The following is a 144179-nucleotide window of genomic DNA, read 5'->3' as shown; positions in this document are numbered from 1 at the left end:
TTTATACAATAGATGACATTTGTGGCATTACTGTCAGAAGAGTGTTTTAATTTAATGTTTTTACCAGAGCTTGGATTAGTCAGAGTGCCCCCTACAATAATGTTATTGCAATGGTGTGTGTTGTCTGTCAGGGTGCACGGGCTTGAAATCGATTCTTAAAGATTTGCGCCACTAGTATAAGCAAATGTTGGTTTGTTGCTGAAGATACCATTGAAATGTGAGTCATTCTGAAGCAATTCCCATCTATTATTGATAATTCGCTTGATTTGGTTGGAGCTTGTTGAATACTTCGATACGAAAGTCGGTGTTGTGGACGTGATAACTATACGCTTGGAAAACGGTGACATCCGGTCTTTGCCTTCAAGTCTGGTGATGCTTACCTGTAAGATATCTTCAAGGTAACCTCTACTGATGAATCTTCATTTATTCTCAAGTAACTTAGCTTTTTCTATGTCAGGATTGAAACATATTCTTTTTATTCTGGTGAATTGTGAAACTGGTAAGATTTTAATGAGACGTTTTGGATGAAAACTGGTCAAATGTAATGTACTATTTCTGTCTGTTGGTTTTGTATAGACCTGTGTTTGAAAACTTCCTGCTGTTACGTCTTTCTTCACAAGAACATCCAATAATTAATCTATTTTTCATTGATGGTGTGGGTGAATTTGATTCTTGGGTTCCTAGTATTCAACTGGCTAATCAATCACTCCAAGTTTTATTTTGATTTTGTCCAGATTAAGAATATGTCGTCAATGTATCAGCAGTACTGTGCAATGCCCGATGTCCAAGCAGTATCGCTTAAAATGTGTTCTTCTTCAAATTCTGTTACAAACAGAAAAGAGAGTAAGGGAGTTTGTTCACTCAAAGTGAACTAGAGATTTCTCCTATTCCCCTGGGAGGAAATGTATCAAAAGCAATGAGAGGAGTATCCCCTATGAAGTTGAAGAACAGACATATCTGGAGGACAGGTTTTTGGCAAGAAGGAGGGTATTCTTCCTTTTGTTTAAAACCCCTCACTCACCAACCTAGTGGTGACATGCTTCATCATCGGGGTCCACCTTGGCGTCCTAGCGACACCAAGGTGTGCTACGACACCTGTACTACAGTGGAGCGGGTTGTGACTGTGGGTGCGGAAAAAAAATGTTAAAAATTGTCCTGGTTGTACTCAAAAATATAGTTTTAATTATAGAGCAACTGAACAATGTTAAAAATACGAGGGCGAGATCCTGGTAGGGGAGTTACGACCAAGCGATCTCTATATGTGTTGTGTGGTCAACATGTTTCTACCTTAAGGGCTATTGCCCGGTATTCATCAGGACCAGAAAAACAGGTGGACAGGAGGTGTGTGCTCCCTAAAAAGCACACCCGTGCCTTGATCCCCTGTGTGCCTACTGGCAAAATGGCCAGTGGTATATGCTGCTCAATAAAATAAGTGAGCAGACGAAATAGTGAAAAAGAGACCTGTAAGGAGAGAAAGAGGGGTAAACATAATCAGGTTTGAATGGTTAACTTACTCTCCTGTAACGTCGTGCAGTGTCTCAGTGGAATGAAATATATTGCCAAAGGGGGTTGATCTCCAAATAAACATTATACCGTGGTGATGGAGTGAGATACTAATCAACATCTATGCCAATAGTGGGTGCACGCGGGTTGCATGCGGTGTAAACTCGGCACTGGTGAGTTTAAATATTCAGTGTATAGAGTGCCGGTATTGAAGAATGCTAAGGATGGCACTGTGTGGATCGTGAATATCACGTGGTGCCTGTGCTCCTAGCGGGGTGGTAAATATCAGGGCGGATCCTCTACCATGGTAGGTGAATATAGGGTGGAGTGATCTAAGGCATAGCGGTAACTCGATAGTGCTATATTCATTTCAACAGTATCTGACTCATTCGTGTGAGTGAATAACAGTTAGTGAACATACATAACGGACACACATGTAACACTGAGGGACAAACTTCAGCTCAAATGGCATTAATGCGGGCTTACTCGAATATGAGCTCTCTGGGCTTCAACGGGCAGGGCGTAGGTTCAATGCCTTAAGCGTAACATATTCTGTAAGATTAAACAGAGCGCGGGCGTTGTAAATCTCTGTGCAGTTCAATGCGCTCTGTAAATGGTGAACGACGCCCTCGTGGACCCGGTACATGATTGTGTACCCGGGCGCTGACATAGAGAATCTACTTACAGTTACTGGCAGGAAAGATCAAGTCCGACCTACTCCTAGCGTCCTCTGCTCGGCTAGTAGTTGCGAGGGCAGCAGGACGCGGTAAAGAGGAGTTGGCCGTTTCCGGAATAGGGCGCGGCCTGGGCGGGTATGAGGGCGGGGCTAGCAGTACGTAATGGCGTGCTGTCGGTAGCTAGGCTGCCGTGTGTAAACAGACAGCGGGTTAGGGTGTATCACAACACAGGACAAGTTAGGTAGACTCGCGGAGCTGTAAATGAACCGCGGAGCTGGGATACTTGTTCATGTAGCGTGAAATGCATGCCAAAGGATGCAGAGGTGGAGATATTACGCAGGCTGGCGAATTCAAGGGGGGAAGACAATGGAATACTTATTCTGGCATGACAGTGAGGCAGACATTGGTTATTATGACCGGTAGTGGGTCATTTGGAGGGCATGACACAACGTTGTATAAGGTGAGGCTGACACAGGTTAACTTCCAGTATTGGGTCATGTGGGAGCTAGACACATAAGAGTGTTGTGACGCATGATGCATCTTGGTGGGCGCTTGGATAGTGCAAGTGGCCATGGGCTGGTCATCTAAAAGTTAGAGGCACACTAAGATATATGCCCGATGGGGCAAAGCCTGGACAGCCGCTAAAAGTATCTTGTAGCATCTATGCTCTATGGGTGGAGCGCTCCTAGTCACTGGTCAGGTCGACAGATGGTATCTCATTTCAGTACTGAGTTCCATGGAATATTATCGTTGAGCCCAATTTTATGAGAAGAAAGCCGATAAATCCATCGCTGCTCTTTTTCAAACAGTCGTGCTTGTGCATTAGGGCCTGGTTGGATTTGCTCAATCACTGTCCATCTCATGTCGTTGGGAGTGTGATGTGCTGTAAGGAAATGGTCAGTGAGCCTGGTGTTAGTTTTCTTGCATCGGATTGTACTTCGATGTTCTGCTATTCGTTGTTTGACTTTTCTTGTCGTCATCCCTACATAGGGTTTGTCACAACTGCATAGGATCAGGTAGATGACAAATGTGCTGTTGCAGTTTGTGTGTGACCTTTGTTGCCAAATTTTGCCTTGCTCCAGGTTCAAAGTTTTTGTATTGTTAGTGAGGTGGCAAACGCTGCAGTCACCACATCTGGAGTGTCCGGTCACTGGGGGTAGACCCCATGCGTTGGTGATGGTTTGATCGGTTGTTGCCATATTCTTTTTTGGTCTGGTGTTGACCAAAGTGTCTTTTAGGCTACGTGCCTTTTTGTAGGAAAAAAGTGGCTTGTCCCACTTGTGATTTCCCGTGTGCAGTATAGACCAATGTTTTCTAATACTTTTGCTCACCGTCTCCAGAATTTGATGTGATTGCTGTAGGGGTTGTTGGGGGTGATGACATATTTTTTCTCAAAATCATACACGTAGAGGCCCGCCACACTGGGGGCAAAGACACTGCCCATAGATGTCCCGCCTATTTGGAGGTATAGTTTGCCATCATGTTCAAAAAAGTTTCTTTTAAGAGCGAGGGTTGCACACTCTATAATGAACTCTTTTGGTGTTCTATACTCCCATGTGGAATTGTCCAGTGTTTGCTTAAGTACTGTGATAGTGGCGTCTTGGGGTATGTTAGTATAGAGACTCTCTATGTCTAGACTCATAAGGATGTAGTCTGGTTCAATCCTGATGTCTTCCAACATTGTCAATAGGCTTTTGGTGTCCCTCAGGTAGGTTGCCCCTACCCAACCCCTACAGCAATCACATCAAATTCTGGAGACGGTACATAGATGACGTCTTCACTATCTGGCAAGGACCGCAAGAAACTCTAATGGAATTCATCAGGTGGCTAAACACTTGTGACCCAAACCTGAGGTTCACACACTGTGTAGACAAAGACAAAATGGTCTTTCTTGACATTGAGATCGAACAAGACAATGATAAACTTAAGACTAAAACCCACTTCAAGCCTACGGCTAAGAACAACTTGCTGAGATTTGACAGTTTCCATCCCCGCCCCCTGAGGGAGAATCTACCCTATGGCCAGTATCTCAGGCTTAGGAGAAACTGCAGCGAACTGAAGGACTACAAAACTCAGGCAGAAGACCTGACGAAAAAACGAACAAACCGGGGATACCCCGAAAAAATCACTAAGAGATGCCAGAAAAGGGCTAGAAATCAACCGCGACAAGCTCTGCTAGAGGACACACCTAGACCAGAGGAGGAGATTCCACTCACATGTGTCACCACATACAATGCGGTGTCCAATCAGGTGAGCAAAAGTATTAGAAAACATTGGTCTATACTGCACACGGGAAATCACAAGTGGGACAAGCCACTTTTTTCCTACAAAAAGGCACGTAGCCTAAAAGACACTTTGGTCAACACCAGACCAAAAAAGAATATGGCAACAACCGATCAAACCATCACCAACGCATGGGGTCTACCCCCAGTGACCGGACACTCCAGATGTGGTGACTGCAGCGTTTGCCACCTCACCAACAATACAAAAACTTTGAACCTGGAGCAAGGCAAAATTTGGCAACAAAGGTCACACACAAACTGCAACAGCACATTTGTCATCTACCTGATCCTATGCAGTTGTGACAAACCCTAAGTAGGGATGACGACAAGAAAAGTCAAACAACGAATAGCAGAACATCGAAGTACAATCCGATGCAAGAAAACTAACACCAGGCTCACTGACCATTTCCTTACAGCACATCACACTCCCAACGACATGAGATGGACAGTGATTGAGCAAATCCAACCAGGCCCTAATGCACAAGCACGACTGTTTGAAAAAGAGCAGCGATGGATTTATCGGCTTTCTTCTCATAAAATTGGGCTCAACGATAATATTCCATGGAACTTAGTACTGAAATGAGATACCATCGCCATCTGTCGACCTGACCAGTGACTAGGAGCGCTCCACCCATAGAGCATAGATGCTACAAGATACTTTTAGCGGCTGTCCAGGCTTTGCCCCATCGGGCATATATCTTAGTGTGCCTCTAACTTTTAGATGACCAGCCCATGGCCACTTGCACTATCCAAGCGCCCACCAAGATGCATCATGCGTCACAACACTCTTATGTGTCTAGCTCCCACATGACCCAATACTGGAAGTTAACCTGTGTCAGCCTCACCTTATACAACGTTGTGTCATGCCCTCCAAATGACCCACTACCGGTCATAATAACCAATGTCTGCCTCACTGTCATGCCAGAATAAGTATTCCATTGTCTTCCCCCCTTGAATTCGCCAGCCTGCGTAATATCTCCACCTCTGCATCCTTTGGCATGCATTTCACGCTACATGAACAAGTATCCCAGCTCCGCGGTTCATTTACAGCTCCGCGAGTCTACCTAACTTGTCCTGTGTTGTGATACACCCTAACCCGCTGTCTGTTTACACACGGCAGCCTAGCTACCGACAGCACGCCATTACGTACTGCTAGCCCCGCCCTCATACCCGCCCAGGCCGCGCCCTATTCCGGAAACGGCCAACTCCTCTTTACCGCTTCCTGCTGCCCTCGCAACTACTAGCTGAGCAGAGGACGCTAGGAGTAGGTCGGACTTGATCTTTCCTGCCAGTAACTGTAAGTAGATTCTCTATGTCAGCGCCCGGGTACACAATCATGTACCGGGTCCACGAGGGCGTCGTTCACCATTTACAGAGCGCATTGAACTGCACAGAGATTTACAACGCCCGCGCTCTGTTTAATCTTACAGAATATGTTACGCTTAAGGCATTGAACCTACGCCCTGCCCGTTGAAGCCCAGAGAGCTCATATTCGAGTAAGCCCGCATTAATGCCATTTGAGCTGAAGTTTGTCCCTCAGTGTTACATGTGTGTCCGTTATGTATGTTCACTAACTGTTATTCACTCACACGAATGAGTCAGATACTGTTGAAATGAATATAGCACTATCGAGTTACCGCTATGCCTTAGATCACTCCACCCTATATTCACCTACCATGGTAGAGGATCCGCCCTGATATTTACCACCCCGCTAGGAGCACAGGCACCACGTGATATTCACGATCCACACAGTGCCATCCTTAGCATTCTTCAATACCGGCACTCTATACACTGAATATTTAAACTCACCAGTGCCGAGTTTACACCGCATGCAACCCGCGTGCACCCACTATTGGCATAGATGTTGATTAGTATCTCACTCCATCACCACGGTATAATGTTTATTTGGAGATCAACCCCCTTTGGCAATATATTTCATTCCACTGAGACACTGCACGACGTTACAGGAGAGTAAGTTAACCATTCAAACCTGATTATGTTTACCCCTCTTTCTCTCCTTACAGGTCTCTTTTTCACTATTTCGTCTGCTCACTTATTTTATTGAGCAGCATATACCACTGGCCATTTTGCCAGTAGGCACACAGGGGATCAAGGCACGGGTGTGCTTTTTAGGGAGCACGCACCTCCTGTCCACCTGTTTTTCTGGTCCTGATGAATACCGGGCAATAGCCCTTAAGGTAGAAACATGTTGACCACACAACACATATAGAGATCGCTTGGTCGTAACTCCCCTACCAGGATCTCGCCCTCGTATTTTTAACATTGTTCAGTTGCTCTATAATTAAAACTATATTTTTGAGTACAACCAGGACAATTTTTTACATTTTTTTTCCGCACCCACAGTCACAACCCGCTCCACTGTAGTACAGGTGGCGTAGCTACCTTGGTGTCGCTAGGACGCCAAGGTGGACCCCGATGATGAAGCATGTCACCACTAGGTTGGTGAGTGAGGGGTTTTAAACAAAAGGAAGAATACCCTCCTTCTTGCCAAAAACCTGTCCTCCAGATACGTCTGTTCTTCAACTTCATAGGGGATACTCTTCTTCAAATTCTGCCATAAAAATATTGGTGTATGCTGGTGCAGCAGAAAAACCCATTGAAGTTCCAGTCAATTGAGCGTAGAAAGATGTTTGCCATGAAATATAACTATGATGTAAGCAAAATTGTAAAAGCTTCAGCAAAAATACCTTGTCAACTTCAATGTCATCCATTTTCAGTAATACCCATTCAACAGTCTCAAGGCCTGCCTCATGTCGAATTGACGTATATAGACCTGTGATGTCTATTGTGCACAATGTCCAGTGCTCTTGAATGTAAGGTTGTACATTCTGTAGTTTCAGTAAAAAGTCAGTGGTGTCCTTGGTATACGTGTTCTGGACAAATTTCTAAAGCTAATATTCAAAACATTTTCCCAATGGATCAAAAAGAGACCCACAACCTGAAATTATTGGTCGAAATGGAGGATCATTTAGGTTCTTATGGAGTTTTTGGAATCATGTATATCTTGGGTCTTTGTGGATTGGAGGTGGAGAGATTAAGTTTTAATTGTGTGACTATTAGTCCAATGTCCTCAGCTTAGTTAAGTATGCCTTGAAGACATTCCTTGCAGTTTTACCATGGGGTCTATATCAAGTAACAAGTATGTTGTGTCATCTGACACGTATCAGTTCCTCCATTGTCTGAATCCTACAACATGACTTTCTACCATTTACCGAAAATTCATAAATATACGGAACATCCCCCTGGGACGATCAATAGTTTTATTGCAAGGAAATCTCACTGAGCATATAAGTATGTATTTAGACCACTTTTTATTTCAATTTGGGACTGGTTTAGGCTCTTATATCAGAGACACAAACATCTTTTGTGCCATATATATACAAATTGAAATGGGAGCCTGTTTTTCAAATGATAGTGTTAGACATATCAAGTCTGTACAAAAGTATAGCCTGCAAGGTTGGTTCAAAAGCAGTTCAATCCCTTTTAAACAATTGATTGTTAAAATTCACAGAGCACAATCTAATGCTGATGGAATTTACAGAGTTTTGTTTAAATAATAACATCTTTTTGTTCCAAGATCACTACTATAGGCAGTTCTCAGGGACCGCCATAGGCACCTGCTTCGTGCCCAGTTTTGCGAATGTATTCATAGGCTTGTGGGAGTAGCAGGTGGCATGCTCGGCCGGTAATACGGGATGGATGACCAATATGATATCGTAGCATAGGTACATAGATGATTTTTTGATGGATTGGAAGGAATCCTGGGATTTAGTTTGGGGCTTCATTAGACATCTAAATGATAATATAGTGAATTTACAGTACACAGGTGAAATACGTTTTAGAACAGGGAACTTTATAGACCTAAAAGTATTTGTATCACAGGGAGAATTATGTGCCACCCTATATAGTAAACCCATAGCTGGAAACTCACTTCTTCATGCCACGAGTAGCCATTCACATAAATTGATTAACAGCATACCGTTCAGTGAATTTTTAAGATTGCAAAGGAATAGCACAAGAGATTGTGATTTCCAAGTGGCAGCGCAAGAGAACACAGCTAGATTCATTGCTAGAGGATATGGGAAACAGCTGCAAGACAACACCTTAAGGAAAAATAATTCTATCCCTAGAATGGAATTATTAAAAGAGGCAAGCAAAGACAGAAAGGAAACAGGCACATTTAGAATGATTACATCCTTAGCGAAAAATGCCAGCGAATTGAGAAATATATTACGAAAAAACTGGTGGACTTTGAAAATGGATCCGATCATTGGACTAGATATGCCACCAGCCCTCTTGGTTACCTTTAGAAAAGCGAGATCTTTAAGAGATCAGATAGTTCATAGCCACTTGGGGGATAAAATTCAGAAGAGTGTAACCCTCAAGGAATTGAAGGGATTATTTCCCTGCGGAAAGTGTAAGGCATGTGTCAATAGCAGGGGAAGACTCATTTATGAGGTACCAGGTTTGAAGAGAAATAGGGCTATAACTACATTTTTGACCTGTAACACTGCTTACAAAGTTTACTGTTTGGTGTACCTGTGTGGGTTAAAATACATAGGCAGTACTATCCATTCAACTAAGATGTGCATAATGGAACACATGAGAGCAATAGTAAAGAAAGATGCCACATACCCAGTGGCCAGAAACTTTGAAAACATGCATCAAAGCAATAGGGACCTGCTACAGTACTATGTTATAATTCGCGTACCAGCAAATGTAAGAGGAGGTAACAGAATTTTGAGACTTTGCAGACTGGAATCAAGATATATAATTGATCTGCAAACAAAGGCCCCACTAGGTATCAACAGTGGTAAGAATGGAATTAGCAGTTCACCTGTGAAACTAAATATATATTTAAGGTATTAGTAAATGTACACATGATTTTACATGATCATGAGTGATTAGCCACACAGTTCTCTTTTTGATGCAACAGAAAGAGAGTATGTATTTATTTTTTGATGACTTTGAATATAAGTCTTATTGATAATTATTTACTGATATATGGCTATATAACAGACATGTGCTAATTAACTATAAGTGAAATCATTTTAAAGAATGACACTGTGGAAAAATGAACTTTAGTTCTCCTAGGTGATGTCACATAAATGAAGGGAGAAATATGCAGATTTACAAATGAGATATACAAAGTAAATATGCTGTTGCACTCGAGAATGCTGTATTGATACTTTATGTCCATTGAGGGCTATATCATGTTATTGTAGTGCTTTACAATCTAATTTGAGTGGGGACTGAGTAAGAATAACTACATGCTAAGGTGGCGGAACTCATGTAGTGGAGTATCGCCATGTCCCTTTTCTATGTTTAGTACATTGGTAATTTGAAAATGTCGCTTCTGACATGCCTGACAACATTGACAAAGGCGTCAGCCGAAACGCGTTGTGTGTTTGCACGCGTTGTGGAGAATAAATAACGATTAAATCCATCCCCGTGAGTGCTTATTCCTTTGCATAAGGAAAATGAAGAGGAGCTTTGATATTTATATATCTATAGATGTAGTATGTACTGTGAGACATAACTGTTTTTCAATATCTTGCAAATCTAAAAGTGCTTAACATTTCACAGATGACAACAGCCTCAATGTATATGGTAGTTTAGAAAGAAAGTGGTTCTGTTGGGTTGGACCAATTGCTTTTAGACACATTCATTAAATGAAAACAAAAGGGGGCTCTCTGATACAGGTACAGTGAATTGAGAAAAGAATGCTCAAAAACTTGAAGTCATGTGATCAATCAATTATATTAAAAAGAAGAAATCCAAAACATTTGGTGTCTGCCACCGCACCCTAGTGCAGCGCCTCGGCAACGTCGGAATCCAGGAGAAGGCACTGGAATGGATCACCTCCTTCCTCGACGGAAGAACACAGAGAGTCCGCCTACCACCGTACAAGTCAGAGGCCACCGAAGTCATCTGCGGCGTCCCTCAAGGATCCTCGCTGAGTCCCACCCTCTTCAACGTCTACATGAGCCCCCTCGCGGCCATCGCACGCCAACACAACCTCAACATAATCTCCTACGCCGACGACACCCAGCTGATCCTCTCCCTGACCAACGACCCCGCCGCCGCCAGAGCCAACCTGCACGAAGGGATGAAAGATGTAGCCGAGTGGATGACGACCAGCTGCCTGAAACTGAACTCAGACAAGACGGAGGTCCTCATCCTGGGATCCTCGCCCTCCGCCTGGGACGACTCCTGGTGGCCCCCCGCCCTGGGCACCGCACCCAAACCGACGGACCACGCACGCAACCTGGGCTTCATCCTGGACTCCTCCCTCTCCATGACCAGACAAGTCAACGCCGTCTCCTCGTCATGCTTCAACATCCTGCGCATGCTACGGAAGATCTTCTGGTGGATCCCCACCGAGACCAGGAAGACTGTCACCCAGGCCCTCGTCACCAGCCGACTGGACTACGGCAACGCCCTCTACGCCGGAACCACCGCCAAGCTCCAGAAGAGACTCCAGCGGATCCAGAACGCCTCAGCCAGACTCATCCTCGACATCCCACGAAACAGCCACATCTCCGGACATCTGAGAGACCTGCACTGGCTCCCCGTCAACAAAAGAATCACCTTCCGTCTCCTCACCCACGCACACAAAGCCCTACACGATCAAGGCCCGAGCTACCTCAACAACCGAATCAAATTCTACGCTCCCAAGCGCCACCTCCGATCAACCAGCCACGCCCTCGCCGCCGTCCCCCGCATCCGAAGAGCGACAACAGGAGGAAGGTCCTTCTCCTACCTGACCGCCAAGACCTGGAACTCCCGACCGACCTGCGCCTGACCCAAGACCACCTCTCCTTCAGGAAGAAGCTCAAGACCTGGCTGTTCGAGCAGTAACGGCACCCCCCCCCCCAGCGCCTTGAGACCCTACGGGTGAGTAGTGCGCTCTATAAATGTCTTTGATTGATTGATTGATTGAATTGTAATCATTCACGAATAACAATCAATGTATCTGGTGACTGTCAAGTACAAAGTGACTTTCTACAACACAAGTTATGTACAATTATATACAATGTCTTCATTGGCCAGAAACTGTTTTGAACCAAGATATCCTAGGGTTCTTGTATGGATTCTGGTCACTCTGGGCCTATGGAGTTCGTCGACGTTTTGACCCTCGTGTGCCCCGGTTGGTGGTCACGGCGGGTCTTTTTCAAGACGGGGGAAAGACAGTCTAGGGGAAAGAAGACTGTGTATCAGAGAGGCTTGGGCATTGTCAGCAATATTAATAGGGTGACTCGAGGGTGGGGTACTCACTTGTTGTTCAGGCTGGAACAATTCAGCCTGAGGCCGGTGTGGCATGAATGCCAAATTACTCTGTGGACCAAGAACACAGTGTTAGCAAACTGTGTTGTGGGTGACTGGGGGTGGGGGGGGGCCGGGGGTGAGGGTGAGGGTGGGAGGCAAATGGGTAGGAATGATCAGGTGAGATTAAATCATAAGAACTAATGCACCTCTCGTCCCAGGGGATGCAGTAAAGGACGCGGTGGCATTGGTTAGAGGGAAGGCTCGCCTCTAAGTGAAGTGCTGGTGAATGACCGTGCTGGTTGACCTAATTGAGCCCGAGGCGTGCAAGCCAGGGCGCGGTGGCGTGAGTAATTAATTTGGAGTCGAGTGGACAGGAATGCTAGACTCTATTGCCAAGGGCATGGTTGCATGCCCAGTTAATCAAGAAGAGCTGGTGATTTATCGTGCCGGTTAACCTAGCTTTGCCCGAGTCGTGCAAGCAAGGGTGCGGTAGCGTGAGCCTTTACTTAGGAGTAGGATTTCTGTTGCCTGGGGCAGTGGGAGATGGCATGCCCATTACGTCCGGGGAGTGCTGGTAAATGAAGGGGGTGATCAAACACCTTAGCGCACGAGTGTGACAAGCAACAGAGAGACAAGCTCCTCGTTGCGTGCGGTCATGGAGTATTCAACGTGCACGGAGTGCCGCTAGTGACGATTAGCTATTTGCGAGCGGACATGCACTGAGTGTAGCTGTGTACGAGTGCTTGAAAACCCAGGGCGGAGCTGTGGCTAAGAGACGCTTACCTTGTGAGCAGATTCTACAGGGCAAATGGAGGTGCTTCTTTCCTCTCGTGTGTAACGCTGCGGCTGGCAGCGCAAAGCACACAAGCCGTAATGAAGGTACGGCTGTGGCGTGCACGTCGGACGCGTTTGTTGCGTGGCAACGGCGCAGCACCCGTCACTGTATCACGCCGCTTGCGTGAACAGGAAACAGTACCCATGTTGGTGTGGGTTACAAGTGAGTATCGGGGTACGCGGGGGGGGGTTGGGGTTGGGGGTCGGATGGCTTAAAGGAACTGTCTTATTTCACACCCGAGCAATTCAATTAAAATATATAACATATAACAAGGAACATATGTCAGTGCCTAATCTAGCAACTCGATACATATAACATTATTGAACAAGCCCCAATTCATGAAATGTACATCGTTCTGATTTGACTATTTCAAAAAACACAAGCAAATTATTTCAGGAAGAACACAGTCATGATTTTTACGACAGTCTGGATTTAAGGGTAATCCTGTCTATGTTAACTGATGTTCAACCTAGGGGTCGGTCTCGGTTCATGGATGCGAGCCATCGCTGTTGGATCAGTTTGTATACAGTTTGCTCCATCTACTGGAGATGGGTCCATACTGCGCGTACAGAGAGGGTAGTTAACAAAAGTGCTAGAAACCAGCCTATTGCACATTTATTGATGGCACAGTGAGTCTCATTATTGGATGTAGTATTAAACAAAGAGTTGTCAATAGGATCTGGCCTATACTAGACTCATTTGCTTTGCTACTTCCTCATATTCGTTCAGCCCACATGTTACAGAGTTCAGACAATGAATCCATTTACATTCCTTCCTGCTAAGGACTGATGTGAGAGAACCACCTCTTGGGTTAGCATTTATTTTCTCAACCACCCTCCAGCGAATACTTTCTGGACTATGGCCTTTGTCAATAAAATGTTCCACCAAAGGTGCTCCCTGTGTCTTACATCTCACTCTACTCATGTGCTGTAATATCCTCATTTTTACTTTTTGTGTTGTTTGCCCCACGTATGGCATGTCACAGGGGCAAAAGATGATGTAGATGACATTTGAGGTGTTGTAGTTTGTCAGCAGTGGAAGTCTGTAGGTTTTATTTCGATGGTTAAGAGTAGGACCTTCCATGCAGAGTGGACAGGCCTTGCATGTTCCACATTTGAAGTGTCCCGTCACAGGCGGGAGTCCAAGTAAATCCCGAAGATCAAATAGCTAATCGTCACTAGCGGCACTCCGTGCACTTTGAATACTCCATGACCGCACGCAACGAGGAGCTTGTCTCTCTGTTGCTTGTCACACTCGTGCGCTAAGGTGTTTGATCACCCCCTCGATTTACCAGCACTCCCCGGACGTAATGGGCATGCCATCTCCCACTGCCCCAGGCAACAGAAATCCTACTCCTAAGTAAAGGCTCACGCTACCGCACCCTTGCTTGCACGACTCGGGCCAAGCTAGGTTAGCCACACTTTTTAAGGAACAAACCAAGTGAAACTCCTGGGTTGGTTGGGTATATTTTACTCTTACCCTTTTATTTTTAGTTTTCAATTTTTGGATATTTACGTGTACAAAAAGGGACACTCTAAGGTCTAGTTACATCTACACATAAACACTGTACATTTCTACATCACAAATACGACATTTATATTCACAAATACAACATTTATATATACACACTAGTTTTCTTTAAGTTTATACACAAACATTTGTTTTCTCAAAAAGACAAGAGTCTCGCCTTGGACTCAAGATCAGCAAATAAATGCAGCCAAAAGAGTATATTAATATATACAAAAATAAACCATAAATTTAATATGTGGCTTATTGGACAACTGATGTTTGTCTTTGTATGCCGACGCGTTTCGAATCCGATTTAATCACTTGACGGATTCTCCTCAGGGCTCTGTCTTTTAAAAGGTCATCTAGAGGTGTATAAAACAAAAGAAACCCTTCTTTAAATTTCAGTCTAAGTTTTTAATGCTTGCCTCTATTTTTTAACCAATGTCACTCGTGTTACCTGTGTCACGGCAGTCGCCGGTCCGCAAGTTTTATTTAGAAGATTTATTCTCTGCTTCTGTTAGTTTTCATCCTATAAGTTAACAGGGAGATGATGTAATGTTCAATCGAACCTTAGCATTGCGGTATTACGAATTCACTCATTCGACATACCTCAAATATCGTGTTTTGATCTTGCAATGTTGTCCTGTTGTTGCTGGCAGCATAAATCCTTATCAGTTGTTCGCAGCCTGCAACCAACAGCGGAGTCATGTAAAATCTTGCGCGTATGTTTGAGAGAGATAGCGTTCACTACTTAAACCAAGGCATACTTTCAAATCCTGTTTTCAGACTTTGCTGCAGGCGTTCTGTTCGGTCGCAACGTTTTTCAATCCCACCACTACTCTTGCTCGAGGACAAGTCTGTTCTCCCTATGTATAGAGCCCCAGTTAAATTATTGCAACAACGGGTAATTTTAAAGCTCACTAGCGTGTTGGCAACAAGTTAAACCTACTTACTTCCAACACGGCAATCCGGTGACTCTCAGATCAGTCTGTGGATGTTGCGGCCATTTTTGGGCTAGTTTATAAGACAGCACGGATTTGAAACATGGCGGCCATCTTGGAGTGGGTTTCGTGTGCATGTCCTATTCATTACGAGGGGTCCAAGATCTTATGTTTGGTCCAAACAGAAGGTGAATTACAGTTTTGGTTGAAAACCTTACAAGTTCTCATAATCTTGATACTTCAGATAGGGAATTTAAACCAGTGAATGTACTGTTAAATTTTAGTATCAAGTACGCCTCTTTTTGGAGTAAAATTTTATCTGGGTCCATAGGTCTTGATTGTTGCAAGACGTACAGTATGGACCACTTGAAATCATTTTCAGTATGGTTGTGTTCTAGGAAATGTTCAACCATAGGGGCTGACAGAACTTTATTTTTCAGCCTTGATTTATGTTGGCTTATAAACTAGCCGAAAAATGGCCGCGACATCCACAGACTGATCTGAGAGTCACCGGATTGCCGCGTTGGAAGTAAGTAGGTTTAACTTGTTGCCAACACGCTAGTGAGCTTTAAAATTACCCGTTGTTGCAATAATTTAACTGGGGCTCTATACATAGGGAGAACAGACTTGTCCTCAAGCAAGAGTAGCGGTGGGATTGAAAAATGTCGCGACCGAACAGAACGCCCGCAGCAAAGTCTGAAAACAGGATTTGGAGGTATGTTTTGGTTTAAGTAGTGAACGCTATCTCTCTCAAACATACGCGCAAGATTTTACATGACTCCGCTGTTGGTTGCAGGCTGCGAACAACTGATAAGGATTTATGCTGCCAGCAGCAACACGACAACATTGCGAGATCAAAACACGATATTTGAGGTATGTCGAATGAGTGAATTCGTAATACCGCAATGCTAAGGTTCGATTGAACATTACATCATCTCCCTGTTAACTTATAGGATGAAAAATAACAGAAGCAGAGAATAAATCTTCCAAATAAAACTTGCGGACCGGCGACTGCCGTGACACAGGTAACACGAGTGACATAGGTTGAAAAATAGAGGCAAGCATTAAAAACTTAGACTGAAATTTAAAGAAGGGTTTCTTTTGTTTTATACACCTCTAGATGACCTATTAAAAGACAGAGCCCTTGGGAGAATCCGTCAAGTGATTAAATCGGATTCGAAATGCGTCGGCATACAAAGACAAACATCAGTTGTCCAATAAGCCACATATTAAATTTATGGTTTATTTTTGTATATATTAATATACTCTTTTGGCTGCATTTATTTGCTGATCTTGAGTCCAAGGCGAGACTCTTGTCTTTTTGAGAAAACAAATGTTTGTGTATAAACTTAAAGAAAACTAGTGTGTATATATAAATGTTGTATTTGTGAATATAAATGTCGTATTTGTGATGTAGAAATGTACAGTGTTTATGTGTAGATGTAACTAGACCTTAGAGTGTCCCTTTTTGTACACGTAAATATCCAAAAGTTGAAAACTAAAAATAAAAGGGTAAGAGTAAAATATACCCAACCAACCCAGGAGTTTCACTTGGTTTGTTCCTTAAAAAGTGAGGATAGAAATTAATGTGTAGTCGGCAAAGTGTTTTTTGATACTGTAATTTATGGTCCAGCCAATCACACGTCCTAGGACCTGACTCCCTTGATTTCAAAGGTAGGTTAACCGGCACGATAAATCACCAGCTCTTCTTGATTAACTGGGCATGCAACCATGCCCTTGGCAATAGAGTCTAGCATTCCTGTCCACTCGACTCCAAATTAATTACTCACGCCACCGCGCCCTGGCTTGCACGCCTCGGGCTCAATTAGGTCAACCAGCACAGTCATTCACCAGCACTTCACTTAGAGGCGAGCCTTCCCTCTAACCAATGCCACCGCGTCCTTTACTGCGTCCCCTGGGACGAGAGGTGCATTAGTTCTTATGATTTAATCTCACTTGGTCACTCCTACCCATTTGCCTCCCACCCTCACCCCCGGCCCCCCCCACCCCCAGTCACCCACAACACAGTTTGCTAACACTGTGTTCTTGGTCCACAGAGTAATTTGGCATTCATGCCACACCGGCCTCAGGCTGAATTGTTCCAGCCTGAACAACAAGTGAGTACCCCACCCTCGAGTCACCCTATTAATAATGCTGACAATGCCCAAGCCTCTCTGATACACAGTCTTCTTTCCCCTAGACTGTCTTTCCCCCGTCTTGAAAAAGACCCGCCGTGACCCCCAACCGGGGCACACGGGGGTCGAAACGTCGACGAACTCCATAGGCCCAGAGTGACCAGGATCCATACAAGAACCCTAGGATTCCTTGGTTCAAAACAGTTTCTGGCCAATGAAGACATTGTATATAATTGTACATAACTTGTGTTGTAGAGAGTCACTTTGTACTTGACAGTCACCAGATACATTGATTGTTATTCGTGAATGATTACAATTCAGATACCAAATGTTTTGGATTTCTTCTTTTTAATATAATTGATTGATCACATGACTTCAAGTTTTTGAGCATTCTTTTCTCAATGCACTGTACCTGTATCAGAGAGCCCCCTTTTGTTTTCATTTAATGAATGTGTCTAAAAGCAATTGGTCCAACCCAACAGAACCACTTTCTTTCTAAACTACTAATACCCAGGTTCTGAGGGACACAGGGTTACCCCTTTTTCTTAACTTCAATGTATATAGTGCCAGAAGCTGTTAGTCCTAGCCTTCCCCAAAAACATGTTTTTCGGTTGTTACACATTACTCCTTTCTTCGTGAGAATTTGTGTTGGTATTGGTCAGAAACAGTCTGAAATCGAGGGAGGTGTTTTCCAATGGGTGGGACGCAATGGAGAGATGGAGAAGCTAACATGCTTTTTTATGTTTGAGGCACACAAATATTTTGGTGATTTTAGAAGCCAGGACTTCTTGATTGAAAAATCATTAGTTTCAAAGTGAAGGGGTTCCCATGTTAAAGGAAACACAATGTAGTGAACGCATATTTAAAATCTATAAGCAAGCAGTCTTGTAAGCTTTTGAGGGAGACACATTTTCAATGAAATGTAGATAGATCAGGCAAAGGTGTGTGTTTTTCTGCATTCAGCTCTCATCAAGTAGTGGCAGTTGTATTCCACTTTGCTTTTCGAGAAAAGTTCAAATCAGTTCAACAAGATGAGGAAGGCTTTCTTGGTGCTTGCATTGGTTCTACATTTTTGCTGCTAATTAGCCATTAAGGTCAAATTAATGATGAAGTAGTGGCTGTTCAATACCTTTCGTGAGACAGCTCTGCAAAAGTAATCATAGATTTTTACCAAATGTCATAAGTGGAGAAGTGTGGCTCAGTGGTTAGAGGCGGCATACCCGGAAGCTGAGATTGGCCGTGGACCAGGGTTCGATTCCCCGCCTCGGCGGGTCTCGGGCTCAAAAATTCCATGGACTCGACAATTCTCGCTCCGGTGCCTACTCGACTCATGGGGTCACACTCTGCGACTCTGGGCAATAGCTTGCTTAATCTCCACTACGGCCCCTCGCGGCGGGATGCCTGGCTTTCACCTTGTGGATACCCTGCCCGGGTATCTCACAGGGGAATACCAGGACGGGTTCCCTAAGCAAGCGCCTTGATACCTTCGGGTGATATGTGCGCTATATAAGTCGCAATACAATACAATAAATCATGAAAGCATTGCATGAAGAGTAAGGGATCTCGGGTTGTTGGCACTGACATTTACCTTCAATAAGATGTTATACTCTTGTCTCTGCAAATTGTAAATCTGCATGTTACCTTGATTTTTTTTTAATCACTCACTGTTAACATGGTAAGCAAGTACATTTTATTATGCATAATTAATTGAAACCATTGCATTCAGAACATTACAAATTAATATCAGAATTTTTGTAATAATAAAACAATTAAAAATAAAGTACAAAGTTACAAATGCTTTTGTTTTGTGATTAAAAAGACATACATTGTTTTGAATGTGATAGCACCGCTGGCACAGATTTACGAGCCTGTATAAAGTCAATAATATAAACTTTCTAGTTCTAAACCAGTAGAGTGGTCCAATTCAGCATCTACTACACTCTATAGTGGGTCTTAACTGTTGGCAGCAGGAGTTTTCAGTCTCAATGCTGTCAAATCAAAGAATTTTGTAAGGCGATGGTTTAGCTGCACTAAGGTCGGATTGAAGCACAGCATCACTGCCTGCCGACAGGAGCTGACTCGATGCTGGTTAGCTAGTGGTTTTAACAGTATTTTCCGGATTTCATCTAGCTTCTTGCATATGCATTTGATATGGATCAGAGTCTCAGTGTCATTCGCCCACAGACGTCAAAACTGATCGCCCCCTGTGGAGAAGTGTGGCTCACTGGTTAGAGGAGGCAGACCTGGAAGCAGAGGTCAGCCCGGGACCAGGGTTCAATTCCCGGCTCGGCGGGGTCTTGAGTCCTAAAATGTCCATGGACTTGACAATTCTCGCTCCGGTACCTACTCAATTCACGGGTTCACACTCTGCGACTCTGGGCAATAGCTTGCTTAATCTCCACAACGGCCCCTCGCGGCGGGATGCCTGGCTTTCACCTTGTGGATACCCTGCCGGGGTTATCTCACAGGGGAATACCAGGACGGGTTCCCTAAGCAAGCGCTTAGAAACCGCTTGGTGATTTGCGCTATATAAATTCCTGTACATTTACATTTCCCATGGTGCCAAAAACGCGTTGATCGGGACGACTCCCAGCCGTAGCCTTAGGAATTTTCCTTTGGTCTCAAGCTTGGATCCAACCTTAAGGTAGGGCTGAGTTTTAAGAACATCGTAATTGTTGAGCACAACCCAACCATGAGCTCGCTTTGATACCGTTTTCTTGTCCTCTATGGCCGATATGAGCCTTGTCGATTTTGTTGCTAACTTTTTGAAAACCAAATGGCCTATTGGAGTGTTCCAGGCATCTGTCAGACCGAGAGCCTGCAGGGAGTTCAGAAGATGGACATTAGCTGGCAGCTTTCCAGTGCGGGACAGCTCAAGCCAGAGCTGATTGTTCAAGTACCCTGTGTCAGCAGCTCTGATTTTGTGCCAGCTCTTTAAAAAGGCTCCCTGTCTTTCTATTTCCTGTTTTTGGATACCAAATTCCAGTCTTATCTGAGCAGGTGAAACATATTTGGGGAGCTGGAATATCGCCCGATAGGAGGTTGCAATTATACAGTTGAGGATAGCAGCGTCTCTTCCAGTCATGGATTCTCTCCCGTAGATGATTGTTGGCTGTATTTTCACTCGCAGGACTTTTAAAAGGGGATCAAGCGTTAAGTCCGGCAGCAGTTTCTTCAGGGGTTTTAATGTCAAGCAGGTCATTACTCCCTTCCGTCATAAGGATTCTAGCTGTAGCTTAAAAGAATAGTTTTTGTCTAAAAGCACGCCCAAATATGTATAGGTTGCTTGGTCCAGAGGTGTGCCGTCCAGGTACCAGCTAGGATTTGACTTCTTGTGATGATTTACGCCCATAACTTTAGATTTTTTACATTTATTTTTAAGGCATTCCGATATGAAAAATTGAGGGTGGCATCTAGTAGGTGCTGGAGTCCTACCGGTAGTTGCACGGTACGGCGCTCTGGTCGACTTTACATCGAGTGGTTCCCCAGTTGAAAGTGTAGCGGGCGAACAGAGTAAATGAAGGTTGCCCACCACATCATTTGAAGGTGTAGGAAACATCCTTGTGTATGTTTTCGCATACACTACTGGAGTCCATACGTTTTTGGACCTATAATTGTTTTTTCCTGAGGAGAACCCGATCCGTACGTCATTGAAGAGGAGGTTAGCTGCACCCCCGAGGGGTGTGTCCCCGTGGTAGTGTGGGGGTGACTCCGTGAGCCATTTACAGTACCCTTGTCCTGATGAAGCCACAAGATACCGTTGGCGGAAACGCGACTGCGTCGACATCTGATTAAGGAGTCCTACTAAACTGTATATACTTTGTAAATAGTATCAAGCGCTTTGTACAATAATTATATGTTTTTTTTAGGAGAAATTATAACTTCTGCGCTATAAGGACTACCTTGGTTATGATACTCCACCCAAATTGAGGAGTGGGTATTTACAGAAATTTGATTGTGCTTTTCTCTTTTTTCTTTTTGTTGAGGGTACACACTGCTGTATATATAATGTATATATTGCATCGATATGTTTTTGTTGTTGTGCATATAGTGTACACTTGTTGACCTCCTTGTCTTTTGACTTCGAATACTGTCCTTTTCAATTCATATCATTTAATGATAACAGAAACTACTGTATAAAACGGGATAATAAATTGTATCTTGTTTTGAAATAATATATATGTCATTGATTCCTCAGTACCTTTCTTTCTACTTTTTCATCGTTTGATGCTCCTTGCCCAGGTATGCGAGGGTAATTTGGGCAGAACCCCTGTTCATTTCATAGGAGTCCTATTGGAGTTCTGCTGATCAGCACTAGGTCATCGGCATAAAGTAAGTTTGTCAGTATCATGCCACCTAACTTCGGGGCATGTGAGGAGCAAGCGTCCAATTCTGTCGGCAGGTCTGCCAGGAAATGGCTAAAAAGCAAAGGGGCCAGGATGCATCCTTGCTTTATTCCCTTTGTAGTGATGATTTTTCTTGAGAGATGCTTCCCAGCGCCTAATTTAATTCTGATCCATGTGTCAGTATGCAGCTGTATGAGTTGGTCTAGCAGGGGCGGAGGTATCCTCAATTCTTTCAGCATTTGCCGAGCTTGGAACAGTCAACGTGGTCGAAGGCTGCTGAGAAACCTATGAAGAAAAGGTATAGGAGATATTTACCTTGCTTCGCTGCATCCATGAGCATGGTTAAGGCTATAATGTTGGTTATGGTTCCTTGCCCTTGACTGAAACCCATTTGAGTCGTTGGTATAATACTGTTTCTTGTGAACCAGGTGACCAAGTCTTTAAGTACAATCCCTGCATAGTATTTCTATCAAGGCTATCAGGCGATAGTTGTTTGGATCGGATCTCGACCCTTGATTGAATATAGGACTGATGATTAAGCCTCACCATGACTCTGGAATTGCTGTGGTTCTTAAAGCGTTTCCTATTACTGGAACTAGAGCGTTGCTCCAGAAGTCAGAGTCCTGTTTATATAACAACAGTAGTATGCCTTTCAGACCCGGTGCTCTTGCCCGTCTGCCTCTAGATATTTGTTTGTTTATTGCTTTGACCAGGGACTCTTTTTGCATGTCTTCTAGACAAGATGGGCGGTCGTGACTTGATTGAAGAGCTGCCTCGCGCTGCGACTGGTCAGACGGTTCGATGCCCGCGTCATTTAGGTGATTTTGGTTTCTTCCCACCTTAATCAGATTTTTTGTGACAACGTGACTCGAGAAGGCCAGGTAAACTGCTGTTTCAGATTCTTGATTGTTGAAATTTTTAAATAAATAGTCAGCCCTTGTGGCTTCAGTGATGCTGGAATTGATACCATGATCATTTGGATGCTGCACTTTGTTGACTGATTGCCAGAAATTGAGACTGCTTTTCTGGTTTGCATCAAACATAAGTTTCGCCGAAAGATCATTATCCTTTGCTCTTTTCTTCTCCCATCTCCTTTGTTTTAATGAGGTCTTTAGCTCACGGAGTGTGCCTTGCAGTCTCAACTTATTTGAGGATTTGCGTTGTTGATTTAGAGTTCAATTTATAGTTTGCTTTAGTTTTTTAGAGACAAGGCTATTTTGTGTGTTGATTTGAGCAGCTGTCACTTTCCCTTGTTTCTAGCCATTGCTATGTGAATATTTGGTTCCTAGGGATTTGACAAATGTTCCCCAGCTTTCTATTGGATGGGTTGAATTGACTTGACCTTGATTGTATAGAGCTTGGGCTCCTACTGTTATTTTGTCTATATTGTTGGAGTTGCACCTTATTCTTTTTAAGTTGGTAGTTTGCTTCAGCAAGCTGGAGTTGCTGATTTCTGGGGTTTGGTATGGTCTTATTTGAAGATAAACTTTTGAAGCAGGATTATGTCAAAGGTTATAAGGTACTTTATGAACTTTTTATCATGCATTTTAGAGGTTAGGCCGTCAAGGTTACAGACACATATGGCAATTCCGTCACGTTCTGTTTGTGACGGCTGTATTGTGTCTGTCGCCTGTCATTTTGGACATGCCGGTGTTATTTGCCAATGTATGCCAGTCCAATTGTTAAACATTGAAGGAGGCAATGAATCTGAGACCATAAGTCGATTACATTGCGATTATAAAATTTGCCTCGGTTGTTGTGCCTGGTGTTCTGCTTCCTGCTCCATTCAAGACTGAAAAAGTCTTATGGCTTGGGTTGTTTATTTCTGCTTTAAGGAAAGGAGCTGGGTATAATGGTTTTGGGATAGATTCCAGGCCTATCCCCCAGTTTAAAAAGTTTCCTTTTTCCCTTAGAATTCTGCCTGCGACCTCTGCAGTTCGCCATGTTGTTCTAGTTGCTTCTGTGCTCTGACTGTTGTTAGGTGGCAGAAATTCCACTGGCAGTAAGTCAAGGGTTTCAATGTTTGCTAGGGGTATGATGGAATATAAAAGCTGTAGAATGCTCCCTCTATTCAGTATGTCCACACGACCTCTGGATTTGTATTGAGGATGAAATATTAAATGGTCTGCCCCATCAGCCATAGTTATGGCCTGATATTATGACTGTATGCTATTGCTGATAGTTACCTATGGACGAGAGTATCTTGGTTTTGAGATGGCCTTCTTGTATTGTTGTTTACACTATTAAGAAGGAGCACTTGATCAGGAAGGTTTGCTGTGAATGTTTCAGAGTTCTAACTGTGGTGTGAGTATTTCGTGTGGTCAGATGAAAACCTGTCTGTGGCGTGCACTTTGACGTCTTTCTCGTGGTTATGACTTGAAGATTGTTGGTGCTTTTTTTTATCTTCCCGAGAGACCGGGCCGTGCAATATTGTTGTTTGGTGTGTTCCATTGATTAGCACTGTTCTTCCCGATGAGGCAGTTGACGCCTCTTGCCCTATGTTTATACTTGCTTGGTACTTCTGGATGGAGGCAGTTGAAGGCAGGATCTTGTCAGATGGATTCGCTGTCTGTTCGCTCTTATCCGCTTGTTTATTACTAGGAATTGCTAGGCAGCTAGATGTCTTTTGCTACTGTTTTGTAGTTTTGGTGCTTGCGATCGAGATCTTCGTGCTATTTACCAAAACTGGCTCTTCTACATTTGATATTTCATCTTTTAATAATGTTGTTGTAGATGAACCTGTCACTGTTAACATGAGTGTATCAAACATTCACTCCTTCCTTGTTGTCAGATAAGTTGTCAGCTCTTCTGTTTGTTAAAGTTCCCAAAGATCCCAATTTATAATTCAGTTAGTAATCCATTACAGTTGACTAAAGATTTTCCTCTCCTATACTGCTGGAATATTATGCCCCTAATGATTACGGGCGATGAGGCATTCATTAAAGTGTCATTTATCCCACCAGTTTTGTTACTCTTTTGTTCAAGTCGCTGCTTTTTTACCTGCACAATATTTTGAAAAGGCGGAATGGATTTGTCAGTTTTATTTTCAGACCTAAGTCACTGCTTTTGAGTCTTAGAAGGCAAAAACAAATGGCAACGTCAGAGGGAGGGTTTAGGATTCCCAGATTTTCATTTATATTACGTGGCCTCGCTTTCAGTAGAGTTTGTACATTTTGATGCTTCTGAAGGTTCATGCCCATTTCACAATGGCCGTTTAACATATCTGATTCAATGAATTCCTATTCTAGACTTACCTTGTCCTTGAAACAAAAATCCTTTCTATTTAAGAGTTTTGTGAATGTAGTAAAAGACTGCATTTTATTATTTTTTATCATCTCCATAATACATGCAGAATCTTTGTTTGAAGACTGTGCAACATTTTTCAGTTTTGCTGGAGCATCTGTCAATGGATGGAAAGCAATACATTGATACATGAGGTGATCACTTTAGTTTAAATCATTTGCTATCTTCTGTGTATTGTAGATCATAGCAGAAGTGGATGCAATGTCGTACATATTCTCCTTTTACCAATTAATAAATGCATTGCAATCTTTGTCAACTTTGTACATCTGTGACTCTGTTGATGTGGTTACATTTCTATTTTAGTAACCGGGTCTGGTGGCTTGGTGGACTAATTCGACCCCTGCAGAGGCCCGTGTTTGACCTAACGGTCCCAGGTGCAAATCCGGTGGGTCCACTCAAACTCTCATCCTTTCTGAGGTTGATAAAATGACTACCGTTGGGTAAGAATAAACATCTGTTATTCAGCACCGAGATGCCCCATTGGGGATGAACGTGTGCTTTACAAATAGACGTTATGTTTAGAAGTGAGTCAAAGAAGCTGAGTCTGGGAGAATGGAATTCCTGTTATGGGATCAAACGTTGGAGGCAGAATTGTATAAGCTGAATAAGGGATCAAATGGATGTGGCCTTTAGCTCTCCTTCAGTGATAGGTGGAGATTGTGTAGTTTCAATAACGCAAGCATCCGAGTTTGAAGTCTGCACAGGGTGCCATTGTATAATAGGAGGATGCTTTATCACACCCAAGCATATTCGAAAAAAGTCAACCCTTGTATACCAAATTCACGACCTAGATGCTGCCACACTCAAATTGGAAATAGGATTCATATGTTTTGGTCATTCAGTCAGCCTGTTATTGAAAAGCTTGAATATATTCACATTTTCATTCCACAGGAGTATATGGCCCTTTCACCAAAAATCCCACTATTTAGATTAACTGAGGAGCTCAAGGCTTTTACTTCAAATGGAGTGCAAGAGTTTGAGGTTATTGCAATTTATGTGTTCCATCATAACAGCAAATTGAATGTCAGATTAATCAGCAGAATTGCTACCGTGGCAAAGAACATGTGGTAGAATTTAGGGGCATATTACCAACAAGTAGTGATAATTATCGCTAAATAGGTTAGCGACGATTTTTTTATCGCTGGATATTTTAGCGGAGAAAACATGTTATAAGCAACGTTTATCTCCATTGTGCTAAAATATCCAGCGATACCGGCGAAATGCGTGAATATCGATGAGAATACAGCGATATTCACGCATTAGCAACGAAATGCTCTTAGCCATGTTATCCACCTCCCATTGGATAACATGGCTAAGAACTGGTCTGAGCAGGCGTTGGTTTTTAGAGATAGTGGGAATATTTCCATCGCTACGCCTGCCTTGCTAATAGGCGATAGCGACATTAGCGACTGCTTTCAGTCGCTAACAGGTTGGGTACGCCCACTTTGCATGTCATTAGCGATAAATATCGCTAACATGCAAAGCGGGCCCCAAACTGCTCGCTATCGCCTAAAAGCTGTCGCTAACATCAGTTAGCGACAGCTTGCTAATAGAGCGATAGAATTATCGCCGCTTAGCGGACGAAAACGGCCGCTAAAGCGGCGAAAATTACCTATCGCCACCCTTGGTAATATGCCCCTTCGGTTCCTACAAATTAGGTGTGTGTTGTATAATTTGCGCACTTCTCGAAATTAAGCCATTACGCCATTGTGTGTAATTCCGCACCTTTCACTGTAAATAAATATTTGAGGTAAAACTTTACTGTGAAAGCATGAAAACAACGGAACTCAAGCGGCGGTTGTTTTTGTTTAAAAGGGTGCTTGTGTCAAAAATTGTCACAAGAACACATTTCACAGTAATTTACAACAGATAATGACGAGTTTGCATGTTGTGTAATTATGTGAAATGTTGCATCATTTTGCAGAAATGCACAAGAAAACAAATTACTCGAAATTTGCACAAATCTGTTGTTATAAGTGTAATCGTTGAGTTAAACACGTCATACAAAATTGGTATAATGAATTTTGAAACCAACTTGTATCAGTTTTGCACTTTCTGTTACCTTTGAAGATTACATTAATTGTACATTGGCTTTACGAATATGGATGCCCAGAAGGGGTGTAGAAAATATGAACGTGTTGAAGGGATCTATTTTTTATAGCGTTCACATTATTACTGTAGTATGTTGCATTTATTGACGTGCACATCATCAATACAAAATTGAAAAATAATCGAGGCTGAGTTGAAAGAATCTTTTCACTCTTGCGGCTGAAACAATCCCGTAGATGAGGAGATGACATTTCAAAAGTGAGCAGTGGATGCAGGCTGAATACCAAGTACGACAGGTAGTCACTGGGATACCAGAGCGACTGCTTTGAATTTACTCCAATCTTTGTACAAATGAAGGTGGGTTTATCAAGTTATGTTAATCGGATTGTAAGTTTTAAGCATTATGATTGCTACTATCAAAGCTGGCTATTTTTAAGAGTAGACAGGTAGAATTATTTTTATGTGAGAACAAACTTAAATGAATATTAATTATTGGATTTCGTGTATTTCGCTTCATTTTAGTTTTTCTTCTCAAGTTTTCCATTGTATTCTTCGTATGTGGGAGAGTTAATTGATCAAAAATATCTTGAAAGAACTTTCAAAATGGATGTATTCATGCCACGACATCATGGGCTTTCCGAGCAATGTTCACCACGTGACTGGGGAAGGAAAATACATTGATCAGGTATATTACATGAGTTTTGCATGACAGAGCATAACTTGCACACAATATTCACGAATCTCACCGCCCGAGCGTATATAGCGTAACGTGGGCCTTCTGTTAAAGCAGCTATTATTTAAGCACTAGACGTGACACAGGAGACTAACTGACATGTGGCTACTAGAAACACAAACAAGGGCTAGCAGCATCTGAAAGCGAAGGAGGCTCACTATTGGTTTACAGTGAATGGATGAGAGACGTATAAGCGCAGGCTTGTCATTTCAGTGTTTGTAGCATTGACACTCTAGCCCGGTTGCCCAAACAACTAAGACATTAAGTAAACAAACCGTGCTGTGCTCTCAGGATAAAGGTATATGCGACAGTCCCATGTTTTAATTGTAATTTCATCAAATTTGAATTGAGTACCCATAAATGTATCTTTGGTCCCTAGTGAGTCACTATGCCTAGATACAAGCCAGTCGATCTTTGGCGGTCCAGAGTTTATGATTTGCATGTACGCAACACTTTTAAACCTGATTTAAATTACATGTTAGAAAGACTTTTGAAACTACGTAGCAAAGTTAGAGCTTATATCTGGATGGAGAGCGAACGATTAAGCCTTACTGGTTTACCTAAAGACAGGGTTAAATACCTGAGGAGCAATGAGTTGTGATCAAATGAAAAGTATACAGTGGGTGATATTTCATATTTTCTCCACGCATAATCATTAAATTCTCAGGAGAATTATCGTTTTTTACACATATTGCACTCAGGTGCAGTGGCAGCCGGAATAGCTCTTGGGTGGTGAGGCAGGGGGGGGGAGGGGAGGGGGTGGGGGAGAGTCGCGCTAGGATGCGCATAATACAACAAAATCAACTTAACTTGCCGCTGGGTCCTGTGACTTTGCTCCTGCTAAGCTCTCAGCTTGCGCGGAGAACGGGGAAAGTGCGCATGACTGCTTTGGGCGGCCCCAGAGGCCCGAACAAACAGTTATTGCGCACTTTGGAGTGGGAAAATCACTCCTCACCTGCCCTGCTCCAAGAGCAGTGCGGCTCCACCCACCCGCCCTCCGGCAAAGAAGCACAAACATAAATGATAATAACATTTTATGTTTCCTCTCCTCGCACTGCTTGAAAGCAGTAAGGCGAGGCTCCTCTGCCAAAGCAAAGGAGCCACCACTGCTCAGGTGACTGCATGAAAATCATATTCGAGGTACGCCCTCTCGTAGGAAAGGCTTGCCAGATATCAGCTCCAATCTATTGTCCATGCAGTTTATAGTCATACAGCCAAATCACACATTCATCTTCACAGTTCCAGCAAGAATTGTTCTGCTCAAATCAAGTATCCTGCGAAAGAAAATTGGGCAGTCAGATTACAGGAAACAGCAATTCCATTAACACACATAGCACAAAAATCAGTGTTGAACAAGATTATACATGAATAATAAAGCATTATTGTACACTGTTGACCATGAAACTGAGCTATATGTCCAATCTGTAAGAAATGGTCTATAATGAGGGAGAGCCCCTTCAATAACTGGTGTAGCCAAAAATCAAAAGTCTACAATGCTACCCACTGCGGATAGACTATTCTGAATGTATAATAAGACTGAGGCTCATATTATGTATTCTTTCCCTGCTTTATTAATCAGCAGCCACGATAAAGAAGAACCCAATTTTTCCATGAACCCCCAGGAAACACCTACAAAGTGTTTGACCAACCAACCTATGAACTACCTTAATTGAAAGCAACAAGCACTTGCAAGATTTGACCTTAAGCACATTAAAATATAGGAACATTAACACCAACAGTTGAACAAGCCATCAATATGGATGTATGTTATTACATCGCATACCATTACCACGCGTGCCATTACAACGCGGGTATTACTACGCAATGTCAATGACAACAGGCCATTACATCGCAAAAGTTTACCACGACTATGCTTTTACCATGCATGCCATTACAACGCAAAGGCATGCGAGGTAAAGCTATACTCGTGGTAAAAGTTTGCAAGGTAAGTGACTCTATCCTAACCTACCCTAAACACTAATATAGTACCCCTGCACAACCCTCCCCGACCCCCTGTCCAATCCCTACAATAACACTACACTACCCTGCAAGACCCCACAAAACTACCCTAAAACACTACACAAACACTACCCTAAACCCTAAAACACTACACTACACAACCAGTACAACACTACCCTAAACCCTAAAACACTACACAAACACTATACCACTACCATTGTCAGGTGGCACGCTGCAGAATTCGATTGATGCTAGTAAGGGTCCACCTCCAGACGTTACCAACACCCTGAGTATATATGCATGCAGGGTGTTCGAACCATCAGGTGGGGGAAAAAAGGAAAGGGGAGGGAACCGCTGGAAAGGAGACCTGAAACAACAAAAGGTAAGTATTAGAACGATGCATATATATTTGTCTACTCTCATAAAGTCTCGCTAATAAGGGAATTGTACCTGTCGCACAAAAGGTCGCACTGGAAACACAAGAATTACATCCAAGACCATCTTCTAGGTTCTATAAACAATCTGTAAAAGATAGAGAGAGATTGAGCCTTTCATTCTCCTTGTCCTCATTCATACCCATATTCATTCCTTCATATGAAACTTTGAACATACCACAAGATGCACTCTGGATACTTTACAATGATCCTATGTATTCCCCAATCCTTATTGAAAAAGAAAGCAAGTAGCAGGAACAACCTCTTCCTCAAAGAATAGAAACAATCAACAAGGAGTTCCCTTGTAACAAGTGGTTTCTCAGATAAGGTAAAGAACAAGATTCCACAGTCAACAGGTTAACTTCACCAGAGCTGAGAACCCTCTCTTGTGTAGCATTCGATAATGAAAATACTGTAACGCTTGGTTGCGACCACCCCAGCGCTCAGTAGGAAATGATCGAAGAAAGTTTTAAATGGTAACCCCAAAGTGATCAAGTATCTCACCCTGTGCCAAGTCCTTGTAGGTATTCAAATAAATATGTACACCGGTAACGCGTAGCTGCGACCGCCACCGCATTCCGGTTAGATAACACAGAGTAAGGAATCAAATAACACCGGTAACGTGTGGCTGCGACCGCTACCGCGTTCCGGTTAAGCCGATATGGTGAAGAATCAAGCAGGCCCGTAAAGCGTGGTTGCGACCGCCACCGCGTTCCGGTACTGCCAACTGAAACCCAAAACTAATAATACTCTGGAGAACAGCGGCGCGTAGTTAGAATCACTACCACGCTTCGCTCTAAAGAAGAAGACACAAACAGACAGATGGGTAACGCGTAGCAACACTACCGCGCTCCACTCCACGAGACCTCTGATACTCACTGCGAAAAGCAGGCTCTGATCAGGACGATAATCCCCACAATCCCGCAGGGCAACAGTGCAAGGCAGTACCGGTCGACAGCAAACTCCTCTGTCTGTCCGGCAAACAGGAAAGAAACAGAAGTACGCGCACCCTCCTATGCTCAGACTTCCTTGTCATCGGCATCATGGGAAATGTAGTCTTTTGTTTGTAACCAGGCAGGCGCTGCATGGTCGACCCTTACAACCCTAAACCCTACAACACTACACTACACAAACACTACAACACTACCCTAAACCCGAAAACACTACACTACACAAACGGTACAACACTATACTAAACCCTAAACCACTACACTACACAAACACTACACTACCCTAAAATACTACCCACACTACTCCCACCCCTACACTACCCTAAACCCTAAACCACTACCCTACACAAACACTACATCACTACACTAAACGTTAAAACACTACACCACACAAACACTAAAACACTACCCTAAAACACTACAAAAACAAACACTACAACACTACCCTAAAACACTACACAAACACTACAACACAACCCTAAACCCTAAAACACTACACTACACAAACACTACAACACTTCCCTAAACCCTAAAACACTACACTACACAAACACTACAACACTACCGTAAACCCTAAAACACTACACTACACAAAAAGTACAACACTACACTAAACCCTAAACCACTACACTACACAAACACTACACTACCCTAAACTACTACCCACACTACTCCCACCCCTACACTACCCTAAACCACTAAGACACTACAACACTACCCTTGTTGTGTGTCGATTTAGATACCGTATATAGGTTTCCCGACTTATGCCCTTATATAGGCACCATTCACATTGCCCTTATTTAGGCATAGGAATCCAATCCTTATTTAGGCATTATCCATGCTAACCATATACAGGCAAGGCCACCTACATCCATCCATCAACGTCACAATGAGTTCTTGAAAAACCAGACTCTTAAGCCTTTAGGACTTCCCCTTGCTTGGATTATTGATTTCTCCAAGAACTCAATTATTATGCATGAACAGCTATTCCTTAGGGGTTCATTCACGTACCTCTGCCCGACTTTTACGTCAATACTGATGTTAGACCTGGAACCATTGGCTTGGGTCTCCCTTCCATTTTTACTGCTGCCTCATGTGTTTTTCCAGTTAAATGCGTTGGGCACTGTACCACAGTGCAAGTGCTCCCTATTATAAATGAATGTATTAATCAGTGGTTCCATTTTTGGCTATTTGGTTTACCTGTTAGACCCTAGTACAGTGCACCAGGGGTGCCCAGGGCTTGTAATCCAAATGCTGCTAGTGGGCCTGCAACACTGGTTGTGCCACCCACAGAAGCAGCCTTGTAAAATGTGTCTAAGGTCTGCCATTGCAGAGCCTGTGTGCAGTCTGGTACAGTAATGCTGACTGGGCAAGTGCACCCACGTGCCCGTCCCTAAACCTTCCCTTTTCTTCATATCAGTCACCCCTATGGTAGGCCCAAGGGCAGGGTGCATTGTAAGTGTAAGGTGGGACATACCCTGGTGTGTGTGGCATGTTCTAAAAGTGAATTACAGCCATTTTCATTTCTCACTATTGCAAGGCTACCTGTTCTCCATAAACCAGAATTGGCTGTTAGAATTATTACATTTTATAATCCTAACTGACTCAGAGAACATGGTAGTAAAGTTGGTTTTAATATTCTGTGTTTGAAAATACCACTTTTAGAAAGTAGGTATTTTCTTGCCTAACCTTTCAAGCCTGCTTCTGCTAGGTTGTGTATTCCTCTGTCTGGAGTTTGTGAGTGACAGGGCTGGGGGATTCCAGGAGACAGGCAGGGGCAGCCCAGTGGTGAATAGAGAGATCTGCATCTAGATGGGACCGAGGAGTTACACTTGGGACCTGAATAGGGCTGGGCCTTCCCTCTTCAATGCTGGCTCCACCTCTTGTGGTGTGTCTGATGTCTCTGCCCTGCACACTGAAAGAAGAGAAGGAGTCCTGTAAACAAAGTGCTCAGGAACTGGTTTGGACTAGGCAAATGTCCCTCTCCCCTCAGAGAACAAAGGCTTTTGGGGTATAAATATTGGGACCCTGATCCCAAGAAATTAGATCACTTTTGGACTACCAGTAGAAACCTTTGCTGAGGAGAGGAACCAGAAGAAACTGAGGAGAGACTATCCCTAAGCTGAAGTGCTGCTTGGGGGATTGACCTGCAGTGGTTGCCTGACTGCCAAAGAAAGGAGAAAGAACTTTGTGTGCTTTACTTTCAACTTGTGAAGGATCTCCAAGGGCTTGGAACAGAGCTTGCCTCCTGCTAAAGTCTCAGGGACAACAGACTTCACCCACCAGCTCCCCAAAAGTCTCCCTGAAGTGCCTGCAGCTGTGCTGGACTTTGTGGGGAACTGAACTAAACTAAGCTAAATCTACCATCTTAAAGTAACAGTATTGTGTATTTTTGTCATTTATGGTCTTGTGGTAACTCTATATAAAGTACTTTTGACATAAAACCTTGTGTGGTGTCCATCTGTAGTGTTGTCACTGGGTTACTGTATATGGTCACAAATGCTTTACAAACTGCCTCTGAGATAAGCCTGTTTGCTCATGCCAAGCTACCAAGGGGGTGAGCAGGGGTTATTTTAGGAGTGTACTCCCTTACCGTGACTAGAGGCAAGGGTCCCTATATGTCACAAGTACCTACCTGTGCCAACTAGAAAACCCTCAAATCTAACAACTGGCATTCGTAAACACCTTCAAGGTATAAATATACTTTCACTTGCCATGGCAAGTCACAGCTGCATACTTGCACGGCTCGCCACAGCAAGTTCGGAAGGAATTTGAGTCCCCGCCTGACACACTGACCAGACACTGTCATCCTCCTGGCAGAGAATCCAGCTACAGTGTTTCTGACTCCCCTTGCGGGGTGTTAGAGATCGAGACCAGGAAAGAGATTCCAACCTCTCTCATTCTAAGGTATGGAGCAGACTAGAACCTAGAGGGACTTTTGGCAACTCCTGGCAACACCAATCCTAACTTTAGCTAAACTAGACTATAGAAAAACAGCACCTACTTCTTACCTCGTAGTACGCTTAGGTTAGGTACACTGGGGTAGAACTAGCTAGAAGCACCAGGTGAGTATTCACATTTTAGCCTGTGTTATTTATGTATGTATTTTTATGAATATATGTCATAGCTACAAACCATGCTATTGTAATATATTATTTTATCTTACTGCTAACGCTGTACGTATTATACTTCGCATTCTGTCTTACGATTGTAGTAGTTCATATCTCTTGCACGAGAAATAAACCATTTTTATTGAAACGCCCGTCAACCTTTTTCTGTGTAAACTCTGTAGAAACGAAGCATGCACAATTGACTGAGTGAAACTGTTATCTATTGTTTCCACGATTCTGAGTCTGTTCAGATTGTAAAGGGAAAAAAAGTTGTCATGGTTATGCGGTTATCAGGAACTAATCCCTTCTTTTTTATTCAAGAAGTTTATAGTGACCTCTGAGTTATCTGGCACACACAAGTAATTAAGTTTAATGTACTCGATAGAGGCATACTAACCTCAGTCCTATGGCACAACTATAGTGTATATTATTCCAATGCGCAGAGCATATCAGGGATATAGGAACTACACTACATGGCGCCCAATGGTTTGGTAAGCCACTAATTTAATGCTAGATACTTAAGTAACTCAGTTGTGTTTTTCTCAGAGACCCCTCCTCATAATACTCCATAAGACATCTGGAGTGGGTAGGGATAATATCCACCATGGCAGAGTAGGACAATGATCCTATGTATTAGCTGTTTGGTTTGTTCAACATTGAAGGATACAGTGTTCCAAAATATTGTGCTCCTTATCTTTGTTCCCTTGAAACTTGCTCTGCATTTTTCATTAAACAATGTCTAATAACGGGACTAACACCGAAACCAATGGAACTGTAACCGACAAGGTTGCAGCAGCTTTTGATTATACTGATTTTAATGAAACCGATGAGAATGCTATAATCATCGCTCCAAATTTAAGGAGAGCCATCACTCTAAAACTTATAAAACATGGCCTAACACCAAGAGGTGGTAGAGCAGTTTTTGTGATAGAGGCACATGAATCTCACCAGACAGAGGTATTCTACTCATGGATAGTATTCCCTGAATCACATCCAGAAACTAAAATGTTTCACTTCTACAAAGAAGTTGAACCACCTGAGGAATATATTCCTTTAGAGGATATTGAAATTCCATTCATATTACAGGATCATAATCTCTGGTTTAAAGGCGCCCTTAAACATTACAATAACATAACCAGGCTCAGTCCACTAGGTAGACCAGGAGCAACATGGCTGATTTTAGCCGGTTACACACCTGACCCCGACATTGAATCAATATTGGACAAGGAATTACTTAATAACATTCAAAACTTAATAGAATTATACAGTTAAACCACAACTGTCTGAAGGTCCTGAGAAGGACTCTATGAAACACAATCCTGCCTCTTCTTAAAAGAAGTGGGAAAATAACAAACAAACTTCAAAAGAGAAACATTCTGAATCCCAAGGTAGGTCTCCTCAAAAGGAGCCCTCTGAAAGGAGGTATAACCTCAGGAATAGGGATAATTTGAGAAAACCTGACAGGTATCAAGATACTGGTACACATTCCTCTCGTACCTTTCAGATATCGTCACAGACATCCGAAAGAAGAGGACGGTCAGAACTAAAAGAAGAACGTGTGAAGTCCAAAGACGATCAACACGTTCAGAAAAACAAACCAAAACCTCAATTTTCCTAAAAGAAGGGAGCAGGTCTGAAGATCAGACATATCGAGAATTCTGAGAACCCAACTCAAGAACGGAGAATAGGCTCAGACAATGGTGGACAGTACAGCAGAAGTAACAATAGCTCACCAGAACCTGAAGGGACTTCTGGAGACAGTGGACTTGAATGAGGACACTCAAGTGGAGGCTGTAGACACCAGGGTTAGTTCTCCACATAGGTTATATGAACTAACACTCCGGATGGAGGGAGACATACCAAGAAAAGCAAAAGCACTCTTTTGGGAGCATTTTCAAAGGGTTATGATATACTTCTAGCAGTACAGGACTGGCCACCATAATTTGTCAGGGAGTGCCCACATGGCAAATAAATCATGATGCCAGCCTTCTCCAATAATGTTCCAGTACATTTAAAATATACTTATGCTAGGAAATGGGCAGTGGCCCAGGCCCCAGCATTACACAAAAATCATGTAGGATGGCATGAGGGTTCACCTCATCATAAGATCCAGTTAAAAAACCAACCAACTGCACAAAGGCAGTACCCAATTAAGCAAGAAGCTAAAAACAAGGTCAGGGAGATCTTAGATCAACTTGAATACCAAGGGGTGATTGAAACATGCACCTCATCAATGAACAATCCTATGTTTCCTGTGTCCAAACCAGACAATACATATTGTCTAGTTTTGGAATACAGACACCTAAACTCTTGTTGTAAAACATTTGCAGTGCACAATGCTCAGTACAGCTTTAATGAATAACATTGTGTGTAAAAAATATAAAACCACATTCAATATTTCCAACGGTTTCTTTTGTCAAAACATAGCACTTAAAAGCAGGTATTTGAGATCTTTCTCAATAATGGGGACCCAGGTTAAATTTTGTCAACTCCCACAGGGGTTCAAGAACAGCCCGGGGTTATTCTCAGCAAGGGTAACAGAGTTACTACAAATTTATGAAGACGAGGCATTGTCATATGTCGATGATGTCTATCTGACAGACGATGACCTGGACAGGCACTTAAACAGGGTGAACACCATTATACTGGGCTTCGCCTCTGAGGGTTATAAATTCAATTTAAACAAATGAAGAAATGCCCATCTCTACATCCTTTTCCTAGGATATGAACTATCAACTGAAGGCAAAAGCCTGGCAGCCACATTTTTAGAAAAGTCCTGGCCCCTTGAGCTCCTGTATTACCCCGCTATTAGCTGCCATTGGTCAAATGATTCATCAGATGTTATTTTTGGATTGAGAAATTTGAAGCAACTAAGCGGTATACAATTGGCAGTAAGTTTTACAGTAACTTAGCAGCGACAAGGAGGCTAGATATTGATACAGATTGACATTTACTGAGTATCTTGGGCATTGCAGATGCCTAGTCCACAATCCAGTTACTTGGTGGCAAGCCGCCAGCACTAAGTTGGTGTGGCTTGTACCACTTGGAGGGGGTTGCCATGGGATCGGACTTATTTTGCTTACTTTATTTTACTGTAAGTTTCTTGACATCTCACGCCCTGTGAATTTCCCTCTTACCCTTGATGTGAAATTTTCAAATTTTCTGATTAAGAAGGAAGGCGCTGCTGAGTGAAGGGTAAAGAGTGCTAACGGTACACATGATACCAGTGGACAAATAGTAAAGTTGATATTTCTGTTTTATCTACTCAGTCTTCATAGACAATAGATGCCCTCTAGGTGCTTGCGATCTGTTTAATTATACCCTCAGGGTCTAAGTCTGCCTCAGGGTTGGTTGGAACTATATTGTGGGGTTAATGTGGATGAGTTAGGCTCAGATATGGTCATATCACAAATGATAGTTCTGCACCAGTGTAAGTTATTCAGCCTATTGAACAATGCCCTTCAAACATAGTGGTTGAAGAAATGGAAAGAGACATGAAAGATACTAAGGACATTTTCAAAATAAATGACGCTGGTACTAAGTTGTTGCCTGAGCCTGTGGTTATGCTGAAGCCAATGAGCCCAGTGATTATAACTGGCACCCTAAATGTTGCGGTGTCAATACTAGGACTGTCATCGCTTAGAGAGTTTTCTCAAATTCCTCAGAATGAACAACATGTATGCCAGTTTTGTTCAGCAATACTCCTTCAAGTGTTTTTCTTCTTCGTTCACTGGGACTATCGAAACCTGCGGTAACCCTAAGTAAAGGGGAACATGACATATGGCAACACAATCCGAATGAGGGTGTAAATGAGAAAGGGGAGGCAGGGATCATTTTGATATCTTAAATGCTATAGAAAGGATTCTCTCATCAATTTGAACCCTGTTGGAAAAAAATTCTGTTAATTCTGATCATGTGTTGGATGTATTGTCCCTGATTCTAGTGGGAGTGCAGTACCTCACTTTTGACGGTGCTCGTTTAAGAGAAGTGGAAATGGGTATTGATTTGAAAACTCAGGTAACCCAGACTAACATAGTGGTGAGGGAAATGAGAGTCCAAATGATCACTTGTGATATCCTGGGGCCCCTTCAACCTGGCTGTTTGGAGATATTCCAGCCTAAAATAATATGTGTTATACTGCCCCCCAAAATCAGTCGCCAGGGGATCCTGATCCACTTGCATTGCAAGGGAAAATATAAAGGTATCAGCACTTAAGAATTCTTTGTCTATTGATCCAATTTTTTTAAACATGGATCTCCTGTACATCTGGTGACTCAACCTCAATAAACATTCCCCCCTTTGTTAAACAGTCTATGGCCAAAACGGATGCTGCTCCCCCTGCGGAGGGTGACTCTCAAGCTGATTGTAATGGGGAAAAAGCACAGAAGTGAAAGAAGAAAATGTTCTGGCTAATTACAAAAATGTAAACCAAAAGAATTGAGGTTTTTAGGTCCCTAAGGAACCAGATAGTGCTTATTTGCCCCAAAATGGAAGGGAGTTTAAGTCTGTTGTGTTCCTTGTTGGTCAGGATTGGAGTGCCCGGGTAAAAATCCTCGCCTGTCCTCCTCTAGTATGATAGAAGTACCTGTATCGGGGGTGTTAGGGTAAGAGGAGAAGCATGAGGGTATGAAGATAATAGGCTATAAGGAAGGGGGATTGGGATCTGAATGGGAGAACCAAAAGACAAGGACAGACTTGGTTGATATGAAGAGTATAGTAGCAAAAATAAATAATGTCCCGCTAGAGGTAGGGTGGATTGCGGATAGTTCACACCTAAACCTTTTCTGTCCGGACAATCTCCATGTACGGACAGATCCTAATCAAGGAAGGATGTATGAATGGGGTGGGTTTTTCCTCTTCTTTAGCACAGAGAGTGGAATCTGGGACTGAACAAAAGCATAGTAATAAGGTATGTGTAGGGCTTGAGTCAGAACAGGTATCCAATACTCTGATCTTTGCATCCCTATTTGATAGAGAACTGGGCCCACTTAACAGAAGTTCCATTTTGCAGTTATTATCTCAAATCAAGGACCTGAGATTGATAACTAGTAAAGATATCAAGCACGTTTTTTCAGACCATCAAATGGACCCCCAAATTCCAAAGTTACTTTTAGCTCTGGGATAGTTGCAATGTTAGTCCTGGCAAATGTGGAATATTTTAGGAAAAATGGGATTGATGATGTTTTCGTATGTATAGCCAGTAGTTGCTCATAATAAATCTCACAGGAAAGTTCACCAGGATTTGTGCAGAGTAACATCTAATAGCAGGGGGTTCGTAAACACAAAAGATATTACAATTTCGGTTGGTAGTAACATAGGGTAAAGAGTGATTAATATTGCGGTTTAAGAGGACCAAAGGGCTTTCAAACCCAGTGTAAAGTTGAATTAGCCCAGTGGAGTTGGGTAGCTGGGTCCCTGAATGCTTCTAAAGAAAATATAAAATTCCCTATGCTGCAGAGGTTGACCCGTGGGAAAAAATCCTGTCCTGAAACATGGCAGGAGTAAGTCACCCAAGTTTTAAGCTAAGTTCCTTAATGTTATATGATCCAATGATAATCTGCTTTCAGGAAACATGGAGTTGTGTAGGTTTTGGGATTTTTTTGTCTTTTGTTGTGCAGAAAAACCTTCAGTAAAAGGCCATGCAAGTGGGGTCTAGCTATTCTACTTAGCAGCAGTATATATTGGAATCCTGTGGTTTTTATCCATCCGTAAAATGTGTTTAAAACAGACTTTGGATAATGTAACACTAGGTCAGCACTCAACCCTTTTATTGGTAAACATTTACATTCCTCCTGGGAGGGCCTCTGATTTTCTTGTTGATTCAATTTTTTCATTTGCGCATAAAATTAGTACCTCTGAAGACCGCATATTGATCATTGTGGTGGGTGATTTTAATCTTGAAATGTCAAATTGTTCCTCTTTAGCTTTTAGCAACCAAGAGTTGGACGATGTATGGACCATCCCTGTAAACACGAGTTGAGTCCTTTGGATTCTTTGAGAACTAATGACTTAGACATATTAAATGAGAGATTTCCAAAGGACTCTCCCGCCTCCCTTACTTTTCATGCTGCCCGAGGCAGACATTATTTACTATATGGTGGTATCATATCAACTCTTTGGAGCATGTACTCAGTTTAAGGTACTGAGGACAGATCTGAGTGACCACAGTATTTTATCAGTGGATGTCAATTTGTCACTCAAGATGTTTGAGCTTTGGAATCCGAGAGATGAAACTATCATGCACAATAGAATAAATGGGCGTGCCTTTTGGCTTAATAAAAATCTGACATGCTTAGGGAGAAATGTGAAAATTGTGAGCTCTGGTCCCAGTCAGGGAAATCCCATAAGCTGGTTTGAACTCTATTTAGATCACATGGAAGTAAAATACGAGTCAATGGTATTAACCTCCTGGTGGTTACTTTGTGGAAGGTAAAAAAGCTAAATTCGGAACACAACACCTTAGTAAGGTTTAAATAGGGTAAGAAGTAGATTGAAGGCTTCCGAATGTAAGGGGGTGGAGCATTCCAAATGGATTAAACTGAGATAGGTTGCATAATCTGGTGACTCACGTAAATATTGGACTCTGATAGCTGAATACTGTGATAATATAATTAAGGCAGACGCCATCTTAATATCTGATGTAGAGTGGACCCAATATGTTTCACAGTTATAAGCATAAAATACTAGGAACAGGTTTAATTTGGAGCCAATTTCTGAGTTTCCCCCAGTGGGGAATGCCTATGGCCTCCCTTTCTGAAAGAAATAGAGAGTTTTTTTTAAAGGGGCAAGCGATAGCCATCATTAAACAAGATAGGCTGGCATGGGCTCATTTCCTTTACCTGGTCTTCTCTTATTGCTATGCCTACTTGATTATTCTGTCCTCTTGGAGCCATTTAATACTTTCTCACACTCAGAGTGGCACAAACAGTGCTGCAGCCCTGATAGTCACTTCACCATACATGCACGTGTTACCCTAGGTTTCATCCTTTTACATTTGGCTAGACAATAGATATATTTGCCTTTTGCCTTATGTACTTGTGTGATGCAATAATACGAATGCGATATGGGACAGTAAAGGTATAGAAGGTGCATTTATTTTGTGTTTTGTACATATATGTGTGTGTATAATAATGTATTTACTTTTCAGATCTATCTAGATTGCAGATATTAATCTTCCATAGGTTTAGATTTTAAGGTGGTGTGCTAAAATGCATTTAATGCAGTGCAATCAGCGGGAATTAGTGAGAATGAATCATATACGTGTTTAATGCTTTCTATATAAATTGTGACCAGTTGTAATTTTTGATTTATAATATATGCATTAGTTGGTGTGCCCCATATAAGAGTACAGTATAATTTATTGGGTTATATGTAGGTTGTAGAATTAATAAGCACCTAAAGAAAATTATAAGGTTAGCTTGATTGTGGGCCTGAAGTTTACAGTTGAGACATTTAATACATGCATATTTTTCTTCCATGCAGGTGCAAACCAAAGTCATTCATTAGTTAGTTCAAAGCAGATTGTTATTTCAGAGATAGTGAGGCGCAGAATAATTGGCAAGGTCAGATAATTTTAATGAAGAACAAAGGGAGTGTTACCAGTTGGTACTGTCATACTCTTATTAGAGTGTATTCACAGGAGTGAAATGGTCACGTTGAGAATTCTCACCTTCCCTACAGCTCAAGTGAATCAGCCGTACTCACTCTACCTGATCCACGGGGACGAAGGGGCATAATCTGATGATCGACAGAATATCATTTGTATGCTTCTGTGTTGTCCTGGCTTTTTCGCTTCAGTAAATCAAATTACAAGGTTTTAGTATTAAATAGCACAGTTGGAAACTGGCTAATGTAGAATTCAACCTTATTCTAATTACCTCTTGTCAGATAAACCCACGTATTCAATGCAACTTGCAGTATCTACATATATGTTTTTTTAAATCTGTTTATTGGTTTATTCCTAGCCATATACATACAATTTGACTTTTATTGTGTGGTCCTAAGGGTCATACTGTACCTTAAGATTCAAATTTCTTTCGACCTGCTTTAACTCTCAGGCTACTAGCAAATTCTTTTGACTAGCGTTAAATTAGAAGAACCGGCCCAGTGCATTCTCTGTACCATATTATTGGAACCTTTAAGGAAGTCAGGGGCATATTATCAAGGGGCTTTATCTCCGCTTTTTTGGCTTTAAAAGCCAAGAAAGCGGAGATAAAATTATCTCCCTATTACCAAGCTGTCGCTAACACCAGTTAGCGACAGCTAATAGGAGATAGTGACCATCTTGGGCCCCGCTTTGCATGTCAGTGATATTTATCACTAATGACATGCAAAGTGGGCGTGCCAAGATGTTAGCAACTGAAAACAGTCGCTAACATCGCTATCTCCTATTACCAACTTTTGGAGATATTCGCGCTAAGCGCGAATATCTCCAAAAGCTAACACTTGCCCAGGAGCAGTTCTTAGCCATGTTATCCAATGGGAGGTGGATAACATGGCTAAGAGCATTTGCTCGATAATGCATGAATATCGCTGACTTTTCAGCGATATTCATGCATTGCGGCCGTTTTTTATCGCATTTGCGATAAACCTTGCTAATAGCAAGGTTTATCTGGGATAAAAATCGCCGATTTGCGGCGATAATTTTTGTCTCTAAATAAGTTAGAGACAAAAATTATCTCTATTGGTTGGTAATATGCCCCTCAGTTTTTGCCACTTGGGTATAGCCAATTCAACATCACTTTGCGAAAGGGTCAGACCACTGGCCCTGAGGTCTGGTTAGCAGGCTTCAGTGCACACTCAGAGTAAAAAAAACAATAGTTCAAATAGGGGCAAAAAGGGGGGGGGAAACCTACAAAAAAACTGTTTCCTTACCACCAGGTTGCCATAGTAGAATTGTGCCCTATTATGTTTCATATACGTTAAATTAATAATGCGATTTTCTCTAAGCTGGATTATTTACATAACTTTTATTCATTTCCATCTTTATGTTCTATTAAATTATCTGCAGCTAATTGTGCATTATTTTAAAATAAAAATGTGCATTGTCGTAGGCTCAATATCTTTCCCCGTCTTTAAACTAGGCAGGGATAGCATTTGTAAGAAATAAAGCAATGTGCGTCACTAATTGTTTGCTGTTAACTTATAATTGGAAAAATCTGTTTGAGGGATTGAACCGTAATTAGAGTTAATTTTGCCATTTACTGAAACTGCATTTTGCTCATGAAATAAAAAGGCTCACTATGCCCAAAGACAATTGCTAATGTAACAGAGACAGAACATCATTTAGTACTTATTTTTATTGCTGAATTGTAAACAGTCTGATGATTTATATACTAGGAAAACAATTAGGATGAACTGGTGCACACAATTCATTATATTGGTGAAGTATCCATCATATAATATTTATTAATGCTTGCTTATACGTGCACAACATTGCATGTCATTATGCTTAAGCATTAATGCAATCTGCCCTGGGAAAACAATAGACAATGTCAGTATATTTCTTCTAGTTTCAGACAAATTCTAGATCGAATAATGATCTTCCTTTATTATAATATTTGCATCTGCTTATTCTAAGCAGCAATAAATCAATGTGAGCCAATTACTAAAAACAAAGTCGCTGTTTTGCAAGATTCACCAATGGACTGTTTTACTGTATTACTAAGCGATTCTCCATACTAAGACCAATTTGACCCAAAGGTCTGATGCACTCCCAACCGAAAGAAATTCCACCTTGGTATATCTGTTAATTTTGAGCTATGCTAGCACCCCTCTTTCAATTTGGGAAGCCCCCCAGATATGGACGGTAACTGCAAACACAACAATGATGGACAGAATGTGGATCAATGTCACACATTCACCCCAGTCCAAAGATCTGGGCCCAAATCCATCCTTTTTCCACTCCACACAACCCTGGGTTAGACAATGGCGATATGCAAATCAGTGCTGACCCTGTGCCCCATGGGAACAGTCCAGTCCGAACTACAAAAGCCATGTCCTTCCCAGAACGGAAACAAGCATCCGAGGACCGGCCTGGTTTCGAGGTAACACCTCTCTTCAGCCCGGCTAGCTTGATTCCAGTGGTGTGGAGTGCCTGGGACTCACGTCTGAGCATCCCCAGTACACTTAGAGCGGTAACTGCAAACACAACAATGATGGACAGAATGTGGATCAATGTCACACATTCACCCCAGTCCAAAGATCTGGGCCCAAATCCATCGTTTTTCCACTCCACACCACCCTGGGTTAGACAATGGCGATATGCAAATCAGCGCTGACCCTGTGCCCCATGGGAACAGTCCAGTCCGAACTACAAAAGCCATGTCCTTCCCAGAACGGAAACAAGCATCCGAGGACTGGCCCGGTTTCGAGGTAACACCTCTCTTCAGCCCGGCTAGCTTGATTCCAGTGGTGTGGAGTGCCTGGGACTCACGTCTGAGCATCCCCAGTACACTTAGAGCGGTAACTGCAAACACAACAATGATGGACAGAATGTGGATCAATGTCACACATTCACCCCAGTCCAAAGATCTGGGCCCAAATCCATCGTTTTTCCACTCCACACCACCCTGGGTTAGACAATGGCGATATGCAAATCAGCGCTGACCCTGTGCCCCATGGGAACAGTCCAGTCCGAACTACAAAAGCCATGTCCTTCCCAGAACGGAAACAAGCATCCGAGGACCGGCCCGGTTTCGAGGTAACACCTCTCTTCAGCCCGGCTAGCTTGATTCCAGTGGTGTGGAGTGCCTGGGACTCACGTCTGAGCATCCCCAGTACACTTAGAGCGGTAACTGCAAACACAACAATGATGGACAGAATGTGGATCAATGTCACACATTCACCCCAGTCCAAAGATCTGGGCCCAAATCCAAAGTTTTTCCACTCCACACCACCCTGGGTTAGACAATGGCGATATGCAAATCAGCGCTGACCCTGTGCCCCATGGGAACAGTCCAGTCCGAACTACAAAAGCCATGTCCTTCCCAGAACGGAAACAAGCATCCGAGGACCGGCCCGGTTTCGAGGTAACACCTCTCTTCAGCCCAGCTAGCTTGATTCCAGTGGTGTGGAGTGCCTGGGACTCACGTCTGAGCATCCCCAGTACACTTAGAGCGGTAACTGCAAACACAACAATGATGGACAGAATGTGGATCAATGTCACACATTCACCCCAGTCCAAAGATCTGGGCCCAAATCCATCGTTTTTCCACTCCACACCACCCTGGGTTAGACAATGGCGATATGCAAATCAGCGCTGACCCTGTGCCCCATGGGAACAGTCCAGTCCGAACTACAAAAGCCATGTCCTTCCCAGAACGGAAACAAGCATCCGAGGACCGGCCCGGTTTCGAGGTAACACCTCTCTTCAGCCCGGCTAGCTTGATTCCAGTGGTGTGGAGTGCCTGGGACTCACGTCTGAGCATCCCCAGTACACTTAGAGCGGTAACTGCAAACACAACAATGATGGACAGAATGTGGATCAATGTCACACATTCACCCCAGTCCAAAGATCTGGGCCCAAATCCATCGTTTTTCCACTCCACACCACCCTGGGTTAGACAATGGCGATATGCAAATCAGCGCTGACCCTGTGCCCCATGGGAACAGTCCAGTCCGAACTACAAAAGCCATGTCCTTCCCAGAACGGAAACAAGCATCCGAGGACCGGCCCGGTTTCGAGGTAACACCTCTCTTCAGCCCGGCTAGCTTGATTCCAGTGGTGTGGAGTGCCTGGGACTCACGTCTGAGCATCCCCAGTACACTTAGAGCGGTAACTGCAAACACAACAATGATGGACAGAATGTGGATCAATGTCACACATTCACCCCAGTCCAAAGATCTGGGCCCAAATCCATCGTTTTTCCACTCCACACCACCCTGGGTTAGACAATGGCGATATGCAAATCAGCGCTGACCCTGTGCCCCATGGGAACAGTCCAGTCCGAACTACAAAAGCCATGTCCTTCCCAGAACGGAAACAAGCATCCAAGGACCGGCCCGGTTTCGAGGTAACACCTCTCTTCAGCCCGGCTAGCTTGATTCCAGTGGTGTGGAGTGCCTGGGACTCACGTCTGAGCATCCCCAGTACACTTAGAGCGGTAACTGCAAACACAACAATGATGGACAGAATGTGGATCAATGTCACACATTCACCCCAGTCCAAAGATCTGGGCCCAAATCCATCGTTTTTCCACTCCACACCACCCTGGGTTAGACAATGGCGATATGCAAATCAGCGCTGACCCTGTGCCCCATGGGAACAGTCCAGTCCGAACTACAAAAGCCATGTCCTTCCCAGAACGGAAACAAGCATCCGAGGACCGGCCCGGTTTCGAGGTAACACCTCTCTTCAGCCCGGCTAGCTTGATTCCAGTGGTGTGGAGTGCCTGGGACTCACGTCTGAGCATCCCCAGTACACTTAGAGCGGTAACTGCAAACACAACAATGATGGACAGAATGTGGAACAATGTCACACATTCACCCCAGTCCAAAGATCTGGGCCCAAATCCATCGTTTTTCCACTCCACACCACCCTGGGTTAGACAATGGCGATATGCAAATCAGCGCTGACCCTGTGCCCCATGGGAACAGTCCAGTCCGAACTACAAAAGCCATGTCCTTCCCAGAACGGAAACAAGCATCCAAGGACCGGCCCGGTTTCGAGGTAACACCTCTCTTCAGCCCGGCTAGCTTGATTCCAGTGGTGTGGAGTGCCTGGGACTCACGTCTGAGCATCCCCAGTACACTAAGAGCGGTAACTGCAAACACAACAATGATGGACAGAATGTGGATCAATGTCACACATTCACCTCAGTCTAAAGATCTGGGCCCAAATCCATCGTTTTTCCACTCCACACCACCCTGGGTTAGACAATGGCGATATGCAAATCAGCGCTGACCCTGTGCCCCATGGGAACAGTCCAGTCCGAACTACAAAAGCCATGTCCTTCCCAGAACGGAAACAAGCATCCGAGGACCGGCCCGGTTTCGAGGTAACACCTCTCTTCAGCCCGGCTAGCTTGATTCCAGTGGTGTGTAGTGCCTGGGACTCACGTCTGAGCATCCCCAGTACACTTAGAGCGGTAACTGCAAACACAACAATGATGGACAGAATGTGGATCAATGTCACACATTCACCCCAGTCCAATGATCTGGGCCCAAATCCATCGTTTTTCCACTCCACACCACCCTGGGTTAGACAATGACGATATGCAAATCAGCGCTGACCCTGTGCCCCATGGGAACAGTCCAGTCCGAACTACAAAAGCCATGTCCTTCCCAGAACGGAAACAAGCATCCGAGGACCGGCCCGGTTTCGAGGTAACACCTCCCTTCAGCCCGGCTAGCTTGATTCCAGTGGTGTGGAGTGCCTGGGACTCACGTCTGAGCATCCCCAGTACACTTAGAGCGGTAACTGCAAACACAACAATGATGGACAGAATGTGGATCAATGTCACACATTCACCCCAGTCCAAAGATCTGGGCCCAAATCCATCGTTTTTCCACTCCACACCACCCTGGGTTAGACAATGGCGATATGCAAATCAGCGCTGACCCTGTGCCCCATGGGAACAGTCCAGTCCGAACTACAAAAGCCATGTCCTTCCCAGAACGGAAACAAGCATCCGAGGACCGGCCCGGTTTCGAGGTAAAACCTCTCTTCAGCCCGGCTAGCTTGATTCCAGTGGTGTGGAGTGCCTGGGACTCACGTCTGAGCATCCCCAGTACACTTAGAGCGGTAACTGCAAACACAACAATGATGGACAGAATGTGGATCAATGTCACACATTCACCCCAGTCCAAAGATCTGGGCCCAAATCCATCGTTTTTCCACTCCACACCACCCTGGGTTAGACAATGGCGATATGCAAATCAGCGCTGACCCTGTGCCCCATGGGAACAGTCCAGTCCGAACTACAAAAGCCATGTCCTTCCCAGAACGGAAACAAGCATCCGAGGACCGGCCCGGTTTCGAGGTAACACCTCTCTTCAGCCCGGCTAGCTTGATTCCAGTGGCGTGGAGTGCCTGGGACTCACATCTGAGCATCCCCAGTACACTTAGAGCGGTAACTGCAAACACAACAATGATGGACAGAATGTGGATCAATGTCACACATTCACCCCAGTCCAAAGATCTGGGCCCAAATCCATCGTTTTTCCACTCCACACCACCCTGGGTTAGACAATGGCGATATGCAAATCAGCGCTGACCCTGTGCCCCATGGGAACAGTCCAGTCCGAACTACAAAAGCCATGTCCTTCCCAGAACGGAAACAAGCATCCGAGGACCGGCCCGGTTTCGAGGTAACACCTCTCTTCAGCCTGGCTAGCTTGATTCCAGTGGTGTGGAGTGCCTGGGACTCACGTCTGAGCATCCCCAGTACACTTAGAGCGGTAACTGCGGTGTTGGGGGGTGGGGGGTGCACATGGGGGGAATCTATGGTACCCCCCTGCTTGTGCATGCACAAAGCGGCAGGCACCACGCGGTGCCTGCCACTTTGTGCATTCACATGCAAAGCATGCATTTTTTACTTTGCGGTGGGTGCTGCTTTAAGCAGCTACCGCCGCAATGTTAAATATACAGGATGTGACCGCCAGGGTGGTGGTCACATCCTAATTCCTATGGAGGGAACGCCGCTGCCCCTGCGGAGGATCCCTCCACCTCGGGGTGGCGGACGGAAGCAGGTCCGTCCGCCATCCTAATCGACACCTTAGTTTTCCTATACTGCCTGACCATGCCTCCCCTCAAAATGACAACTGTGACTTTACTCAAAGAATTTTTGATCCCTCGCCATGTGGGAGGACCCAAATCTGAGTCCATCCTCCTATTAGCTTTGCCTTTTCCCATTTTAAGACCCAGTTACATGCATTACAGACAGATACAGAAAAGTGAAATACTCTTTGGTGACTTCTCTCTCAGGCCTTATTCGGGTCTGAAAGGGTCACCGGCCACAACCTCTTGATCATTATCTAATTAAGGACATTTCAATATCTTTCTTATCCACTCCACATCCTTAGACACCTTCCAAATCCAGATTTCATACAATATAGGAAACACCCTGCACACCTTTATATCATTCATATAAACAAGCAGCATGCATTAACCAACAACTGTCTCAACACCAGTCCTTTCCCCCAAGCTCATCAACGCTTGCTTTGTTATTGGGCATTCCTTATACACATCATTCATTAGTTCAAATAACAATCTTGGCATCCATTTCTTGGAATCGTGTCTCATCCCTACTTCACTCCCAGTCTTCATAGAACTTATAGCTGATGGTCACACAATTAAAGTATCAAGCTCACTAGCATCTACTTAACAGATGACACATACCTGAGTTACTTCTGCAAAGCATGCAAGCATAAACTGGACCATGATCTACTCGTTTTAGACATCATCACCACTCACTTCATAAATGACAATTTGGATCTGGTTGTCTACTCTGCATTCCAAGACATATCCATGGCCAATGCCCCTAGATAGGTCAGCATGTCATTCCTAGTTACACTATTAAGCCACCACCATTCCCAAATAGTATCATAGGCAACTGAAGTAACTTCTTTCTCCATCAGAAGAAGTTTCCAATGGACATTGTTGAACAACTTTTCCAATCCCTTTCTCTGTTTTTTTATACTGAACATGAATTGTTGATTGACAGGTTTAACATCACTCTGCATGCCCTACATATTATAATTGTTTTCCCCATACCACAAAGAACAAATGTGATGCACTTAGAAAATTAGTATTGATAGCGTTTCTATTCACAATCTATAAAAACCATGGAGCAGATACGAACGGTGGAACAGCTCTCAAACGTTTCATGGTAGCTTGCAAAAAACTCACAAAATAATGTTATAACTATCAAAAGAGATTTCTGTCTCTAAATACATCCTTAAGTCACCAGATATTGAAAATAACTGTTCAGAGTGTTAACACATTTTTTTTACTCCCATCTTCACATCACAAGATGTGAGAGATTACTGACAAAATTGAATACTTCATTATGAAATTACTTATAATCAGAAATAATAAAAGCCCCCTCGAAAACACCTGTGCTGAAAAACATACTTCCTTCCTCTTGCAGTTGACTTTCATTCAGTCTCTTACCAGTGCAAACATTGACCAAAAACATAGGCTCCTTAGATGCAACTACCAAGGACTACAACATGCTCCCAACCTTAATCTTTGTAATCATGGTTAATAGGGTAGAATCTTTTGAACCAATATATAAGGACGGTTTTTGAGGAAACAATAATGTCTACTACCTCTGGTTCACCCCTAGCTCCTCTACTAAACAGAGTGTGGAAAGATATGGCTGATTAATTAATCTCCCACTACTGCAGATATGTAGCCAATCATTGGAACTAGGCTATGTCCCTCAGGCCTGGAAAAGAAGTTATAGTCACCTTCTGTTGGTTGAGGAAGCCCTCTGGTTTTTAGTAATTACAGACCAATATTGTTCCTACCCTTTCCTGAAAAAAATGTGAATGGTATGTGAGCAAAAGACTGTCCTTGCATTTGAAAGACCAACAACTCCTAGAAGAGGAGCAGTTTAGATTTAGACCAGAACAAGAAACTCAAGCAGCACTGTTAGTGGCACTAGATGAACTCCAGATGAGGGTGAATAGAGGTCAGTCAGTGGTCCTGATATTACTTGAACTGTCAGCTGCTTTTAACATGGTCAATCACAAAGCTTTTACTGGCAAGATTAGCTATCAATGGAGTCAGTGATACAGTACTGAATTGGACGTGTTCATATCCGCCGGAGCGCTGTCAAGCGGTTTCACAACCCCTCTTACTACACTGATTTTAAAATATAAAAACATAGAGTCCCACAAGAATCGGCATTGAACTCAATTTTTGATAACATTTATGTGCGGCCTCTAATAACTCTTATTACATCTCATAACATCTGGAGTGTTAAATATGCTGACAGCATATAACTGATTCTGTCTATAGAAAGCAATAAAGTAAACACAAAGAGATGATGGGCAGAGCGCTGACACTTTTCAGACACTCACCCCAAGTCACAGTTCTGGGTTGAATCCATCATCATTCTTTAGTTCACTTAGCCAGCTCAGTTCAGACCTAGCTGTATGCAAATCAGTCTTGACCCTCTGCCTCATGGGTACAGTCCAGCCCGACCTGCCAAGCCAGGCCTTCCCTGAACCGGAAACAAGCATCCTCGGACCGGTTTCTGGGTAACACCCTGCATCAGCCAGGCTAGCTTGAATCCAGTGGCAAAGTGAGCAAGGGACCCACATCTGGGCATACCCTTCCAACTTCGGACGAACAAAGCAAACACAAGGAGATGATGGACGGAGTGCTGAAACTTTTCAGACACTGACCCCCAGTCACAGATCTGGGTTGAATCCATCATCATTCTTTAGCTCACTTCACCACCTCAGTTTAGACCCAGCTAAATGCAAATCAGTCTAGACCCTGTGCCTCATGGGTACAGTCTAGACCAAACTGCCAAGTCAGGCCTTTGGTGAACCAGAAACAAGCATCCTGGGACTGGTTTCTGGGTAACACCCTTCAACAGCCAGGCTAGCTTGAATCCAGCAGCAAAGTGAACAAGGGACCCATGTCTCCATGCCACTGGAGTCAAGCTATCCTGGCTGATGAGGGCTGAAAGCCCAAAACCGGTCCTTGGATGCTTGTTTCCAGTCCAGGGAGCACCTGGCCTAACAGTTCGTGCTGGACTGTTTCCTTTGGGCACAGGGTCAAGACTGATTTGCATATGGCTGAGTCCAAAATAGAATGGCATGGTGAGCAAAATAACTATGGATTTAGGCCCAGATTTCAGTACTGGGGTGAATGTATGACATTGTTCTGAATTCTGTCCAACAATTGTTGTTTTCGCTATAGAAAGCAATAAGCCTGATGCCCTAGACTTCTTCCACAATTGTATGAATCACATTGTCAACTGGCTTGACAATAGTTCCTTAAAATTCAGTGGAGACAAAACTGAGTTTCTGTGTTGTTCAGCTAATTGAGTATCCATGAACTTCTGTCCGATTTTTGGCAACTGATAAAAGATGACCAACTTAGAGACTCAGAGACAGTTTGCAATCTGGGAATCATCTTTGACAATAAACACTATCCATAGAGAGCCATGTTAACAAAGTTGCTGTTACCTGTTTTGCACTTCTTCAGAGTCTAAGGAAACTCCTGTTGCTGCTGCTCTCCCAAGCTAAAACTTTAATTGTGTGAAGTGTTATTTTAAGCTGGCTTGACTATTGAAACACTTTGCTGTTAGGAATACTGGGCTACCAGGTAAAGAGACTGTACCCAGTTCAAGTAGCAGCTGCAAAATGGCATTAAACATTCCAAGAATATCCTCTTCATCCAGCGCTTTGAAGGAACTTGTTTGACTGCTGATAAAACATTGGATAACGTTTAATTTTCTTTGCATATTTTTGAAAGAACTCCAGTCTTTGTCCTAGCAAAGAAGATTTTAAAAAATATGGCCGAAGGAGGAATTTCCATTCAGCAACTGCAAATATTTTCTGTGTTGCAAAATTTCTGAAAACAAGACAGAATGGTCAAGCATTTACGGTCAGAGCGTCACAGCTCTGGAAAATGTACCAGTCACTTTAAGATCTGCCGTTGATCTACTGTACTTCAGGAAAACTGGAAAGAACTGGCTCTCTCCTGTGCAATTAGCATTTAATGATGTGGCTCTTCTCCATAGCAGTCTGTCCTTTGTCTGAATGAGGCTACAGTACCAGGATACTTTTATGGTGATAGTGCGCTCTATAAATAGTAAGAATGAATACATAAATACATTAATTCATCTTCAATTTCATTCAACCTAAATCCATTAAGATTCATTGTGGTCTGTTCCTCCCGTCATAAAAGTGGCTTCCCATTTACTCAAAGTAGGCCTCATTGTTAGACCTGACTTCCTCCATGTGGTATTCCCCCAAAAGGTTTGCCTGCACCTCTTTACTTGGCTGAAAGTGTTTTGGTCGGCATTAGGATTTTGGACACTTTACCCCTGCTAACCAGTGCTAAGGTGCTTGTGTGGTCTCTTTAAAACATGACACAATTGTCCTACCTCTACTTGGGACCTTTAATTTACTTTGCAGTCTTGAATTCATGTTACTGCCTGTACACAGTGCCTAGAAATTAAATGCTACTAGTGGGAAGCAGCACTCATTTTGCCACCCACCAAAGTATCATCTTAAACATAACTGAGGCCTACCACTGATACCTGTAATCTCACTATTTAATACTTAGTACTTTATACCTAAGATAAGCTGTAATGCTCACAAGGGCAGAGTGCATGGTATCTAAAATGTAGGCCATAAGTGTTTAAGTCTTACATGTCCTAGCAATGAAAAACTCCTGAAGTTATTTTTCACTGTTGCAAGTCTATCTGTCCCATAAACTAACACTGGGTTGCCTTATTAGACTTATTAAGTGCTAACTTCAGATTGGGAACAGATATAGTATGGTTAGACTCAAATTAAATGTCATTTAAAATCATCTTTGATGGTAACATCACATTTTAACTCATTAGTTTAAAACTTGCTCTTTAAAAAAGTTAACAAAACAGCATACCCCACCTGAATCATTTAAATGTATGACTTCATACAATGATCAAGACACTACATTCAATGATCAAGCCAATTATTCAAAATTAATTTTGTTAGTTTCAAAATATTTGTGACCAACAATTTACAATATTCGTGCACATCAATGCACCATTTTTAACTTTCATCAATTTTAAATATAAATCCATTTAAACCAATAGTGAGCATAAACCAATACCGGGCTCAGATGTGCTGACCCATCACTAAGACGTATATGAAATTGTAAACAAATATGACTTGAAAAAGAAGAAATAATGATGATAAGAAAAAACAACATAAGAAAATCAATCTGTTCCAGTTCTCTTTTTTTCAAATAACATAGTACAGTGAAAGTTCACAGTCAATTATTTTGCAGTCCATACTATGTCCCTATTTTAATGCACATGGGGATGTGACAGATGCATTAATCCAGGAGATGCCTAATTTCTCATAGATCTTCTCTTCTCTGAATTAAAAGTCCAATACCCTAGTCACACTTTACCTAGTTATTCCACCGGGAAGGCGGAGAGTTTCAGGGTGCAATTCTTTCCTGGAGCCCATTTCAAAATACGTGGATATCTTCTTGCGTCCATTTATTCTCAAAGTACTATCATACTTGCCTAACACAACTAATTTCATATCAAAAGTAAAGAAATGTGCATTAGATTGTGACATAACAGGCTAGTTATATTGGGCATTGTCTCCCAATACGCTAATATTCCACAAGAAGATGGGTTAGATGCTATTAAAATACTTTTCCAACAAAAACAATGACCACAAAGGGATTGGATGTATGACGTTACAACGTATACTTTCACAACGCATACCTTTACAATGCATTTTTTACAACGCAACATCCATTGCAACGCATTCCATTACAATGCATGCCATTACAACGAATTTTTATAAACAACCTTTACAACGCATTCCATTACAACGCATACTACCTTTGCAACGCATATCATTACAACACATAACATTACATTGCATGTATGGTAAATATTGGATAGTGTAGGGGTAAAAATTACTATTCCAACTCCAGGGGGGTGCAACAGTAGGGTAAGTGTTGGATAGTGTAGGGGTAAAAAATACTATTCTAACTCCAGGGGGGTGCATCAGTAGGGTAAGTGTTGGATAGTGTAGGGGTACAAATTACTATTCTAACTCCAGGGGGTGCAACAGTAGGGTAAGTGTTGGATAGTGTAAGGGTACTATGCGTTGTAATGTTATGCGTTGTAATGTTATGCGTTGTAATGACATGCATGGTAGTGGTATGCGTTGTAGTGTCATGCGTTGTAATGGTTGCGTTGTAATGGCACGCGATGTAAAGGATGTTGCGTTGTAAAAGTTTTGTTGTAATGGTAGTGCATTGTAAAAGTTGCGTTGTAAAGGTTGTTTCCCAAGGGATTCTGTGGATTTCATCATGAAATTAGCGCATGGCAATGAAGAAGAATTTTTTTTACGTTCAATAAAGAATTTTTTCTTCCATTCAATGAGTCAACTATGATTTGTTCCATTGCTCCAAAGTATGCTGACTGCCAATCATTATATTACAGACATTTTAAGTACATTGGCTCCTTCCCTTATCTGAGAAGACAATTTACCTTTGACTCACCAATTAATTTGTCACCAAAAATCTATGCAAATGTAGGAATTCAACTGTTCATAAAAGGTGGTCCTCTAGAATGACTTAGACACGTTTCAACTTCATTGCCACCGACCATCACAACCCATTCTACTCCTTCTTATCACTATTACAAATTATAACTTGTGATCAGCCACTCGCTGATGGCACGCAAATCTTCCTATCCTCCATCAGCTCTCCAACCAGTCCTGTTTGCCTATCTTTTTTTCTCTCCTATTAACCTACAACCCAGCAAGGATTGTCTCTTTCATAACTCCAAAAACTACTTTCTAAACCTAACCATTCTTTTTCTGATTTATTTCCCGTCACTTATCCATCAATTCTATTGAGTCGACTTTACAATGAGTTGCATCCCTACCCCTTCATCACCAGACAGCATCATAGCAGGAAATGTGTGGGCATGTGTCCTTCCACCCGAGAAATTTCACCTGCTGCAATGCATCCGATTGCTGCATCCTATTCTCCAATAACGTATAAACCCTGTTATTTCCCCCAGATTAAATTACCTGGATACTGGTAATGGTAATTCTGGGTGGGGGCTGGGGGGTCTGGGAGTATAATAAGGTACTTGTAATGAGGGAGTTTGAATGAAAATCCCCTTTATCACCTCCTGCACTATCTACGAACCACTCTCAATCCCTTCACACGTTTACCATGTAACCCATACATCCGGGACCTTCGTGGTATACTGTACTGTGTTGTTACTTCATTTTACCACACCCATTATGAACACGGTCTGAGTACTGTACTGAATTACTGTACTATATTCCCATATAATTGTTAAATACCATATCATAGAGTCGTACTGTATTACATAAGGTGCTTTTATGGAGACATCCTAATAAACCATTGTTTTACTTAAGAAATTATGGTATTTAGACACACTTAATAAAGAGGGTGCAGTTTTGAGATATATGTTTTTTTATATGTTCATAGGATTTCTTTGGAATAATGATACTGGCTTACATCAAAATATTTTAAAATGTAATATTACCTACTGGCGGTCGCCAGTAGGTAGTTATAGTTAGGATTGATTTCCATAGGGAAATCGCAACATTCTACTGGGAATAACTTTGGCGCCGGTTGAGGAATCTGCCTGAATTTTTCAGCAACTTTGCCTCGCGGCGCTCCACACCTCCTTTGAAAGTTTGGGGGGGTTTGCAAGTGGGGGCTGAGATAAAAGGGGGGTCCCAAAACATGTTTTCCCCATGTTAATTTCCATAGGGCGGTCGGTCGCACTTTTAGCTCGAACGGCTGAATGGATTTTCACCAAACTTGGCAAAATTGTAGGGACTGGTAGCCCGATGTGCCTTTGCTATGTCTCAAGATATGTGCTCCAGAGGATTTTGAGTAATTTAGGTTAAAAAAAAAGTATATATCTATGGCAGCGCCCCGGTACGCGCACCGGGGAGCGCTCCGGGCACGCCACGCGACTTGCGCACGGAAAGCTGATTGGCTCTCGGGTGTCTGTAAACATTCGAAACAGTCTGCAGCGGCCGCCATCTTGTGTCTCGGTAGGATCGAGACACAAGAGGTGGCAAAAAACAAAGGGGGAAATGACCAAAAGGGGGCAGGGTACACCCCCCCTGTCCCCCTAGGTTTGATGTGGGGGCCATAAAAGGGTCCCGTGGGACAAAAAAAAAAAATCCGATTTTCGCGGGGTGGGGCGCCCGGTACGAGCACCGGGGAGCGAACCGGGGAGCGTACTTTGGTGAAAAATAGTGAAAATAGTAGTGTAAAAAAATCATTTTGAGTGATTAGAGGTAGGGTAGCTCTGAAAAGAGCTTTTGGGTTCTGTGGCTGTTTTAGGTACCTACAAGTACGTCCTACACACACCCACACAACCCCACACCCCCACACCCACACACTCCCCACAGACACCTCACACACGCACACCTCCACCCACACCTAAACACCCCACACCCCCACACCGACATCTTACACATCCACACCCACACATTCCACACACCCACACTCATACACACACCTCACCACCCCCCAACACACACACACGCACACACAGATACCTCACAGACACACCCGACACATCCCACACTCACACCTCCGCCCCCCACACATACACACACACCCATACCTCACAGACACGCCCACACATCCCACACATACACACATATCTTACACACATACCCCTCACACCCACACACCTCACACACACACCTCACACACCCACATTTCCACCTACACTCAAACACCCCACACACCCACAACCGCACACACACCTTACACACCCACACCCCCACCCCCACCCACACCCACATACTCCATACACCTACATACACCTATACACCTCACCCCCCCAGACACATACACACACACACCTCACAGACACACCCCACCATCCTCCACACACACCTCCCCCGCCCCCACACACATGGGGAAAACTCAGTGAAACAGTAAAATGACAATTTAAAGTGCTTAGAGGTAGGGTAGCTCTGAATAGAATTGTTGTGTTGTGTGGGTGACTTAAGTACCAACATGTAGGTACCAATGCAGAGTCATGTTGTTACAGAAGTTATTGTGGTATATGGAATCTATACTATAGTCTGTCAGGAAAGCAGAAAGAACATGGAGGCAGGAGATGAAAAAGAGATGTCAAATACACATTGGAGATAATATAGTGGGAGAAAGGAAGTATCTATGAGCAAAATTACTATATAACATAAAAAAGTTGCACAGTATACTATAAGTCTGACTTTACATTATAATCAATTTGGTACTAGTTTAAGAATTAAATATAAAAATGAATAATGTCTCAAACAATTTTAGAATTATTAAATATAAATTTATTTTTCAGATCCTTTTTCAAAATTTGATAGAACTTCTAATATTTGACTGTCAGAAATGTCCTCATTTTGAATCAGCAAATCTACTGATTCTACACATTGAAGTAGTTCATAGTCCCGTGATTCATCCATGAATTCCAAGTTATCATTGGGTACAATAATTTCTTCATTGTTGCGCTCCAGAACAATTTCAAAGGAAATGTTTTGCTCTCCTTATCACTTACCCTCTGTTCCCTTCCTTTGCTTCTTCACTCATCCCCCTCCCAACACATACACACACCTCTAACATACACCCCACACACACACCACACACACACCTCATACACACAAAAAATCCTCCCACACACACACCTCAAACACACACACACATTCCATACACACACATACATCGAACACATATACACCCCACACTCATACACTCCTCACACATATTTCACACACCCTCACCTCCACCCACACCGAAACACCCCACACAGCCACACCCACAGACACACCTTACACACCCACACCTCGACCTACACCCACTGACTCCCTATAAGTCACACACACTGCATTACTTATCTTTCTTTGCTGTTTCACTCAAGCCCATTCAGGTACTGTTTCCTTTACTCTCTTTGTCCTTTCTCTTTCTCACTCCCCATGTCTTATCCTAATTCAATTTTTCCCCCTCTTTCACCCCTCTTTACTTATACTACCTGGTCTTTTCTCACTTTCCCTCATCGTTCTTCATTTATCCCGGTTCCGCCACTACCCTTCATTCCCCATTTTTTACTGTCCTTTCTTTTTCTTTCAACAGCCAGTCACATTCTCCCACTAGCTCTACTTTAGTTTTCTTCCTCTCTCTTCCCTTCTTTCACTCCTTTAGTCATTTTACTTTTCTCACTTTCACCCTATTACACCTTCTCTGTTTTTTACTATGTAATAAACAATCCCTCTGTGTTCATCCTGTAGCTCTCTTTCTCTTAACATTACTCTCTTTGTGTTCTTCCCTCATGCTAACTCCTTCATAAAAAAAAAAATTCTATTTTTTTGGGGGGCGCGTCCCGGTACGCGTACCCTTAGAAAAATTTTTTGACAGAGATTCATTAAAAATATAGGTTTATTTTTATAAATGAAATGTAGTTCTAAAAAGAACTGTTTTTTTTCTTCTTTTTGTTGCTTTATATATTTTTTAATGTTTTTTTGAACATTTTGTACTTTTTTGGGCTTTTCAAAACAGTTTTATATTTTTTTTGTATTTTTTATGGGGAGAAACAAAAAACAGGGAATTGTAAATGGCTCAACAGGAGCAAAAAACGGAAAAAATTACTGTTTTTTGGGGCATTTGTGATTGTCACCAGCAAGGACGACGAGCTTCATGCTCTTTTCACCATAGGCGATGAGCTTGCCACATGCAATACAGGTGATTCTAAAATCACCAAATCGTTCCTGGATACAAGGCATCACCTCTGATGTTTCTGGTCCCGATTGAGTGGGTTGCTTTCTTTTGGAGCTGGTCCTTGAACACTGGGGGAGGTGACTGGCCAGTTCCCTGATTTCTGCACGAGAATAGTTAGCAGGATGCTTCCGGGTCATATGCCGAATCATGGTATTATTACCAAATGAATATTTTTTATCTGGATTGCCCCTTGAGAGTTCTGCACCACAGATTCGACATGTTACCTTGGCCGCATTAACTTTTTTCTTGCCCTCTGGAAGTGAAAAAAAATCCCATACAATGTGTTCTTTTGGCTTGTATGGGGTATTTTGTTCAGGCAGCCATCTGCTCCCCTCCTCCTCTTCCTCGTCCTCCTCCTCCTCTTCTTCACCACCAATGTATTGTTGTGGTGGTCCTCTTGGTGGTTGTGGTGGTGGTGGTGGTGCAGATGCTCCAGCTTTTGCTGCTACAGTAGCCATTTCAAAGTACAAAAGAATTGTCTCTGTAGATGAAACAGGTCTTCCTCAGTCAAAGGACAAAGTCAGAGTAAGGAAGAAAGGTGGGGTTTTTATCATTTGGAAAAAAAACTGTGCTGAACCAATCAGAAGTGTTATTTTCAGGTCACAAGACCAAGGCTTTACTCATTTGGAAACCAAAACTGTTCTGCACCAATAGAAAGTGTTATTTTCAGGTCACAAGACCCAGGCTGGTCACAAGACCCAGGCATTACTCATTTAGAAACCAAAACTGTTCTGCACAAATAGAAAGTGTTATTTTCAAGTCACATGACCCGACGGGCTTACGCTACGCGCCCCGGGGTGCGCCCGTAGTCGCGCTCCGGGGCACGCCCGCCGGTGCGTAGCGTAAGCGCGTCAGGACGTTTCGCGATCGTATGCGATCGCGTGCTTTCAGTTGCGATTACGCTGGGCGTCATATGACGCATCACGCGTGTACGCGATACGTCACGATGTTGTTTTCGTTCGCGGCATTAGCGCTCCCAGGACGCTCCCCGGTCCGCGCCCCGGGGCGCGCCGTAATATTGGGCTTACCCGTGCGTTCACCGGTACGCGCCCCGGGAGCGCCTCGGGTTAAAAAAAAAAATTACATATTTATACAATATAAAATTTGTTTCAAAATTTTTCACTTTCTATACCTATAAAGATTTGCTATTAAAAAACCATTGAAATTCACTGAAAAAAACATAGGTTTCACACCAGTTATAGTTAGGAATTAGCATTTAAAAAACCTATTAAATTCACTGAAAAAAAATAGGTTTTACACCAGTTATAGTTAGCTGGAAATTTTACTCGCATAAAATTGAAATTCCCACGTTATAGTTAGTTGGACTCACTATAACTTGCGCGTGCAATGCACTGCTGATGACATCACATATTACATCACTCATGACATGGTCAGTGACATCACTCATGACATCACTGATGACACCATCCTTGTGACAGAGTGACAGACCTCCTTTCACTGTAATGTAACCCTTGAAACAAATATTCAAAAATAGAAACTAAAATTTACAAACAAATGGAGATAGCCATACCACTAACAACAACCAATTCAATAATTCCACCATCTATATACACATGCACTCATTCACCAACAGTTCAATATAGTCACTCATACATATACTGACTCATCATATGTAGTGATACACCTATACATCCTGTTACACACCGACAGTCATCCAAAAGTTACTCACACACATACTCACACATGCAAATTAACTATTCAACATCCATTTATTTGCATATACAGCTATACACACACTACCACTTTACTTCTAAGGAAACATACACATACTTACTCTCTTAAACAATCACTTATAGAAACACATACTAATTTAAATAGGAACTCTTACAATCTCTTACTCTCAGATATACTCACTTACATACATCAATATTCATATACACTAGATTAAAACATATGTAGTTACTGATAAAGAAACTAGTGAGACACTCATTCACGCAGTAACACACACATATACACGGTCATCCACCCATACAGTCCTGCACATATGCTGTCTTCAAAACACATACAAAGAGAGAGTCAGTCATTCATGCATCTATGTGCTAAGTAATACCTCCACCAAACCATACAAACACTCATACTGATACTAAGAAAAACATCTAATAACTTATATACATACACATGTACCTACTCACCAACCCATGCAGCCACTTATACACAAAGTGAAACACTAATACATCTATTTAAATATTTAAAGATTACTCTCTAATATATGTATTCACTAAGATACACTTAATAAACCAGTTAACCAATCAATTAAAAAAAAAAACATCCATATAAACACTTATTTAAACATTTATTCTTCCATCAACTTTTACACATACATATATAACACATATTTATTTTTCAGAAAGACACACATTCACTGGATGGTGTCATCAGTGATGTCATGAGTGATGTCACTGACCATGTCATGAGTGATGTAATATGTGACGTCATCAGCAGTGCATTGCACGCGCAAGTTATAGTGAGTCCAACTAACTATAACGTGGGGATTTCAATGGTTTTATGCGAGTAAAGTTTCCAGCTAACTATAACTGGTGTAAAACCTAAGGTTTTTTCAGTGAATTTAATAGGTTTTTTAAATGCTAATTCCTAACTATAACTGGTGTGAAACCTATGGTTTTTTCAGTGAATTTAAACTATTGACTAGATCATGTGTGGTGCTCTACCACCGGGAACATTTTCACTAGTTATGGATCATACCATGTCATAAGAAAAATGTATGGGGCCCATATTTATCAATATTTCACGCCAGCCGTGGTCCATGCAGGTAACAGCGGTGGGGCCTGGTAAAGGAGGATTTTAGGGACGATGCCAAGGGAAAACTAATTATGTATTTAAGTTTCCCTCTGCATCGTCCCTCGAAATACTCCCTTACCCAGCCCCACCGCTATTACCTGCAAGGACCGCGGCTGTTTCACGCCACAAAGCAAGCCACCTTGCTGCACTGCGTGAAAGGGCAGAAACAGTATACAGCTCATTCCTGCTCTATGCCTGCACTGGTGCACAACCTGCTGCCTAGTGCCAATGCATGAACCCTTCCTCCATGGTTTAAGGATGCCTGCGTTGTAGGCGGGATTGGTTTTGCTCTGGAAAAGACGATATAGAGATTTAGGGAGACACCCTTGGAAGAAAAGGGAATGGGTCTCAAGTACAAAAAAACAAAGGTTTCCCTTTTCCTGGTTTTTACAGATAAATACGATAGATTATGAACAGTCTTATTTATCAAGTTCTGAATCACATAAATATGAGGCACCCACAACTGATAACAAATTTACAAATGGAACTACTGAATGCAGATTATGTAATTGTTAAGATATCTTTGTTACATGCAATTATCTCTTTCAAGAGGGCGAGAGGTTATTGAATACTAGAGTCATGTTAAAATTCACACATATTTAGTTTATTCAACAAAATGATACAATTGTTAACAATTTCATTAATAACCAACTTTACATTCATTAAAAAAACATGTGAAATACAATTTGATTAAAAACAAAAAAGCACATGGGTTGTCGACGCGGCGCTTCGGTGAACTGGCTTGAACAACTTCTTCAGGACTATGCTTTTTACAGTTAAAACAATCTATGTAAAAAATATAAAAGAATATTTTATTGCACGTTCTAGTACCAGAAAACCTCAAGCATTAGATTTTAAAATCCATACACTAACAAAACTACATTTCTCTCATGGTTGGACAATGATTCTATTAGCTTCACAATTTTTACAAATACAAACTTTGATTGACATTCTACCATTTGTTACCCCGTGGTGCCTCGTATTTTTACTTGTTTAATGTAAAGGAGACTTGCTAGATGTCAATCTCCAGTGACTGATAGTCTGGGTGTTCAGATTTTATACTGGACTCCCTCAAAGTTATTATTCCTTTTAATTTAAGGAAATCACCAGATGTTCTCAGGGGTTATTGAATTTCTATTCTGTTGAGCATGGCTCAAGTTTATTTAAATCACTCACTTTTTAATGTTTCGTATTGGAGTTTTTGGTTTCTTGCTCCTTTCCCAATTTTCAATTAAACTGGCTAGAAAGACAAAAATTTTGTATCACTTAAGCGGGTAAGACAATCATACACAATTATAAATGGAACAGTACTTCCAGTCTGGTACTGACCTTTTGTTAAAAACAGGTTATTTTATTACCCAGTGGAGATTGACATCTAACAAGTCTCCTTTACATTAAACAAGTAAAAATACGAGGCACCACGGGGTAACAAATGGTAGAATGTCAATCAAAGTTTGTATTTGTAAAAATTGTGAAGCTAATAGAATCATTGTCCAACCATGAGAGAAATGTAGTTTTGTTAGTGTATGAATTTTAAAATCTAATGCTTGAGGTTTTCTGGTACTAGAATGTGCTATAAAATATTCTTTTATATTTTTTACATAGATTGTTTTAACTGTAAAAAGCATAGTCCTGAAGAAGGTGTTCAAGCCAGTTCACCGAAACGCCGCCTCGACAACCCATGTGCTTTTTTGTTTTTAATCAAATTGTATTTCACATGTTTTTTTAATGAATGTAAAGTTGGTTATTAATGAAATTGTTAACAATTGTATCATTTTGTTGAATAAACTAAATATGTGTGAATTTTAACATGACTCTAGTATTCAATAACCTCTCGCCCTCTTGAAAGAGATAATTGCATGTAACAAAGATATCTTAACAATTACATAATCTGCATTCAGTAGTTCCATTTGTAAATTTGTTATCAGTTGTGGGTGCCTCATATTTATGTGATTCAGAACTTGATAAATAAGACTGTTCATAATCTGTCGTATTTATTTGCTCTGGAAAAGACACCTTCCTGCACAAAAACAATCCTTAATGGCATTTTCCACAATGCACAAACACTTAGAGGAAACAGCAAGGAGAATTAAAGATATTTCTCCTCACTGCGCCTCTGGTGGGGAGGTGTACAATTCTGACACATTCCCAGGTCTACCAATGTTGGTAAATCTGGGAATGTGTCAGAAAGCGTGGGTGGATGTTAGTGGGATCAGCCACCCTCCACCCACAGCAGGCCTCCCGGCCACAGAGTAACACAACGCAGCAATTTGTGCTGCCTTGAGTAACTCTAGATTTATCAAGCCATGCAGGGCCATGCAAGGTGGCCTTGCGCGGCTTGGTAAATCTCATTTAGGTTTTGCGTTGCCCGTGCGTGGTGCAAGGGCAACACAAAACCTTGACAAATAAGGGCCATTGTTTCACATTGCACTTGTACCTATCTAGCTATTTCCCCGGTACCAGCCAACTGAACAGTAGTTGTACATATTATATTTTAGATTCGTTTTTCAGTGTATTGCGTGTTTTGTTTTCATTTGCGGTAATTAAAAAAGGCATAAAAACAAATATGGACTACCTGATGCCTTATGTGATTTCGAGGAAAAAAGGTTCTGGCCTCCATGAGTGATGGTTACTGAGATGTAGGGGAGGGAATCTGCATTCTGCAGTCGTTCTTTTGGTGGGTTTCAATTTATGGGGTAAAGTCGGGCAGGATTCGTATTCACCCTTATGCAGGGTGAAGCACGAGGTGTCAGATGTCCAGTGCGTTACAACAGTTTCTCCAATAAATGTTACTTTGTGGAGCAGAATGCCTTATATAGAGAAATGATCAGTATTGTTAAATATATCGATTCCAGGCCGTTTCCTGACTTAATGAACTTAAGTCTGGCTAGCAGAAATTGCATTTTGAGCAGCTTTTTATTGACTTCCTGCATCCTGTCCTCGCTCGCTCATGAGGCGGGTGCAGGAAAAAAATCATCATGATCATTCTTAGAGTTGTGTCGCCTCTTTGTGTTGAACTCGGACTGCGTGAGCAAGGGTTTATGTACAAGCTGCACTTGGTACAGCCTATGCTAACCCTGTAACAGAACTGCGATTATGTTCTTGTATAAAAATTAATAAAACATGTTGAAATTAAAAGCGTTAACAGTGTTCTCATCCAGGCTTCAGCGCTGCCTTTTACCACTGTAGTCCCAGCCAAGACGGTCACTAATGGAAAATGCAAAGACTGCGATTGAAAGGACTATGAGTTGAGGCACATTTAAGAATTAAGTGAAGGACTAACCCAGGGGCTGCTCTAGGCTCATGGCGGCCCTGGGCAGGGAGCGTAGGTAGGGGGCCCCCGGAGGAACAAGTAGGGGGCCCCTGGAGGAACGCAGGCGCAGAGGCCAGTGAAGAGGGGGGAGGGGTCAGGGTGTTTGGAAGTGGAACAGAGCCGGAGGCCGCCAAATCCCTGCCAGGGGCCGCCACGCAAATATGTATCCATCCTCAGGGGATTATTATATTAAGGATATATATTGGCATGGTGGCCCCTGGGGTTTGGTGGCCCTGTGCAGGTGCACGGCTTGCACATGCTTAAGGCCGCCCCTGACTAACCTTCATCTCGCATTTTTGCTGTGTAATGCATTAGAACCTGATTTTGGTCTAATTTCACTAAAGTGTTGGGAAAAATTGAGTATGTATGCCCTTTGATACAGGAGACATCACATGGACTTTGATCCAAATAAGGGTACAGTTTGATGTGCATGGCTAATGAAACCAATGACAATTAAAACAATTTCAGGTTCAACCAAATAAAACCCCTATTTACTTCATTAGACAGTGCCTGCGTTCATTAACTATTACAACAGACAGCAAGGTGGTCTTACTTGATTATACATTAAGAAATGAACTCTTGGTTTTACAGCAGCTCAACTGAAGAGTAGGAAGGATATTACATAGCACAGTGGTTCCCAAACTCTGTGCCGAGGCTCCCTGGGGAGCTGTCAAACCTAGCCAGGGGAGCCACGCACCAAGCACTTAAATGCATTTAATGTTGAAGGATCTCTTGGCTTCAGTTAAAATAATTAGACTTAAATGCATGATGTCGATGATTTGTAAGTGAAATGCCTAAAGCTGTAAATGTAGTGCTTCGTTGCTGGCCGAGGGAGATGACCTCCATATTTCACTGGATCTCCATGTTCCACCACTCCCAAAGTAAGCGGAAGATGCATGATTTATTTTGCTAGACTTGTTAATAGTTTTGTTTTTGTCAAATGTATTTTACACTAAATGCAAGTTATCAGGAAAGTACAGTTGTCCTGTCTATTAAGTATTATTAAGTATTGACATTTGTACGTGAATCATAGGTACTTCCAGTACACATTTCTTTCAGTACACACACATTTCTGGACAGGCCTGCTCTCTCCTTGAGCACAGGGAAGTAAAACACAATATACAGCATAATGCCATTATTTGGAAGCAAGAAAGAGGAAAGTTAGAAAAAAAATCTGAGGAGACAGCAAAAAAAAGCTGTATGTGGATTTAATAAATTGTGAGTCACCCTGCTGGGATAGGTGTGTTGGCACGTATGACATGGGTAGAAATGGAAGTGCATGCAAATCTTCTTCAAGTGCAGAAACACTTTGGTAATGGGGCCTACATGCATAGGGGTGTTATCTAGCACTGTAAGTGGGATAGAAAAGTTTGAGAGGTTACTCTAAACAAGCATTTGCAATGCAATTGGTCTCATCTTTGGGACCTTTTATGTATTTAGCTATGCAGCACATTAGGCTGGGTGCTGAAACATTCTTTAACATGGAGGGAAAGCAAGCACCACACTGAGTGACACACCAGGTATGGGAACATATGGAGAAAAATATTGCCTTTCAGCGGAAAATAGTATAGTCCAAAGCTCTATTTTTAATATAGAATCAGGGCCTTCAGTGGTCATATCACTGAAAATACAAGATTTGAAAAAAAAATGATTGTCTACGGGTGTTCATGGAAGAAAGTTTCTATGGATTGGAATCTAGAGAATGCTAAAGTGATTCTGGTATTTTACTGACCTCTGCTGGTCGTTTTCTATCAAGAAAGTTAAATGGAGGCAGTTGCCAGAAAAATTAAAACAAGCATTTACAATGCAATGGTTTCGCCTTTGGAAAAGTTAGAGCTATTGGCATTGTAAATGTTAAAATTTGTATTTATGATTTGGTTTTGAATACAGATAAATAAATGTCATTTGCATTTACATTGTCATTAGCTTAATCTTTCGCAAATGTGAGACCTATTGTACCCTACGGACGAGCTCAGCAGACAGCAATTACTACCACACACACACACCCAGTGCGCCACACACACACACACACACCCAGAGACACACACACACACACAAAATCCATCTCCATTTGCATTTTGGGACTTGTAGTTTCATGCTGTTGGAGCCAAAACGCGGAAAATTGAAGGTGGTATTTATGGAAACAGAGGGTCACTTTTAAGACTGTAAAAGTCTGATTAAAATAACGTTTCGGGCAAACTGCAGTCTTTAGGACACAAACCCCTTCATATAGTCTGGACAGGGACTGTGGAGGCCGAGGGGGAGGCGCAGACTGTTATAGGTCACAACTGAGGAGGGTGCAGCTGGGGTCGGGAGGGGAGAGCGCTGCGCCTCAGTGCCTTGAACCTTCACTGTGAAACGAGCGGCAATGGCGTCACCAGCTCCAACAACAGCAGAGCGGTTCTCAGTAGCTCTGTGGGGCTTCTTGGCGCTGGCTGCAATATATTGGGGCCCAAGACACTTTCATAAACAGAACAATCACCAACATGAACCCCCACGTAGTGAAAGCACAAAAGACAGCTGTTTTCTAGAAATAAGTACTTTTGGGGCTTCAGATGTGAGAAGAACGCAAAAACTGTTTTAATATCAGTAAACAGAAAAAGACAAAGGGTGTGCTGAAATGTGATCTGACATCATGGAAAAGGTGTCAAAGTAGAAATGAAACATGGCTGTCAGACCGTGGCTTGGAATTTTGAGGCACTTGCCCGTTAGCAATCACTCTCGGCGGGTGGCTGCGGGCCACACGAGCTGATATTTTTCTAATAATATCTGGACGGTAAAGCGCCGACATGGTGCAAATCGTGACTGATAGCACAGTAGCAATAATGAATGTTTATAAAGCGGCTATGCACACCGGGTCCCCTTTTAGAAAGGTAATTCCAGGAATATTTGTATTACACAACAAAGTGCCTTTTGTGCTAGCGCTTGGAACTGAAAGAGCACGGCAGTGCCTGCCGTGCTGCGTTAAAGCTGCAGCTTACACCCGACAAATGTCTGCATTGTGTTAGCCTATCAAAGCAGCTCTGCTCCCGAGTAGAGCGGTGTCGCACAATTGTGACCGGTGCTGCACAGTTAAAACCCACGTCTAGGAATTGCCGTCACTTTCAGTAAGCCCTATAGGGATAGTCAGTGCTGGGTGCACGAGTTATATGGATGGATCTAAAACTCAGACGATTCACACAAGTATCAAAACATGCCCAGCCTGGAGCAGTTTGCTGTTGCGCCTGGGATCAAATCTGGTCAAAGTTGGGGGTCGCAGTCCCACTCATCGCTTCGCAGCACAAATGTACACATTGGTATTCATATACAGGATTCTAACATAGTGAAATAAACTTCTTTCAAATAAGGGCACCTCTGTTTCACTCAGTTGTGTGATCCTCGGCAAACATCTTTGTTCTCGTTCCCCACCCAGTATACTCCTCAGACCAACAGTAAAGGATCTGACAGCGCAAGTACACCCAGTGAAAGAAATATATAGAAACACTGACCTCGAGGACTAGGCCCCGCCCATCGCTTCAATGTAGGCTTCCAGTCCCCCTTAACAAAAGATGCAGACAGCAGTCAGCAAAATATCTGACCTGGAGGCTGGAGCTATTCACGGCGACACATACATAGAAACGCCCAACATAGTGCAAAAAAACATAATCAGCATTCGAAAGTGCTAGGATATACTTATCAGATATACATTACAGAAAGACTAAAAACCTTATCACAAACACGCCTCTCAGTGTCTCTGTTCGCTCTCCTTCCCAGCTCCGCGGAAGAAGACAGGAAGACGAGGCCACCCTGAGCCCCCCACCCGCCATCCAAAGCAGACAAAACGAAAAGCACGCCCGCCTGGCGAGGCCACAAGGATGGCAAACAAAAGCAGCCGTCCACAAACACATGCGAACAGCAGGGGAGAAGAGAGGCACCGGGGCACACGCGTGCCTCTTTTGAGGACCACAGACTATACAAAGACAGAGCACCGGCACTGCACCCTAGCACCACGTGCACCTGCCATCTCGAGCCTTTGCGGGGAGCCAGTCACTCGGCCTGGGGCATTTACCGAAAAGGACATTGGATTAAACCGCACATCACACCTGCCAATCGCACCAAAAGAGGGCAAATAAATCAACCCGCAGGTGGAACGTGTCACAAGGGAGTGGAAGTCAAATTGTACAGAAAACAGACATCACTGCTATCCAACAACAGAACACAAATGCTTAATTAAGATAGCTGACGCGTGGACTCCATCGCCGGGTTGGAATACAACGCCCCGTGCACAAAATTCAGGTATCCTCAACTCACACGCCTTTGGACGACAGTACTGGTAAAAAGTAACACTACATGCGTGAGTTCAGACAGAGAATAAGTAAGCGTGATGTGCGCAGCAAACACTGCCCGCACCCTCTCACCATCACTCAACACACCATTAGAGCACAGCAGCGAACATAAACCAGTCGTGCAAAACCGAAACTCACATACGAGCCCTGCCCAAGAGTACACACTGTTCACTCAAAGCTGTGGAGAGGAGGGGACCGAGGCTGACACTCCTATCTATACCAAATGCACTATAATAAACACCAGACACCCCGCGCTACAGACTTCAGTGAGGGGGTCCAGCCGGATAAGCAAAAGGGTTGGCAGAGGACGACCGACCCCAGCCCACACACTCTGAAGGACCAGGCGAGCGCAAACATCCCTAGCACCCCAGGGTCGCACCCTGTTCGGACTGCACGGGAAGGAGAAGCCACCGTTGCACCTTTCGCGGTGGGCAGGACGCTCTACATCCCGGTTCGCTGAAGGGTCCCGCGGATGGCACAGGCCTGCCCGGGCACTGTCCCGTGGGATCTGGTACTCCAGTGACCAGGAGGTACCCACGCGTGTGCCTCTCTGCCCGCCCTGCCCCATACCTGGCAGGGTCTTGTGCGCCGTGTTGCCCATGGCTCGGGTCCATGAGCCACGGCCGACTTCCCCAGCTGCAGCTCCCGCAGTCCCGTTTCTGGAGCCCCAGCACCCCGTAGCTCCCGGCTCGCGCTGCCTCCGCCGGGGCTCGCGCTGGTACTGCCACTGCCTCTCAGAGCAGCAGGGCTGGCGGAGCTCCCGCGGAAGGGGGGCGGGAAACGGACAGGGGCGGGAAACAGACAGGGGGAAGAAGGCACGGAGGGAAACAAAATACACGGAGAGCGGGAGGGGGGCGGGAAACGGACAGGGGGAAGAAGGCACGGAGGGAAACAAACACGGGCTTACCTTCACTGCAAGGAGAGAAAATGGCGGACACAAGCTTCCGGATTTTGAGCATTTGTGGGCGTGGAGGGGGGCGGGAGAGGACACGAACGGCGGGAGGGGGGCGGGAGAGGACACGGACGGCGGGAGGGAGGCGGGAAACGTGCACAGGACAGCGAGGGGGGGGCGGGGGCGGGGAGGCACACGGAGGGGGGCGGGAATGGACAGCGCATCTGAAATCACTTTCAGTGAAAGGGGAGGGAACGGGAAAAAACGAAACTCCGCCCAGGGAAAAAATCTCGGGAACGCCCCCGAATCTGGTCCGGCCTTGACGGACAGATCCGGCACCCAATGGCTAGCCTCCATTTATGGAGCTAGCCAATGAGAGCCGGGGGACGTTCCCGAAGTGCTTATTGTCGACATAGGATTTCACCTGCGCTGAAGAGCTGCGCAGAGCGCAGCCTTCGGCAGGCGAAACCCAAAAAAGAAAGTTCCTCAGCAGAAAGCAATTCTGGTATTTTACTGACCTCTACTGGTTGTTTTCTATCAAGACAGTTAAATAGAGGCAGTCAAACAAGCAGAAAGCAATTCTGGTATTTTACTGACCTCCACTGGTTGTTTTCTATCAAGGAAGTTAAATAGTGGCAGTTGAACAGAAAAAAAAGTCCCTAAGCTGAAGCAGACAAGTCCTAAGGCTGCTCTCCAGTGCCCACAAAGTACATACACATATCAGTATATACTAAAGTATAAACAAGAGGTCTCCAATGCTCGACCTAAAAAGGCATGGGCAAAGAAGTGTAAGTAGGAATATTTTATCAGCGGTGACGTCTTAGTAATACGAAACACCCTGCTATATGATTATAATACCTTCATCTGCTTCATCCCATTAATTTTCAGGGAGAAAAATGCAAGTACTCCAGAGGCCAGGCCTAGATCCACCCCACCCTCCAAATAGTCTCAAAAGTGGTCAGAGGTCTAGGACCATGCATTCTTGAGCCAATATAATTTTGATCACATCTGTAACAGTCACATGGATTTACTTGCTCCTCCGAGGGGGCCGCAGGAGGTGGATGAATTCGAGGAAGGGTGGAAGTTAGTTATTTATCTCCTTTTCATGGGCCTCTGCTGATAGAAGACGAGATTTGCACTGAACCATTACTCAGAATGTCATGATCAGCTTTTTTTAAGAGGTAGCAGTTCTAAGGCTTGTTTCCACTTAAGGGGATCATCAGCCTATGAAACCGAAAGTTGATGTAAGAGCAGCACACAACTTATAGCATACTGATGGAAATAACTGTGCATCAATTGAGAGCAGTTAAATAGAGCAAAGTCATGTTTTGTAGAAAGGCCCTAGCTTTAATCAATTCTTCTCGGATACTACCATCAAGGATTGATCACATGAAAAAATGCCCCACCCCCTTGACTTTGTCACTCAGTATTTGAACATGTTTTGAATCTTAGCTGTAAACCAACTGCTATCTGGCAAAACGTTAAATGGTATTTTCACATTCACTTGTTAGAATGTTACTTACAGGGCTGTTCATCACTCTGGACCTTTGTTTTTTTTAAAACACAAACCTGGTATAAATTAGGTGCTTTTAAAGTCAATTGTATCAGATTTAAAAAAGTAAAATTGGGAGGAAGCTGTTTTAGGTTGAGGGCGCCAGGAGGTTGGAACCTTCTTCCGCTACCCCTAAGGGCAGCCCCATCCCTTCTCCAATTCAGAAAAAGTTTAAAGACATAGCTTTTTAATCAGTAGACTCTCTTTTTAAGTTGACTTACGGTTGTGCGCAGGAGTAGCGCCAAGACACCTCCAGGTAAACGCTGCGCTCTATAAATTGGCTAAAATAACATAACATCCATTCTAATTGGCTGACCTCTGGTACAAATGATAAACAAGTGTTATTTCACCTTCTCTGAGACAGACATCTGCAAAGTGATTCTTTGTATGGTTCAGAATGCCCTGGTTACTTACCGGTAATCTTCATTACTCCGAGGCCATGTCTTCCTCGCCACAGTAATCACATATGAGCCTCCGGCTCCACACAGAACTCCAAGTTTAAAAAAATCGTTCTAGACTCCCCTCCCTCCTCCAAGATGGCCCCCAGTGGCTTCAGCCAATCCCATAAAGGGACACAGAGAAACCAACCCAACCTGAAAAACCAAGCCGTAGACATGAAGCCACCACCAGGGCCGGGAGGGAAGGGAAACTACACTGTGGCGAGGAAGACATGGACTCGGAGTAATGAAGATTACCGGTAAGTAACCGGGGCATTACCTCCTCGTCCTGTCTTCCTCGCCACAGTAATCACATATGAGCCGATACCCAAGCAATCAGCTTCATGTAAGGAAAACAGACCACACCAACAGTGCAGCGAAAAACATATTTATTATACAGAGGCAGAGCAACAAAAAGCACAACCTCTCAAGGAACCCCCGCAGAAAGAACAGAAGAGGCAAAGGAAACAGAACCTCCACCCCCAACCTGAAGGCGGTAATGGGACATGAAGGTATGAGGGGATGACCAAGTAGCAGACCTGCAAACATCCTCCATGGACACCCCTTTGAAGGAAGCCCAGGACACAGCAACAGAATGGGTGGAACGACCCTGAACAGGAAGGGAGGGAACCTCAGAAACTGAATCATATGCCAACAAATTGGCTTCCTTAATCCAACGACTGATCGTACAAGCGCCTTGAGACCCTTGCGGGTGAGTAGTGCGCTATACAAGTATCAATTTACATTTACATTTACAAAGGGAGGGTTTCAGGCCCTGACGTGACAAACCATAATTCACAAACAAGTTGAAGTGCGAGACAAATAAATCACTAAGGCACGACAAACATCCAAGAGGTGCAAAAGGGACTTCTCAGCCGAGGAAGGATCAGGGCAAAGAGCAGGAAGAACCACCTCAGCAGACCGGTGAAAATAAGAATCCACCTTAGGAACAAAGGTAGGATGAGGGCGCAAGACCACAAGGTCTGACAAAACCAACAAAAATGGAGCAGAACGAAGGAAAGCACCCAATTCACCCATACGCCTGGCAGAAGCAATCGCCACAAGAAACATCACCTTGACCGTTAAAAACTTCAAGTCCACCGACTCCCAACGGTTCGAAAGGAGCCAACTGCAAGGAACGCAAAACCAAAGGAAGGTCCCAAGGTGACGGACACATGATAGGACGGGGGCGATGGAAAGAAATAGACTTAAAAAGTCTAGCAACCAATGGAGAAATAGAAACCAAAGGCAGGACATGAAACTCCCGAATGGCGGCCCATTGAGCCCGAAGAGTCCAAATGGCCAATCCCAACACAAATCCATCATTCAGAAAATCCAGAATGCGAGCCGGATCCAAAGAATCCAACGAAAGCTCACGACCAACACACCAAGAAGCAAAATTATCCCAGTGCTTGGCGTAGGATTTAAGCGTAGAAGGCCGCCGGGACTGCTGAATGACCCCAGCCACAGTCAACCAAACAACCCTCACGTATCAGAGAATCCCTCTCAAGAGCCAGGCCCGCAGACCCAGGGAACGGAACACAGGCAGAGGAAGAAGAGGACCCATCAGAGGATATGGCACGAATGGCAAGGCCCACCCCGGAGACACAGCCTATTCCAACAGCAGGGGATACCAAGGGCGATGCTTCCAACAAGGAGCAACCAGAAGCACAAAGGACCCCTCCCGCTTGATCTTCTGCAACACAGCTGAAATCAGGGGAACAGGGGGAAACGCATACAACAGACCCTTCGGCCAAAGGAACGAAAGTGCGTCCACCCTCCAGGCATCCGGGCAAGGCATAATCGTGCAAAAGCAGCGGATCTGGGCATTGTCCTGGGAGGCAAACAGGTCCACAATCGGACAGCCAAACATTACCTGCAACTTCCTGAACATCCACTGCTTGAGGGACAAGTACCCCATGGAAGGAAACACCCGGCTCAGACAATCCGCCACAGAGTTCTCCGCGCCAGGCAGGTAAATGGCAGACAGGGACTCCAGATGCACCTCCGCCCAAGAACAAATTCGACGGGCCAGGCAACTGAGGGAGCGAACCCTGCACCCCCCTTTACGGTTCACATAAGACATCACCACCTGATTGTCCGTCTGGATCTGCACATGGTGACCCCGAACAAGATCTGAAAAATCCAACAGACCCAGAAAGACGGCCTTCAGCTCCTTGTAGTTGGAGGAACATGACAACACCGACTGAGGCCAAACACCTTGAGTCGACGAATCCCCCAGGGTAGCACCCCACCCCAGTAGGCTGGCATCGGTAGTGACCACGTGGGTGGGAACCACCAGAAAGGGGCGGCCCTTGGAGAGATGATCCTCGACCAGCCACCAATCCAGGACCCCCCGAACCTCCTCCGACATAGGAACCAAAACACTCATATCGAGGGAACAGGGGTCCCAATGCCAACATCAGACCCTGAACCCGCAACCACAGGCTCACAGGATGAGAGTGCCCAACAACAGGGAATGAACAGCAGACATCAGGGACAGAATCCGGGGAGGGGGCAGGAACACCATCCCCAAACGAGTCTTGAACAGAGCCCCAATGAAAGTCAAGTCTTGCGCAGGAACCAGGGAAGACTTCGGTACATTCACGAGGAAACCGTGATGCTCCAGGACATGGCACACCCTCCGGACATGCAACTCAGCCTTAGGAAGAGAAGAAGCAGAAATTAAAATGTCGTCCAGATAAGGAAAAACACTAATGCCCTCCCCATGTAAATGTCCAATAAGAGGAGCCAGAACCTTAGTAAAAATCCTGGGCGAAGAGCAGAGGCCAAAGGGCAATACCTGGAACTGATAATGATGACCCAGGATGCAGAAACTGAAAAACCTCCGAGAATCCGGGTGAACGGGAACATGCAGATAAGCATCTTTCAAGTCTATGGAGGCCAGATAATCTCCCCGAGAGATCAGAGGAAGGATCACCGGAAGGGAGACCATCTTGAAGGACTGGTGAGGCACGAAAGTATTTACCCATTGCAAATCCATCACAGGTCTGAGATCCCCTGTGCGTTTTGTCACCAGAAAGAGGATGAAATAGACCCCCAACCCCAACTGATCTGCGGGTACGGGAACCACGGCCCTCTTTTGAACAAGGGACTCCACACCCTCCAAAAGAGCCGCACGCTTCAAAGCAACCCTGGGACAAGGAGTGGACCTGAAAAAGTCTGGGGGAGTCCGGGAAAACCCAAGATGAACACCTTCTGACACCACCTGCAGCACCCACTGATCTGACACAGTCTCGCGCCAAGAATCCATGAAGTAAGTGAGGCGACCCCCAACCGGCCCGACACCAGGAGCGATCCAGTCAGGACTTGGAAGTGGGAGTGGAGTTGGAAGAAGCACCGGAGAACCGGGATTTATCAAAGGAAGGAGCACCCCGGCCACGCCCCCTTCCACGAAAGGGCTGACCAGCATGACCCCTCCTAGAAGGACCAAAAGCCCGCTGAGAACCAAAGGAACAGAAGCGACCAGGCCGCTCAGGAGCAAGGAGCTTACTGTCTTCCGCCGTCTTCTTCACCATCTCATCCAAAGGTGAGCCAAAAAGCTTAACCCCAGAGAAAGGGATTTTCATCTGGAGACTCTTCTGCGCAGCATCCGCCTTCCAGGAGCGAAGCCACAACCGACGCCTGGCAGCCACAGATGACCCAGCCGCAGAAGCAGCCGCCCCCAAAGAATCAAAAGACACATCCGAAAGGAGGTGAACCTGCTGCTCCATCATAGCCAGGGTAGAAGAGACATCCTCACCCTGGTCCAACAATTCCGATAGAGACTGAAAATCCTTAAGCAAGGACTGCATCGTGTAAGATGAGTAGGCAGCCGCCCGAATGGAAAAGTTGGCGGCCGCAAAAGTGCGCTTCACAGCCCCATCAACCTTCCGATCTACAGGGTCAGCAGGAGAAGAATCCTCAGAGACCACAGACCCGTGGGACGACATACTGGCCATCAACGAATCCACCTTGACAGAAGAAGGAAACTTGACCGAAAAGTCCTGCAGAGGATACCGCTTATTCAGGAAACGAGGAAATGAACCCTTGTCCACATCCTTCCATTCAGTTTCCAACACCTTCAGCACAGAAGAATGAAGGGGCAAAGAATCAGGCTCAGGACGCTGATACTGCGAAAACAAGTCATCCTCCACGGGAACCACCGATTCAGGGAAAACCAAGTTCCTGCGTATGTGACAAATGACCTCCTTAAGGTCGGTCCCCTGTACAAAACGACCCTTGACATTAACCTCCTCCTCAGCGTCAGAATCAACAGCAGGAGCGTCATCAACACGTGGCCTTTTATCAGGAGGAACAGGAGAATCGATCATTTTTTGTAATAAAACCATCGACGGAACAGACATCCCAGAACCAGAGGCCTCCAAAGAATCAGGAACAGAGACATCGGGAGAACCGCCCTCCATCACACCAGCCACGAGCAAAAATGCAATAGCATACGACAAAATCACACCTGAAACGAATAAATAGGCATCAGGTTGCTAAGTAACCACAGTACACACCCCCTGACACGCCCCCACAGGAAGCACAAAAATCCGGGAGAAACGCGAGCCAACCCTAAAGAGGCCCCCGACAACCATGGAGTCCAGAGGATGAACCCACAAGTAACCCAGCCAAGACCCCAGGTGAGAGCAAAACAAACACCCGACCGCGAAGAGCCGCAGCAGGCGGACTAGCGGACGGGAAGGGCAGAGGCACCGTAAATGCATTCCATCGCGTCCGCAACACGCGTGCAAGAGAAAAACGCCGCACCGGCAAACATGGCTCCAGAGCAAGCGCCGGCAAGAAGGCAAATCAACCGACCGCGCGGAGTCCCACAAGCAGGACGCGCGGCCGAAAACGGGAAACACGCACCATAACTCGCCCCCCCGCTAAGCAGAAAAACAGAGGCGCGGCCCCTCGAAGCGGGAACACAAACCAAACCCGCATCAACAAGCACCCAAGTCCGCTCAGCAGGACACGGTGCTGGGCAAAAGAAAGGGGAAAAAAAAAATTTTTTAACACACAACTAACTTCCCCCTAACCAAATACCAAGGCTAAAAGGGGCTGCTAAAGCAAGACCCCAGCCACACTCACCTGACCAGCAGGGGACACAGCACTCGGAGAAGTGCAGAAAAAAAGAACAGGTCGGGTTGGTTCCTCTGTGTCCCTTTATGGGATTGGCTGAAGCCACTGGGGGCCATCTTGGAGGAGGGAGGGGAGTCTAGAACGATTTTTTTAAACTTGGAGTTCTGTGTGGAGCCGGAGGCTCATATGTGATTACTGTGGCGAGGAAGACAGGACTAGGAGGTAATGGAAGGGTGGCGGCTTCAGCTCCTATTACATAAGCACAGGGCCTTCCCGAGCATTCGGTTGCGCGTGGCTGCATTTCTTTCCAGCAGATAGTGACATCTTACAACTGTGTTTTAAAATGTAATTTCATTAGAGCTGTTTCTTCTGAAAGTAGACACCAAAGGAGAGTCTTAAGGGCGTTTTTTCCGAAAAGAAAAAAAGATTCCAAAAGAAAAAAAGATTTCTTTCTTTCGCGTTTACTCGTTGAACGTTCTCCTGGAGATGTACGGATGTAAATAAAGACCCTCTTCATCTGTAGCGAGTAAATACTTGCTCACTAGGTTGACAGCTGGAAATTTCCATTTTCCTCCTCTTGCCTTCCCTGAAGGGAACAATTATTTCTCTAATCTTTTATCCAAACTGTTCGATGTGAAGCATCCTCGTCTGTAGGAACTGTCACTGACTGTCTGAAACACTGCCCAAAAGAGGAGGGACGCGTCGCTGAAGAGGTTCACTGCTTTTGTGATGGAAAACTGATATAAAGTGCTCTCAAGCTGTGGAAACTTCGCTGGTTTGACGTCATCACCATCTGAAACGTTCAATGCTGCATAAACAGTTTTTTGGGGCAGATTTACAATAAGTGGGGCATCTCTGCATATCAGCAGGGATGCGACACTTATTGTGGGCCATGCCTCCGCCACCATGGATGCACCGCATTTACAATGCGGCGCACTATGGGGCAAAAACGGCACAGATGCGTAATGCATTTGTGCAGTAAAAGTGGCGCATTGCTGGAGTTGCGTCGCAAGCGCGATTCAGCTCCAGCAATGCTCTAGGGGGGTCTATTCTTACAATGCTGCGTCAATCCTTACGCGCAGGGTTTTGACTCAGCATGGGCCCCAAAGTGACTGAGTGAAATTCAGCCACTTTTGGGAGGCGTTCCTGTGCCGGAACGCCCCCCCCCCTGCGCCAGAACGCCTCCTTCTGGCCGCAGGGCTTTACAACCTGACGCATCTCCCAGATGTGTCACATTGTAAATATCCCGCACCATGGCGCATCTTTTGCGCCGCCGCTGCATCACAAAAGTGATGCAACGGCGGCATAAAAGAGGCACAAGGGGCTTGTAAATCAGCCCCTTAGTTTCTGAGAGAACCAGTTTGACGCCATGAAGTTGCTTGCCGAGACGGCTGGAATAATTTTTACTGTTGAAACCGGACGCTGAGGGGTCAATATTTATTACTATTTACTAGTCTGGACAGGTGAACGGTTGGTGGCGCACGTGTTTTACGTTTGAAGTATTAGAATAGGGGCGTGCCTCATATGTACGCAATACTAAAGGCCACAGGTAGAACCTCCTCTGGACAACACACTTCACCCTCCTTCAATCCCTTTGTATCTTGCAAGTTCTTATCTCCATTTTCTTTAGTTATCTGTCTCTCTCTCTCTCTTCCTCCCCATCCCCCTCTCACTCTCTCACTCCCTCCCGTGAGCGAACCAGACTTGATTTAGTAACAGAAGAAGATTTTGTGAATGCCACACTCCTGGAGCACAGACCTTGCACCGCAACAGTGCCAAATTGGGCAGTAAATGAAAACGAACTCCCTCACAAATGGAAACTGTCAGTGCAAACCAGTAAAAGCAATTTCTGCAAGATTGCTCTGTTGCTGACACCCTGTGGGTACAGAATTTCTACAGTACTCATGAAAATGTAATTCATATTAGACTGTCATGTTCTTTGCGCTCGGATTAAAGCGCCGGGGATGTCAAGGATTTGGTGTAATACAAAGCCGAGATTTGATTAGTAAAGGGGATCTGTGCGCTGCAATTTTACTGTCTGGGTTCAGAGCTCTTAAGAGCAGTTTTCTGCACGCAGCTGATGTGTGACAGCTCTCTGACAGATGAGATAGGGAGAGTGTCTAAAGAGCCCAATATTTAGAAGTCACGTGTCTAGAGAACCATTGAAGTGATTGGAAATCAGCTCAACCAGACGCCTCTAATTCACAATATGTTGCCTGACAGAAAAGTAGCACATTTAATTGAAGCCTACAGTGTGTATGCAATTACTGTTCCCTTAGCCAAGAGAATGTGCAGTGTTATAGTTTGAGCCGCACACTGTCGTTAAGAAAGCCAGAACATTTATCACTGGCAGAAAGCCGCTGTAGCATCAATATTTTAAAGGACAAAGTTAACCTAAATTGATTGATTCTTTATTGAGTAATGGAAAGAAATATGTTTTTCCTATGCCACTCATCAGTGCATCATGAGCATCAGAGAATATTTCCTCGAATTCCATTTCTGCTAAATGTCGTGTTTTTTTATGCGTGTCATCTATATATATAAAAAAACGAATGTATGTCTGTCTGTCTGTTTGTCCTTTATGCATTACTACACTATTCATCTGATCGCCATGAAACTTTGGAAAGTTGTTGAGTACACTCCCGCAAAGGTTTCTGGCATAAATTTTTTTTAAATATCGGCCCCCAGGGCCCTCATAATCATTCGAATCCTGATGTACGCAACAGACGGAAAAACAACAAATCGTGTATCCACAGGCACTCGAATAAATAAATAGAATTAAAACACCATTCATCCGATCGCTATGAAACTTTGGGAAGTTGTGTACACTCCCACGAAGGTTTATGGCATACATTTTCTTTAAATATCGTCCCCCCTGGGCCCTCATAATCTTTCGAATACTGATGTACGCACAAGACCGAAAAACAAAAAATCGTTTATCCACAAGCACTCAAATAAATAAATAAAATTAAAACAGCATTCATCCGATCGCCAGGAAACTTTGGGAAGTCGTTGAGTACACTCCCGCAAAGGTTTCTGGCATAAAAATCTTTAAAATATCGCCCCCCTAGGGCCCTCATAATATTTCGAATACTGATATACGCACAAGATGGAAAAACAAAAAATCGTGTATCCACAAGCAATCGAATAAATAAATAGAATTAAAACAGCATTCATCCGATCGCCAGGAAACTTTGGGAAGTTGTTGAGTACACTCCCGCAAAGGTTTCTGGCATACATTTTTTTAAAATATCGGCCCCCCATGGCCCTCATAATCTTTCGAATACTGATGTATGCACCAGACGGAAAAACAAAAAATTGTGTATCCGCAAGCACTCGAATAAATAAATAGAATTAAAACAACACTTTTAAATGTTTTCCATATTAAAATTAATAAGTTTCAATAAAAATGACACAATGTAAATTGAATGTTATCATAACGAGTTTCCTTGAATTTCCTTTCTTCGGAGATCGCAGCAACGCACGACGGGTAAGCTAGTTTACAATAAAGAATAAGTCCTAAAATCATTTATTCATTGCATCTCAGTACATTATATTCTTTTGCAGCCACTGCTTTCATCAGTTCAAAGCTTGAGTGGGAGACTTCAATGCACATGTATGGCTTCCTAAGAATAGCTCTTCCAACAGCCAAAGGACTTGGGCAGCCATTATGAGTTCCGGTTAACTTTCCTGGGAAGATATCAAGGCAAAAATGAATGATTCTGGTCAGCCACTGCCTGTGTGTTAACTGGGATCTCAAGTTAGATTTCCCAGAATGTTTATTAACCTGTTGAACTGGAATGACCAGATCCTTTAAGGCAGGCTTTCCTTGGTTCTGTGGAGTTTAATACTGATATTCATCACTTGTTCTGAAGAGTTGGTAAATATCTTCAAAACTGCTTGTGTGGATCGGGGGAGTAAGTCAGCGATGGGGAGAGCTTTTGGGGCTGAAGTGTTTGTGTCCTCTCTGGGGTGGGGAGTATTGTCTGTTTCCCCTGTAATACTGGAAGGGTTGTGGGCACGCTTTGTCTTTACCCTCATTCTCTGCCCGTCTCACAGCTTTGTTTTTTTATCCAGGTACAGATCTGCTTCAGTAGATCCAACTCTGGTGTTCCTAGATCTGGTAATTTGACGTAAGGAAACACCAGATCAAGGGCCGGCTCCTCTGTTGTGGCAGAGGAGCATCGCCCCACTACAAAATTAAATGATAAAACCATTTTATCATTTCATTTTTATTTCCTAATCCTACCATTGCCAGCCGAGGTTAGGGTGGGGCCATCGTGACGGAGCATCACAGTAGGGAGGAGTGGTGGGTACTTAACAGTGCACGTCAGTTTGGCCGGCCATCTAAGGCTGGCCAAACGACATGCACACTTTGGTTTTTCAACCCAGCTGTGTTGTATAGCCAGGTTGGGGAAAAGCTGCAGGCTCTGTGTGCCTGAGCGAGCATTAATTTGGCCCGCTCATGCCAATCACAGCGCTGCTTTCATGCTGGTAAATAATATTATCAGCATGAGAGCAGCGCTGTATTTGCCCTCTGGGAGCCTGTGCAGCATGACCAGCATTGGGAGAGGAGCTTAAAGGTACATTTTCTCCCACTCCCTGTTTACATTGCTCACCGCTTCCAGTTTAGAGCAGCCGATGCTGACCATATCACCTTTCCAGAGTGGTGCACACAGGGGAAATACTGCAACAGGAAACTCAGAATGGGGTCATAAGGGGCGATTTAGACCCTGATAGGTGTTGTAACTGATTTCTGGGTCAGCAGACCACTCACGATATTAAAAAATCCCCATCTTTCTATTGTAGATCTCTTTGCTGAAGGTTGATCCACCAATACAGCCCCTTTGGGCATCCCGCCAACCTCTAGATCTCCTGCATCATTTAGAGGTAAGTTAAATGCTGATTGACCATCCTATTTGGGGCAGTCCTCATAGTGCATGGTATTCAGGCAAAATATAAAAATTAGAATATTACCATCCCAAAATATAATGTCCAAAATATCGTGATAGGGAGATATTGACAGCAAGAATTTTATTGTCAAGAATATCGATTTTAAGGTAAGTTACATCGATTTTTAAAATATTTAAGTTATTTATATAATTTGCAAAAAAAGATATATTCTTTTCTTTCATCTTTAAACGTTGTTTATTGAGTGAAATCACAGTAATACATTACATGATTGAACGACATATTGCATGTTACCATCAAAATATTCCAGCCCAACGTTAATCAAGATTAGTCAGTGACATATCTCCTACCAGTCTCGCTTGTCTGCGCAGTTCCAATTCGATCGTGGGGGATACACATAAGTCTCCCCTGTGTTTATTCCACTGCGACCACTTCTTGTCCCATGTCTTAGGGCAGCCCCTTGCCTTATAGACCTCCATCTCTGCCAGCATACACCTGTCCATCTCTTTGACCGATATGGTGACACGAGGCGGGTGTTTGTCCCCCCAACCTTTAGCCACTTCTCTTTTTACCAACGTGTAGCCCAGTGTTGTGAACTGTTGTTCGAATTCCGTTAAGTCAGTGGCCTCCCAGATGTTCAATAATCCGAGTTGTGGGGTTAGTGTTAGTTCTTTCCCTATGGCAGTGAACATGTGAGTTGTGGCTCCCTTGGGGCAGGATCACAGAGTATGGTAAAATGTGACCTGCTGGCCAAACCCCCTTTCACACCTATTATCGGGTTTGGACCCTATTTTGGCCAAGAATACCCCTGTATTATACGATCTGTGGAGTATTCTAAGTTGGATGAGGCGGAACCTCTGAGTGATAGCCGCCTCACATGGGGATATTAGTGCCGATTGCCAGTCGTCATCCTCTATGGGGCCCATATGATTTTGCCAGCGTTCCCTGAGCTTCGGGAAGGTATCCGGAAGATTGTTACTCAGTTTCCCTATAGGTTAAGGATATCGCCTTTGACCTGAGAGGCTCATCGAGCAGGCGATCTTCCAGAAGTGACGACTCCAGTATGTTTGCGAGAGAGGGAAAAGCTGCCTGTAGCGCATGTCTGATTTGTAAGTATCTGTATATTTCTCCCTGTGCCAACTGATATTTGTCCTGGAGCTCACCAAAGGTCAATATCGCCCCCTTTTTAACCAGATCTCCCACTGTGGATAATCCTATAAGGTCCCATTTGTCAAATCCGGGCTGATACCCTAGTCTTCCAAATTTCTGAGCAAACCACAATGGCGTGGCCAGCGAGAGAGTGCCTGTCCAGCCTAGTCTAGATGTAAGTATACAAAAAAAATATAGTTGTTTGAAATATCATTTTTTAATTATTGTTATGTATTTTAGCAGATATTTTAAATAAAATATGATGTACAATTTCTGTATAATTATTGTTCCTGCTTTTTGAATATATTTGTTAATTTTGTAATAGTTATTACATTTATTTAAATTAATGTTTGTGATTTTCAGTGCCCTCGCGAGTTGTGGGTTTTAAGGGGTATATGGTGGGAAGTAATTGAATTATAATACATTAATGATTATTTTTTGATTCCTAATATGTATTTAATTGATATTTAATTATTTTAATAGTGTATTCAGGTTGTATTGGTTTACAGCAGTGAAGGGTGGGTAGTAATTTATTAAAATTAATTAATGATTAGTTGTTAATTATTATTAAATAATTAATTGATCATTAATTATTTTAATTTTGTATTTCTTTAGGTGCAGGTTGTGGGGTGTATAGGAGTAAAGGGTGGGAAGTAATTTATTTTTAATTAATTAAAATAGATGTTAATTAATAAATTGATAATTATGTTAAATGTGTAATAATTATTTTAGGTGTGGTGTGGGACATACAGGGGTAAAGGGTGAATAGTAAATTGATTTAAATTAATTAATAATTTCTGGGAAGTTAATTAATTTTAATGAATTAATATTTAGTTTTTAATTAATAATATTTGTTCAATTGATAATTAATTATGATAATTGTGCAAATTATTTTTTGAATTTTTTTTAGATGTGGGTTGTGGGTTATGTAGGGGTATCAGGTGGGGCGTACATTAATTTAAAGTAATTACTCATTCATTTTCTAAATTAATATTAATGATTAAATTCATTATTATTATGTACATCCTCTTTTACTGAATTTTATGAGTATGTTGTGTGTTTTGGTGGGGTAAATTGTGTAAAATAAATACATTAAAATTGAATAATAATTAATATTTAATTAATGATAATTCGTTTGTTGATACATATTTAAAATAATATTATAAATATTTTGCTTTTTAAAATTAAGTTTTAGGTGCAGGTTATGAGTTTAGTGGGGTTATAGGGTGGGAAGTAACTACATTAAATGTATGTAGTAAATTATTTTTGTATTTTATTTAAAATAATATTTGTTATTTGTGATATGCATTTAACATTGTAATATGTTTTTTTTAATATTAAATATATTTTTTGTTTTCAGGCACACATTTCCATTTTTCTTTAGGTACTTTATTTTTTAAATAGTTTTACTTTGTACAAGATATTTTGTTTTAATGTTGCTCTGACTGGATTGGGAATAGTACATTTTTCTCCTCAGCAATCCAACACTTTCCTTACTGTTGTACTGACTGGAATGGGAATAGTACATGTTACCCCTCCACTATCCAACACTTTTCCTACTGTTGCATTTACTGGAGGGAAATTTGTAAATTTTGCCCAGTTTTATTATTTTTGTGTTGCGTGAAGTGGGAGTAGTACTTTTGTATACATTGTAGTGGGAATAGTATATGTATTAAATTTAATATTTTAAATTTATAATTTATTGTTATAATTTATATTATTATGTTTTAAACTTAATTAGAATGGTTTCTTTTAAAGATCATGGGGCCTATTGCAATGCCTCCGACTTCAGGTCAGAGGCCTTTCGACCGACATTGTCGATTTCAATTCCGACCGGCTGATTTAGATTCAGCTGGTCGGAATTGAAACCAGTCGGTCATTCCGGCTTGCTTCCGACGGGTTCAGGGAGCCTATCAGCCGGTTTGAACCAGCCTGTAATCCAAATAGACGGCGGTTTACTCCGTCCAGATTAAAATGCACAGTTTCTGGCAGGGTTTCCATGCCGGCCTTTCCAACATGGAAAACTGCCAGAAAGCATGTTTGGGGGCCCCTAGCAGGGCCCAATTTCTCCTCTCCAGCGGCCACCTCAAACTTGATCACTCACCTCGCAAGACATCTGCAACAATCCCTCTCAATTTTTCAGCAACAAATCACCGCCATTTACAGTAACTTCAACCCACAAGCGGACTCAACAGACATCACCAAAGCCTCTTGATCTTATCCAAAAGACTAATGATACCAACATGGCCCATTTTCATCCCAGAAAAAACTGCAACCACAATAAAGTCCATCACGACAGGGGCCCCATCTGACCCTTTCCTTCACCACACCTACTCCAGAGAACTGCAATCGGTCAGCACCGTGCTCACACTCATTCCGAATGCCTCCTTCTCTTTCTCTACCTTCCCAGATGCCTGAAAAAATATAATAACTCTCCCATTGCTGGAGAAACACTCCGCGGATCCTTCAATGCTCACCAATTACATACCGATCTTCCTGCTACACTTTCTGGCCACTGTCTTAGAGACAATCATCAACGTATGCCTCATCAAACACCTCAATGGCCACCAACTCCTTGACATAATTCAGCCACTGCACAGAAACTGCCCCCATCGACACCATGGTGGACACCTGCATGACTCTGCACAGAGGAGTCATGGTGGTCCTTATGCTTCTTGACTTCTCTGCAGCATTTGACACGGTTTCCCACCACATCCTCATCCAACACCTACATGACATTGGAATCCAATGGAATACACTCTGAATAATCTGCTTCTTCCGGACAGGAAGGACCCAGTCAGTCAGCCTGGCAACATAAATCTCAGACACCTGCGACCTCATCTGCAGAGTTCCGTAAGGATCCTCCCTGAATATGACTCTCTTAATTCCATAAATGATCCCTCTAGCCAGCATCCATCCATTCATTCTCATGACATCAATATCCTTTTCTACGCCAACAGGATGCAACTCAGTCTCTCCTTCAAAGACAAGACACCCAGTACCCGGATCAAGTTTAATGATTGCACAACTGAAATTACCCACTGGATGAAGACCAACTGTCTAAAGCTGAACACCGACAAGACCTAAACGTGATCTTTGGGAAGAGCACTTCATTGTAGGACTCCATCTGGTGGCTAACAGAGCTAGGACTGACACCATCCCCCACCATCCCTGCCAAAAACTGCAGGATCCTCATTGTTAATAAACACAATATAACCACCCAGATCAGCGCCATCACCATTCCATGGTTCAATACCCTGAAGATGCTGATGAAGATTTTCAAATGGCTCCCATTGAGGACCCAGAAACCCATCACATATGCCCTGGTCACAAGCAAGCTAGACTATGGGAACACCCTCAATGCCAAGATCAAAAAACAACTCACCAGAAAGCTGCACACCATTCAGAACTCAGAGAGCTGAATGGCTCAGTCTCAACCTACTATGCCATACTCACATTACGCCACACCTGAAGGAACTCCACTGGCTCCCTATACAAAAATGAGCACAATTCAAATTCTTCACTCACACTTTCAAGGCACTACATAACACTGTCCCAGCATTCCTCATCAACTGCATTTGCTTTGATAAACCTTTCAGACACCTCAGTTCATCCAGATTTCAAATTGCACACATCCCATGCACAAGGAAATCCAATTTTGGTGATTGAGCCTTCTCCCACATTGCTTGTAAAGTGTGGAACAACTTGCAACTACACATAACAGCCTCCTCCTCACTACTTGAATTCTGTAAGAAGCTAAAGACCTGCCTTTTTGAGTATTCTCATTGGGGCAAGGCTCACACCTGCTCTGCACGAACATACCCACCCGAATGATAGTGCATGTAGGAAGCCCATTCTGTATATGCTATGCCGAAAAGAGGTAAAGTGTGCACAGAGTCCAGTGAGTCCCCAAAGGTATTGCAGAGGTTACAGTAGATATAATCTTACTCTCCATTTAGTGGTAGCTGGGCTGAACAGTTAGGCTCAAAGAGTGCTGGTGCCTTAAGCTCTGCTCAGAAGCCCACTCTCAGTGCAATGAAACATTGGCCTCCAAATAGCAAGGCTGATAGTCTTAAACCACCTCCTGCCTCTTTAATCCACAGCCAGACACTCCTGGAACCTTTATCTCATTCTTGCCGGTCCTTGCTTTCTCCCTTTGTGACGGTTTTAACAACTTTCTCTTCCACCGTCTTTCCGATTTGTGTGTGTTTTTCCTCAGTTGCTCTCTGTAAATATTTAATGTAAAAAAACAAAGTTCTGGTCCCCAAAGATAAATGCAGATGGTCCTCCACCTGCAACCACAGACTCAAATTAAGCAATAACTTGCTTCCTTTTCAGACCTGCATGCCAACACCTAAAAGTACAAAGTAGTAGCTTCTGGAGGAAGAACATAAACACCTCAAGACACCAAAGGAACACAAAAATCAGTGACTATACCAGACTGAAAATCAATAAAAGCAAAAAAGGAGAAAGATAAGAAAATAAGTAATCTCAAGCTATACAGGAAAGCGCCTTCTCTCCTCTGCTTCAAAAAGGAACAGAAAACACTGCACTACACGACAAAGCTGGTCTACCATCATTGGAACACTGCTCCGAGCTTTTATTTCCAATTTGCTGTACACAAAGAGACACATCCACTATGAGTCTGTTGGTGGATAATAATTCCCAAGCTATGTACAGTACTTTATCTCTTCCACAACAGAACTGCGTTTTGTAATGTTGCCATATATTATGTTGTATTGTGTTATGTCATTCAGTTTTTGTGTAGTGCAATGTTCACTAATTCATTGGCTTTTTTATGACCTTGTAAAAGGTTATCAATGGAGGTTAAGTGGCAAACCTTCTCCCCTGACAAATGTAATGTGTAGAATTATATAGAATTCTGCACACTGCAGACAAGAGCCCTTAAATCATATTGCTAGTTTTATGCCTGGTAACCTGTGCTTGGTGCAGTTTTCCACTTATACTAAAAGGATTATTGATGAATAGGAAAACAACATAAAAGTACTTTCAACCAGAGATGTAAATCTCCACCTGTACATTTATGTTTTTCTTCATGCATTGACCCTATTGTTTTTAAAGCTCCTCCTATTTTTGAAACATTGGAACATTTATTGTGAAAAATTACTCAAAGCCTACTCAAAGTACTGGTACCCCACAGTTCTTTCATGCAATGTTATAATGTACGGCCTGTGTGCAAGTTACGGTTGGAGGCATACTGAATTGCACAAAGTCATCAAGCTGAGGACGATTAATGCTTGCATTTAATGCATGACTTTCAGATGAGCCGCTAGGGGGAATCCACATATTTGTTTCTTCATTGGCTTAAAATCACTTTACTGGAGCCGCAAAATGTTGAACTCTGCCTTTCAGTTCCTGTATGAGCATGGGAGAGCAGGGGGGGCTCAATAAATATGTGGTTTACTCTTCAGAAAAAGTGTATCTCAATGTATCTGAAAAAGAAAATCCCTGCTCTCACTGGACCAAAGGCTCTGGAAATTTGATGAAGGTAAGAATTCACCAGAAGATGCAATTCAACATTCAAATTAATCACCACAGTTAGAAATCAATTCTGGGAGTCATTGATGAGGTTTGATGTGAGTTTAAAGGGGGTTATTCACATTTTTACCAAGTGGTCCTTTATTAAGCATCAATTATTTATTCAATACAATACTGAACATAAAGCGGGCTCCTTATGAAATAAATTCTTATTCTATTAGGACAAGAAAAGTATCTTGAACTCATAAATAGTTCTAAATCAAGAGGTGTAAACATAAAGCTTAAGCAATATTAATAGCACTTCTCATGAAGAGAAGTTAAGAATATTCAGTGGAGTCTCAGAAATAAAGCTTAGATTCTGGCAAAGGGGAAATAAATGGGTCTCAGCAAATAGCTCAATAAAGAGCTTAGAAAAGTCAGTGCAAAGTGAAGAAATTCAGAGTGCAAAGAGTCTGGCCGGCCGTGTGGCCACATTAAAGAAGCCTGGGAGAAGTCACCTAGCCTAGTCTAGGAACACACACTAATATAACATTTTGATAGCCATAACTAATACAATTGTTGCACTAGTTGAGCTTTTTCAGCCAATGGAGGTGCAATGTCTTCATGGGAACAGAAAGCTCCTACTGTTATGTTGTCTTGAAACAAAGACTCACAGAATCTTAGGTTCTTAATGTAGCATATCTGGTAACATTGTAAAAAAACGTGATTGGTTCCCACTGGCTTCTTCTATACAAAACATTACAGTTAAGGGTTAGGTCAGTCATTTCACAAATGAAATCATCTCTTTCTCAGATATTCTAACTTACAAATCTTGTCTATGAAGAAACATTCAAGGAGTGTTTAACTACATTATTCAACACACTATTGGAATCTATGTGACATATCTTCCATGAGAAGGTCGAAAACTATGCTTCACTATTGTATTATGTTAGTTTAGCACATTATATCATTGAACACTTCATGTCTTCAGATTACTAGGCATATTGACCTAGAGCCTGTAAAAGAGAAAAAGGAAAGAAAAAAGAAAACAATTCAGAAGCGTTTCTAGCTTAACACGTCTTTCTATGGGAGCTTAGTGCTCCCATTTGCAATTAAAAAATGTGGCTTCTCATTTTAAGCCCACACATTAATTCTACACGTTAATTACATTAATTTGCTTTTATTAAAATGCTCTAACAAGTGCAACCATTCCTTTGTAAAAAAAAGAGATGTGTGTCAAATCTTACATCGAAAAAAGACACTACTCATCTTTCAGGTGTTCCAGGCTGAACAAAATCTCAGTGTTTAATTTGTAAAATATTAAGTGACATTACTCTTGTCAGGAGGCCACTGCAGCTTGCACCACACATTTCTCTTGTTGGCAATGATAGTAACAACACAACTACTAACCATCACACTTCTACAAGTGTGACAATTCTACTATTTCAAGCCTCCAAAGGTATATAAGAATGGCTTGGGCGGCAGGTAATAGTAATTTTTCATGCGTATTGTCTTTATAACTATCTGTTGTTGTGGTCATCTCTAAATTAGCCAGACAGTGCCACCTTGTGACAGACTGTCACGAGCACTGCTGCTGAAAATTAAGTGCCAGTACTTGGCACCAGAAACCACGGGCTCAAATTAAGCACTGAAAATCTTGCTGCTGTCAGCATACATAACATAGTAGGACATCCATCACCCACCGGGAGTCTAAGAGTGCACTGAAAGCCAAGAACTGGTGATTTGGATATTATGTGATGTCCTACCCAGTGAAAGAAAACATCTGCTTCCCTTGTAGGGGGAAAAAACACGGGTGTTTAAAAGATATTTCAGGACATTTTACTGCAGGGCTTCATAAATAGGATCTTAGTGTGCAAACTGAAGCTGACTGCTTCCCACCGTCTGCTGCATGATAAAAGAAGTGACTTCTTAGAGCATATGTTGGCTTTGATTGAGGCAGCAGTACGTGTCTAAAAGAAAAGTGACAAAATGTCTTTTCTGTTGATATTTATAGTCCTGTGTTTTTCGGAAAAGAAAGTCATCCACAGCCTTATTTCACCTTGATACATTCAGACAGTTTTGTGGTAGAATAAATATTGAAATATGCAAATGCTTTGCCTTTAAATGCTGGAAGTTACAGACAGCCGGTGTAAATCTGTAATATATGCATCCTCTCAAGCAATAAACACCACATGCATTCAAGGAGAACAGACGTTGCTTTCGTCTACTACTATCAGTTATGTCATGTTGTAAAATGTGTTACCTTATGTTACGTTATGCTATCTTACTTTGCACCACGTTATAGAGTTCTTTTGAATTAGGCTTCTAATCACTCGCTGGTTGTTAGAAATGGGATTTCTGGTTAGCTAAGGCTTGCGCCAAAGCCAGGCAGAGACCACCACTCTAGTCAGGGCAAGGGAGTTACACACTGAAGATAACCCCGGCTCACCTCCTTGGTAGCTTGGAACGACCAGTCAGGCTTATCCCAGAGGCAATGTGTAAAGCATTTGCCCAACACACACACACAGCAACAACAAACTAGGCGCACCACAAAAGAAACTCCACACAAGGTTATGCAAACAAATTGCCTTTGTATTATCATAAACACATTAGAAACCAAATCACACATTTACACTGTGCCAACTGGCACGGGCAATATTCACAGGGGATTCTATACAGGACCAGGCCAATTGGGCCATGGTCAGAACCATCAGAACAGGTCAGTAAAGGCAAATACACAACTAGTAACTACTGGTACAATAATGACCTAAGCATTATCCTATTAGCCTTAGACATAAACCCACATTAGGCCCAAACTTCATCAGCATAAACACATTACGCAATGGGTCTCACCAGCATAAACACACTATACCTAAACATGCATGCATGCATGGCATGGACTTACAAGTCCATGCCGTGCAGGAACCTTGTGCAGGGTTCCCATTGCAGTGCCTTTTTAAATGGCAGCACCTCCTTCTGAAGGGCACCACAATGGGACCCACCATGCTGCCGGCCTGCCAGACCATGACTAAGTCATAATCTGGCAGACAAGCAGTGCAAGCTTTGGAGGAGCGGTGGCGCAGTGGTTTGCACCACCTTGCCACAACTCCACCAAATTCTCGTAATTTGCCACTAAGTTTAACAATGCAGGTTTTAAAAAATAATAGTATATTTGTTGCACAAACACCTGTAGAATGAACAAATAATTATAAAAATGCGGAGTATCCTGCTTCGAAACAGAATCACAGATACAAGGTGTTGGTGAACAGTCTTTGTGCATACCACTAGCAAACGCAAGTAAGTGATGGACAATATTAAGTCTAAACCTAGTTAGCATAAAACAATGGTTCATAGAAGTGACAACATTAAGTAAGGTTCCAGAGTGGGTGAGGGGTTCAGCATTATGTAATCTGACAGAGAGTTTAGTAAATTCCAAGGACTCTCTCTTGCTCCTTGAAAAGTCTGTAAATGCATTTTTAGTCAAAGCCAAATCAGCTTTCACAATCTTTTCTGGATTGTCAAAGATCTTTGGTTGCCCCGGGTCTATAAAACAATTCTTAGCAAAGGAGAATCATGGCTTTATATTATTCCCATACAAGATTAAACAGTCCCTAATTAACAGACAATTTAATTAGCTTTCTGGCTTACTTACAGGCCAAAATGTATAACAATTAAGGAATCCCTTGTAGGGCATCAGTGAGAAAATCTTGACCCAGGTGTTCATTGGCAATAAACAGGGCAGAATTATAGGACAGTGATAACAACCTCCTCAAAAATTGATTCTTAACATTTTGCAAAGAAGATACATTGGCATACCTCCAGATGTCGCTATGATGAGAAGCTATAGATGCACAATTCGACTTGTAAATCTTTAATAGGCCTCTGAAGACCTATGACTTAGCCTGGTGACAAAGTAAAAAACTGAAGAAATAGACCATTTGTGAGCTTATGTGAGAAGCCATTAGCAGAGGAATGGGTACATGAAGTGTGAGCATTGTACAAGAAAACAGGCTTATAAAGGTACTCTAAAGTGGGGGTTTGGATAGCAGAGCATGCACCAAAAGGATGGGATAGGAGAGATAGTAGTTGGCATAACAAATGAGGCTGATTGAAATTGACCACTATAGAATCTCCTTCAAAGCTTTAAGACCCTTCCTGACCCAGGGCATCCTCCTAACCATGTTGATATGCTCATACAAAAAGAAGCTCCCTCAGTTCTACTACTGAGCCAGTGTACCACTTTATTTTTAAACTGTGAGAAATGTTCAGTACACTCTCCCTTGTGCTTTGGGAGAGTAACAAAATCAAGACAAATGGGGTTGCATCAGTAGGTAAACCTAAGTACCTACCAGGTGGTGATATGGAACGTTCTAAAATCTGAACCTCGGCCACCTATGCTACCAGCCTCATTAGGTCTAACCAGTGCTAAATGTAATACTGAAGGCCCACGCGGGAGAGGAGCATCAGAGTGATTAAAAACAGGATCTTCAGAAAGATTTTCTGAGGATTCAACTATTGACACACCCCTGCCTTGAACCATCCACTGTGCAGGAAAGAATAGAAAGAGAATTAGGAACCAGGAGAGGGCCTGATTTCCCTGGTTTTAGGGGGGAGGAGGGTTGTTGTGAGTCAAAGTCAAGACCAGCTTGAGAGAGCTAACATGTATATATTAGGTTTAAGTGAGTCCATAATTTTAGAAATTATGCCTTTTAGCTTAGATGACCTTTGGCCCGGAAAATAATTTACCACCAAAGTTTCAGTTTTGCTATAGAATTGGTCAAGCCAAGATTGCAAAAGGTTGGACTCCTAGTGAGAGATGTATTCCAACTGCCATCTGGTTCGCTTAGGAGGTCCCTTGTTGGCTGGTGAATCAGTAATCCAATTATTCCTTACAAGTAAAATATTGTCTATAGTCCTTCTTGGTTGTTAGTGATGAACATCAGTGGTAAAAGTCAGTGACATTCTACCCGCTGTCGAAATATGGGCAATGTCACACACAGTACCAGCTCGTGGAGGAAGTGCAGCGGGGCGGTGGGGCGGGACGGAGGACAGGTAGGGTGGGGGGTAGTAAACTCTGGCTCACGGCCGACCGGAGTAATGTAAGGAAATTAGTAAATAAAACAAATTTCAATGCGCGCGCTGAAACGCCCCACGAGTTGGTACTGGTCACATACCTTGGTTTATGCAAAAATACTTGAGTAGAGTTCCCCTCAATGACCCCCTCAGGACTTCTCCCTGGGCAATAATACCCAATTCCACCTTCACTGTAGAAATTTCTTCATGATTGCCTGAAAGCTGATGGGAGGAGGATCATTATTAATGATTTATTACAAAGGCGCTTTAAACCATTATTGAGACCAGAACTAGAGAGTGGAATTTTGTGCTTACCTATTATTAGCTTAGTCAAAACCGATGAACCAATAGGGATTTCATGGTCTGGTCTTAGTCAGGTGCGGGTGGCCTGCTCTTGGCCTAGTCTTTGTGCCCCAAGCTGCAGGCTTGAGACACTCTTTCATGCCTTCTCTCACTGCCTCAGGGTCCTGCAGAAGTATGGAATTTGTGGTTGTGCCCCCAGCAAAGCAAGTAGAAGCTGAAGAAAATGAGTGTGCGAAAGTGTCTTACTGGTGGTGGGTTTAATTGTCAGATGGCTTCAGGTGACACAAGGAGATGAACAAGTAGTCAGACACAGAACCCTCTTATCATACTTAGGTTGTGTCCTTCTTCTTTTAACACCATGCACCCACAATCCCATTTTAATTTTTTCCTTATCTTTCTCCTTCTTTTCTTTTCCTATTACTGTCACACAGGCAGCAGTTTGTTGGGTAGCTGATATCTCTAGATTCTTATGAGGGTTTATATCTGCTATTTATTCTGCTGCTCTCACAATACTTCTAGCATCCTGTCCCTCATCATGTGGCATTTAGTGTCATGTGACACGCTCCCACTCAACAATTGAGGCATTTATTGATACCTTGCTTTATTCCTATGTGTGGATATGGCCACATTCCCACAAATTGATTTGTGTTTTTCAAAAGGTTTGAAATACTTCGACCCATATAATACTATTAAGCAACATATTGTCCCTTTTTACAGATACAGTGAAATAATATAATTCAATAAATCAATGAAACCAGCTGTTAGTAAGATATATGTGTGATGTCTTGTTATTCCTAATAGTTCCCTTCAGTTATCATCTGTTGTGAAACAGCCAAAGTAGAGACTACAAACCCCAATTTGGGCGCCCAGTCCTACCACGAAGAAAGACATGAAGAGCAATCACAACACTGCCTATTTCAGGCAATGAGTTTTGTAACAATTCCACACTACTTGATCACGGTGTACACCCTGAATCTCGAAGCCAGAATATCGAAGCAGGCAAATATCTTAGACAAAATATTGAATCTAAAATATTGAAAGGTACATAAGTATAGATTTTCAATATCTAAGTCCACAAATATGCACCATGACAATATACATGTCTTCAAGGTAGTAGATGTGGGGATAGGAATAGTAATTCTATTCTTCTACATGCACTTGCATTTCAACATTTTAGTCTTCGATATTTTGTCCATGATTTTCTTGTACCATGATATTTGTGTTGTGTTTACTCTTTGTTGTCCGCGCGACCTTCTCGCGCTGTTCCTTTGCCGTGTGCCCTTGCCCAAGGTACTATGACGTTTCTCAGTTCTACTATGGAACCTTGGGTGAGGGTGGCAGTTGAGGGGCAGTCGGAGGACTACTGCTGTCACTACCAGACGCCTATCAGTGCCAGGGCTTTACTCTCAATAAAAGCTACTTCACTTACCTTTATCCGTGTTGTAGTCTTTACAATTTATACCCTTAGTATACCTTAACACAATCATCGATTGTGAATATGACCACCTCGGTCAGCGTCAAGAAAGTCCCTGGCCTGCCTGCCACCATGGGGCGAAACATCTGCTGGCTGTTTCACAGCAGATGGCGATTAAAGATAACCATCAGAATAAACAGATGTCATATATATGTTATGTGAGAGATGGTTTTCATTGATTTATTGAATGAAGTTATTTTTCCACTGTATCTGTAATAGTGAGGACATGTATGTTTGGTTGCAGAGGTGTATAACTGTATTATGACTAGGGCTCCCGGTTTCCCGTTTTTACGGATTTTTACATATAAATACAGACGGAAAACAAGTTTTCCTTTATCTGTATTTATATATAAAAACGGGAAAATACTAGTGGACTAAGAGGTGTCAGCCCGGGCTGAGACAGCTTCCGGGCACACACAGAGCTGCCAGCCGCACCCGAGTACTTCACAGGTCTATAAAAGACCATTTACTTGTTGATGAGTCCTTGCTGTTCTTTCACCGCTTCTAAGAGGCCCTGCCAGAGTCAGATTAGGAGCCTCTATTTACACCATTGTTATGAGACTGAACAAACGCAGCTCGCTCTGGGATGTGTCTTGGAGGGAGGGCGTTAAACCCTGGGGCACCATGAACACCCTGATGGTTGCCGCGTGGAAAGCCTGAGACCACTGCGGTGGAGGATAAAGACTGCGTGACGCCATGGATTGTAATAATGTGTTAAAAAATATTTTCTATTTAGTTACCATTTCCTTACACTCTCCCTGTGTCCCATTAGAGTTTTTTCTGATCTCTCTCCTCTGGGGCTGCACGACGCAGTCTGTTAAAATGCTCTAGTCTGCACTTCACTCCCGTGGCTGGCAGCAGAGATGTGATTAAATGGGAGGGCAGCAGAGGTGTGATTATTAGCATCCTTTTCTGATCTCAGCAAGCCGAGGGACCACATAGAGAGGGGGCAGGGGGAGAGGGGGGCGGAGGAGGGGGGACTCTCTCTGGAATGAGAGCAGTCTCCTCCTACACGCTGTTAAGAAATGCCAGGCAGAGAAGAGCAACTGTCGCTCTGGACAGTAGACCTCACCACGAGGAGGCAGAGACAACATGCTCACACCTGGCACGTGACCTGCTTAGCAACCCGTGGCAGTCTGGAAACAAGATCACACCTGGCGTGCCCAATTTAATGCAGCTACGATTGGCAGAAGGCAGGACGATTGCAACAGGGCAAGCCCCCTTCAAGCTGGCCACACATTTTATCCAGGGAACAAGGTAAACCCTGTTGATCTAACCTCCAACCAGGCTACACATGGCAGTCAGACAACACGATCACACATGGCATGTGCCATACTAAGCAGCACCTGTTCCTCAGGCAATAAGAACAACTTCCAGCTGGGGCAGCAGATAGCATAACATACAGGCATCTGCACTGTAATAGATACTTTGTTGTTAAATTCAATGGCTTGAATCGACCTCACACGGATGAAAGGCTGAGTGGACCAGCCAGGATAGGATCCCGTAATAGCAGTGTGAACATAGGTTTCAGCAGATTTCAGCAGCTGGCGCTTAACCGTATGAGCTATTTCAGCAGCAAGGACGTCAGGGAATCAGAGGATATTTCAAGAATGTATTATCCTTGGCTGCAGATATCTGCATGGCAGCCGAAGAATGCAGCCCTTTTTCACCACAACATTCTCAATCCCCAGAATGGGCAGGATAGAAAGTGAACAAGATCACACCTGGCTAGGTCCTACTGACTGCATCTGTCATCCACAGTTCAAAACCACACCTGGCCAGACTACGATTCTGTCACTTCACTTGCAGTCCAGCTATTTACTGACACATATAACGTTGAAGGAAAACAAGCACTGGCAAAGTCAATAGGTCTGACTCTGGCAAACTGGTGCAACAGATTTTTTTACATTTTTTGATACAAATATATGCTACAAAACTAAAAAAAAACAAAAAAACTTGCTAACACAGAAGGATGATCATATGCTTGTTACTAGATTGGTGTTATTCAATTCTCTCCCTGTGTAGTTAGAGTGCAGTGTCACTTTAGATAAATGTGGAAAACTATTAGCTGTACCATCGTATTTTGCTTGTGGCAAAAATAAATGTGGATCAATACAGAAAAAATGTCCCAAAAATAAATATGGATAAATACAGACGGAAATGGCAAAAAAATAAATACCATAAAACCGGGAGCCCTAATTATGACCTGTGTCTGAAAAGCAGAGTAATATTCTGACACTATTGTTGTGCTGTGACAACCATAGTTCTGCTCAAATGCAGGGTCACGTTTACAGGGTGCATGTTTCAGATAGATGCTGAATTCCTGTCTTGAAAATGAAATACCCATTTTTATTTTGTGTTTTTGTAGTATTGTGCTATTTGGTATTTTTTTTGGTGTTATGTATTTATCAATTAAGGCCTGAAATTCAAACAGCCACGGTGCGATGTGACTTGAAGCAGGAGCAGCCTAGGTGCATAGTTTTTGAACCCATTGTAATATATTACGGAGATATTTCTGGGCTCCTTTGTATAGTACATTTGTTTAGTCCAGCCGAGAGAGCACTCAGGATTTGGTGGCCTTAGCTCTGTGAGGGAAGCCTAGGAAGGGAAAGTTAAAATTTAAATTCTGATAATTTTTGTTGATGATTTCACAACAGTAACTATCTGTGGCTTCTGACATAGACATTGTTCTGCAGAAAAGCTGGTCATAAACAAGTCAATGGCAGGGCAGGCTACAAGCAAAATCCGAGCCAGTGTGCGATGATAGTGTTTTTTTGTAGAGTTGAGCCCCAAGGTGGTCATCTGAAAGAAGGGAAAGTTCCAAGCAGATTTAGTTCAGCCCCCGTGCTCAGAAAGGTTCCAATGTCAATAGGCTTCGAATTGGCATCACGCTTGGTGAAGCCCGCTAAATTTGGACATGAACATTTTTCTGAAGGCAGATCTCAATCAGAAGGGCATACAAGCAAGTTGGATCCAATTGGCAATTCGGCATTGATGACTTTGGCTGGACAGCAGTTCTTTCCTCCCACCGGTTAATCAGAGGTCAAAGTTGACAAAATGTTTCTAGGTCACAGCATGTGCAGTTTGAGCATATGTAGTACACTTTGGCACTTATCTAAATGCCCCAGGACCTTAGGACACCAATTACAGGACATGATTCAACCAATAGAAGCCACCAGCAAGGTCCATGGAAAGTCAAGGAAAGGCCAAGTTGTAACTGGTCAGCTGGACTCCTCAGGAAATGGGGCTTCTTACAGATGTTGTGTCTCTGTAGCTTAGGAGGAGGTTAGCCAAATAACTGACACTTGGAATCCATTTCCTGGTCCTGGGTACACATGGGAGAAGATCTAGTCCTTTCGGTCCACCTCAAAAGTCACAACAGCAAGTGCAGTTTACCACAGGTCCAGCAGTGTTCCGAAGAGGGCACTTGGGGTGCCATATTTATACACAGTGCCAGCCTGTGGGCTGGGGTAACTATTGGCCACTCCATAGGAAACCCTTCTTGTGGTCATCCAAAACCATTTCTGGTGGCAGCCCCTCTGCCACTGGGAGTGGTGCCTGTCTGGCTAGCAAGAAAATAAAGGAGGCAGGCTTCATCTGTCAACAACAGGGTAGGTATCCCTTTGAGTTCATTCACCGCCCAGATGGCCATTCTTTTAGGGGAAGGTCAACCCCTCTCCTTTTGTCTCAGCTCTGGGAGCTACTTCACAGTTAATCAAGGAGGCATTCAGCTCCTGGGTGACAGTGAACATTAGCAGAAATGCACATGTGGCTCAATTGGAAAATAGTAACTTTCTAAATTGTCATTTTTAAAATAGTAATATAAAAACAGACTTGGCCATTAAGTTAGAGTTGAAATTATTAACAAAATGAGTCATTGCGTCATAATTCTAGTTGCTATCACACTGACGTTAGGCGTTATAAGGTGTTATAATGTGACCTAGTATTTCCCTATGGGAGAACCCCCCTCCTTTGCACAGTGAAAAATTACTTTAGAGGTTTTTCACTACCAGGACATGTGAAATATAGAATATACATTCCCCACCTTTTAAATGCCATGCACCCTGCCCTATGAATATTTAGGACCTAACATAGGGGTGACTTATAAGTATTACAAGGAAGGTTTAGGACTGGCAAGAGGTTTAATTTGTGATGCTGAATTCCTACCCATGGCATACCTGTTGCTTTCACCTCACTACTATGATTTTAACTAAAAGAATGAAGGTTGGTGATTCTGATTGTCTGGTATTTGCCATAACCAAACCAAAACACAATGCTATAGGAACATGACCGCAGCAAGTTTAGCAGATTAATGAACTTTAAATAGGTTTGGAAGGAACATTATTAAAATGTGCTAAGCACAATGTGGCTGCTTTATTTAAGCCTTGCTCTGCCAGCAAACAGTATTCTGCAGTTTGTCTATGAGGAACTCTGCTTAACAGAAAAATCACATCCATTTATTAGTCAGAAACATATTTTTTCAGCCATAACCTCATGTTATTTTCCGTGATTGATTATCAAACAAATTTCAGAAATCAATCAACATGTTAAAAGAACTACTAAGCATTACAGAAAAGTTCTGATTTTCCAAAATAACAGATCAGTGCGTTCAGGGTTTCACAACTACAAGAGTTCATAGCAGTACACATACATCACTCAATCAGGGGTTTGTAAAGCACGACCCCTCACCCATGAGGGTCTCAAGGTGCTGGGGGTGCTGTTGGTCCTTCTGGGTGTGGAGGATCATTTGAAGAGCCAGGTCTTGAGGTCCTTCTTGAATTGTGTCAGTGACGCAGATTGCCTGAGGTGGAGGGACAGGGGGTTCCAGGTCTTGGAGGCAAGGTAGGAATAGGAAATTCCTCCAGTTCTTGTCTTGTGGATTTTGGGGATGGAGACTAGGGCGCAATGGGCTGAACTGGATTCTGTGGGCATCCATCTGAATATCTTTCAAAGCAGGAAGTGTGTGGAAGCAGGCTGAGGAAACTGAGTTGATTAGGTGGTTCATTGACAGTGATGAGTCCAGTATGATGCCAAGGTTGCATGTGTGGTCCTTAGGGGTGAGAGGGAAACCCAGTTTGTTGACCACCAGGAGTCATCCCAGTCTGAGGGGATGGGACTCAGGATGAATACTTTGGTCAAGTCCGAGTTGAGCTTGAGGCAACTGTCTTTCATCCAGGTTGCGACGGCCTTCATTTTGCTGTGGGGGTTGTGGGTTTGTTGGTGAGGGAGAGGATCAGCTATGTGTCGTCGGTGTAGGAGATGATGTTGAGTCTGGGGATTCTGAAAATATCTGTGTGGGGGGTGATCCAGCGGCCTATAGAAAATATATCATAAACAACGCTACCCAACTTCATAACCTATAAACAAAATTCTATACTAAACTATGGACCCATTTATAAACCTGACATATTTTGGGCCTACTGAATCAGGTGGTCGGATTAAATCTATATACACCTAATTTACAAACTATATACAATTATACATTAGCGGAAAGAATATTGTCATTATAACAAATCCTAACTATTTAAACGACCACCATAGCGACGTGATCTAGCTAATAGTAACCTACACTTCTGAATAATCAAGACCAGCTTGTTTGTCAAAAGTAAGATTTTATTTACTAAATTATGGTATTTCAATTGATAGTTTTATATAAGTAATTTATTAGCATTGAAGCAAACATGATTATAAAAAAACTTGAGAAAAATACAATTTAAGCAAATGAATCAAAGTTAAAGTGAATATTTAAAGTTTAGCATTTCTAAAACCTAAGTCCCTAACTGAGCTAAATAGATAGAAATTAAAGTAAAGTTCTTTGAGGATTCTTACGTGCTCCACGCAATGTCCGACAGCACTTCACCCTCATCGGAAAGTCAGAAAGCAGCAGCCAGCCCATCCCTAGGGGCATGACTTTTTATACCTTTCTACACTAACTAAACTACGCAAAGGAAAGTTTTCAGAAATCTTCGACGTCCCATTGGCTGAGAGTGACAAGTGACATGTCACCCATATTTCAAAAGTTCCATTCGGTCACGTTTCTCAAAGACCATTGTCTTTTCCAAATGCAACCAGGAGCTTCCTAGGTTTGCAACAAATGTACATTAATGTTCTCACTGCTTCCAATTGACTTCCGCGGATGCCAAGTTAAGGGCTGACAAAATGTTCTTTTTCGACCTTGGCCACGTCCGACAGAATGATGATAGCACGTCAGTTTTTGCTTTGTGAATGCAGCTTTTGACGAACACTTTATTTCATAATGGGCGTCTCGTGACTTTTGCAGAAGTAAAATTCAACTTTTTTGTAACTCGAGCAAACTAGGCCCAAAAGCAGGCAACTTATGCTTTCTAGTATAAAACAAACACAAGAAAAGTATTAATGTAAGAAATAATGTAGATTCTGTATTCGCCCCAGGATTTACTAATTAATTAACCCACCCGATCAATCAAATGTTACCTAGCAAATGCAAACAAATAAAGCAGCGTTTATATCTACCAGTCTTCATTAATCCATGAGACTTATGTGCACCTAGAATAGTAGAAATGACATCACACAGACAAGGAAAAGCAAAACAAGCACATGTTTCTTTTAAGTTTGCAGCAGTTAGTAGTGACAAAAACGAAAACAATAAATTATTTTATTATTTTGCACGAACAAAAAGATGCAACAATTATGCACGTTTATGAGCACACATGTTAGTCCCCCCATGTGTAAAGTTTAATCTAAGTTGTATTAGCACGACATATCACAAATCATTAATATTATTATTCATGTTATGGAAATGTGACGAGTTTAAACAAAATTTTGTTTTCTATCTCGCTCCATCAGGGGCATGTAGAGGTGGAAAAGGGTGGGGCTCAGGGAGGTACCCTGGGGCCCTCTGCAGCTAATTTCTGTAGATTCTGCGAGGAGCCTGGGTATTCTGACTCTCTATGTCCAGCCGGTGATGAAGGAGTGTATCCAGTCCAGTGCCTGGCTACAGATGCCGGCATCGTGGAGTCTTGTGATTAGGTTGCAGTGGGAGACAGTGGCAAAAGCAGCCAAGAGGTCCAGTAGGGTGAAGGCTGTGGTCTCGCCTCAGTCATAGAAGGAGCAGATGTTGTCAGTGGCATCGAGGAGTGCAGTCTCTGTGCTACGGTTTCTTCAAAGCCGGACTGCGAAAAGTCCATGCCGAAGGTTACTTCGATGAACTCGGAGAGTTGGGCTTTGATTGCCTTCTCAATTACTTTGGCTGGGAAGGAGAGGATGGAGAGGGGTCTAAAGTTCTTGATGTCTGACAGGTTTGAGAATGGCTTCTCCAGTAGGGGGTTGATCTTGGCGTGTTTTCAGTCGTCTGGGAAGGTGGCGGTTTTTATGGAGAGTTGATGGCATGGCGAAGCTAGGGGCAATGATGGCAGCTGCTCTGTGGAAGATGTGATACGGGCAATGACGGGGCTACTGAGTGGATGCTCTTTATGGTCTGGAGGGTGTTGTCTGTTGTGAGTGGGTTCCAGCTGATCATGGTCTGTTGGGGTGTAGTGGTGGTGGCCGTAGTAGCAGGGTCTAGGTCATCTAAGCTGTCATAGATCTGCCTGAACTTGTGGTGGAAGAAGGGGCTGAGTTTGTTGCAGAAGTCATGGGAGGGTGGGGCACCTGTGGTCTCGCTGTTGGGCCAAGCAAACTCCTTGATGATGGTAAAGAGCTCTTTGCTATTGTGTGTACTGGCCTTAATTCTGTCTTGGAAGGCCCTTTTCTTTGTGGTTTTGAGGAGAAGGTGGTGTGTGTTGATGGCGGATTTTAAGGATGCGTGGGCTTCCTGTGTTTTGTTGTTCTTCCATCTCTTCTTGAGTCATCAGCAGCTATGTCTGGACTCATAGAGGGCGAGAGCGAACCAGATGGCTTTTGTGGTGTGTTGCTTGCCTGGTCTCTTCTTGAGGGGAGCCAGAGTGTGGGTGCAGTCGGAGATCTATCGGTGGAGGTTGCGCGCTGCGATGTTGGTGTCAGTCGGCGTTGGTATAGTGGTTGTGCTGAGGGAGTGGATGAGAAGTTCTTCGGTGGCCTTGCTCCAGCTGCAAAAGGGGGATGATGAGGGCAGTGGTGTACAGTGGGTGTGGCGAAGGCAAGATGCATACAGTGGTGGTCTGTCCTGGAGAGTTTGGTGGTATGGCTGTAGCTGATGAACCCGCTGGCGGAGAAAATAGGGTTGAGCATATGTCCCTCTGTGTGGGTTGGTGCGGTGACCAGCTACTTGAGACTGAGGTTCTCCAATAGGGAGGTGGAGTTCTGGTTAAGTATGAGCGCAAAATCCGTTCAGCTCGCGGATTTTGCGAATTTTCGGTAAATTCGCGATATGCGAACTCCCGCGAATTTACCGAGAATTCGCAAATCCGCGAGCGGCGGATCCGGGGGCAAAATTTGAAGCCTGGCCTGTTGTAACTATTTTACGATGGCGCCGGCAAGCTGCTAGCGCCATCCTAAAATAGTTACTAAGTTAGCTTCAACAGGAAGCTCTAATAGATAAAATAAAGCAGGTGCTCGATTTTATCTATTAGAGCTTCCTGTTGAAGCTAATTTAGTAACTATTTTAGGATGGCGCTGGCAGCTTGCCGGCGCCATCGTAAAATAGTTACAACAGGCCAGGCTGGTGTGCTTTCTTTTCTTCCCAAATCTCATTCATCAGCCCAAAAACAGTCGTGCGCGTCATCGAGGCTGGGCAGGTGTGCCTTCTTCCCAAATCTACCGTCGGAAATCAGCTGTGATGCTGGATAGAGGCCTTTGCATCCTTGACTTTCACGAGCGCAATCCCTTTACTGTTCCTGTGACCAGGAGCTTCTGTCTCTTCATCTACTGCTCTGATCGGTCTCAGACCTTTTAAACACACAAGAGGCATGTGCACTCGCATGGAAGCCCCGCCCACACACTCGCGGTGTGCACCGTCTTCCCGCCATTGACCCACTATGATGGACAGCTCACCCAAGGGACCCCTGCGCCCTTCGGGGTGATTGCATAGTAACACACACATGGTCGCTGGAACTAGTTGAAGCTCAAATTCAGTGACTCATTCATCAGCCCAAAAACAGTCGTGCGCGTCATCGAGGCTGGGCAGGTGTGCCTTCTTCCCAAATCTACCGTCGGAAATCAGCTGTGATGCTGGATAGAGGCCTTTGCATCCTTGACTTTCACGAGCGCAATCACTTTACTGTTCCTGTGACCAGGAGCTTCTGTCTCTTCATCTACTGCTCTGATCAGTCTCAGACCTTTTAAACACACAAGAGGCATGTGCACTCGCATGGAAGCCCCGCCCACACACTCGCGGTGTGCACAGTCTTCCCGCCATTGACCCACTATGATGGACAGCTCACCCAAGGGACCCCTGCGCCCCTCGGGGCGATTGCATAACACACACATGGTCGCTGGAACTATTCGAAGCTCAAAATCAGTGACTCATTCATCTGCCCAAATCCGCGGATCCGCAAATCCGCAAAATCCGCCGATTTTGCGGATCCACGATCCGCAAATCCGCGGATCATGGATCTGCAAAATCCGCCCATGCTTAGTTCTGGTCACTGGGGTTGTCTATGATATGAATTGAATATTAGAATATTATTTCAAAGACATTATTAAATTAGTGAGGTGGCACACCTTTCAGAAGCTTTTTTTTTTAATTTTTTTTGAAAACTTTTTTATTGAATGTAAAGAACAAGAAAATAGAAAAACAAAAGAAAACAAGGCAGTCCAGTACAAGCATGTCATCATGTGGTTTTGCGGGGGGGGGGTACAAACGGAAAGCTAACAGTATCGCATTCAAAATATATTGTGGGATGGGGGGAAGAGAAGGAGAACAGAAACAATCAATATATCTATACTTCTGCGGAGGAAACATCAGGTTGGGAGGAAGACAAGTCGGTATCAAAGTCCGAAAGGGGGGGGGGGTACATATATCTCCACGGTACACGTTCCATTGAGTCCAAATCTTCCCCCACTTGCCAGGTCTGCCCCGGGAGACATACACAGTCTTTTCACGAAACATGGACCAGTCCATGTTCTGTTGCCATGCCAGAACCGTAGGAGGCCTCTGAGCGCCCCAAAGCTGGGCAATGTCACGCTTGGCTATCATGTTACCCAATGTCACCCATCGAAGCTGCGCTTGGGTACAATCATTCGGTTCCCAAACATTCAACAAGCATCTCCGTGCTTCAGGCTTCCACCGCACACCCATAACCTCACTCATTACATCATGCACGCGATTCCAATAGCGTAGTACAGCAGGGCATTCCAAATGATATGTAGGAACGTGGCCACCATACCGCAACCACGTCTGCACAAGCCATCCGCCGAGAATCCCATACGCATCAGACGCGGACCCGTCACATATACCCTATGAAGAATTTTGAGCTGGACAAATCGAAGGCGTGCCGGAATAGCTACCTCCTTAGGAGAAGAGAGCGCAGCCTGCCAGTCCTCATCGTCCAGCTCCAGACCATCACTGGTCCACAACTCCCGAAGGCTATCCAATAGATCAATCCTAATATTGATTAACTTTTTATATATGAGGGAGATCGTGCTATCAGGGACATGCCCATCCAGTATCCGATCCTCAAGCGGGGACGCTTCCCAGGGGAAAAACAGACAGGACCGCGTGTCGGACCTGCGCATATCTAAAGGATTCTCTATCATTCAGCCCATATTCAACTTTCATTTCATCAAACGACTTGATCCTACCCTTGATCCATACATCATCAACCTTGCTGATCCCAATCATGTCCCATCGATCAAACCCCTTTGACCGCCAGAGGGAGCCAAGTTTATCCGAGGCATAAAGCGGCGTGGCACGGGTCAACTTATCAGCCCAGCCTGTAGCAGCCGTGGCCCGATGCCACACCTGCATGACTGTTTTAGTGGGCCCCGTAAGTGACCCGACGGTCAACTTCGCATACAGAGCCCTGTTGTAGTCACCACCGGGCAACAACCATTTATCCATCGCAAAGGCCGGATTTGGCGAAGGAGTGTAGGTGCCATGATTGATGGCCGCCAGCTGAGAGGCCCAGTAGTAGCGACGGATGTCAGGGAGAGCGATGCCGCCATCGTACCACGGGAGTGTAAGCTTCTAAAGGGCAATGCGAGACCGGCCCCCCCATAGCAACTGCCTCTGGAGGCCCTCAATCTCCCGAAAATAGCTAGCCGGTACAACATCGAGCGTATTCTGAAGCGCATAGAGAAATCGGGGGAGCGACATCATCTTAAACAACGCTGCTCGTCCCGGAGGAGAAAGAGGAAGCCGACTCCACGTTCCAACATCCGCACGGAGGCGCTGGAGGGGGGGCAGCAAATTGCGTTTATATCGAAGTGCGGGGTCCAAGGTAATAAAGATCCCCAGATACCTAAAACACTCCAGCGCCACCGAGATGGGACAGCCACGAGGCAAAAGTGGAGCGTCACCGGAAAGAACATAAATACAGGATTTTGACCAGTTGATAACTAGACCGGAATTTTTATGAAAGGAAGTCAAAACATCAAAAAGGACGATTAACGACTTACGAGGTGACGTAAGGTACAAGAGTATATCGTCTGCGTACAGAGATATCCGATCCTCAAAGTCCGGGGACCATCTAATTCCCCTCAAGGACGGTTTCCACCTCAACCAAGCCGCCAGTGGTTCCAGAGCTAGGGCAAACAAGAGCGGGGACAAAGGACAACCCTGGCGTGTCCCCCTACCAAGAGCAAAGGGGGTCGAGGCCCGCCCATTCACCACCACCCTGGCTAAGGGGTCAGCATAGAGCAATTGCACCCAGCGAATTTATTTATTATTTATTTAAAGCATTTGTAGAGCGCAGCTGTCACCTGGCAGGTATCCTGGCGCTGAGAGTTTTACACCTGAGTTGGAAGCAATGGGGGACTGTTTAGGGAGATAAGGTAGCGAGAAAACTAGGGGAAGAGCCACGTTTTGATTCGCTTTCTGAAAGGTAGGAGCTGTGGAGTTTGACGAATGTCTGCGGGCAGACTGTTCCAAAGTTTAGCAGCAGCCACTCTGAATAAAGGCGGGTCCAAAACCGAATTTACTGAGGACCGCCCAAAGATAAGGCCACTCGATCGTGTCAAACGCCATGGTGGCGTCCAAGGACGCCAAGATGGCCGGCTCCCGCAGAGTCCCCGCTCTCGCGAGGACTCCATGCAGTCGCCGAAGGTTAAGTGCCATGTTCCGGTGCGGTATGAAGCCGGACTGGATCGGGTGAACCAGATCGCCTATAACAGACACCAGACGATTAGCAAGGACTTTGGCTAGGATCTTAGGTTCAGCATTGATCAGGGAAATAGGTCTAAAGGATTCACAACGGTCACGCGGCTTACCCTCCTTATGGATAACTACTATGGAGGCCAGTCTCTGGTCAGGAGGAAGAAACCCCTCCTCCAGTGACTCCAAGAACATCGATCGGAGATACGGCGCCAGTACATCCGGACAGAGCTTATAAAGTTCAATGGGGAGCCCATTCGGGCCCGAGGCCCGCCCGAGCGAATCGAGCGGATAGCGGTCGCAATCTCATCCGCAGTGGGCGGAGATTCCAACAGATCCCTCTCTTGATCAGACAGGCATGGGAGCGAGATATGACGTAGAAGCAAGTGGGAGTCCCGCTCCGGCCGATCGGACACCGAGGAGTACACCACCCGAAAATAGTCAGCAAAGCGCGTCACGATTCCAGCTGGATCAGTGACATCCACACCATTTTCATCCACCACAACAGGAACTACTCGACTTGCGCATTCTCTCCTATCCAACCAAGCCAGCAATTTCCCAGCCTTATCACCCACATCATACAACCGCCCCTGCCGTTCACGACCCATCTCTTTCGCAGCATCAGTCACCAGCGCTCTATAGTCAAACTGTTTCAGGTTTAGAAGGTGCAGCTTCTCAGGGGAGACCCCAGAATCCAACTCCCCTTCAAGGGCGGAAATTTCAGACTCAAGACGGACAACCTCCTCCCGCCTACATCTCTTAACATGGCCAATCGATGAGAGGGCCTGGCCTCGAATTACAGTTTTGTACGCTTCCCATAGAGAAACAGAAGAGGTCACTGAACCAACGTTGTCAGTAAAGTAGTGATTGATCGCTGCAAGGAGTTCCTTCCTGATCTTAGGATCGCGGAGGTACCACGGGTTAATCGGGGCGAGACGACCCTCCGAACCCAGATGTGCGTTCACAACCAACCACAACGGGGAATGATCCGAGATACCCCTGGCTAGGTGTTTAACCTCCCCTATAAGGGAAGCCTGAGAGGAGGGCATCAGTACATAATCAAGTCTCGACAGGCTACCGTGGGCCCCAGAGTGGAAGGTATACTGGCGTTGCCCAGGATGACGTAAACGCCAGCAATCAGCCAGCCCCAGCGCCTCCAGGAAGTCCCCCAACCAGGATTGAGATTGTGCGATAACACGGGGAGGGTAACGGTCAAATGTCCCAGACACTACCGAATTGAAATCCCCCCCAACCACCAGCAAACCTTCGGGGACCCCCAGAATCACTCTTCCCAGATCGGCATAAGTCGTAGTTTGGAGGCCCGGAGGTATATAGACCGAAAACATAGTGATCACCTTCCCCTCCCAGCGCCCAACAATGGCGGCGTACCGCCCTCTATCATCAAGTATAATATCGTCTACAGCGAGAGGGAGGGAGGTCCGAACCATAATACCCACCCCCCTGGAGCCAGAAGTGAAACCTGAGTGTGCAATGAGACGATAGCCACGCCTATTCAGTGCATGGCACGTGTTGCCGAGCAGATGCGTCTCCTGAAGCAAAACCACATCCGGAGACAAGCGTCGCAGCATCTGCAAAACCACCCCCTCTTAATTCTATCACCCAACCCATTGACGTTCCAACACAGTATACGTAGTCCCCTATCCCCCATCCCACAGGCCACCCCAAGGCCCCCCCCACCCCCAACGCAACACGTAAATACAGAAGATCATCAGTACAGTGCCTTGAAGAAAACAGAGAAACAAAAATCGAAACCCCTCAACCCCCCAAAACATCATCATACCCCCCACCCCGCACCCCTGCGTAAGACTCAAGAGCCACCCCAACTTGCAGTGTGCCTGTCGCCCTAATATACAACTAATCTACGAAAAGAACCCCAGAGGAGGAAGATTCACCCGACCCCCGCCCACACCCCGTTCTGACAACACAATAGCAAACAATAGTTGCGTAGCATCAAACCACTGCCGAAAGTCAACATGGCGGCCCGGGAGCCGTGTTCGCTCCTAATTCCTGCTCCACTGGGCCGTCCCCCGCACCACCGGAGTGATCAGGACGGTCAAATTGTTCTCGAGGGGGCAGTGAGTCCAGCCAATCGCTGGCTGCTCCAGGATGATCAAAGAAAAATGTCCTATCATTGTAGACCACACGCAGGCGAGCCGGGAAAAGCATGGCATATTTCATGTCTCTGTCCCGCAGTCTCCTCTTCACCCCTTGAAATCCAAGACGCTGCTTCTGAACCTGCTGGGTGAAGTCCGGGTAGAAGTTAACCGAAGCATTCTCATAAGCCGTAGGGCCCGATGTGCGGGAAGCCTGGAGGATCACGTCTCTGTCACAAAAGTTAAAGATTCGTGCAATGATGGGCCGCGGGGTAGCTCCAAGCTTAGGCGGGCCACCCGGGATGCGGTGGGCCCGTTCTACTGCAAAAAACTTGCTAAGGCCTTTGGGCGCTAAGTGATTCAGGACAAGGTCCTCCACTAGTAGATCCACCGATGACGATTCCGTCGTCTCCGGTACCCCGACCAGTCGGACGTTGTTCCGTCGAGCGCGGCCTTCAAAATCATCCAGGCATCGAGAAAGGTAGTCACGGGCGGACCTCAGGTTACCGACTTCAGTCTGTAATTCAGAGACGTCGGTAATAAGGCTAGATGTCTTCAGATCCAGGGATTTGACCTTCTCGTTAGTCTTCGCTAGGTCTGCCCTGATCAGGGTGACATCTATGGCAACTGTGTCCAACTTATGGGTCAGGGCCTCGTATTGCTGTCCTAGCGTGGCCTTCATCCCATTAATGGCGCCCATGACGTCTTTCAACGACAGATCTCCATCCAACAGGGAGTCGTCCCCAAGGTTGGCAGGGGGTTTGCTCGGTCCACCCGGAGAGCCCTTAGTGAGGGTGTATCGATCCATGACGTTGGACTGCACAGAGCCTCCTCGAGCTGCCGGTCTGGTCTTGCGTGTTTCTCCCTCGGGCTTGGTGGCCATTTTGGGTCGTGCGCCCCGAGGGGTACTCTGAGACCTAGTGAAAATGGCTACACTCGAAGTGCCCTCAGCAAGTCGGAGAATCGGTAAATGCCAGCCACCAGTCAAGAAACAGGGAAAACCAGGATCGCCAACCTGCGGGCCAGGTGAGAGGATCAAATCACCTAGGCGACCAAGGCAGAGTCCATGAGGTGGAGGCACCGGAACCGAAACGGAAAGTTGGAGACCGGGCAGGGGAGAGTCACACGTGCCGTTGTTGTTCAATTACCACCCGGCTGGCAGGGAAAGCAAGCCCGGGGCAGTACCATGGAGCAGGCCAAAAATGGTCAAAAGTCCATATTTCCGGCTCCCGGGAGCCTAGACGAAATGCGGAAACGAGGAAATGATCAGCAGGGTCACGACCACAAAAGCCCGTCGTCCAAATCAGGATAATGTGCAGGATAACCGGTGGAGGTGGCGAGGGTCCGGGAGCTCTGAGCTCACGCGACCATCTTGGGTGCGCGCTAAGCTCCTCCTCCCTTTCAGAAGCTTTTGTGAAGCTCAAGTCCTAAAATTCATGGCGGGTCTGTTTTTGGTTTTCCTGCAACTTGAACGCAAGCATATAATATGAGAAACAAAGCACATTTGCAGGCAGTTCCTGTAAATGGCGCCTCCTAGTGAATACTGCTCTTGAAAGCTTCTTCATGAATATGTCACAAAAGTAGACAAAGCCTGCGTTAGCAAAATATACTTAAAAATCCAGGATCTACGACAAGAAACAAAAGCTTGCCTTTCCCAATTATAATGGCCCTGTAAGAAGATTATGCTTATTTAACGACTTGAAATGTAGGAGGACATGACTCAACAATTCTGTATCCTTACTGTAAAAGCAATACTGAAGTTACATAGTAATTAGAACATTAGAATGTTGAGCGCTCCATTAAAAATACTGGAGTGTTCCGGGCTTCTAATGGCTGGTCGAAGCCTGGAGTGTCAACATTCCAATGTTTGTTCATAGCAACACCCCCTGCACAAAGGCCTCACAGAGCCCAAGGGGATTTCAACCCCCTCGTGCTCTGTGAGGCATTTGTTTTATAATTTATAGCATTCTGCCCTCTAGGGGCGGAATGTTCTAATAGCCTTCAAGCCCTCCATAGTGGACTCTACTGCCCATTAAAGTTACGCTGCTTTGTTAAAAACCCTCTCCTTCGGCCCAGGCCATTAACACTGGAGCGGGCCTTTAATGGCTGGTAGAGCCCGCTACTGCGGGCTCTAAGGCTATAATGAACCATTCCACTTTCTGATTTTATCTAATGTGCCAATATTCCTCAAATAAATGTGTGTCCATTACACCATTTTACCACAATCTAAAAGGGCCACATGACCAAGCATTATGGACTCTTGATTGTAAAAAGAAAGATACAAGCTGAAGGTCATGTATAAATGATTGATGAGAAATCTTTTTCATTTTGATCCTAATCCTTATGTGCTTCTATATCAAAACTCTATTTACATTCATTCCAAAATGTACTTTTATCCAGTGTCACTTGGTTATCTACAATAGGTTTACATGTAATCTTTCTTAGTTTTTATTAATGTTGGAATTTTTCTGCGACTTGATTGTTTTTCTTTAATGTGAATTTGAGTTCACCTTTTTATTTAGTGAATACCATGCTGATGCTGCAGAGTATCTTCAAGTCCAGATTTGATTTTAAGGATTCAATTTTTTCCCCATTTTTCTAACAACAAAAAAATCTAATATTAATCTACCCGTACAAATTAGATTTTTCCATCCATTTGGCCTGATTAAATTATTTACAATTTTATAGGATTTTTTTACATACACAGGCCTCGCTTTAGGTACCAAAATTGGGAGGGCTCCATGTTGGTCAATTGCTTTATCTAGCACACTGAAATTCCTCGCCCTTCCTCTCGCGAACGGACTAAGTGCTCATTGATTCACACTTATTTCACTTCACGTTTATTGGAGCAACTATTGATATTGAAAATTATGGATGAATCTACATTATAAAATTCTTGGAAAATGTTCAATATTTTGTCATTGTTTAATTCATTGCTGAATGCGGGTATAATACTAAGATTCTTTAAAAATAATGGTAGGTTGGACCATCTGTTGTTTATACTATTATTGGCCCACATCCAGCTGAATACTGGGTTCCCCTATTGTTGTGTAACACATTGATGGTTGGGGGCAGACAAGCCAAACTTGTCACGGTTTGCCTTTGGTACTTGTGTCTCTATCCATCACATGTTTTTTTTTCTTAAAGAGTTCTTTCTTTATAAAAGAGGAACAGTAGTCACAGGATCTCTAAAGAATTCAGGTAGATTTAAGATTTTCATCAAGCAGTGCATAAAGGTAAAAATACAGTAAATAAGCCTACACCAGGTGTGATTCAGTTGGCAAATCATTAATTTGAGTAGTGCATGAAGGATAGAAAAAACAAATGTAAGCTTGACATTAGGGCAAAATCCCATGATGATACTGCCCAATTGTATTTCTGATAGCTTCAGGCAGTGTTGAATTGTATAGTGTAAGAAATGTGCCCCAGATGGGGCCAACAAGACAGTTAATATATAACACCCAGGGAACGCAGAATAAATGAAAATGAAATTCTGCTGCTTTGGCCCAAAACAATTGTTTGTGTTCAGTAGCATCTGTACATCCAGACTAAACAAGCTGTTAACAATCACATGAAAAAGTAAAATTCCTGTTTTGTCTGCTGGAAAGAAAAGATGATTAGTGAGCCTACAAAATCCAAATTGCTTGGCAAAATTGCTTAAAGGCGCCAAGAAGTACGACAGTCTCTTCTAACTTTGATATTCATATTTTCATTCCTCTTTCCAGATATGGAGGTTCCTAATAGGCTTCCTTTAGCACCATGTAAACCAATCCAAATATCCTAATGACCTTTGAATGTGCCCACAAACTAAGGAACTGATTTAGACTTCGGTGGACAGTCCTCCATCTTTTAGGATAACGGAGGGCACTAACTCTACCATTCTGATGAACTACTGTGCACTAAATTTAAAAGATGATAGACATCCCACTGGCCATCTCTGCAGCATTAAAATACACCATCACAGTGCTTCCCTTCAAGGTACAAAATGTTTAGTGAACAGTCCACCATCAGTTTTGATGGCTATTCACCAAACTGTTAAACTTTTTATGCTTTTCAGAAACAAACTCGCACCGTGGGAGTTTGTGTCTAAAAAAACAAACACTTTTGACCCTCACACCCTGGGAGAAAACTCCCAGGGTATGGCAGACATTATTTAATTTTTTCAGTTCCTCAGCACCAGGTGTTTCCTGCTGCACCTTTAAATCTAACTAGGGCAGGTGGTGTAATGCCCTTGCACTGATGGCCCCTACTCCTGTTGGCCAGCAAGGAAAATTTCTGTCGTAAAGCCAACTGGGGCTCTGTCAAGGGAAAGCTTACTTTCCTCCTGTCTTTAAATGAGTTGGCCAATCCAAGAGTTTAGTAGTGAGGGTACTCTATCGTGTTCACAATAGAGTACCCTGTCAGTCAAACTTTAAATCAGGCCCTACATTTTCTGGATGTCTAGCTAACACTCGGACAACAAGATCTTGCCAGAGTATATGTTGAAGCTAAAAGTCTTAACCTTGTGACTAGCGCTAGCATGACCAGGGACTGGCCATAGCGGGCACTGGGCAATCCCCCGGTGCGCCGCACGGGTGGGGGCCATTTTTGGGCCCCTGGGGCCGTTTTTGTTAAAGGGTCGATTTTGCAGCTCTATGCTGCAAAATTGGCCCTGTAACAAAATTGGCCGAAAACCGGCCCCGGCAAAGAGCTCGGTGTCACCTCCAACCCACCGAGTGGGGAGGGGGGCCGGCCGAGCACTTTGCCACGGCCGGTTGTGGTTCCTAGTCCGGCCCTGAACATGACTACAGAGTAGCTAGATTGGCGATGTTAGTCTAAAGTCAGCATTCTTAAAGTCCTGAGTTGGCCATCTCATTTGGAAAAGGGTCACTGCTTAGAAATTATTGTTTCAAATTGACCTGGTATTCTGATTCACTTTGTGTTGAGGTTGACAAGAAATCACCTGGTGAAGTTATGAGTCATGGACACAGTATCTTTTCCGGAGATCTACCTAGTCTGGAAGCCAAAATTATGAAGCACTGATATCCAGTAGCATATGCATGCGTGTTTACAACCACATTTTCCAACCCTGACTAATTTATCAAAGAAACATACAATCTCTTTTGTTTAATTGCATGCTGCGGTGCCAATTATTACTGTTTTTGGAGGGAAGGATATCAAAGGAACTCCTTGCATGATTTCTGGCTTGCAATCTGGTGAAATGGGAATGCCGGGAGTAGCAAGAGGCGAAACAAATGGAGGTTGCAATTTACAAACGATAATGAAATGTTGCATTCTTAAAAGGTTGGTTTTCTGTTATAGATTCTCATGGTGTGTGAGTTTGGCACCCTATGTACACATGCATAACTGTTGTTGTCTGAGGAGGAGGTGAACTTGATGCTTGCGGTAATTTTTTCTATTGTATATTGTGGATCACAATATGCCTCGAAAACTGAAAATTGATATAGTTGATTTAATACATCAATTAGAGAAGCTTACAATGGTAAATGTAATTGTTTAATAATAGGTCCATTAAAGGGTTATCAAGTATATTGTCCAAAAATGTTATTTAATTTGATAAATACCTAGTGGGGTTATGAGGTGTGGTGAGATCAACCAAGGGGCATATTATCAAGCCGAATACCGCCGCTCTAGCGGCCTTTTTAGGCCAAAAAGCGGCGATTTTTTTAAAGCACAATTATCAAGGACACTCTAACACGTGTTACCTTTAGTAAGCAGCCATTTTAACTCCACTTTGCATGTCAGCGATGAATATCGCTAATGACATGAAAAGTAGGCGTTCCTTTCCATTTCTCCATGGAAATCCGCGCTGACACGTCATCGCAATATTACCAGGCCTCCTGCAAACCTGTGATGTCATAAAATAAACTGCGCTAACTGTGGTTATCGAGGGTTTGTAACGCCTGGTTTGTAACTGACTTAGCCATACTTATTATGGCAGGTAGATTGTATGGTTGAGGCAACGGGGCATATCATCAAGGAAACGCGATAAATATCGCAGTTTCTGCTTTGCACGATTCTGTTTCACTCCGCTATCATAGGATTTAATCGCCGTGGAGCTATGCCTTGATAATAATGCGATATCTCGGCGATTAAATCTGGCAATACGCAGCGTTAAACAGAATCGCCCAATGCGGGAAATGCGTTATTTATCGCGTTTCCTTGATAATGTGCCCTTTAGTGTGCACATTTTTGCATTGTTGAGGCACAACTAAGAATTGGACTGGGTTCCCGATAGAACAGCTTCGAATTTGCTGGGCTAAGGACGCTTCCTTAACATTTCTGGAAAGTTTCTAACTGGAAATTTACGAGACGTTGTTTTGCCAGATGAAGAACCCTCTCTGTGATTCAAGCCTTCAGAAGGAGACGTTTGAAACATGTTGGCACATGTTGAAATAGAAAGAGCAGCCTCGGTAATACTAACATTCTTTTGCATAATTAAGGGAAACTAGCAGAGATAAGGGAGGGGATTGGTTTCAAGGCAGTAGCTATTCTTATTTCTGCCCCTTTGCTCTACTAGTTTTGGTGAAATTAATCCCTTAATTTTTCATTAATGTTGATCCATACGTATCAGACTCGATTCATGATTTTTGGTATCCTTGTCTGCGTTAAATTATTTGTCATAACTACTGTTTTCATGCGTTAATCATAAAGCCTTGAAAACATACCGAATTCTCTAAACGGAAACTATGTAAACAAGTTTGAGTTATATCTTAACAAGACCAAGTGCTGTGTAATGTGTGAATCAGCTGCATCTTCCAGTAGTATCACAAAGGTGCAGAGGGAAGAGGAAATGTCCCCGAATTCTTGTCTGCTGGTTGAGTAGTAAACTACAAGCATAGCCACGGTTCAGTGAGCCCCACAGACCTATGCGTCCTGCTGCCTCTGCACCTTTTGCACTATTGACAGCCATGACCCTATGAGCTTGTCACAGCGTGTTAAACATTTTTCCTCGCCTTTCTTTGTCCATCAGTGTTCCGTTGGAACATTCTTGCTGATTTAAACTCTTTTTTTAATTGTTAAATGTTCGACTTTCCGTCAATTTCTGAGAGAATGCATTTGCTAAGGCATAACGCCTGGGCAGTCAAGGACGATTCTTGATACAAAGTAAAGAGAATCCCTGGGGGCGCACAATTCGCTGCAGTGTTTAATTTGTAAAATAATAAGTGCCAGCGCTCTCCTCAGGAGGCCACTGGCAGCTTGCACCACACATTTCTTTTGCCATGCTACCAATGATAATACCAACACAACTACTATCAAATCTCAAGGTTTTTTTTAACCATCACACACCTACAAGTGTGACAATTCAGAGTATTTCAGACCTCCAAAAGTATAAGAATGGTTTAGGCAGCAGGTAATTGCCATTACATTCATTATTATCTGTTGTTGTAGAAATCGCTAAATTAGTCAGACAGTGCCACCTTCTGGCAAACTGTCGAAAGCACCAGTGTTGACAATTAAGTGCTTGTACCGAGCACCAGAAACCACAGGCTCAAATTAAGCACTGATTCGCTGTTATCACTTTTATTGTTTTCTTATCATGATTATATCGTTTGTTGACTCACTCATTCCATCTTGGGGCGCCATTATGGTTAAGCTCAGGCAGAGCTGAATGTAGCTTTTATATATGAGTTGGAGACACGTTCCTACATTTACACAACGAGAGATAGCTGCAAGATAAAGAATAACATGTTTGGAATTAGGAGGACATTGGAGGTAGCAAAAACAAGCATTTGTAGTACAGAAATAATTCCATGCTTAAATAAGTAGGACTCCCTCTTCTGATGCCTTCCATTAGCACTTTAGGAAGTAATACATACTTGAGGCAGCAGGTGGCTTGTGTGTTCCAAGCAAGTTTAAAGCTATCTGTGGTGTAGAAATGATTTTTAACTTGAATTGAGGTGACTCGAAGACCATACTCTTTGGCTGTTGTATGTACAGGCCGGATCAATACACTGGGTTCCTAGTTAGTGCCATTGGAGATACGTGTACTCTAGATATGTTAAGAAGCCAACCTATTTGAAAAAAATGTAACTTCATTCAAATGAGAGTAGCAGCTCATCTATGGAATTAGAGACTTCCACAGCAGTACAGTAAGTAAAGCTTTGAAGATGGAGGGTGTTAGAAATTCGGTTACTAGTTGAGGGAGATGAAATCCTACTTAAGCAGCGACAACAATATCTGTCAGGGTGAAACACAAGTAACTCACAAATTACCTGTGCTTAACCCTCTGGTAGCTTGGCACAAAAGCAGCCAGACTTAACTTGGAGGCAGTGTGTAAAGTATTTATGCAGCACTTCAAACAGTAATAAAGTGAAAACACAACACAAGAAAAACCAAGAGAATGAGCTATAAAGTCAAGGTAGGGAGGCCAAAAGGCTTAATAGATAAGCCTTTAAGAACAATACTCCTAACCATCAGCCTCAATTTGTGGACAGGCTCGAGATAAGCTTGAGATAAGGCAGTGGCGACAGATTGCTCAAAGACTCTGTGATCGCAAAACTTTGCACAACTTCACACAAGACCACATGCAGAGCAACTGAATTTTATAAACCTTTTATGAACCTTTTAATGAACAGCGCAACTTAATGAATTGCACAGAAGAGTGCCCGGAATAGAGCCTTGGAGACTCAGGAGGCGCAGGAGCAGCACTTATGGCAAAAGATGGAAGGAGAAAGCAGCAAGCAAGATCCAGTGACCTGGAAGGAGCCCAGGGAGCAGCAAAAATAATGAAAGCGAGAAAACCCTGGTCGAATATTTTAGGAGTGGTTCTACAGCCGGAGACTGTGCCACCGACACCAGAGGGAATCAGCTTCTAACCACCCAGTTAAAAAGAGGCTCTGGCATGGAGAATCAATGTGTTAACAAGAAAGTGAGCATGACAACCCTCAAGGCAAGGGAGATCTATCAAGCAATAAAATAACTGCTCAGCGAATAGCCAGGGATAGAGGCACAAAAGGAAGAATACCCTCAACTAAAAAGGAAAAGAAATATGCATCTGATGTGACAGAGCTCTACTCAACCTCCTCAACTTTAATCTCAAATTCACCTATGATACCCCGCCCAGATGATACAGAAAGGGGGAAGACACCGCCAAAGACACCAGATGAACACTCGTCAACCATGGCCGGTGGTGACTATGGTAGAAGTTCATGTAGAGGATTCAGCTGGATAACAATTGAACAGAGCTTCCTTAAGGCCACTGCAACTGGCACTGAGGAGCGCAGAAGGGCTAAACAGGAGTGGCCATGTGATATGACCCGAAGAACATCGGGCAGACAAAGTTCATTGATACACAATCTAGAGGACAATGATCAGGGGCAGAAATCAATTCAAACCCCCAAAGAAACATTGCTGGCATCAATTAATGACACACTAACAGTAGCCACAAATGCTCTCACTTGGCAGTCACACAAGCTAGAGGTTCAAATGGACACTATGCAAACTCTGGCATTTGTCATAACAATCCTGATGGCTAAAATAGAAGATATGGAAAAAATAGCAATGAAAATGTAATGCTACTGTAATAGTATTTTGGAAAAACTTTCAACATTACAGAAGTGCTGACAACAATGATCAGGGATTTGAGATGGTTTTATCTGCCTAGTGGCCCCAAAACAAATATGGGCTCAGAGTCAGGGTATGCAATGATAACAAGGCCAGAACCATCTATAGGGGCACAGACCAAGGGTGGCAAGTGGGCTGAGGCTATTCCCAAATATTCAATCCCATTGCGCCAGGTACCTGCAATAAGCAATTGCCTTCACCTATTCTGTCAATCCCGTCTGACACAGCCAACAGTCTAAATAGATACAATATAGCCAGATCAAAGCAGGGAACATTCGAGTTTCAAGTGGTCAACATCAGCAACAATAGAGTCAATGGCCATCAGCTAATAGGCATGAGCCTAGACAGAAAGGATAGTATTATCAACAACTGTAATAATAAAAACAGTAGTATAGCTAAGATCAGTAATCTATGGACAAGGCGGGAAAAAAATAGCTAAAGAAAAGGCAAAAAGCAATAATGCAGACCCTTGCACAAAGGATCTTGGGGCAGCACCCCTTTGCAATAAAGCAAACATCAAAAACGGAAGAAACTGTAAGCAAGAGTCTGTACCCAATATTTGAAAGTAAAATCGTACCACAAAGGGATACCAAAGATGGGGAACCCAGAGTCACTGTGAAAGAGGCCACGTCAAGAGTCAACATGCAAGGTAGACCAGCAAACTGTACTAGTAGGACAAAGAATGCAAAGGGGAACAACTGCCAATGCATCCTGTCAGGTTATGCAGGTCAAACTAAACAATCCACAAGGGATGGACATGAGTTCAGTGGCTCTACACAGTAACGTATTGGTAAGGATACAGTAGATTGACAGAAAAAATGACACTCAATCAGAAAAAGATGGCTCAACTAGCCACAAATAGCATTGAGTTAAACACAAGCGCACTAGCTGAGCCAACACAGTTAAGGTCCTAAGGGAGACATAATATTCTTAATAGGGCCAACATCTTGAGACTCTTTCAAAACATACCCTCACTCGCCTGGATAACAAGTAAAGATGTCCCACACATTAAATTTGAGGGTAGCAACCAACCCAATATATTGGAACACACCATAGCCACATGGAAGAAAGCTGGACTGGCACATTCAATTTTACAGGAAAAAAAGGCTTCGAGGATTGGGGCATATGTGTATAGGAGTTAAGTGAAGAAAAATATCCCCACATTTTCAACAATCTAACTACCAGGTGAATTGGCTCCTACACCAGTAGCAAAGCTTCACAAGGCCTGTTATGGGGGGCCAACCAGCACAACAAACTATTGGCTACCAAAATCTCCGATAGAGTACAGATCATGCATGGGCACAACTCAGAGAAGAGTATAATATTTGAAGGCAATGTAGAGGAAGAAAAGAGATGGGAAGGACAGGACAATACTGCATCTTCCTTGTTCACCAGGAATAACAAGTGCTTCTAGCAAAAAAGAGGGGCATCGGATCCCATGAATAGGGAGGCCTGATAAGCTATTAAAGGAGAAGGAGTATGTCACAGAGCAAAAAAGACCATCAATCTTATTTCATGGAACGTCGTCAGGATTACAAGCCTTCAGAGTAATAGATCATCTATGAAGGTCTTGCAAGAGGAGGATATACTCTGCCGGCAAGAAATGTGGGCAACCAACGAGGTACACCTAGAAGATTTCGCTGGACTCCATATAAAGGCAAGGAAAGCACACTCGTATAGCAGGCCCTCTGGCGGCTTTTCAATATATGTGAAGCACTTGTTAGAAGTCAACATCAAAGAACATAGGAGCATTTCGGATGCACTTCAGAGGGTATACTAGATGGCTTCCATAATAGCACAAGAAGGAAGAAACTGGTAATTATAAATGCATACCTAAACGGGGAGGGAATTGCAAAGCTAGAGAAAATAAAGAAGGCAATTGCAGCATTAGATGAGAAGCCCCGAGAACATCCATCTATGGTGTCTGTGATAACAGAAGATTTCAATCTTCTTAATCTGGGTACAGACGCAGCCACTGATAGAAGGAGTACACCCGCAGAAAGAGATTTCAGCAGTTTCGGGACATCATCAACAACTCCTTCATATCCGCCACCTTCCCGGAGAGCTGGAAGCACGCAGAGATCAGCGCCCTCCTGAAGAAACCCACCGCAGACCCCTCAGAACTCAATAACTTCCGCCCCATCTCGCTCCTCCCCTTCCTTGCAAACGTCATCGAGAAAACCATCAACAAACAGCTGACAGCCTTCCTGGAGACGAACGGCTCCCTCGACCCATCGCAGTCTGGATTCCGAGCGAACCACAGCACCGAGACTGCCCTCATCGCGGCCACCGACGACATCCGGACCCTGATGGACAACGGAGAAACCGCCGCCCTCATCATGCTCGACCTTTTGGCCGCGTTCGACACGGTCTGCCACCGCACCCTGACAACCCGCCTCCGCCACTCCGGGATCCAAGGAAAGGCCCTGGAATGGAACACCTCCTTCCTCGCCGACAGAACCCAAAGAGTCCGTCTCCCGCCCATCCTCACAGAAGCCACCAAGATCATCTGCGGCATACCTCAAGGCTCCTCGCGCAGCCCCACCCTCTTCAACGTCTACATGAGCCCCCTCGCAGCCATCGCACACAAGCACAACCTCAACATCATCTCCTACGCCGATGATACCCAACTGATCCTCTCCCTCACCAACGACCCCACCTCCGCCAGAACCAGCTTCCAGGACAGAATGAAAGACATCGCAGACTGGATGAAGCTCAGCCGCCTGAAACTGAACTCAGACAAGACGGAAGTCCTCATCCTCAGCCCATCCATCTCCGCCTGTGACGACTCCTGGTGGCCCCCTGCTCTGGGCCCCCCACCCAAGCCCACGGACCACGCACGCAACCTGGGCTTCATCCTAGACTCCTCCCTCGCGATGGCCAGGCAAGTTAATGCCGTTACCTCCTCCTGCTTCAACGCACTCCGCATGCTCCGTAAGATCTTACGCTGGATCCCCACTGGAACAAGGAAAACGGTCACCCAGGCCCTCGTCACCAGCCGTCTGGACTACGGGAATGCCCTCTACGCTGGGACCACCGCCAAACTACAGAAAAAACTTCAGCGCATCCAGAACGCCTCAGCACGACTCGTCTTGGACATCCCCCGACACAGCCACATCTCCGCCCACCTGAGGGACCTGCACTGGCTCCCGTCAGCAAGAGGATCACGTTCAGACTCCTCAGCCATGCACATAAGGCTCTCCACGACTTGGGCCCCGAATACCTCAACAACCACCTCACGTTCTACATGCCAACCCACCAGCTCCGCTCCACCAGCCTCGCCCTCGCCACCGTCCCACGGATCCGCAGAACCACCACCGGAGAGAGATCCTTCACCTACTTGGCGGCCAAGACCTGGAACACCCTCCCCACCCACGACTCACCCAGGACCATCTCTCCTTCAAGACCTGGCTTTTCGAGCAGTAGCAGCCCCCCCCCCCCAGCACCTTGAGACCCTAGCGGGTGAGTAGCGTGCTTTACAAATGTTCTTGATTGATTGATTGAGCTTCCTGCAAGTTTATGAATTGGCCTCAGCAGAGATCTGGCCCTTAGAAGCACAACTCATGGCAACAAGCAACCTCTCTTTCAACAACTGCACTACTATTGATTATATGTTTTTAATTAAGAACCTCAAGCAACGGATGCAGGAATTTGAGATGAGGTGAACTAAGAGATCATGCTATGCTTAGAGCAAACTTGTCGATCACCACCCCCCTTTATGAATCGTTTTGGCCACCACAAGTGTGGAAGGGTATGCTCAGATGTGAGTCCCTTGCTCACTGCACCATCAGGATTCAAGCAAGCCGGGCCGAAGACGGCTGTAATGCCAGAAACCGGTCCCCGGAAGCTTGTTTCCTTTCCAGTAAAGAATTGGCTTGGTAGTTTGGTCTGCCCTGTTCCCATGGCCAGGGACAGACTAATTTGCATGTAGCCAGGTTCTGAACTGGGATGGTGCAGTGAGCTAAAAAACGGTGATGGATCAAGCCCTGATCTTTTGACTGGGTATGAGTGTTCTGCTTAATTCAGATACTCTGTCCATCACCACCCCCCTTTATGAATCGTTAGAGCAAACTTCAACATTAACGTCGAACAACGTGGACAAATTGAGGTCATCAGCAACACCAGGGGCATAGAGGAGCACAAGCTGCTAAAGAGGATCAGTAAAATAGAGAAATGGATGTTAGCAAAGGGAAATGGGTGGAAAAAAGAACAATCCTTTCAGAACTGGGGACTCTGGATAGCAGACTTGCGGACTGCCCTCCTAAGAGGGGCCCAGAGGCCAACATATAAGAGGAAGTGGAAAGCCAGGAGGAACTTGAAAGACAGCAGAGGAATATCGGATAGCATTTGAATCCTAAGGCAGGCAAAAAGGATCCACCAAAAATTGGAACAAAAGTTACTGATATGGCATGCAAGTAAGCTAATCGAGAGCATAAATATCTCACCTGGAAATGGAAGCAAAAGCAAATAGAAGACGAATGGATTAAGATACATGAGCTGTGCAAAAACAACAAACAGAATCAAATCAGGGATCATATAGCCAAACCTGAGAATGAAAAAATAGATCAGCAAAGTACAGTAACAGCGGAAGCTTGGCAAGTGCATGTAGCAACTGTATATGCAACTAATCCAAGTGAATTGTGGCAAGTGGTCAGGGAGAACCTGTTGGCAAAAAGCAAATTGGCAGGCGAAGGGCTCCCAAAGACAGAAGATGGTAAGGCTCAGGAACAGCATGCTGTAGAAAAAAATATAAAAAGATAAGAAGAGATGGGCACCAGTACCCAACAGCCTCCAGGCGGCATATTCAAAGATGGCCAGGCATACCAGAATGCAGGGTAAAAGCAAAAGTACCAGATTCCTGGAGAGGCTCCATATTGTAACCGATATGGAACAAAGGGGATAAAATGGATCCAAAGAACTACAGGCTAATAACCCTGTTGGACATAGAAGGGAAAGCATACATCTTTTAAATGAGTAAAATGACTGGATCAATGAAAATGACATTCTACAATTCTACCAAAGAGGGTTTCGAAAAGGTTGCTCAACAATTCATAACATAGTAGCATTATCAGTCAGTCATAATAGCTTTATTTGACAAATCGTCATCAAAGCTGGGATACAATACAAAATGTATGACCAAATATTTGAAACTTTTAAAAAACTTCCAATGAAGATCAAAATCCATAAAATAGTGTAAAACAACAATGGAATTTTTTTAACTCCTCTGAGTGTTAAATACATATATACGAAGGAGGCTTTTTACATTGAGACACAAATTTCCATGAACAACTCCACTCTTGCCTTACACTTACTGCCTTTAGTACTAAAAAGAATAAAAACAAAACCTCAACATAGTTTAAACAACCAAAAAATAAAAATTAGGCTTGTAGTACACATGTATTTCAATACAACAATCGCTTTGATCTAATGACCCATGCCCATCCTAAACATTTTGCTAAAGATATGGCAAGGGCTATCCATGTTTCAGTGTGCATTAATCTAAGGGCTACCTCATGTTTTCGGTTACCCAGAGCTCTACAAATTGGGGCCAACCAAGTATGCCGCAGAACTTTATAGGCAAGGCACACAGATAACAAGTGGGCCAAAGACTCAAAATTTACATGGCAAATAGGGCAAGAGGTGTCATCTACTGAATCCCATCTTGCAGTAAATGACTTTACGGGTAATGTGCCCACTCTAATTTGGAAATAGAGATTTCTATCGTAAGGCTTTGTTATGGTATCCCAGTATGGTTCCAACTTTTGTATTGGTTTCACACCTAGGAATTGGCCCATTAGTGTCAAGAGATCACTATTCCTAAAGGTGTCATCAGTCACCCATCCCCAGTATCTTTCCTTCAGCTGTGCTTTGGAAGGAAATAGAGTATTTTCAGGATTCTCTCAATGAGCGGCCATGCCAATACTTACTAAGATAGATTTCTTATAATGATCTGCTCTTATGAGATCTTTTAGGCCCTCAACATAAGGTGTCAATTCAGGTTTTGACCAGATTCTCTGCCAATGCAACAAAGGGTGTAATCTGGCACTGTCGGCCAAAGTCTTCCTGCCTAAATCAGAAAGTAATGGCCGCACTGGTGTGCTTTGTGGAAGGTTAGTGATTTTGTGTAAAAAAACTATTTTCAGCTATGGTTAGTTTTGAAAGATTTTTAAATACCCAGAACTCTGCCCCATGTAATACTGCACTAACAACGTTCATTTTATATATATTCAAGACTGGACTGCCAGTTGTCAGTGTTTCAGTGTGGCCATACTCAATTACTTGTTCCCCCTAATGTCACCCTGCATAATGACCCCTAGATATGTAAAATCTTTTACTTGCTCTAGGGGCTGCTTATTCAGCACCATCACTCCTCCATAGGATCTGTGAGGATTAAATGTCATAAACTTTGTTTTAGACAATTATCTCCAAACCCCGCAGATGGCAAAAATCCTTGAAGAGTGATCCGGCTCGATGTAAACCGCTCTGTGTTTTAGCGATTAACAACGTATCATCCGCGAATTGAGGATGGGGATTTTCACGCCTGCCAATGTAGGGGCATCAGTTGGTTGTGCTTCCAAAAATTTTACAATCTCATTAATGAATATAGAAAACAGTGTTGGTGCCATCACACAACCTTGTCTCACCACTTTTTCCACTTGAAAAGGGGAGATAACCTGACCCTGGGTACCCTACCTAATTTTTGCATAGCTTTCCTCATGGAGTCTGGCTATAAGAGATAGCAGTTCTTGGGGAATCTCCAGATCTTGCATTACTCTCCACAATTTGCTACAGGAGACAAGGTGAAAGGCTGACTTTAAATCCACAAAGGTAACATACAAGCTGCCTTTGTCTAAGACCACTGTTTTCCAGTACAGCAATGTGAAGCGAAAGGTTTGATCAATGGTGCTTGTGCATGACCGGAAACCAGCCTGGAATAGTGATAATATATCCTGCTCATCAATCCAGTCTTGGACTTTATTTAGCACAAGGAGTCTCATAATCTTTTGTAATGAGTTGATTAAGCTAATGGGTCTACAATTCCCAGGCAGTGACTTATGCCCCTTTTTAAATATTGGAATTATCTCCGCTCCTTTCCATGAATTTGGTACCGGCATACCTTTAGCAATTTAATTCATTATAATCAAGAAATATCGGCTCCATTTAGGTTTATTAGAAAGGAATACATCAGCTGTAACTCCGTCGGGGCCTGGAGCTTTACCTCTCATTACAGATCCCAAAGCGATGTCAACATCCGCTTCATTAAAAGCCTGACCATCATAATAAGTATATGGGAACTCAGACATATCCTTATCATCTATACTAAAAGTGTATTGAGATTGGAAATGCGTTACCCATTGATCTTGGCTTAAATGATTTATCGGCTCTATAGGTCAGCATTATCATACTTTGCCCAGTAGGCGAACACTGAAAACAACTTGCCAGTGTTCGCCTGCCTTGTGGATTACTCAGCAGAGTTTGATGGTGTCTTCAGAAGCAAGTTGTGGAAAACACTGAAGCGCTGGAACATCCCAGATAACCTTCTAAAGTCTATCATCTCACTATGTCGTAACACCTGGGTGAGGATGAAATTGACTGGGGGCACAGTCTCCAAAAGGCTGTATACGGATCAGGCCTGACACAGGGCTGCGTCCTATCCCCAACACTCTTTAACTTTTATACAGCAGATCTAGGCAAGGACCTTCAAGGTGCAACATTGGTTACTCCAAAAACAGGGGCTTACAGATTACACCTACTCCAGTACATGGATGACCTGGTCATTTTTATCATACCAGAGTAGGTTTACAAAAAATCCTGGATGCCCTGAACTTAAATAATGAGGCCAATGAGCTAGCAGCTATTGCAAGCAAGACCAAAGAGGTAGTCTTTGGGTAGAACGCACAAAAAACTTTCCTTAGATGGAGGCTGGGAAACCAGATGATAGGAACAGTAAGAATCTACAATTACACAGGGTTATGTTACACAGGGAAAGAAAAGACATACCAGGCAAAGATGAAAGTCAAAACACAAGCGACAATATTCTCCCTATGTAAATTACAGGAGAAATGATACAGCCCCATGACAATGCCAATCAGGAGAGCAATAAATTCGAAGCTATTAGCGGTTGCAGGATACGCTCAGCAAGCATTCCCAGGCCAGATCAAATCCGCACTGGAAAAAGCCCATTGCCAGTGTTACAAATGCATCTTTAAGCTACCAAAGTACAAAGCAACCGTCTGACCAGGTTGGATTTCGGATTGCTATAACACAAGTATGAATCCATGAGCGCCATCATAAAATACTCCCAGACACTCAATGTGCATCTAGGATCACTAAAATACCTATTTATAAAAATTTCTGAAGGGGGATCAAAACCATGGAACAGCTACATGCAAGTGGCAGTGTCCAAACTGAACCTAACAATAGTCAATTGGTCGTGGAAGGAAGTGAGTTACTTGTCAATAAAGAAAGCTCTAAATAAACAAGTTTCTCAGCTCCTGAGGGAGGAAGATAGAGCCAGACAGAAGGAAAATGGAGAAATAACAGGCCTGACTTACTCCAATGAAGTAAACCTCATACGGCCTTATCTGAAGAGCGCACTGGGCAAAAAATCCCTAAAGGACATCCAGAGGGCTAGGATAGTACAACTTCCAATCAAGGAACTCAACCCTGGACGAAAATGATTACAGCAGGTAATCAAATGCAGGCTGTGCAAATACAGAGCAGAGTCCCTGTCACACCTTGTATGTTGCGGCCCTGTTTTACTACAACAACGTCAGACACTCTTAAAGCCCATGTTCCTACGGGATGAGACAAGGACTTGTTCAGAGGCAAACCCATGTTTTTTTTACCTGTACAGTACCCGCAGACCTGGCCAAAATTGTAAAGTATATGAGAGGGGGCCAAATTAAACTAAATAAAAGCAATAGGCCCCGAAAAGTGTTGAGAATCAGCAAGAAAGTTAAACCTGCGAGGAGTCGGGTTTACCAGAGCTTCGCATTGGTGGGTGGCAAGAGCTTGGCAAGATGGGCCAGTTCGCATTCGCAAAGAGCACACAACTTCAGGATTTCTTCGTTTATTGAGGAGACAGCTCAACTGATGCCACACTAAGAGGCCAGAACCTGAGGGGCACCTCTTGGAGATTAGGGAGGCAAGCAGGGCTCAGACAAGTCCAGTTGCAGGTCCAGGCAGCAGGCTGGCTGGGCAGTTGCAGGGAGCCTCTGGAGCTTGTTATGTCCCTGTGGCTCAAAACAGGAGGAAGGTCAGCTGACTCTCTGAGTCACTTTAGCCTAGGATGAAGGGTACATGTCCAGTCTTCCTTCTCAGAAAACAGGGCAGTAGGCAGCAAAACAGCAGAGTAGCAGGGCAGCAGAATGGAAGACCTGGCATCAAAGTAGCACAATAGTCCTTCTCCTGTAGTATCCACATGTCCAGGAGTGTGCTGAAAAGTTGGGTCTGAGGGTCCACTATTTATATCTGGTGTCTTCTTTGATGTAGGAGAATGTTTTAGAGAATTCCCTTTGAAGTCCTTGAAGTTTCCTTCATCCCTTTACTTTCTCCAAGCTGGCTGCATGAACAATGCAGTAGTGACAAATCATTTGTGTGAAGGCAGGACACAGCCTTTTTAGTTGCAAATGGGGCTGTACCCAGCCTAGCCCCCCATCTTCCCAATTGATGGCCTATCCAGGCACACCTAACTCTCTATTGAATGGCTGTCTGGGCGGAATGAAGAAAACTGTATTGTCAACTACACCCAGTCATGTGACACAGGAAAAGGCTGCCGACTGACATTAAGCTTAAATTAGACCCTCTTACTATTTCAGCTGTACCTTGAAAGTTTAAATACTAGACAATCTATTTATTTCTGTTGGTTTCTTCAAAGCTAACATATTTACTCATTTAAATGCAGGGTGTTGCTATGCTATTCATAGAAAAAATACCAAAATACATTCCATGCTTCTACTTGCAATTACCTTGAATTTAATACTATATGATTCATACTTATTTTAAACTATTACCTTTTTAATTTTCATCCTATACTTGTGTTTCCATTAAAGACCTTGACTTCCATCTCCTGTGTGTTTATAGCTCTTTTCATATGGTTTCCTTCTATTAATTCTGTTTGAGCAATCTACAACCAGAGACTGTTCTCATTAATCAGAATATGTCCACTAGTTTCTATCATTGTATTTGAGCCACATTTTGTGATGGTTCCTGGGAATATTGGAGTGCCTTATTGTGACGCAATGGTGGCATCAGACGTCACCAAGTACAAGATTTCTCATTGACATCATGGTACCAAATTAAGCGGTTGGCAACGTGGTTATAGGAGAGGAAATACCGGAGACTCCCCTGACCATTAAATGGGGCCTAAAGGCATTTGATAGAGCAGTTCCCTACTTTAGTTACACCCATCCTGAAACACTGGTGCCTGATGCTACCAGATATTAAACTATGCGGTGCATTACTGGCTAAGCTGCATGGCACTGCACTTGGGTACAACCAGTGAACACATCAGTAGAGAACATTTTGTATTAAAAATGGCAACAGACACATTACTTATGTAATGCAGCAATGTACAGCTTGATCTAAAATTGGTGTAAAAGAACCTTTTATTGCAGATTCCCAAAGCATGGATGAGGTACATGGCCCCATCTTCAAAAGTGAGCTAGAAAGATTAATGAAAATGCACGTTGGAAGACATAAAGGAGGCTTGGGCTAGTGGTTACAACATATGACCACAAATACTTCCAATGTCATGAAATATGGCCTTTGTTGAAGTTCTTCCACATATACAGCAAATTGCTGGATCCCAGGTGTGCTTCAGGCAATATTTACCAGGTATGAAATAATGATTGCAAAATGTAACACAATTGTGCTTTTACGCAAGTAACTTTTTTTTCTTTATGAGGAAAATGTTTTTTGATATGGAGAAACTCCCTTCATCACCATTAAATATGTGGTGTGTTCTGACAGTGGGGGTTGGCAATTCTCACGGCAGTGTAGGTGGGCCGCAGAAATACACAAATACTCACACTGGTGCATCTACATGCACACTCACTCACAACCATGCATTCACAAGCGTGCATACACAGGCACATACGCAATCATAGCAAAGGCTCACAAATATACATACATAAATACAAATACACATGCACGCACTGAACATGTTTTTTAAACGTAGGTGCCACAGCAGTGATCAAGGGAAGCGGCCCCTGGAGGAGTAGGACTGCCCCCTCCTCTCATTGGCTGACTTTGTAATGCGTCACGTGTTTCATAAGATGTGGGAGTCTTTTACTAATCAGAGTGGGCAGTGGCTTAGCAAGGTCAGGTGGTACCCGGTGCGGAAAATTTCTTGTCACCCCCGGCTTCACAAAATGGCACAAATATGTGTTTAAAGCAGATATTTTGCCATTTTGTCACCCCCCTCAGTGATGACACCCGGGGCGGCCTGCACCCACCGCACCCCCCTTCCTACGCCACTGAGAGTGGGATGGGGTCAGAGAGGCGTGCTAACCCTAGAGCACTCAGTGTTGAATGTCACTAATGGACAATCGTGCCTTCTGAGCATGAAACTGAAGTGTCCAGGTTTGAGTCTATCTGTGAGGCATACCCTTGTTATGAGAGTGCTGCTGTGCTGGGGAGGTCATGCCCATAGGGGTGTGAAATCTTCTGCCCTGCACAGCTCAACTCAGGCAACTATTTGCCTGTGCATTTATCACATATACACCGCCTGGCCTGAACATGAAGAGCAAAGGTCAGCCTGACACACAATCTTCACAATTGCAAACAGGTGAAGGCAGGGCTCTTCTGCCTTTAAGGATGGGCGGCCACTGTGTTCTGCCACCATCCCCACAAATGCAATTCCTTTGTCTCTGACAAGAACATATGATGCATTTTGGGCTGGAAAAAGCCTCCAAGTATGGGGTTTGTGAATTGTCCTTTGCTTGTATTTGAATTAGCCTTTGCATGTATTTGCTTGTATTGGAAGCATTTACAGGCTGCCCCTCCCCACCACTGGAAGGTAAAGAAATGTAATCTATCTGGACCCTATCTGTACCCTTGTAATTGCTGTAATTTGTCACATCAGTATTCAAAGATGTACCTTTCATCCTTCTGATGTTGGTGTATTATGTGCCATTACATTCGGTAATAGTAATTTCTATAATTTTCATCACTTACAAGTGGTATTTAAAAACAAATTATGAAGATGGTGATTATTACGGAAGTAAATTTCACAAAACCATTGGAGGGTTTTGTGAATGCCTACTTTATGCACATTCATTGAACACAGGTGTGCAAAATATTACCTGTATCAAAACCTGCCAGGAACACTGGAGCAGTGGCAGTGTTTATTGCTAAAATATAATATTTAGAATTGTTGGCACTACACTACATGTGATTTTCTTTTTATTAGTGAAGAACTCTCTAAATCATTTCGAATTAAATGTGATTTTCATCTGCTTTAATTTTGTTGATTTGTAATTTTGTAGCGTCAACCTTGACGGTTGTTTAATTGATTATTCTGTGTTCTGTGAATGCTTTTGTTCGAAAATGCACAGTAACAATTCAAATGTTATGTTTCACCCTCCTTCGTGTAACGTGTTTAGAGCTTTTCCCATTCACTGGTAGCTGCATCAGGGCATGCAAGCAATCAGACCGTACTCAAGAGTTATCCCTTTTAGCAATTTATTTAAAAGCATCTATGGTGCCTCAGGACTGTTAGCAGCAAGTCACCTGGGCCCCAGTAGCGGTGGGCAGTAGGAGTTACTGCAGGGTGGTGACGTGGGCAGGGGGAGGGGCAGGGTGGGGGGTAGTAATGTATGGATTACGGAGTTTTACAGGTAAGTAAACATTTAAATATAAAAACGATTTTCGTTGCGCGCACTGCGTCACCAAATGTGATGCAGTGCGCGCAACGAAATTCTTTTTTTTTAATTTAAATGTTTACTTACCTGTAAAACTCCGTAATCCATAAATTACTACCCCTCACCCTGCCCCTCCCCCTGCCCACGTCACCGCCCTGCAGTAACTCCTACTGCCGACCGCTACTGCTGGGCCCCAAAGGACATGTTTCATGCTTACCCACTCCAGCGGTCTCGCAGTGATCAATGGTGCAGCGAGTGCCCTCTCCTCAGGCGTTCACAAGTCAGGATCCAGATTGACTGAGTCGGGCTGCTGGCAATGGTCGCGGCAGCCTTGAGCAGTACAGGCTCTTTCCATTCAGCAGCACTACCGGTTGGTTTCCAGTGATTGGAGATCTTCACACTCGGTGGACACAAAAGGTAACTTGCTCTTCCCGCTAGAGGAGGAGGGGGTGCTGGTGTGACCCTCTGGCTCCTGACTGGAGCTCCAACAAGAGTGTGGCATCCTTAGCAGTGTCTCAGTAAACCTCATAGAGTTCGGCAGGTGTAGCTCATGGCATGCAGGCTTGCTCTGCTAGTCACAGCTATTCTCTTTTGGTCAGGGGTGACGGCCTGAATTCTAGGCCAAAGTGGTAAGGGCAATCCTTCCTAGCATACAGGGTTGTTGAGGACCCATGATCAGGGTACAGTCTCTCCTAAGGCGATCACCTTCACTATGGTGGCCCCTCCTGGCATGCAAGGTCTCTGATCTCTACAGTCACAGGTCCTGTGCACCTAGTCCAAACTCAGTTCACCTGTGACCTCCTCTAGCAGACAGGGTCACTGAGGCGTCGCAACTTGGTGCTTCTCGCCTAGCGCTTCTGATATCGCTCCAAACAACTCAGCTTATTAATGGCATACAAGGGTCACAGAGCCGATAGTGCACATGGGCAATGGTCCGAGCGTTGCACAACCTCATACCTCACTCATGGAATCCCCGTGCTGGGTTCCCCACTGGAACTTGATTCCTCCAATGCTCTTCTCTCCCGCACAGGGCACATTGGTCTTGGCAAGCTGGTAGGCAGTTGTGCTACATGCTCCAAGACTGGTGATCTTGGGGTCCTGAGTGAAGTCCCATCACTCACCAGGGAGACCAGCCGGCCTATTGCCACTAATCCAGGTCACAGATAAAAGTCTTTCAGAGCTTCCTGTTCTCACACAGCCATCTGTCTGCTTGGCAGATGTCAAATATTTGGAAACTCAACGTCCCCTTCCCACAGTCAATTTCCAGACACCAAATGTGATTTAGAGTCTGGGCCTTAGATGTTTTATGTTGGGATTCTAATTTTGACGTGGCCACTTTTCATTTTCATCTTCTGTCATTAAAGAGGTCTGTCGCAACGGGCATGACTCCAAAGTCGATTATCCACAACATAATTCATGGGAGCCACCAGAGTTTACACCTAGGTGTCAGCTACAGTGATATGTGCATCATAGGGTTACTCACAGACCACCAGTCCAACTCTTTATGATCCTCTTATCAGCCCCATCTCCCTTCCTGATATGTGACAAGGCCCATTCCTGGTGATCTATCACTTAATCAAAGAGCAGTCTTTTGAGTTGTACAAAAGGCTCTTCCTTCCATCCATTGTGTCCACAGTGAGCTCACAGAAATGCAGCAATACACATATGTGTGGGGGGATTCCTCTCCACCTTAAGTCTCCACCAGGAAAGCCTGGGCTTCCTAAAATGAAATCCAAGGTGCTCCATTCAATGTAACATGTCAGGCACACTCATTCTTTGTACTTTCATAGCACACTTTTGGTTCAGCACTAATACCTCTATGCATTGTACCCTCACATGTATCCATGCATCCAACACACACACTCAGTATGCACATGCTGCCCAGCACTGAAGCTTTCCTATCTTTAACCAGTGAGTGTGTAAGTTCGAAACACATACACTGCCAGAACACTCACTCACTATATGTGTGCTGTATAACTCTTTATCGTTCATATTTTGCACTTCACATAAGCACACATACACCACGCACATGGGGCCCCTGCTCATGCACTGTATAACACTATATCTCACATGGACTGTATTCCTCTCAGGCATACATACAACCAGCACATGTGCAAACCTCACATGCTGTACAGTACTGCTCTATCCTTGTACTGTGCCCCTCCCAGACAACATATAACTAACACAGAGACAACACCCAGCTCATCGGTATGCAACAATACATAAATCTGTCTGGGGGGTTACTCTCCTCCTCATGTCTTCATCAGCCGATTCTGGGCTTCCCGAAATGGAACTCAGGATCCTCTGTACAATGTACCATTGCAGGCCCACTCAGTGTACTTTCATAGCACACCTTCTGGTCAGCATTAGTATCTCTATGTATTGTACCCTCACAACTATCCATGCATCCCGCACATGCAAACAATGTACATGTACTGTCCAGCAATGAAATATTCCTATTTTTAAGCAGGATGTGTTCAAAACACATGCGCTGCCAGCACACACACTCATGATGTGTGCGCTGTACAGCACTTCACCCTTCATGTATTGTACTTTAAACACACACACATATACCCAGCTCATTCAGTCCCTACACACACACTGCACAGCACTACATTTCTTATGTACTGTATTCTTCTCAGGCATACATACGCCTAGCACATGTACTAACCACACATGTACAGCACAGTACTGCTCCATCCTTGTATGTACCCTTCCCAGGCACACAAACATCTACTGCAGAATCACCACTCCTACATTATGCAGCACTTCACATGTACCTAATGTAGGCCATGGGTGAGTTAAGAACCCACAGCTGAACTTTTTAAAAGGTGTGTGAGTCTGCAGACCTCACTTCAGTGACATGTCGTAAAAAGGTTCTGTTGACTATTATGGATCGCTACAGTGTATGCTGAGCGTAAAACATCGTTTACATTGCGGGGATCACATCGCGCTGCTATTACATTGCGGTTTTCACAACGCAAGTCGTTACAACAACTTGCACTGGATGGCGCTCTAGGACAAGGAATAGTATAATTTACTATCCAACACCTTCCCTACTGTACGTAGACTGGAGTTGGAATAGTAAATTATAATACTCCTAAGGCCAGCGCCCTCCAACGCAAGTCGTTGTAACAAATTGCATTTTAAAAACCGCGATGTAATGTACCGCGATGTAAATGTATGCATTGTAACGTCATACATTCACCACTCCGCTTGTGCTGCTTAACTCCAGCTGAATGCAGTAGCCTTCCACAACTATGAAAGTAGGGCTTCAGACACCCCTCCCGGTCCAACAAGATTGCAATCCATGAGACAGGCCTATGTCATGGCGCACACACATGATCCGTGTTCATTCCAAAAAATTAACATTAGGGGTCCAGACAACAGTACAATTGGGCACACAGGGCAGGGTATAATCTCTTCCCATGCAGAGGACCTTTCCGTCCCAACATCAATATTCTATTTATGCTCAATCTTGTGCCAGCTTGAAAGACCAGTGCACAGTGTTACCAGACATAAAGCAATGCGATGAATTACTGGCTAAACTGCATAGCTTTATACTTAGGAACAACCAGTAAACGTACCAGTAAAGAAGATTACCTGAACAATTTGGTTATAAATGTAATGATACTTATGTAGAGCAGCAATGCAGAGCATGAACTATAAACATTTTATTGCAGATTTCCACAGCATGTATGACGTACTATGTCCCCAACTCAAAAAGTGAGTTAGAAAGCTTCCAAAGATTAATGTAAAGGCACATTGCAAGAAGTAAACGAGATTCGGGCAAGTGGGTACATTATAAGACCACAAATACTTCTAATGTCATGAAATGCGCAGTTTGTTAAAACACTTTCACATATAGAGCGAAATGCTGCGTCCCAGGTGTACTTCAGGCAATATTTACCAAGGCCCTTAATCATTGATGCAAAAATGTGATGCAATTGTGACTCAATTGTGCTTTTGCACAAGTAACTTATTTCACATTATGGGGAAAATATTTTTTGATATGGAAAATATTTTTTGATATGGAGAAACTGTTTCTCATCATCACCATTAAATAGCTTCCGCCAGTGGCAGTCAGTAATCCAAGCGGGTGGTGGGCGGACCACACAGGCACACCGAACTGCATTCACACTCACTCACAACCATGCATTCACAGGCGTGCACACATACACCAACCATTCACAAGCACATGCACACACTCATATACACTCACACACACGCTTACAAATACACATACAGGCATACATGCACATACACGCACCAGATATATTTTTTTTAAAACCTTAGCTGCTGCAGCGGTGATTTTGTGTGGTGCGAGGGAAGCCTCGGTGGTTTCTGGAGGATTGGGACTGCTGCCTACTCTCATTGGCTGACCTTGTTATGTGTGGATCACTCATTGAGAAGAGGTAGGAGTATCTTACTCATCACAGAGTGGTATGGGGTCAGTGAGACTTGCTTTCCCCACCTCACTCTGTGATGGGCAATCAGCTCCCTACACTTCAAGGCTGTAAACTAAAGTGCCCAGATTCGAGTCCATCCGTGGCACACTCCCTTGTCATGAGAGATCGATCTACAAGCGATATGCCTGCCTGAGGAGGCCATGCACATAGGGATATGAAATCTTCAGCCCTACAAAGTTCAGCTCAGGCAGCCAGTTGCCTGCCCATTTAGTGCATATGAGAGAGCACAAGTTTGAAAAAAATGTATAAGTACGCCATATTTACAAGCACGTAGTTAGTTTAAACATGTTTTGCACACGAGTGTTTATATCCAGGAGTGAAATATACAGAGTGGTTTATATTCAGTAGTGAAATGTATAGAATGTTAAGTAGAGTAACTATAATTATAACAGTGTGAGATTAAGGTAGAAATGTTGGAATATATGTGAAAACCTCATGTTCTCATGTTAAAAGAATCATGTCCGAATTAAATGTAACTTTGAAAATCCAGTATTATGTGTAGGCCTTAGGGCAATTCACAGCAAACCTGAACGTGCTGCTAAATTAATGGGAGATAAGGTTGACATGGTTCTTCCAAATGTACTATTGAACTTAGGGTTAAAAGTATATGCTTTATAGATGTGTTATTTTAGAAACGTATGCTAGTTAAGAATGTTTGCTGTTTAAATCAAGTTAACGTTTTAAGAGTGCAGGGACCTGCTGCATGTAAATCAAGTAGGCCAGAGGAGATAATGTCATGTCGTGTAAATCGTCATGTGCTCGTTAGAGAAGAGGTCGCGAGGTGTCCAGCACCGAGCTTTGAGAGTGTTTTATGACTAAAGATATGGTGGAGTCTGGAATTTGAGGCCCACTGCAGGACGAGCTGTATGCAGGTGCGAGGGTCCTAATCAGCTCGAATGAAAGGGACTTTGTTCAGTGGCGCCTTGCGCAGGCCTGTAGGAGTTTCCAGGAATTTCAGGGGGTATCAGCGCACGGAAGAAGAAGCCTGGGAACCAAGGTCAACTATAACGAGGGTCTTCAAGAGTACCATCATGGAGTTTGCCGCGCAAAGATGTACCACGTGAGGGGCGTCCCAAGGGGCGTTTCTATTGAAAATGTGATTTGGTATTAGGGAAAGAGACCCGGGAGGAGAACAGAGCAGATGATTTTGGGAACCTAAGGAAGCGGATGGGTAGGCAGATAGGCTGATCAGGAGAGACCCATTACCAGAGAAGAGACAAAGAGAAGTGCGTGATCTTCTTAGGAAGTCACCACGGCTGACACCTAGAGGGTAAAGATCTTGTTAAGCAGGGATGTCATTTAGTGTAGTGTAAGGACAGACTAACCTTAATTTTCTTTTCTGTAATGACTTTGAGGTTGCAACTTGTATCCATTTTGGCAACCCTGATGGTTTTCGAGCTTGTACTTATTATTCTGTTTTTCAGACTTAGATTATTCAAGAAGTTCATGTTTATAGTGATACCAATTTACCTGTTGAATCTCATTTTGAGAAGTTTGTATCTTCAGTTATCTTTGACTTTATATTAAATCTTTAAAACTTAATTTTGGTCAGTGGTCATTTAGAGTGGTGTAAGTTCTTAAATTGATTGACTTATTGCGAGATTACCTTTTACTCCAAGACAGGTACCAACGATTCAGTCGACATAGTTTGGGATTTGGTAAGATAATTAGTAACCAGTAATCCCGCGTTAGCAGTTGGTAGCAGAGTGAGGATGGTTATCTTCTTGAGGAAGGTAATCTAGAGAGGTTAGTTTACCCCAAGGCCCGAGACGCCGAGAGACGAGCAGCGGAAGAATCGTGTGCCGAAAGGTGCAGACGGTGCGAGAAAAGCAGCAGTATCGGAGAGTGAGTATAAAAAGGGTCATGCGTGAACAGATTGCGGTGTTTTGTGTTGTATTTGTATTGTAATGTCTTGCGGAGTTGAATGCCTGTAGTGTGAATGAGAGAAGGTTGTGAGCGCGCGCAACCTGGTAAGCTGGTAACCTGGTAAACGGGTGAACTGGTGAAATCTTAAGTTCAGGCCAGAGCTTAAGTGGTTTTGGGTGTATCGAACATCCAGGGTAGTTGTCGACCATAGTACGGAGGTCACGAGGTACCATTGACCGCCGTGGATCCAAGATAGTGGGAGTGTAAGAGTGAGTGTATGAGTAACGGACGCTGGTCGAAAGTTACTGCGTGTGAGTAACCTATCGGAGAAGGCGATTGTCTGGAAGTAAACGGAAAGACATTTTGCCAAGTTAAGGTGACAACTACAGAAAGACTGTGGGCGTACAGTCAAGAAAGGTGATCGCTTGGACGGAAGTAATCATTTTTCAGAGTATGAATGGGATGCGTGCATGACCGAGGAGACGAGCTGAGAAAGGAGGGGAACTGCTGCGAAGGGGGACGGGTGACGTCGGCTAGAGCCGCGCTCTGATTGAGCGGTTGGTGTGACGTTAGCTAGAGCCGCGCTCTGGTTGGGCGGCTAGCGTGACGTCGGAGGAAAGTCGCGTACGGATAGGCCAGTTAGTGAGAACGGGGCTGAGATTGGTGGAATATCATCAGGAAGTAAACGAACGCGGAGAAAAGAGAAATCATGAAGTGTTTTAAGTGTTTGAAAGGGATTTTTAAACGTAAACGAAGTGAACATTATTACGGGGAGGAGGCTCCGCCGGAGGGTACGCCAGCTCATTATATGGCAACGAATGTGGAGCTGCATACGATATTGTGGATTGGGGCTTGGAATAAGCTTACGGAAGGGAATGAGGAAATGCAGTTCCCGAGGTACGGGACGTTTAAATTAGAGGTATTACATCGGCTAAAAGCAACCATGTCCTCATTGAAACCCTCGCCCAGACCAACACAGTTTGAGGCTCTTAATGCATGGATTAAGGCTGCACACGACCGAAATTTGAACAGGCGTCAACAAAGACTGACGCGATCGGTAAGGGCAGTGCGAGATTCCAAATGGGATGAGGAGGAAAAGCGTTGGAGAGTACAGACTATTGAGGTGGAGAAAATGTATCCGATGAGGGAGGTGTCAGGAGGAGGAAACCTCATGGAAGAAGACGAGGAAAGCGAGTCGGAGGACAATCTGATAAACAGATTGTTAATGGATAGACCACCTCCGAGAGTGGAGTTGATAGAAGATAGAGGGCTCGCAAGGGAAGATGGGAATGACATAGAGGGATATACACCACTCCCTATATCGGAATGGACACCTATCAAAAGTGGAGAAACACCTCCAAACAACACTGTACAGAGTGTAGTGGGAAGGTTTGTGGTGCAGAAAACGCCAACCACCGAAAGGGCTGAGTCTGTGGGATTACCAGACGCTCTTCAAGTGCCTGTGACCATAGGACCCATAGTTTCGATCTATAACCCTGAGAGAGATAGGGGGGAACAACAAAGGCAATTGGATAGGGAAAGGATTGAGATGGAAAGGAGGAATAATGTGACAAATGCATGGAAACAATTGCCAGGTTCGGTAACATGGAACACCCCATTAGACACAACTGTTGGTCCCAATTCAGAACAGGGAGGACCGAGAGGACCAATGGATCTAAGGGGACCACGGCCAAGATCTTTTTCAGAGTTAAGAGCTGATTTGAGGGAATGGGACGGGTCCGTAGTATCTCCAAGTAACAGGACAAGAACAGGACCAGAGTGGGAAAGCAGGGGCAATGGGACAGTATCTCATTGTGGGGCCAGCGAAAGCAGTCAGGGCCGGGAAGGCCAAAGTCAAGAGAATAGAGGGGATGCATGTCCTACAAATCAGAGAGAACAGCCGGAACAAAATACTAGGATTGTAGAATGTGAGGAAATGTCCCGTCTCTGGGGGAAAGGAGGAGATGAGGCGGTACGGGCTTTTCAGAATAGGTTTAGGTGCCTTCATCATACACTTGGGGAAGACGTTCAACATTGGAGAAAGGAGAACAGCGATAGGTCCCGCCACGCCTTGAATAATCAGGAATCACAGGGAAGTAGGGAAGAAAGAGGGAGTAATGGAACATCTTACCCTGCATCCCGTGAAACTAGCCAGGATGGGGAGAGAGAGGCTAGGAGGCATGAAGGAGTGTTTCACCACCCACCCCGAGAAGATGGAAAGGCATGGAACTTAGAGAGATGGGAACAGGGGAGGACTCCCTATAATTCACCAATACCTAAACGTAGATCTCGGAGCTGGGATGGGAGAGATGCGGATGGAGGAGCTAAATTGAGTGTCTTGAAAGCTGAAATTAAGGCAAAAAGGCTTGATGTTACTAGTTTAAAATCAGATGTTGATGAGATAATAGATGGAACATTGCCTTTGGAAAGGATAGAATTGTATGAACAGGATGAGTTATTGTTCATGGCAAAGGATATTACTAGGAAAGCTAGAGCGTTTCATGAGAAACTGACTGATTTGGCAGACAGGTATGCCGTGGATTTGTCTAGGACAAGGGCATTACAGAGTAACCACAGATTACAGTACGCAGACCAAGATCTAGATGAGAAGAGAACTACTGGATTAAAAACACACATAAGAGAGCTGGTAACAGGGATAAGAGTGTGGAGGGAACTGGATAAATGGGAAGAAAGGTGGTCGAAAAAGGGCACAGTTAGGCGAAGTACAAATGTGATGACCCCTGAGGGAAGGGTAATGCAGATGGAGGCATTCCCTTTGCGAGAAATATCAAACGGAAATTATGTACATGTGCCCTGGAGTAGAGGAGATTTAGCTGCATTTACCAACTCATTTCCGAAGTTGCGGGACAATCCAGTCGAATGGTATAAACAGGTAGAGAGGTTTGTCAAAATCTCGAAAGTATTGTGGATTGATTTGAACACGTTGTTTGACATCGTGGTCCCATCTGATCTGTGGACCCCTTGTAAGACTAGTGTCGAATGGCCAAATGCTGAACCATTGAGGGATGCTCGGACTAATGGACCGTCTGAGATTGTCATGCGAAAGTATGAAAGGGTAATAGCATGGCTGAAAGATAAGGTACCACCACAGGACATAGATTGGGTAAAAATAGACCGAACAAGGCAGGAACCCAAGGAGACAGTTCACGAGTTTTATGAAAGATTATTGAAAACATTCAAGCAATACAGTGGACTAGATGTAATGGATCCCAAAGATATAGGGCAGTTTGTGTCAAAGTTTGTCTTGGGGTTGAGACCTGATATTTGTTTGATGATACAGCAACATTTAATCTGTTGGCAGAACAAACCACTAGATGAGATTTTACGATATGCGAGGTACTGCAGTGACGAGATAGATTCTAAAGCCAAGAATCTAAAGGAGAAATTGATGATGGTGCAAATGCAGTCCGCTGGGAAGGGTGGCCAGCAGAAGCAGGGGATGGGACGAAAACCAAATGGTCAGAGCAAAGATAATGAAGAAGGGCAGAGACCTAGGATAGACTTTGCCACTTTAAAGAAAACGACAAAGTGTCATCAGTGTCACCAGGTGGGGCATTGGCGACGCGAGTGTCCCTTTAACCCTGAAAATGGAGAGCTAGAAGTAGAAGAACAGGTCCAAGAGGACCCAGTGCAAAAGGTGACAGTCCCAAGCAGTAAGGTGGCCAAAGGGGGGACTTCGGCTCCACGGGCCCAATTCCCACAGCCACCGAAGATAGCAGCTGGAGGAAAGGTCTTTAAACAAATGCCTCTGTTTATCGAGGAAGAAAAATGTTATTACATTGACCCATTGACAGGACAACGGGTGAGCAGTGAAGAGGATTGTACCCTCGGGGCAGTCCTAGAAGTGGATCAAAGAGGGCCATTTGTTGAGGCAGAAGTGGCAGGGTGTCCCACTACGTTCTTAGTGGATACTGGGGCTACTCGTTCGACTCTGAGATCAGCGGTGGTTCCAGACTTGCCGATGTCAGGGGAAACAATTCAGGTGGTAGGAGTCGCAAATAAAAGAATGACTAGTCCGTTGACAGAACCAGTATCTGTGAAAATAGGAAATCATATGAACGAACATCAGTTTGTGGTTTGTGACTCGAGTCCGGTATGTCTGTTAGGAAGGGATTTGTTATGCAAATTGAATTGCACCATATACTGCACCCCACAAGGAGTGGAGGTACAGACTACCGACGATGATGCTACCTTTAAGGTGGCCAATTCAAAATTCTGTGTAGAACTATATCCTACTCTGACTGTAGAAGATCTTCCCCAAGATTTAAGAAATGCAGTGGCGTCAGAGGTGTGGGATTTCACAGGAGAAGATATAGGATTGATTAAAGGGGTAGAACCGGTAAAAATTCTGGTAAAACCAAATGTTAAGTTTCCAAGAACGCCTCAATACAAATTGTCCCAGGAAACGATTGCGGGAATAAAACCTGTGATCGAGTCAATGATACAGCAGGGAATACTGAAAGAAATCGTGGGTAGTCCTTGTAACTCCCCGATTATGGGTTTGCAGAAACCTAGCGGGAAGTTTAGGATAGTTCAGGATTTACGAAAAATTAACAACATAGTCGTTTCATGTTGTCCCGTGGTACCGAATCCATCAGTGATATTGTTTCAAATACCATGTCAAGCAGAATGGTTCACAGTGATAGATCTTTGTCAGGCTTTCTTTTCAATCCCATTGGATGAAGAGAGCAGGTATCTTTTTGCTTTTAAAATGGAAGATCGC

Source organism: Lissotriton helveticus, chromosome 12 (genome assembly GCF_964261635.1).
Source record: "Lissotriton helveticus chromosome 12, aLisHel1.1, whole genome shotgun sequence".
NCBI classification, from domain to species: domain Eukaryota; kingdom Metazoa; phylum Chordata; class Amphibia; order Caudata; family Salamandridae; genus Lissotriton; species Lissotriton helveticus.
Note: the sequence above shows the minus strand (reverse complement) of the source record.